Source organism: Crotalus tigris, unplaced genomic scaffold (genome assembly GCF_016545835.1).
Source record: "Crotalus tigris isolate CLP2741 ecotype Arizona unplaced genomic scaffold, ASM1654583v1 scf7180000017576.4783729, whole genome shotgun sequence".
NCBI classification, from domain to species: domain Eukaryota; kingdom Metazoa; phylum Chordata; class Lepidosauria; order Squamata; family Viperidae; genus Crotalus; species Crotalus tigris.
Window position 1 is genome coordinate 29553 of NW_024096487.1, and position 117923 is coordinate 147475.

Sequence of the window (117923 nt, forward strand, 5' to 3'; positions counted from 1 at the left end):
TGTCAGTAAGCTTTATGCTGACCTAATTCAGATTTCCCAAAGCTATAATCTCAGGTGGTAACAACCAATGCATGGAAACTTCCAAATACTTTATTGCATCTTAATTGGCTGCAATGTAGAGATTTCTAGCATGCACTTTTATCTGGTTTGATTTCAAGGGCTCTGAACAAAGAAGCCGTTATCAATTTTATTGGTAGGTCAGTCAAGGAAAACTTTAATGGCAAATGACACCTTCAGGCTAATTAGTGAGGATGATATTATAAAATAAATGTCTATGAGAATGGCATTCATTTTTACTTCAGCTGGTTTTTAACTTCTAGTCAAACACTCCATCTTCTCTTTCTAGCAAGGAGAGCCACAACAGTTGAAGCCAAAAGAATTCAGCTGAAATCAACAGCTGCAACTTGAGATAGTGTATAAGCATGATGGAAATATACACATAGGCAATCAAAGGGGAGTTTAAAAGTTTTTAAGATAGATAATAAATTGGCTGAGTGAATGGCTATGCTGTTCAAAGCCAGTTTGGAATGCAATGGCATAAAAATCTTAGTAATAAATTAAATAAGTAACTGCCTAGGATAGTTTTAGATGGAAAAGGAAAAGAAACCCTACTTTGTTAGGTTATCAATACAAACACCTGCTGCTGTTTTTGCAGTCTGTACTCTGGCTGTATGGACAATTCATAAGTTCACATATGATTTCCTAGAATTACACCTAATATCAATTCATTTCCTAAGCTGGCATGTTTTTCAGTCCTAAATCAAGTTGATTTTTTTTTTTTTTTTTTTTTTTGCAAAGGCACTTTGACTTTGGTGTGACCCCAGCGTTGGAAATCAGAGCATGCCTCTGTTCCCAAATTGAATAAAATGGAAAGATTGAAGGTAGCCTTCTATACAGATCAGTTGTATCTTTCCATTTATCCAACTGCATTCTTTATTTAGTTTTAAAAATGTCAGTACTGCCTTTCAGGATGGCTTACCAAAGAAGACTTTATCAAACGAAACATAAACTTAATTACATCAAATCTATTTAAACATCTCTGGGATAATAAAAATTCAATTTGCTTTACTTTATTAAGATACCTTGGATGCCAAATTAACCAGACTGTGAAGCAAATGTCTACTAATACAATAAGGAGCCTCTGTCTGGTTTTTCTCCCACTCCCCCCAAAATTAGATAACTGGAACCTGGAGGAGATCCTTTAATACAGGGTCTTCAGACTTGGCCCTTTTATGACTTGTGGACTTCAACTCCCAGAATTCCTCAGCCAGCATGCCTGGCTGAGGAATTCTGGGAGTTGAAGTCCACAAGTCATAAAAGGGCCAAGTTTGAAGACCCCTGCTTTACTATATTCTTAATATAGTATCTGGACAGACTTGAACACTGGGCGCTATCTAACAAAATGAAATTCAATAGTGAAAAAAGTAAGGTTCTACATTTAGGCAAGAAAAACCAAATGTACAGGTATAGTATAGGGGGTAGCTTGCTCAATAGTAGTAACTGTGAGAGGGACCTGGGAGTCCTAGTGGACAATCACTTAAATATGAGCCAGCAGTGTGCTGCAGCTGCCAAAAAGGCCAACACAGTGCTAGGCTGCATTAACAGAGGGAACAAGAATCAAGAATCAAGATCATGTGAAGTATTAATACCATTTTACAATGCCTTGGTAAGGCCACACTTGGAATACTGGTCACCATGATGTAAAAAAGATGTTGAAACTCTAGAAAGAATACAGAGAAGAGCAACAAAGATGATTGGGGGACTGGAGGCTAAAGCATATAAGGAACGGCTGCTGGAATTGGATATGTCTAGTTTAATTAAGAGAAGGATTTGGGGGGACATGATACCAGTATTCCAATATCTCAGGGGCTGCCACAAAGAAGAGGGGGTCAAGCTATTCTCCAAAGCGCCTGAAGGCAGGACAAGAAGCAATGGATGGAAACTAAACCAGTGGAACAACCTGCCTCCAGAAGCGGTGAATGCTCCAATGCTGGAAGTTTTTAAGACGAGACTGGACAGCCATTTGTCTGAAATGGTATAGGGTTTCCTGCCTGAGCAGGGGGTTGGACTAAATGACCTCCAAGGTCTCTTCCAACTGTATTATTGATCATCGCACAGTCAGCCAGATGTTCAGACTGGATTTGGCATTTTGTCTACCTATCGAGTCCTTACCCAGGACCTGGGATAGGCAGATGTGGATGTTTGATGGTATTACAGGTATCGTCGCAGGATGGAAGCAGTTCCTAGCAAGGCCGCCTTTTGCAATTGACTAATAGCGAATTTGTCAATGCCAATGGTGTTCAAGTGATGCTCCAGTTGTTTTGGGATTGCACCCAAGGAGCCTATGACTATTGGTACTACCCTTGCTTGCTTTTGCCACAGTCTTTCTATTTCTATTTGTAGGTCTTTGTATTTTGTTATCTTCTCCAGTTCTTTCTCGTCTATTCTGCTGTCTATTATTATTATTATTAATAATAATAATAATTGCTGTATATGCTGTCTGAATCAAATACTGATGATAGCCGGTTCCACATGTCCTGAAGCTGAAGAGGAGATACTGCGGTAGAGTAGTTGATTGCCTATCCACTTCACCATATCCCTGGATGACTCTAGGAGGAGAAAGACAATCTTCCTGAAGGATCAGTTCCACAACTCACAGGTCCAGGGGACAGGTCGAAAAATCAACTTGGAACAAGAGCTAGAAATGGTGGTGAAGGTAGGCTTTGCTCAGCTAAAATGGTGCACCATTGCAGCCCTTTTTGGAATGGAAGCCTCTGGCAACAGTTAACTCACATCATTGAGCCCTAGTGGTGCAGTGGTTAGAATGCAGTACTATAGGCTACTTCTGCTGACTGCAGACTGCCTACAGTTCAGCAGTTCAATTTTCACCAACTCAAGGTTGACTCAGCCTGCCATCCTTACGAGGTCAGTAAAATTACTGGGGGCAATGTTCTGACTCTGGTTATTGGGGGCAATGTGCTGACTCTGTAATCTGCTCAGGGCGGGCTGTAAAGCATTGTGAAGTGGTATATCAGCCTGAGTGCTATTTCTACCATTATTATTTCTAATAGCATTAATATTGTGCACTCTATCTGAGGCTGCCCTTGAAGAATATTCTGAAACTGTGGTAAAGAATGGAGAGCCAACAGCCTGATAGATGAGAGTGGGTATGGGAATACAGCATCTATGAAGTGGGTACAACATCAGCTTCCAATTCAAGGTGCTGATATCAAGCTGCAAGCTTGGGCCCAGAGTGTCTTCACAACCATATCTTCCACACTGATTCTTTCCACACTGTTCAGCCTTTTGGAGGGGGTACTACAGGTATCTTGGCTCTAGATGTGAAAGAGATCATTGGGCTGGGAAAAAGAACTTTCTTGAAACTGGTGTGAGAAGCCCCTCCTCCAGAATAAAAATATTCTACAGGATATTAAAAGAAGCAGGACAGAATATTTCCCTTAAAGGAAAAGAGGAGAAAAATCCTAACAAAGGCAGAAAGCAGCCCCAGTCTTCCTCCTATAGGAAAACAGCCGCAAAGCAGAAGCTTGAAGAGACTGGTCTTTAGGAATGGATATTGTACATCCATTCAGAAAGCTGGGCCACACTATTCATAAACAAAGAATAGCCAGAAACCCTAAATAAGCAACACAATAGGAAAAGGAGCCCAAACAGACAAGATTAGCTCAGATAAACAAAACACCAGGATTTGCATTTCCCTTCTTGCCTGAAGAGAAAGACATGACCCTCTACATGACCCCCTAGGAATCTGGCAACAGTCATTGAAATATTAAAGGAAATATTCTTACACAGGAACAGACATCTCAATCACAAAGCCCCAAAGAATGTATAAAAACCCACCCATTCTCACCCCATTTTTTCAGCCGCCCAAAAAATAGGCTGCTGTCACTGAAGTTTCTGGCTACCAAATAAACAGAGACCTTTTTTTCCTGCAGCCTGCCTCCATTTTATTTCAGCGTCTTTCTCCCAGCTTGGAACTGGACCTGATTTTTCTTCTAACACTGGCCTAGCACTTTGGAATGGTAAGATGGATGGTTTCTGTACTTCTTATTTATAAGACAGTTGTTAAGACTTGGCTCTTCCAGCAAGCTTTTGGAAAATGAATATCTGATGCTTTGCATTCCAGTTTAATATCTGGTTACTGTTTCCATTTAAATTCTTAATTCTAATCTAATATGCTGAATTTTAATTTTGGAAACTGTTGACTATTTCTACATTTCATGGTATATAAATACTGGGAAACAAATCAATGCATTTAAAATAAAACACTATAACTTTCTTCAGTATCTACAGAAAGAGATGCCAGTTTAGTCTAGCTGCTAAGGCACAAGGCTGGAAACTGCAAGGCTATGAGTTCTAGCCCTGCCTTAGCATGAAAGTTAGCTAGGTGACCTTGGGCCAGTCACTCTCTCTCAGCCCAGATCACAGGGGTAAACAGAATGAAGAAGGAGTATTAGGTATATTTGTCACTTTCAGTTATTTATAAAAATAATAAGGGTAGAATATAATAAAAAAATAAATAATACATAATTTTGTTCAACTTAATGGAGTTGATCAATGCAACATTTTAACTGGTTAACTTTCATGTAAACATTTTATTTTATTTTATTTTTAAAAATCACAATATCCTCATACCATCCTAGAAATGATAGGGCTAGATAGCCACATAATTGGAAGCAAATGTTAAATTTAATAGCCTGAGAGAACTTTGATTCAAGTGTGGTCTGACCTTTAAGGTTTCAAATTTACCTGCCTGAAAATCAATGGAAGTTTTACAGCTGCCCATTCTGAGAACAGATTCAAAGGCAGCTAACAGGTGTGAGTACAAGATACTTTAGCTTAATAAAGGTTACTTGATCTACTCTGGCCTTAATTGGCTTCCTCTAGCTTTCTGGGGAGGAAATCTTAAGCCTTGTAGCTTACCTAAGGAAGCTTTGGGCACATCCTCCCAATTGTTCCCTTTCAAACACTTTCAGACTGTTAATGTCTTCATTAAGAGTCTTCCAACTACACATTTGATCTTTCTCTTCAAAAGGTACATCGCACATAAAAGGGAATAACACATACAACGTAATACATTTATAGTGGAAATGTTCTCAAGTTCATTCATATTGCCCCCTCCCCATTCTCAACTATTTTCAGCCCTAAAAACCAGTGCCATATAGATCAGGATTACTTTTATTGTAACAGCTATATTAACAGAATCTCGCAAATCTGAACAGGCTACCTCCCTCCCTCACATTATCTTCATGTGAACCAGGAAGAGTCCTGTCTGAGACTATTCTCAAGTTAGTTGCTTGTCCTGACAAAAGCCTTGCTTATTTGACCATTGTCTTGGAAACAGCTCTTCCTCCAGTCCTTACAAAACAGTTGCATCTATAAACTCTGTAACTGTCATTATTTACCCTTAGTAATTTCCCAAGGCCATGCTATCTGAGTGGCTATTTAAATCTGCAGTCATCCGTTCAGTATGGGTGCTCATGTGAAATCAGTTCCTCAGAGGTACAAGTTAGCCATTGTAAATGTGGAATTTATTGGATAAAATGGGAACAAATACTGATTATGGAACTAAATACCCAGTAGTTCATCATATTATAAAACACAAAGAAAGAAAGAAAGAAAGAAAGAAAGAAAGAAAGAAAGAAAGAAAGAAAGAAAGAAAGAAAGAAAGAAAGAAGCCTATGGTGACATCTTCATGCCCACATCAGTCCAGATACTTATGCTAAGTCAGTCTGGGTCTACCAATCTGGCTGACAATTTAGCCACTATCTGCAGTGGCTAGGACATCGTTCCTCAAATCCATTCCTGGCTTCTTTCCTGTACATTGACTAGATAACTGAACTGCAAAGCATCTCCAAATTATGTGCACAAAAATGCAACAGAAACAAGTTATAAAATCCAACCACAAAAACAATGGAACCACCAGTATACAACTGGACCATCATACCATGTCAATTGCTGAAGTTAATATAGAAAAATTATCATCTGTATCAATATTGGGACCTGTTTAACTTCTGGAGGAAGAAGATTCAAGAAAATGGCCTTAGATTTCGTTTTTAATCTTATTATGGACATACAGATCTATTTCTGATATTTTTAACTTGGCCAATAGTACTGAATGAATTCAGGATAAATAGGGAACTCAGTTAACTATTTTACAATGTTCTAACTACTAGCTTACAAGGTAGTTTTTAGGGAAAAGAAAACCTGAGCCAATGATGTAAGAAACATCCAAATGCTGACCAAACTCTCAGTGACAGTAAAGCAGTCTCTGTGGCCTTTGCAAGCTTTTCAGGCTTTTTTGCATTTCTTTTCTGCAAACTGACATTCACATTGGCCTTTGACCAAGCTGGAGTTCTGTATAAGCAGTCTGAGGAGAAACTGGGAGAACAGGGGATGATAAAATTAAGTCATTGATCAACCAATGGGGAGAGAGGATTAAGAAAGAAACCAGAATCTAGGATTAATCAGGTCAAGAGGAAGGACACCTGAAGTGTAGCAGTGTGCCAGAAATTGGGGGGGGGGAGGGAATCTAGCTGAAACAAGACCTAATTGAAGCAAGCCATTTCTCCACAAGCAACTTCAATGGGTGGGCAGAAATAGGTATCTTTTGTAGGACTGGAGACCACAAACGTTTCCAAACCAGTTTGAGGGTTGTAATGATATTGCAAGGAGGGGCAGGATTGAATTTTTCAACCCATTCCTTCATCTTTTTTCATACTTTTAAGGATAGGAATGCGAGCAGGAAATCTGGTAAAGTGCTCCAACTCACAACTTTAAAAATTCCAAATCACCTCAAATCACCATCACTCAAATGTAACAATCCCAAACTGCTTAGGCCAGCCTGTGCCAATCAAGAATCTAAATAAATTTCACTTCCCTTAATCCTAGGCATTGTGACATGAAGATGGTAACAAATGATGTCCTACACATCACATAGATATAAGACAAGTGGGGGCTCTAATCAAAATTGTACTCCCAAGTGTAAAATAAAAGTTCAAAGCAGACTGAAATCCAGCTGGTAAATTTATTATTTTAATCTAAAGAGCTCCAAAGCCCGATCAAGAGAAGAGTCTGCCAGAAACTCACAGCGCGTGAAAAGACCTGTTACAACTTGTTGCTTCCTCAAAGGCATATTTCATGAGGAATTTTAACTAGTCCTTAATTTATACAATACTAATTTTACATTTTAGCAGCTTTGCTAAAGTCTCTGCCTTGCAAGCAAGGGACATTTCTAATTAGCAGTTACAAAATGCCAGCAGAGACTGGTTTAGCTGTTTCCAATCCTTTCTTTCGAAGAAAAAGAAAACATGATAGCTTCTTACCCTATTAAAGAAGGGGAAAGAAAGGACAGTTTCTATTAACACGGACAGGACAATATTTGGAAATGAACATGTTGATTCATGATGTAGCTTGTTTAGAAATGAGCCCTTCTCATTGTTGAGCAAGACTTATTCCCAATTAAATAGACTTAAGATTACAGCCAAATTAATCAGGGACTTCTCAGTTTATATTTCATTTTCAACTCATTAGATGGGCTGAAGATAGCTACCGTATTTTCCGGCGTATAAGACGACTTTCTAAGCCACAAAAACCTTCTTAAAAGTTGGGGGTCGTCTTATACGCCGAGTCGTCTTATACGCCGGAAAATACAGGTATTCTATTTTATTCCTTTACACATGTGGTTTGGTATATTACTCATCAAGTTTTTTCTCCCCCCCCCTCACTCAAAAAGAGTCCTTGATTGGTAGAGTGGCAGTGGGGAGAGCAATTAAACTCTAAGCTGTTTGTTTCAGCAATCTGTCCCCGCGGCTCACCTCTAGCAGGCGTGTGGTTTGCAGCTGCTTTTTGCTAACTTGAAGTCACAGGCTGGTAAATGCCTGTGGGTCTCAATCTGTCTCCTCGCTGCTTCGCACTTTCCAAGCTGGAGATCAGGGTGGGAGGGAAGGATTGGAGGGAGAGGGAGGAGGGAAAGGAGGCGTGTTGTGTGTGTGCACGCACGCTTCTCCTCGCTGCTTTCTGAGCTGGGAAGGATTGGAGGGAGAGGGAAGAGGGAAAGGAGGCCACGGGCACGCACACACACGCTTTGCATTTTCCTAGCTGGAAATCGGGGTAGGAAGGAAGGATTGGAGGGAGAAAGGAGGCGTGCGTGTGTGTGTGCGTGCACGCGCACACACTCTTCTCCTCGCTGCTTTGCACTTTCTGAGCTGGAAATCAGGGTGGGGGGGAAGAATTGGAGGGAGAGGGAAGAGGGAAAGGAGGTGTGTGTGTGTGTGTTGTGTGTGTGTGCGCGCACGCTTCTCCTCGCTGCTTTCTGAGCTGGGAAGGATTGGAGGGAGAGGGAAGAGGGAAAGGAGGCCACGCGCTCCCATGGTTTTATTGTCTTATCCTTCCTTTCAGCTTTAGAGTGAATTAGGAAAAGTTTAATCCACTTGCACTGTTTTATGTTTATATGTTTGATGACAGCCTTATGTTTATAAATGACAGTTTTTCTGCTAAGTACCTGCATGTCATAAGCATTTGAATTAAAATTACCATATTGAAATCAAATCTGATGTTTCTTAATTTTTATTTGGTGTGCGTTGGAAGAGGGGTAGTCTTATACGGTGAGTATAGCCCAAACTCTATATTTTAACTGGAAAAGTTGGGGGTCGTCTTATACGCCCAGTCATCTTATACGCCGGAAAATACGGTATATCCTCCTGCAAGGTGGGGGAATCGCATGGATGCTTATCTTGCTAGGTGGTTGTTAAACATGCTCATTGTTAATGCTTCTCTAATATTAATACACATAAAAAAAATTCCATTCTGCTGATGCAGCACATATAAAATACCCTAGCTGAAAAAAAGAGAAACATTCTGATAGGTGGCATTCTAACTGTCCTGCCAAAATTCCAGTATGCCACCAAAGTGGGATAGTGCAATCTTCTGCTATTTTTTGGCAGAAAATAGCAATAGCACTTAGACTTATATACCACTTCACAGTGTTTTACAGCCTTCTCTAAGCGGTTTACAGTTAGCATATTTCCCTCAACAATCTTGGTCCTCATTTTATCAACCTCGGAAGGATGGAAAGCTGAATAAACCTTGAGCCGGTCAGGATCGAACTATCCAATTGCTGGCAGTCAACACTCAACAGAAGTAGCCTGCAATACTGCATTCTAATCACTGTGCCACCACAGCTCAGTGATTACAACACTTGCTTAAATCTTGGCACTGGTTTGTATATTGTAAGCATTCTAACCACTCCAATGGAGAATCCTAGCCCCACCCATTCATCTGACATGCCCTTGCCTACTTTGCTGGATTGTTTCATTCATTGTGGATTCTCCATTTGAAAGGCCAATATGCTTCCCTCTCGTCCCTGCAATGGAAGGAAAACGCAAAAGTACATAAAGTGCTGTCTTTACAACTTACCTCTTGCGTGACTTGGTACCAAGGTCAGACAATGCTGCTGCCCAGCAGACAAAGAGAAAATTGGGGGGAACATTATTTGATGGGATTAAAGATCAAGCTTTTTAAAAATAAGCAGAAAAAAGGAGAAAAAAGAAAAACAATATGGGTGGTGGCTTCTGGTAGCAATTAATGGAATTTCTTTTTCACCAGGATTGAATGAAGAGGCTTTGAAAATCTATTTATAAATGAGGAAAGTTGATTTATTTTCTTTTGCTTTATATCTTACAGAAAGCAATAATTTGGAATACAAAATGGACTTATCTGACTAAGGATAAAATAGATGTGTTACTATTTCTGGTAGCTTTTAATAAACTTTTGCTGATTAGGACTGAATGATGAGATTTTATAATTTGATTATTGATATGGGATGAGATGTGGCAAGAAGAGATCTTTTTTAATTAAATATTTGAGAACGTGTTAAGTTACTGAAATTATTTATACTTGTCTAGAGGAAAGGGGAAGTCATCATTTATAGTATTTCTTTTTTTATCTCTTTGCACCTTTCTTCTTTCTTTACTTTTTACAATTTTTTTTAGTGTATATTAGTTTTTTTATCTTTATCTTTGTAAACTTTGATATTTTTTTAAAAAAAGAGTTTCATAACATCCTATTTCTATTCTTTTTCTGGGACTATGGGTAGTCCTCGCTTAGTGACCAGAATTGGGACTGGCAACTTGGTCTTTAATTATAACGGTCGTTAAGTGAAATTGCAATTGTGTTCTTGTTCTTACTTCAGCTTTCCTTTGCTTTGCAGACCTGCAAAGATCATAAATGCAAGGATTGGTCACAAATTTACTTTTTCAACATTATCATAACTGCAAACAGTCACTAAACAAACAGTCCCTAAACAAAGCAGTTTCTAAACAAAGAATGGAAGGAGGTCAGATAGTTGTGGGTAGACTTTGACATGGATCAAAAGTTCCAGGGAACCAAATAATGTTCAATTTCATTGATACATTTTAAATGCTTATTATTTTATGTTAGTCTTAAAACTTAAATCTTAAAATTTAACACTAAAAACTAAATTCTAAACCTTTAGGAAGACTAATGTACTAGAATGATTGTTAGTAAATCAAATGAAGCAACAACATTTAAAAGATTGAAATAGCAAGTTAAATAGAGGCCAGCAGGGACAGGTGTCGAAATACTTCACATATGAGCACAGGTATATTTTCCTAGGGAAGGTGCTTTACAGGTGAGCCCTTCGCCTTCTCTTTACGTACCCCCTTGTCCCATCCCAAAAGCTCAATTAGCGAAGGACTCAGTAGATGGCCTTGTAGGACCAATATCAGGGGATTGCCATTGCTAGGTTTTAGTTAAAGTATATGTGAGACAAAGAAGTGAATGAAATACTTTATTATTTGGAATAAGCTAAAGATTTTTTTTAACTTTACCAATTTTGAAACTGGAGAATAGACTAAACAATACACTAAACTAAATAAACTACCTGTTTACAACTTGTTTCCTCACTGTGGGAGGCTATTTAATATAAATTGCTGTAATTATTTCTAAAAGAACATCAATTTAGCATGCATAAATTGTTGGTAATTTTGGAGTAGACAAGGAGATTCATTAAGGAAGGCACAGGGGATTACTTAAACCATGGCTTTTAATACCAGCGAAAATAGAAATAAATGTTGCTCTGATAATAGCATGAATTGTAGCAATTCTACAAGCCAAGAGTCCAGCAGATCATATGACTTCAAAGTTTTACAACAATTCTAGACAATAGGCCTTGAAGAAGTCCTATAAAACTGTAACTTTATCACGTAATAATGGAAGCAATAACTTATTTAGGCAGAAAAGAGCAAAATCTGAAGAAATTCCAACATATACCAGTTCATCCTTGAACAGATGAAGAGAGAAACCAAAATTCATCTTTGACTTTCTAGCTTGCAGTATATAGTAGAAGGCAGAGCAAAAAAAAAACTATGGTTGCTCAATTTTCTGTTCTTTATCTGTGGAACCATGCAGTCAGGTCCCATGGCCTTTGCTCAACCTGAATGACTTTTCTAACTCATTGGCCCACTCAGGTAACTGAAGTGGACAGCCAGTGTGGTATAGTCCTTAACTGTTAGACCAGGAACAAAGGCCCCTGGATTAAGACCATCTTCAGTCACAAAAAAGTCATCTTTGAATGACTTTAGGACAGTCATTCTCTCTCAGCCCAGCATTTCTCACAGGATTGATCTGGTGGGGAAAATGGAGGAAGGAATGGTCTTGCCTTGAGCCTCTGGAGGGAAGGCAGGATATAAATCTAACTAAAGAAACAAAATTAAGATATATTTGTTAGGGCACTCCTGTGGGCCAATATGCCATAAAGTTCCCAATTCCCTGCTGAAAGAAGGGAATACAGTGTATCCCCAAACAGTATCTTCACATTATTTCTGTCACAGGATATTTGCCCACAACTACTGAGAGACCAAATGCTTTGAGCGCCATTGGTTGTCACAGGTATTGAGGACAAGGATGATTTTAAAATAAACATTGTGTTAATCAGGGCATTTCCACGGAATACTGCGGGTTTTCTCGCGCCCAGCGGTCTCCCATGGGTGTTGAAGAACAGACACGTACACGTGGTTTCCTCGGGATGGGAGCCTCGAACAAAGACGAAGCATCCCTTTTATTGTGTTATCAGAAGGCGGGTTTATAAGCACCTGGTGACCACCTTACACCAACCACATTTGTTATGACACAGCATATTAGCATATTACACGTGCTAACTTTGTTTTGCACACGCTACTATACAGCTGTTGCACACGGCACTAACAAACACCAAAACAACATTCCCTTGCACCGCACGGCACAAACTTGTTTACGCCAATCTATTTTCTCTTCTGACTTCCGCATACCTTGGCCTACTGCAGCTGGTGACTCAGCCTAACAGGCCAGATAACCCAATGACTCCAACATCTCCTACTTTTCTGTTTTATTTAAAAAATAAGGAGGTTGCGCTTTATAGGAAGTCATCCTCAGTGTCGCTTGGCAAAGTGAAGGCCGGTTTGGTTAGCAAGGGTAACTGAACTGCAGTGATAGGTGTAGTTACTAAATTGACCTGTTGGTGGGTGACAGTTCCTGAAGATTACAGTTTATTGCAGAAAGATGGTTCTTCAGGAAATTGCATTATCATATCCTGCTTCCCAGGCGATGGGGCTGACTCCTAGAGTTTGGGTGGGGTATGCAGATCTTCTCTTTTGTCTTCTTGATTGCTCTGGCTCCAACTTTCTGATGGTGTTACATTTGCATCTGTATGGGCCTAGCTCTTGTTTGGGGCAGATAGATTTGGGGCCAGGTTTGGTTTTTAAAAAGTCCTTTTGAGGAAAAATATATTTTTCTGCCCTTTTTAATATTTCCTTCTGGGGGGGCTAACTTCCATCAATATCCCCACTTTGTGCCTTAAGTGTGTAAATATATGACATTAAAATTGATCTGGTCAGGGAGACTTGGTAGGCAAGCTTTTAAACTGTTAAGCAAAAAAAGAAAAAGAAGACATTAATGGAGGCAGCAGAAAAAGATCCCTTTAGTGGCTCCCAATTTTGTCAGGTGGAAAAGAAATTTATAGTATCCAATATTCTGTGCCAATCATTTTCAAATGTTGGATGTCACCTTTAGCTTCCAGTCAGGTTTGCATACCTCCCAAAATTCTTCACAGCCATGGTTTTCCTTAGTACATGACCACTGGCTGCCCAATTTCAAGGGTTGTTTCCTGCCTTAGCTCTTAATTCAGTGCATCCAGGTTTGTAATGTCCAATATGCCAGTCTATTAAATTTTCTTTAAATTGCACGTAATGAGTTCTAGGAATTCAAATCTGAGCTCAACAGTGCAAAATATTCAGGGCTGAAGTTTGGGATTTTCCCTGTTGCTTCCTTAGTCAGGGCATATGAATTGCAAATCACCTGAGGGGGCCTAGTTCCCTCCCCCTTGGAATCTGTTGGAAGTTGGTCCCACAAAGCTTTGGTGCAATAGAGCAAAAATCAGCCTGAGGGGGAACTTTACTAAAGGTAGGTGGAGGGGATAGACTCTGAATGGTGTGAATGGTGTGTGTGTGTGCATATGCAGCTATTTCTACAAAACAGGCAATACAAACATTCTGGAAAAGCTTTCCCTCCCACCAGATAGAAGTCCAAGGTGTTCAATACTTGTTCTGCCACATATTCCCAAATGCCATCTCTCCATTAATACATTCAACTGGCTTGTTACAATACAAATGAGGCAAGAAAGAAAAGTTTACAATGAGTTTCCACCCTCCCCCCACAGTCTTAGTTTTCTCTTCTGAGGCTTCACGTGGCACCACCTTCCTTCTGCAGCTCTCACAGGCAGCTGGGGACATGGTAGGACTTGGGAAGATGCATGGTGGCTTTTTAGTGGATGGCTGGATTCAAACTCAATCCCATGGCTCAAATGGATGGAGGCAGCATCTGGGTCTGTGTGTTGTGCTTCCAAAGGCTTGGGAGAGGGTTTCAGGGCTGAAAGATACAAGAACAAGGTCTCCCCCCCCTTTTCTGGACAGACTCTACCAGGAGAGGCAGACAAAAGGTTTGGAGAACAAAGAGCAGGAAAAGAATTGGAAGGGGGGTAGTTTGCAGGCAGTTTGAAAATGCTGAAAACTCCAAATAATTTTAAAAGCCTAATATTTTAAGGTGTGCAACTTGCCAAGGGTAGGAGAACATTTATTCTAAAATAGACCACATCATTTTAGAGATTAGAAAATGCTTATTTGTTGCAGAAAAGTTTCATAGTAGCATCACCAATAAGTGATAGGATACGAAAAGTAACTTTAAAAAGTTATTTCCCCACACAAGCAGACTTGAGTTTCGAAAGGCTCTTGTAGATAGACACACAGAGAGAAGGAGGAATACAAACAAACAAACACAATTCTTTTTCTTCACTCTGTTTGTTGGCCAGACAAACAGAGTGAGGTTTTTCCTTTTTGTGGCTTATTTTAAGCAGAATTTCTAGCAGACTTTAAAATCCTTTTTCCTTTGGATTTGAAACAGTTAACAGTCACAGTTTTCCTAATTTAACCCACACAGACATTTTTAGGGATCCTCCTTCGGGCTATGCAAGGCAATTTAGATATACATATTTTAAGAGGAGGATCAAATCCCTTTTAGTGGGAAGCAGCAAATCTTTCCCATTGTTTTTCCTAATTTAATTATTGATGACTTGGTCAATTCCCTAAGTTCTGGGAGGTGCGCAACCTGAGGCTTAGAGAATTCTGTCCCCATACTCACGGTTTTGGGAGGGTGCTTCGTCTAGCTCTGACGACCGGCCCTGAGTTGCAGTGAGCTCTTCCGCTGAGTAAGTAAGAGGATACCAAGAGATGTAATATTTTGGGAGGGTGCTTCGTCTATCCTGACGACCGGCCCTGAGTTGCAGTTTTGGGAGGGTGCGTCTGACGACTGGCCCTGAGTTGCAGTTTTGGGAGGGTGCTTCGTCTAGCTGACGACCGGCCCTGAGTTGCAGTACCCAGAGACGTGCTCAGAAACCTGAATCACGTCGGGGTCACCATTTGCGGGTTTTCTCGCGCCCAGCGGTCTCCCATGGGTGTTGAAGAACAGACACGTACACGTGGTTTCCTCGGGATGGGAGCCTCGAACAAAGACGAAGCATCCCTTTTATTGTGTTATCAGAAGGCGGGTTTATAAGCACCTGGTGACCACCTTACACCAACCACATTTGTTATGACACAGCATATTAGCATATTACACGTGCTAGCTTTGTTTTGCACACGCTACTATACAGCTGTTGCACACGGCACTAACAAACACCAAAACAACATTCCCTTGCACCGCACGGCACAAACTTGTTTACGCCAATCTATTTTCTCTTCTGACTTCCGCATACCTTGGCCTACTGCAGCTGGTGACTCAGCCTAACAGGCCAGATAACCCAATGACTCCAACAGAATACATGGCACATTTTCTCTTTTTGGGGGGAGAAAACAGAGACCCATCAGAATTATACTTTGTTGGTCTTTTTTCAGCATCCTCTTTTTCTCTTTGGTCTGATATTTGGCAAATGATTGGCACCAGGTGCTTGTTGAGAGTCAAGTCCAAATTAATAATTGTAGACTTGAGGTTTGGTCCAAATGTTAAATTGCTACAACACTCTGTGAAGCAGCATAATGCCTGGTTCTAAGGAGCCAAGGTGGAAATACAAAAATCAATGTCCACAATTAACATGCTAAACTGCCAGGACAAAACATTTTTAAAGTTTAAAATACAGTAAATGCCGGCGTACAAGGCGACCCGGCGTATAAGACAACCCCCGTCTTTATAGCCGGGCCGCATTCCTAGAACGTCGTCTTATACCCCAGAAACTACCAGTATTTCCGACGTATAAGATGACTCGGTGTATAAGACGACCCCCGTCTTTGGCGCCGATTTCAGCGCTCGCGGAAGTCGCCTTATACGCCGGCATTTACGGTAGTGCTGTAGGATGTTATTTTGTTCCATATTTAGGGGAAACAATTAAGAATTTTAGGATGTCTATTAACAATAATTAACCCTAATAGATAAGAGTTGGTCCTCCAAGTTTTTAGACAAATCTGGGAAAATTGAAGGAGCTCATTTGGATCATCATGTTAGAATAGACTGGGAACTTATCAGAATGTTACATGGTTATGTGTCCCACCTGTGGCACATTAGATCCAAAATTCCTGGAACAGCATAATGTTGTGAAGTGATGATATCAAAGAAGTCTTAAGAATTCCCACAAAGGATTAACTTTTCCTTAGTCCTCACTTGATGTGAGAGAAAAAGTGAAAGTTTCAACTGACATTCACATTTTAAAGAAAAGATCTAATTGTAGTTGCCAATCACTAGTTCTATTGTACATTTTTTTATGTGGATGTTTATCTCTATATACCAAGTTAATATACTTTTGGATATATGTAAGTCTGTTTCTGTCTCTATCTCCATCTCTCGTGTGTGTATATTGCACTATCACATTCCACGTATGCCTCCCAGTGCAATGTTTTCATAGCTTTCATTAGTCACATATCCATTTTCTTAAACCTTCCTCCTTCCTAATGCTATGATTTGAGGGAAGAGACAAAACATGCTCAAACTTAAAAAAGCTTGTAAGTGACATGAATATGATTTTAATGGCTTGTTTGCACATATCATGCTAAACCAGAATGCGGTCCATTTTCTTTTGGTTTGGCACAATGTCCAAAATTGCCCACTGTGTAACAAAAAAACATAGTTCTTTCTGGGTATGCTAAGCCGAACACAAACAAATCTGATTGGGTTTTATTTGCTTGGCTTGTTTTATTTCCGTACTGATTTGAATTATTTGCTATTCATACCCCAGCCAAAGTTCTCTGAGCAGCTTATAGGGAAAACAAACACTTAGCACAAAACATCTAAAGCATAAAGCATAAAAATAATTAAAGTGTAAAAATGGAACAATTTTTTTTAGAAGAGAAATGCAAAAGTAAATTAACCAGGCAGAGGCAAATAACAAGCTATTTACCAGGTGAAGAAAAGAGAATCAAGACAGCATCAGTTAAAAATCTGAGTGAGAAAATTCCCAAAATTGAATGGTCCAGACTTCAGCCTCTGTTCCCTTCAGGTGGTGTGGCAGTCCTTTTAAGATGCCTTGATGGTTAGATAGATTCACATAAATAGAAATCTTCTCTAAGATGGTGGGGACCTCCCATTGTTCAGATCATCTTGCACTTCTCCAGAAGCATCCCCAAGAGGCATGCACAGAAAAGTCAAACTGATCATCACAACAATGTAATCAAAACCCCACCCCCTTTTTTACAAGCAACATGTGTAAATCACATGGTTGTGGTTGCCATCTTGACATTTTTGACCCTCATGCAATTTTCTCTTACATTACTGTATTTTTTCTATTTTTTAACCAGGGGACTCATGGTATCTTATTCAACACCAAACAGCAACCAAATATGAATAACACATTGATGCAACCTTGCTGCTGGGAGCTGCTTCTTTGTCCTGTGGCTTATATAACCAATTGTCACTAAACCATAGGCAATATCAGTGTTTTTATAAAGTTGGCAACTTTAAGATGTGTCGACTTCAACTCCCAGGATTCCCCAGCCAGCTGGGAATTCTGACAATTGAAATTCACATATCTGAAAATTGCCAACTTTGAAAAACACTGATATTGCCTATGGTTTAGTGACAATTGGTTATATAAGCCACAGGACAAAGAAGCAGCTCCCAGCAGCAAGGTTGTCTCCAGCATATGTTCAAAAAGTCAGAATGACATCTGCACCAGAACTGTACCTGTTTTTTAAATATGCTGCACATGCAGATTTCCTCAGTCTTAGCACTCACAGCCACAGCAGAAATTAGCCCCCTTTCCTTGATATCCCCACAGCCACCCTGTGAGGAAGTTTGAAGTGAGTGATAATACAGGTAGTCCTTGATTTATGGCCACGATTGACCCCAAAATTTCTGTTTTTAAGTGAGACATTTGTTAAGTGAATTTTGCCCCATTTTATGACCTCTCTTGACAGTTGTTAAGTAAATCATTGCAGTTGATAAGTTAGTAACCCAGTTGTTAAGTGAATCTGGCTCCCCCATTGACTTTGCTTGTCAGAAGGTCGGAAAAGGTGATCACATGATCTTGGGACACGGCAATGGTCATGAATATGAACCAGTTGCTAAACATCTGAATTTTGATCTTGTGATCACGGGAATGCTATAAAGGTTGTAACCGTGAAAAATGACCATGAGTCACATTTTTCAGTGATGCTGTAACTTTGAACGAACTGTTGTAGTCGAGGATTACCTGTAACAGCATTCTTCAAGATTATGTGGGAATTTGAACCTGGTTCTCTCTGGTCATATTCTGACAACTACATATTCCTCAATCTCCTCCTCTCTCACAGTTTAATATTTGGTAAATTATACACCTTTTGTCCACTATATAGATTCTAAAGAGATTGGTTATTATCTCATGAAATTTTTAGGGATTCCCAAGGTCTAAAAGACCATAAAAATGTCATGCTTTCGTTGTCTCATCAAACCTCAGCAGGAGTCCCCTTCCTGCTAAACCTACAATCTCTCTGAGGATGTTTCATAGAGGACAGCAGAGTCATAAATGTATGTTAATTGAATTATGTGGCCAATAGTAAAGTGACATCAAAGGCAAGGAACAAAGCTGGAGCTTGAAGAATTCTCCTTTCACACCTCCCATATGCTAATCATTAAAAACAGCCGTCTTTGCCTTGTTGCAGTGTCCAAACAGGCCAAGCCAGCTTGCACTGAACACATGGAGCTGAGTGACTCCATGCCAAGAAATAAATGCGAGAGTTGCTTGATGAACAAGTCATGAATTGCTCCTATTTAGATGCACAACTTCACCTCTAGAGGCTGTAGCCTATTTTCCAAAGTCTCAGAATCAGTCCTCTGTTTCTAAAAAAAATGTGATTAACAGCTTGTGTTAAGTACCCAACTTGACCATAATTCAATAGTTCTGGGAATCCTAATCACCAGAGTGAGGGAAAACACAGACCTAAATACAATCCTTGGTTTGCTTTCTTTTCGAATCACTTTATTATTAAATGAAAATATCCCCATTTTCACCAATTGCCCAAAACTGTTTCAGTTCTGTTAAGGGAATAATAAGAAAGATTATTCTCCCTCGGTTTTCAAAATTTTGAATAGACTTTGTTAATAGCAAATTTTGTTCTGTGGGATATTAATATTGTTCGTTGATGAAAGGCAAACTGACCTCATTTTTAAGGTAGAAAAAAATAAATATAGCCTTAGGGAAACAGGAATATTCATTTTATTGCTGAATCCATAAAAGAGGGGGGGAAGTTACAGTCCCTCCCGAGGAACAAATTAAGCATATGTCATGACCTACTTAAATGTGTCATGTTAAAGAAACAGAACTGCTCATTTAAAGGGCCCAGGCTATAGAAACCTAATAAATAACAAACTAAAAGCAGGTTAGTCCTTCTTAAAATCCTCCTGAGGACAATTTTTTTGTCAGATTCCTCCTTAAGCAGTGCTTAATATGGATCAGAAATCAAATTCATAGGGACATTAGGGTATGCTTTTTTCATATCTAATTGTGCTGTAGAGCAAAAGAAATGACTGTAGGGCCAGGTGTCCAAGGGAAAAACACAAGCAGATAGCTGAAGCTCCCTTGTTTTTACATGCATGTGATGTATACCATACAAGTGAAAAAGAGGCAGGGCTTGATTGGCCTGCCATTTTGACCCTGTTGTCCCCACTGTAAGTGCCCCTATGGCAGAAGAGGGGGAAACAAGAGAGAAAACTCACTCAGATGTTTATCATAAATTGCAATGGCATTTACTATTATGGGAAGTTAGCCTCCCTCAGAGAAGGAAATATTTTGGGGGATATCAAAAAGGCAGAATATTATATTTTCCCAAAGGAAAGCAGGCCCAGGTTTTCTTAATAGCCGCAAGCAGGCCAGCTCCGTAGAAATGCAGATTTGATAATCCCATTCAGAAAGGCTGAGGCACCATTCATGAGTAAATACTAGCAGGCAGAAGCCCATTCAAGACAAAATATTTTGAAATCCCTTGCAGCAAAACTGATAGCTAACAATAGCAGAGTGATAGAATTAGAACCAGCAACCCCTCACCCATCCAGCACAGGACATAGCCATCAGCCACAGCCCCTGGGAAGTGGGACATGACGTTTAGGACAAAGACTTTGGACTTATCACTAATCACCATACAATACTTTTGAGACAGGGTTTTCATATATTTTTGCAATTTTTAAAATCTTGTTTGCTCAGTTCATACTTTCCTTGTCTTTTACCGTGCTCATCTTTATGGAAATAGCTTCCTTGACTTTTTATTTTCTTCAATAAAAATCTTGCCTACCGGTACATATTTGATTATTAATCTCAATGTCTCTGCATTACTTTTTGTTGCTAAGTTGTGTCCGACTCTTTGTCTATGTACGGTATATATAATTCTTGTCTCTTCTCATTCTTCTCTGAAACTTAGCATTGAGTTTGGCAAATTTCTTCCCTTTTGCCTTCTGCCTTTCTTCAACTATTCCCAATGGATCAAGAGACAGATATTTTATATTCTTTTACTATTTGCATCTCAGCATATTTTCTTTGTTCAACTTTAATATCATTGTGATTTTCAATGCTTTCCTCAGCTCTGCTCTCCAGTGCTAATGCCACAAGATTGTCATGAGTCTGGAGACTGACCACAAATTTTCCCCTCTCTCTACAATCACTTTGCAGCAAAAGAATATAATTGGGCTACAAAATTACAGTGCCAAGGGTATACTGACCTCCACAACATCAGCTCTCTAAAATATATGAACAGTGCACAATAGGGCAGTGTAGTATTTTGGATTCATTTCCAAATAGATGCTTTGGAATATGCATTGATAGGAAAATAGCATCTGTCTGTGACTTTTTAAAGTAATGGATTTTTTTCCCAGAATCCCGTGGCAGCTGTGCAAAATGATGCAGCTGCTTTGAAGAGCAGATAGGTAGTGCATTTTCACCTCAAACCACTTCAAAACAACTTATTGCCACTCTGAAGAGCCGCACAGTCCATTAAACCCTAAGAAATCAATCCTTTATATATCCACTCAGAAGTAAGCCATATCATATTCAATAGAGTTTAATCCCAGACAAATGGATATATCGCTATAGGGGGATTTTTTTTTTAACAGTCATGAGAAATTCTCAGAATTAGACAAGCATTCTTCTATTCCTCCAGAGGCAATGCAGATTATAGTAAAAACAAATGTTAGCATATGCAACGTCAGGTGATCAAAAGCTTTGCTTTCTGTGATCCATAACAATTGAATATGAAATGACATTTCAACAGCTTTTGTTAACTGTGCGTGTTGAATAGTTCTGTTAAAACAGTATACTGTATTTCTCCTTACTTTTCCTGAGGACAGTTGCTTCATTAGCACATCGTTATGAGAGATATTAATGTAAAACAATTTTAAGAAAAATAATGCTAGATTGATTCTTGGAAATATGAAAAAGAGAAGTTAAAAATAACAAGTTGGAGTTGATATTTGTTTTCCACATTTATAGAGCTGCCCAATTTCTTGATAATGCTGTTAGGGTTATAAAATGAAAACCAAAGAAAGAGAACATCACATTAATTGAGTCAGGCAGAATAAAAGTTTAATATGTTATTATTATTATGGTTGGCTACATAATTAACCAGTTGTTTAGACTAGATGTGGCATTTTTATCCATCTGTTGAGTTCTTCCCAAGAACTTGAGGTAGGCAGATATTGTCGCTTGATGGTGTGAAAGGTACTGTTGCAAGATGTAAGCTATTCCAAGTAAAGTTGCCTATTGCAATTGATTAATGGTGATTTTATCAATGCCAATGGTGTTCAAGTGGTGTTCCAGAAGTTTTGGGATTAATAGCGGTGCCTTTTTTGCTTTCTTTTGGCAGTTATTTTATTTGCAAATGTTTTTATTTTGTGGTTTTCTCTTCTATACTGTCTCCAGTGACTGTCACATTCACTATCCAGATTTTTTTTTGCCTTTTTTTATCAACAATTGTTAAATGTCTGGGGTGCTTGTGTGTTTGAATTCTAAAGTCCCAGAGCAGTTTAGCATCTTCATTTTCTAATTGTCTATTTCGGGGTCTCAGTTTTTGCTTGCAGGCAAATGATATTTCTTGTAGATATTCCAATACACCACGTTGCCATTTTTTGTCATGCCTCTGTATGTAGTCAGTCTGTGCAATTTTCTTTCAGCAGCTAAGTGGTCCACTGTTTCTTCAGCTTCTTTGAAGAGGTAGCATCTGTGGTCTATTGCTGTCTCTCAATTCTGGTTTTGTATGCATTTGTTTTTAAGGCTTGGTCTTGTGAAGCCAGAATTAGCCCCTCTGTCTTTTTCTTTCTTTTCTGCTCTTAGTCATTGCCATACTTCTAGGCCTATTTTTTAATTCACTGGCCATGTAATACTTTGCTTTGCCAAGTCTATCTGTTCTTCATTTGATCGTTCTTGTAGGGCAGTTTGGTCTCTCAATGTAGTAGAATGTAGCCTGGAATCACAGGAGAGAGAGACCCTTTACAAAGGACAAAGAAACTGCAGAACTTAGAATATTGGGTGGACAGGAAGAGAGCAAGGTTGGACCCTCTCTAGCAATTTACAAAATACTGTATATCTATAGTTATTGCAGATAATTGTTTTAGTCTGGCAAGGTGAACAACAATAGGGGAACTACTCAGAAGTAACTCCACATGTTCTTCTTGGTTCTTTGGGCCTGACACTCCAGAACTCAGTTAACCTTCATTGTATTCTAGCTTCAGTGCATCTTTTTCACTGTCCTTCAGATATTCTCCAGGTGCCCTTTTTTCTTCAACTGCCTGGTGTACTTGCATACCCACCTGTTTTCCTTGGTAAACAGAATGTTTGGATGAAGGGCATGATTCATTATCTTTATCTTCCAATCCAGAGCTTTGACCTCTGCTTGAGTCCAGTCCACTATTCCAGCTGATTGGAATTGCCCAAGGGGTAATTGCCTTAGTGGTATTTCTGCCATTGATTTTACACTTTAAGATCTTCTTCACTTTCATGATGTATTCACTTCTAACCTTCTTCTTGACTTCAGTGCATGTGTTGCCAGCCCAGGTATTTATAGTGATCTTCATTCAGACTCTTCATGTTATTTCCATCGGGCATCTTGATTCCTTTTGTTTTCCCTTATTTTTCCCTATTGAAGGTAAGGGTGGTACATTTGTTCAGTCCAAATTCCGTTGCAATATCTTGGATATTTTCCATACAGCTTCATATCATCCATCCAATGATGTGATAGCCTGCAGCTATTTTTGATGTTTGATAGCCATGGCCTGACTTGTTCAGTATTGTTAACAAAGGAATTAGTGCAATAACAAACAGCTGTGACGGTAGTGAGTCTCCTTGAAAGATTCCTCTCTTGATACTAATCTCTCCCAGTATATTACCACTGACCAGCAACTGTGTCTTCCTTTGTACCATTGATCTTTGCACAAAGCATCTGATGCTTCTACCAACTCCTGCTTTCTAGGCACTTAATTATCCAAACATGTGGCAGGGAATGAAATGCCTTCTTATAATCAATCCACGCTACATTCAAGTTGGTCTTCCTTTTCTTGCAGCTTTCCAAAATGATCTCATCAATTAGGAACTGATCTTTTGTTCTTCTGCTGTTTCCTTTTTGCTCAGGTAGAAAGAGCTTGTTTTGAAATAGATGTTGCTGGACTGCACCAGATACTACATCAGTTAGCAATTTGAAAGTTGTTGGTAAACAGGTAATCGGGCTGTAGTTGCTTGATGTTGCCCCTTTTGCTGAACTTTCATTATCTGGTAGATTTTTGCCATATGTTAACCAATCTTCAATTTCAGCTCATTGCATTCTGTTGTTGAACTGGTTGGCAATGAGTGGTTGCAGACCTGTCAGAGTTTTCAACCAAAAAGCATGGAATTCAGTTTTACCCCATACTGACCGATTCTTGATTTTCCTTGCTCTTTTCTCCATCACTTCTGCTGTTATTACAAGTTCCTTCATTTCAGCTTGTTTTCATTCTCACTTCCTCCTTTACCTAAGCTGCCTTCTTGATGTATCTCTTTGGATTATCCCAAACAGAACTGCACTGTTTCTTATTTTTCAGATATTGACTGGTTCCCTGAGCTGATGTGGCTGAAACTAAGGCTAGGTTGTTTTTTTTTCCCATTTATCATCATTTTTTTGTTGTTGCTCGAGTGAAAGGAATTCTTCCCCTGACAAGAAAAAAAAATTGAGAAGAAATATATTTCTCCACATTCTGGGGGTGGAGATAACCACTTAACTTCAAGAATGGACTGAAATATTTATTTTTTATATTATTTTCAAGTTATTAGGACTGGCATGTAGCTCTCATACCCATTGACAAAACTTCCTGAGATGCTTTTAAAAGATGGCAGATGATTCAGAATGCTCCGACTGCAGCAGTAAACGATTCTTGCCAGTTGTTCTATCATTTCCCCTAATGGATTTTTCTGAAAAATAGCAGATTTAGATGGGGGGGAAGGCATTATCTACCCTCCCTGTCAAACTCTACAGATCAATTTCATTATAAAAATCTCATATGGAAGTACACTTGATACAACTGCTTACTTTAAGAAAGCAAGGGGGATGGGGGAAGGAGATGGAAATCTATAGATTCCCTACAAACTGATATCCTACAAATATGGGATGAAATTTCTTCCTCATAACCACAGAAAAATAAAAGAGATGCTTACCATAAAGCCCACAAGGCACCGCACTGCATATCCATAGGAGCCAAGGAGAGATGACAAAATGAGGGACAGGGGAGGGCAAGTGGCAAAATGTGGTATTGTGGTGATGCAGTGTAAATCCATTCGTGCAATGCAAAATCCATGTTTTGTTATTTTATCATGTTTGTGGCTAGGAACAGATGCATATCCAACAGTTCAGTTTGAATTCCATAATGTCAGGGGATTGCCACTGGATCCTTGCAAAAATCCTCTCTCTGGAACTTGGCCCTCTTACAAGATGCAATAAGATATTTTACTATAAATTGCACAACTATAAACAGATGAAGGATTGTTTCTAACCAGGCAAAAATTTGATGGTATGCATATGCAAAGTGCCACGTTGCAAAACCTGAGCTTCTTTCTTCTATGCTTTGCAAAGGACTTCTTCCTACCTCCTGCTAGTTTTTCTTTACAAAAGGTTCACTCCATTTCGAGGTTTCTGTTGCAGCTCTAATTTTCATCTGTAATTTTTGCAAGCATCTTTTAATCAATAGAAAAAATAAGGACAAAGGGAGGAAACCATGTAGATCCCAGTCACTAAGAAATGGTCTGGGTGTTTTTCATAAATGGTACTGGCATTTTAAAATGTTTAATTGATACAAGGAAGAAAACATGAGCCAATGTGCAACTTGCAATCAGCAAGCTAACCTTCCCCCCCCCCACCTGTGAACCTTCACAGTGTTGAAAGTGATTCACTCAGCAATGCAATAGAAGTGATGAACTGAAAGGAGAATGAAACTTTCTCAAAATAGCTTACAATTCAGAAGACAAAGGCATTTAAAAGGGTGGACAAAATTTATACTACTACTTAAAACTCTGTCATTGAAACATACATTCACATTATAAGTCAGTTCTGATCATAGGAATATTCAAACTATACAAGCAATAATTAAAATACCTTTTCTTAAAACCAAACCTTCTAAAGTAAAAAGCCACACTCTGAGGGAGATGGGCAGTTAAGGAGTGTGAAATATAAATAAAAGTCTTCAGAAAATACTCTTCCTTAATTTGGAATCCTCCAGATGTACCAAAAGATTACCAACTCCCCATGTTCCTTATCAACATTAGGTGGGAATTATTGCATACGTAATCTATTGTACCTGAAAAGCATGAAGCTCATTAAGTAAGAAAGAATCATGTCCAATACTAATGAAGTATTGTAAAAGCTTATGCAAAAGTATAACAAGATCTACCCAAGCCCAGCAAACATAGATTGTAAAAATTCTTACCAGAAAATAAGCCTTATTGAATAGCGGGAGGGTTTTTTTTTCTGCCAATTGACCTTACAGGGTTGAAATCAGAGAACTTACAGTAATTGTACTTTTTGTGTTGAATTATAGAATTATAAATGCATAGAATTAGATAAAATATTTAGGCTATTGAATGGATTCCTTGCTCAGGCTAAGAATCCAAATTAAAGCACCACTGACAAATTGCTTTTTAATCTTCACTTCACCACATCCAGTGGGGGGGGGAAGGCCCCTCTAACTTTAGGAGAAAACAAAATGACATTATACCCATATCGTCCTTGTGTAACTTAAATACAGTACATGCTATCCAACTCATTGTGATGATATAGAACAAAACTCGGCTTTCTTTTTTGAGATTTGTTATAAACGAACATTGATAAGTCTTGAAGATTTCTCTGGAAGAACATTCATATCTCACCCTCTTCCATTTAAATGTTTCAAATGTTCACTTTTATATTCTTTGCATGATATTATAGCAATCCTTGCCTTCCTTTCTGTAACAAATTAACATATATCCTTTGTACCATTTGTGATCTGAATCCCAGTTTGACGCTACAGCTGGACATGAAAATAATGTGCACTTTTAACAGCTATTACAAACAGGATGATGGCATTTGGATAATATATAGTGACGTATAGGAGGCATTATGGACCATGTTTTTCTTATATCAAAAGAAGTAAATGCTGGAAATGAAGATTTAATGAAAATACTGAAGGCTGCTGGGCCCAGCATCAAGCACTATTTGATACCTCTCTTCAGTATATTTGGGGAACACTGTACGAATACAGGATTATTTCGGAACAGGAATGGGGCTTTATGGCCCTGCAAATCTTTTTCAATTAATCCAATTCTAAGGCAATGGAAGTGTAGTCCATAATAATTTGGGAGAACAAACGTTTCCCACAGAAGTTAGCATATAGGCATTTTCTAATGTCTCATTTTTAGTCAGTAAGACATGTCAAAATGATGACTGAGTTTAAAAATCCTAATTGCAAGGCAGGTAAGCAATATTAGGAATCAGCTTAAGACTTATAGCAAAGATAGTCGGTTGATCGTTATGGAAAACTGGATGCTAGACTGTATCATCTGAACAAATAGGCTCCTTTGCATGTTTGTACTTGGTCCTTGGAGCAAAAGGCAACAATCCTGACTTTCTTTCTTAGTCTTAGGAATACCAGCCATAGATACTGAATTCAACAACACAAATCCTATTTCCTAAGCTAGTTTTAGCAGCACCGTCTGAAAAATATGAAATGGCCATAGTGGTCTTATTGTACATGGAAAAAGCCTTCAATATTGTACAAATTAAATTTTTGGAACAGCAGTAAAATAAAAAGTTTTATTTCTTGGATTAACACTATTCCTGTCATTCTGCTAGAGAATTTTCTAATGGGATTCTTTTCCTTCCATTAAGATTTATTGTGAAACTCATCAAGGTTATTCCTCATCTCCTCTTATATATAGTTTGGCGCTGGAACCATTGACTTGTCTTATTAGGCTCTTTTGTGATATTCAAAGCATCAGATGGCAGAAATGGAGCTGAAGTTATAGCAAATGGCTTCTATATTTTGGACCTTTTAAAAAAAAATTAAAAAACCCTACTGTACAGTATATTCTACAGTCTGGAAATTATTGTTTTAAACCATTTAGTCATGTCCAACTCTTGTTGACTTTATAGACAAGTACTGTCCATGCTATCCAGTCAAGCACAACTTCTTTCAATTGGTGTATGTTCAACTTTGCATCAGATTTGTTGGAATATATTACAATCAATCTAGTATTTTATCAAGAAGCAATGTTTCCTAAGGACCCAGGAAACATTACACTTTGTCTTTTGTTTTGATTATATTACATATTTATAAATGTTCATAGGAAAACACCCTTCTTTGTAGATTTCAATATTTCAAATTGTTTAACACAGAGGTGATATTACTAGATTGTTTAAAAATACCTAGCAATTTCTGGAAAAGTGTCAGTGTGAAAATGTTGTGAATATTATTTCAGAAATGATCTGTCTTCTAAGAAGGATGTTGATGTTACTTCTGCTTAAATTTTGTAAACAAAATGATAAGTCAAAGATTGAATCCACCAGTTATAACTTCAGCATGAATTTTTGTTAATTATATGATTTGGCATATTTCTGTTTCTATATTGTATGGAACTAAATGATATTGATTATATATGGGCCTATATGTGGCATATCTGAAATATTGGCCAACACTAGATTCTAAGTGTATGTAGATATAAGTATATACAGACACCCAGAGACACATGTATATTTATATTTGTGTGTCTTAGCTTTTTAAATGTATCTCTTTCTCTCTGAGGGAAATGAGCAGTTCAAAATATGAATAAATAAAATTTGTTATGCATTTTAACTTTGTGTGACTTTTGTTTTCATATTTTTTTAAAAAAAATTTTTTAAAATATTGTTTGTATCCCACCCTCGTTATGCTGGTCTATAACCATAATAAAGATTTCATTTATTTAGGTTCTAAGAATAATAGGAACTGGGTTTATTTCCACCATTGAGGATGATCAGACACATTTGAACACTGAGGGGAAATAAATTAATATTTGATCTTTGCTTTCATGATAAAATATCCCTTTGGGTAAATTCTTATTTTAAAATACCATTTATATATAAAATATATAGGCTGAAAATAGGACAGCTAACCTTAACTGTAATTATACTTAAAAGTTAATTCACCAAAGAATTAATTTATTGGACTCTTCAGTGAATGCTTTAAAAAGATTACTTGTTGAAGTTTTTCTGTTAGAGATGTAATCAATTTGAAGGTATATTAATACATATGCTTTAATCCATGCTATCCTGTCTTTGGCAGCTTCCTATTTGTTGAATATTCTTATTCTGGTGACCAGCCTTGTGGAAGGAAATTAAGATTTAAAATTTGAACGTGTTGCTAAATCTTTTTCCAATAAATTGGCACAAATGACCAGAAGGCTCAGAAATTATCTTACTTTGGAAACATTATTCTGGGAGTTGAAGTCCACGAGTCATAAAAGAGCCAAGGTTGCCTAGCCCTGGTCTACATCACTTAACAAAAGCTTAACATCACTTAACAAAAGCTCTGTATTTAGCCCAGAAACATTTTTGGTCTACGGGCCTCATAATTTAAAAACCTCTGGCCTGCTTTTGGGTATGCCTTGCCTTTTTTCCTCTTCTTAGTGAAATCTTGCCTGATGAATTTGAAAACTTGCTGGGTTTTTTTTTTTTGGAGGGGGGGTTAGGGGGAAGGGAATGTCATTTTGGGTGTTCATCCCAAAGTGCATAGCTAAATGTCTATGGAGGTTGTCAGTCATCCAGATATGGTTGTCCCAAAGGTGCTTTTTCTCAGGAGGCAATTGGACTTTCTTGTTTCTTTTGAAGACGTTTCACTTCTCATCCGAGAAGCTTCTTCAGCTCTGACTAGATGATAGGGAGTGGAAGGATTTATATTGCTTGCAGACAGATGATCAGCAGTTCTCTAAAGGAATGCAAATGACCATCTGTCTGCAAGCAATATAAATCCTTCCACTCCCTACCATCCAATCAGAGCTGAAGAAGCTTCTCGGATGAGAAGCGAAACGTCTTCAAAAGAAACACGAGAAAGTCCAACTGCCTCCTGAGAAAAAGCACCTTTGGGTCATTTTGGGTGGTATGTCACCCAGCGATGAGTTTTGGGCATTTTCTCTGCAAGGGCCAATACTCCTATGATAGAGCGGGGTGATTGTGGGTTTTTTTTTCTTTTTCTTTTTTGGTGTATTTCAAGTGGAAAACTATATATTTTATAAAGCTTAGATGAAAAGTCTGGATGAAATAGATCATACTAGATCATACAGTTATTCAAACATGTTCCATTTTTCTACCATCTTCTCAGGGAAAAACCATTTTTCAACCGAGTGGAGCTAATAAATAATTTATACATTAGAGAGGAACAGTAAGCTTCAATGCATATATATGAGAGTAAGCCAAGAAGTTCTTACTATTATCACATACAAAGAAAATTATGATAAAATGGCCTTATTTTCAAGTAAATAAAAAGAAAAAGTGCACAAATGGGCGACTCTGAAAAATCTGAGAGATCTGAAATTCAGTCTCAAGGGACCATACTGGCATTGCAATCTTACATGTTATTGCATCTTGGACAAGGCTGGTGAGAGGGGCATGCTGAATGATACGAGGGACACTCTGATACTGCTATGAGAAAAGCTAGCCACTTCTGCTATATACTAAACAGAGTGACTGGGGGGAAACTAGAAGTGGATTAAGACTTCAAAATTGGACTATTTGTAAAAACAAGCATATGTTTTTGTTATGCTGTCTTCCTAAAGTGACTGCAATCTTCTGATGATGGGAATGATATAGCCATCAAACTTACCAATTTTGAGGACTTCACAACTTGCTGTTATAAATATTATAAGAGGACATATTTTATTCATCACATTCATGAAAGGGAGACTGAGTTAATGTTTTTATTTTGTGGCTGTGCGCCTACACCTTCCCTTCCCAACCTGCTGTCCTCTTAGCTGGGAGTGAGTGGATTTATAGTCACAACACATTTGGAGGAAATGTTGATGTATACACTAGGATAGATCACATGGATATCCTTAAACCTAAATAGATGGGATTTCTGAATTAACACGTTGCTTTTAAATTAACAACTTTTTTCACAAATTAAAGTTTATCTCAGAGATGGTGTCCCTCCAGGATAAGTCATCACTGAAATGTGAACAGTTACAAAACAACCATAACTTTTTATCAAAGTACCAAATTATGTTTCTTAATAATATTTAAAAATATTTACAGAAGATGATCAAAAACACAATGCTTTTCTGCTAATGGTAATTAGAATTTGTAATTTCATAAACATAGGGAAAATGATATATTTGCTCAAATAAAAATACATTGGAACAGCTGATGCTACAAAGTGCTCATGTGTTCAAAGAAAGTTCTAATATGATACTAGAAGTGCTTTTCCATTAACCCTTATCATCAGGAGGTGAAATTACACTCTGTAAACTGCATCAAGCAAACGACATTTTATCCAAGAATCAGAACATTAAAGCATAGATACATGAATGGGGCATTTGAATCCAAGGGAGAGACTGCATTCTGACACCGAATTGGTACCAGCATGATCTAAATTCAAAGGTTAAACTTCAATATTAACAGGTACTTAAAAAAGAGAAATATATATTTTAATAATTAGTCCCAAGCAGTAATTTTTACTATTCCATAGTAATGAACTGTTTTGTTTTTCCGATTCATTATCTAAAACAAATGTCACTTTAGGCCACTGAAGGATATGTGACATTTGGGGTATGTGTGGGCGTATTTGGCATTATTAAAAAGCATTCTTGATAAGATTGAAAGGAGTGGAAGGATGACTATGTGAAACTGGTAATTGTGGAGATGCACGATTATGCTTCCACTGTTCTTTTCCCTCAGACGTGAGGAAGATAAAAGGCGTGGAGGGGGAAACACATTCAGAGAGGCAGGGAAGCAAGCAGCTGAAAAAAAAGGATAAAGGTAGAGGGACTAGTACTGTATGTACATATGAAAGCAGTAATAATAATGACAGAGAAGAGACAAAGAGAGGTAGGAAAATGTAACTTTTCCTTCCATGCAAATAATTAGAGAAAATAGTTCTACTGATATAAAAAGGAGGGGAAAAACTTCCAAACACAGTTACCATAGAAGGTTATGAAAACCTACCTGTTCCACTACCTCCAGGAATTCTATGTTGGGACTGAGTTACTGCTCTTCTCTATTCTATTTGTAGAAAAAAAATCTGTGATACAATTTTGTCTATTAACTTCGACAGTATAGCTCAGTAGTGGCAAACCTATGGCAGGCGTGCCAGAGGTAGCACTCAGAGCCCTCTCTGTGAGTACACATGCTGTCGTCCCAGCCCCACATTCCCCCGCAGCCCCCTACTCACCAGCAGCCCCCCAGAGGAGAGTCACCCCTGAGCACGGCCCACGCGGAGCAGCGCAGCCAAGCACATGGAACCGGGCAGCTGGGATAAGACTCCACCCTCACACTCCATTGTGCACAGATGATGCTGCAGGGTGTGGGCGGAGGGCATAGCCGCCATGGCGCTGCTGGGCCACCTGGGCAATCTGCGGCGGGTTGTGGAGGCGGTGAGTGGCCCTGTGGGTGGGCAGGGTGGGGGTGGAGCAGGCTGGGGGAGGGGGCAGAGTGGGCGGGATGGGACGGAGCAGGGTGGGGGTGGTTTTTGGGCACTCGGTCTCTAAAAGGTTCGCCATCACTGGTATAGCTCCTTTTAAAATAAGTGGGAAGGGCATGGCAGGTTATATTTAATCAAGAACCCAACTACCTCAATATGCAGATGGAGCTTTCAATTGATTTTGGGTAAGATAGGGCAACATTTTTTTTTTAAAAAAATCTTAAATGAAAATCTATCAATTTATTCCATAGTTATGTTATGGGAGGGGAAAAAAACCCATCACTGCTGAAAATCAACTGCAGATAAAACCCACTTCTTACAAGAACCTTTGACACATTCAAGGAGGAATTTCTATCTTGTCCTACCCACCGGTTTTTCTATCTCGCTGGTGTCCCTGTGCAGTAATGGGGGAAGCCAACCCAGGCCTACTACGTAAGAGGTTATCAAAGCCATTTGTTGCTATATTAATACAAAATCAGAAGAGCAGCAATCCCTTAGTTGGTGTTGTACCTCCATTTTCATGATTTTCCATCTTTGGCAATGCTAACTAAATAGTATAGAAGTAGTATAGAAAACAACATATCAGAAATAGAAAAGATTTTCTCAACACCATACTTGCAAGAGAAGATGCTGGGCCCTTGGCTCTCTGCCAAACAAGGAATCAATAGACACAGACAGCCTCTGTACTAGTCAAGGATACCAAAATATACTGCATGAAATTTCAGAGATTTCTTAAGAAAAGAATAGAAATATATTCCATTCAACAAAGTCTTCTTAATTTTGAAAACATATTATTTGTAGCACTCCAACCATTCATTTTTTAATTTATTTTTTGTTATCAAAGACAATGTCCAGAAACAGTACTAAAGAATCAGTTCATGGCATAATTTTACAAAAATTTCTACCAGACAATTGTTGTATAGTTGGATGTATTTTTTAATTAATGATGAGGTGAATTAATCAATGAAATTGCTAACAAAAACCCTGTAAAGAAATATCTGTTCTGGTTATTTAAATCTGTTGGTTGGAGCACATTGAGTGGACATAACAACATCAGTGAAAGGCAAGCATAACTCTTGCCCATCAGGAGAATGAGACATGGCTCTTCTAAAATGTCACTGATCTTTCAAAAAGAGGCACCATATTTTATATTCTGCACATACAAAATATGCTCATGTCACTTAAATTACATAATGCAGCAATGTTAAGTCTTATAGTTTATTAATGGCAAAGAACTGAGCCCAGAATTCATATATGATTCATCAGAGGGACATATTCTCAGAAAGACAAAGAGTATAAAACAATAGTTCCTGTTGAATGTGTATCAGTGTGCATGTGTGCAGTGTGCATGTGTGCAGTGTGCATGTAACAAAGTTCAAACAGTGCCCTATTAAATTGTTCCACACTGTGCATCCAGTCTGAACAGTAAAAGGCTTTCATTTTAACCATATGTTAAAATGCAAATTCACATCCTACAAAAGTCAACAATGTGGTTGTAATAGTTCAAAGTAAAAGTTGCTATGAATTATTTTGCTTGCCTTTATTTGTCAGCCTCTTCATATATGGGATATTTGACTGTCTCAATTTTCTCTTTTACTTTATAGGAAGGGTATAAACCTGTTCTCCCTAATTTTCTATTGATGCCTTTGGAATAGCCATCCCAGTGGTTTCCAGCAACACCAATTATATCTCCAGGTTCCATAGGAATTTCATCAGCAGTTTGAGGATGATGAGCATAAATTGCAATCTGGTTGTGGGCATTCTGTCCCCCAAAATAATAAATATCATCCAAAGAATGAAAATAGGCCGATGCATCAGGATGTAATGTCTGCATGATTTCATAAGCCACTCGACAAACCTAGAAAAATAAAGAGAATATATTAACAGGTTTGTATTATTATTTAGCATCTGCCCATTGATTAATCATATCTAAAAGAAACGAGTATTATTAGACTTTTCTTCTATTTATTCTTAATACATATTCAATAATGTAATGGAATGCAACTCTTCTTACTCTTTTACAGATAGTCCTCGACTTGCAACTGTTTATTTAGTGACCATTTGAAGTTATAATGGCACTGAAAAAAGCGACTTATGACCATTTCGCTTATGACTATTGCAGCCTCCCCACGGACTGGTAAACATTTGGACACTTGGCAACTGCTTGTATTTATGACAGTTGCCGTATCCTGGGCTCATGTCATCACCTTTTGCAACCTTATGACAAGCAAATGTCAATGAGGAAGTCAAATTCACTTAACAACCATGTCACTAACTTAACAACTGCAATGATTCACTAAACAACTGTGGCAAGAAACGTAGGGCAAAAGTCACTTAACAACTGTCTTGATTAGCAATGGAAATTTTGGGCTCAATTATGGTCGAGGACTATCTGTACTATATTTCATAATGTACAAAATCTAAACAATTCCAATCCTGAAACTGTCATCTAATGTGTCTTCTCTATCAACTACTATTTTAGGAGGTATTGTTTGACTGTTTTCAAACCATTCTACTTGTTAATGATTGGGGGTCTGCAAAATATGAGTGCACAAAATAGAAAGCATTACTATCACGATTTTTTATTGAAAGTGTGACTTGTCATAATTCACCTCTAATTTATTAAGAATGGATGTTTTCCCTTAAATATGTAATGATTACATTTTCAGTGATGACTTAAGTCACAGTGCTCTACACTTTATAGGCTACAAGGCTGATATAACTCCCTTCTGATTTTTTTTATAATCCTTCAAAACCTTGCTACAACAAAATTAGCACATATCTTCATTAAACCATTCAGAGAATGAATGGAGCCTACAGAATCTTTATCATATAGTTCTATTGGATCAAGTCCAGTTTTTGAGTGGACTTTCATCAATTCCTCAGAATTGACTGAAGGGACCTAGACCTCTGCTCCTTGTATGTGAGATCTTGCATGACAGGCATATTTTTCAGTAACTCCAGGATACCTGCCAGGATGACGTGCAAAACAAATGGTTCTATAGCTTCCACTTGAATATACTCTATAAAGGGGAGTCCATCATTTCTCAGCATAACTGCTAGCTCCACTGATGAGCTACTGTATAAGGAAACCTTTTTTAACATTTAGTTGAATTTAGTTTTAACATTTAGTTGAATTACTCTGTCTTGCACTCTGAAATGAGAGAAAACATGTCTTAACATCCTATGTAACTTTTTTTTCAGATATTTGAAGGGTTCTATCATATTACATCAACACCTGACCTCAATGGTGTTTTCTCATGACTAAGCTTCCTTCAATCTTTCTTCATAGGGCTGAGTTCCAATTTCTCCTAATCCCTTTTTAAATAATATAATCTCATTTGTGGTGATTGGGAGGAAAAAGAAGACTATTCTTACTACAGCATTAGTAATGTGAGCTAATGTCACAATATTAGCTGAAATGCATCTTTGCATTTAGTACTTTACCAAATAAAAGAACAAGAGCAAATAATACAATTTGGACTATGAATTTGGGGGTGCCTTTTAAACCTTTCCATTCCAGTCATGGTCTAGATAAGTGTTTCTCGACCTCAGCACTTTTAAGATGCACACAGGTAGTTTTTGATTTACAACCTCAATTGACTTACAACCTCAACCTTAGCAATTTCTGTTGCTAAGTGAGACATTTGTTAAGTGAATTTTGCCCCATTTTACGACCTTTCTTGCTACAATTGTTAAGTGAATCAGTGCAGTTGTTAAGTTAGTAACACAATTGTTAAGTGAATCTGATTTCCCCATTGACTTTACTTGTCAGAAGATTGCAAAGGTGATCACATGACCCTGGGACACTGCAACCCTTATAAATATGAACAAGTTGCCAAGCATCTGAATTTTGATCAAGTGGCTATAGAGATATTGCAACATTTGTAAATGTGAAAAATGGTCATAAGTCATTTTTTTCAATACCATTGTAACTTTGAACGGTCACTAAATAAATTATTGTTAAGTCGAGGACCACCTTTACTGGCAGGGAAAGTGTAGGAATTGAAGTTCATATCTTCAAGTTGGTTGAGAAACACTGCTCTACATAAAAATTCCTCTCTTCCCTAACTCTGCTTCGAAGTAAAGTTTGTAATGGATTCTAATGAGGTAATTTTCTCTGCTCTAGAGGATACTTCAGGATCACGGGGAAAAGAAAATAGATTAAAATTCTTCTGACTGCCATCATCTTTATTGAACCCTGCACCTACTTTATTTTAATTGTAAACTTCTAAGCCGATCTGAAGTCTATCACCTACTGTTTGAGAACCTATGCTGCCAACCCATCTTCAGGCAGTTATGCCTGAGATCACTTTAATTTACACTGTACCACAACAAACAAATGAAAACAACAGAAAGTACATTCGCTGTTTTTGAGCAGATCCAAACTGTATTGTTTTTTTCTGATACCATGTTAAAGAACAGAGCAAGTTTGATCAGGCCTTGGGAGACCATTAGTTCTAGTCAGCTGGGGGATCTTGGACTAGTCGCTCTCTCTCAAGCCCAAGAAGGAGACAATGGCAAAACACCTTGTCAAGAAAACTGCAAGGCTGGACCAGGCAGTCACCTGGGGTCAAAAAACTAACTCAAAGGCACTAACACATACATGAATGATTATGATGGAATTTTAAGGCTGAATCCAAAGGAGAGGAAGAGAGCTGATCACGCAATAGAGTTTTTCTCACTTTTTCCCCTAACTGTGCTTGTTTTGTTCCTGACCTTGAGGATCAAAGCATTGTCTGTTAGGATGTAGCACTAATGAGTTTCTAGTATTTCTAATAGCTTTCCAGAAATAGTGCAAAACAACAACCCCATGTGTTATGTATTCTTGAGTGAAACTACTAAGGTTTTAAAAAGCATGAAAAAAGAATCAAGAAATGAATCATTTATGCAGAAGTTAACGGATATTGTATCAGAGACCATGATAGATGGGGAACCATGATAGACTCTATTAAGGAAGTTTTAAATCTATTATATTACAATTGTTACAATGAAGCATCTGTCATTAAGCATACAGAAAGGTGTGTGATTTCGGAAATCAAATATGTATTCTAACTTTGTTGAAAGAAAAACTGGAAATCTGGCTACAATTCAAGCCTCATACAATGGCAGACTAAGATAGGAAGAAAACCCAAAACATAGTGAAGCTAAGAAGCCAGATGCTGAAAGACAAGAAGGCTGAAAGAAAGACAGAATTGAACCAAGAGCATTCAGTCCTCCCCAGCACACAAGATATAAAACCTGCTATCAACTATTTCGGCAATAATACCTCTGTGATGTTCACAGTGAAGTATTATTTTTAAAAGATAAAATGTTGAAACAATCCGTTTACACTCAATGGGTAACTTAACTGAAATTTGATAAATTAAAAAAAAAACCTGGCATTTCAAAACAGATATATATTGTCCTATAGATACAAATCGTTAGTTGGTATGATGCCTATGCTTCAGAATGTATTGCTTTTAAGAACAAAATCAATGAATTGTTTCGTAATACAGTCCAATTTTATTTAGTGTACTTAGAGATATCCAGGACTAGTGATCACAATGTTCCTAGCAAATCATCCATAGTATTCAATAAAGGAAACGCTTCTATGTTGTTATCATGTGCAGTTGGATAATACACTTTTAAGAGGCAGATAATCCATTGATTAAAATCTTGCCTTTAATTCAGTTTCAAAAGCAAAAAGTGCATCACAATTCAAATGTAACACCTGACTGCCTTTACCAGATTCATGAAACTGAGCTCTGAAGCTGCTGTGCAATTTCAGGGAAATATATATTTGGTTATAAGAAACTGTAACCAGGTAGTACATTCGTGGTCTGAAGGATATTTTTGCCCTTGATTCTGAAACATCAATGTGATAATATATAAAGTCCTCTAAACTGGCAACCATTACTAATAGTTAAAATAGTAGCCATTTTGCAGCAATACTGCAGATATAAGATTCATTAAGAAATATTTCATTTTGTTTGTTTGTCCCAAATTACAGCAAAATAACAGTTTTTTACTAATGCTAAAAAATTAAAATTCTGCTTATTCTTTCCAATTTCCATGATTATTCAGAAAAAGAACCCTTCAACTGTTTTATATTTATTTGCAAAGGATATGTTTTCTTGTTAATTTCTACACTGAATTTTTAAAATACCGATTTATTGGTAATTCTATTATGTTATTATTGATTGTTATTTAAAACTATCTTTTATTTTATATGTGTGTGCTATGGATTTTTAATTTGCCTCAAATTTTGCAACAGGAATTAGCTTACCTGTGAAGAAAAAGTGCACACAAGGAAGTCTGCCTGAGACAAGAAGTGTATATCCAAAATAACACCCCGCAGAGAGTTTTCAGTGTATCGATTATGAAGACCCGCTGACCATGATATGGAATTGTCACTTATGAATTCATAGTTTGGATATCTGAAAAAATGCATCACAGCATCAAGCTTTTGTTTTCTTTAGGGAAGAGTGTAGTATCTTTGCACAATTTATTAAGTAAGACTGAATTCTGGTGTCTTGTTCTGAACTTAAGAATAGTAAGGAAGACCACTTAATTTATTGGTACAAATTTTACTAATAAATGGAAAATTGACTGCATTTCGTAAGAAATAAAAACTACTTTTATCTAAAGCTTTTTATACCATCAATCTTGGAATCCTTTTATACAATCAATCACGGTACCTTTCTGCTGAAAGAGATATTTGTATACCATTAATATGCATATTAAATGCTACTTGTCATTTACCAGCAAGGAAACAATCAGTACAATAACATGGATGGGAGAAAAAAGCTGAAATTAAATCAAGACATGGAGAAGCATTTGGTCAACAGGAAACTGGACTCAGGCACTGCAACTGAGTATGTTATTTACAAGTTTGCCCTTCTTCCATAAGGGCACTGGGAAGAAGGGAGACTTCTAAGGTTGAAAACTATGCTATACGAAAGAATTCAAATAATGCAAAGATGAATCAGCAGGAAATTTAGAAATGTTTGAATTTACTTCACTATCAGATAGGTTGATCAGATATTTTAATTAGTAATTAATGTTATTTTCACAGCTGCTTGGCTAGAGCCTTTCTCCTGCTTTTAGTGCAGTGGATCCTAACTTTTTACTATCACACCTCCCTTTAGTGCAGCGGTTCTCAACCTGTGGGTCGGGACCCCATTTGGGGTCGAACGACCATTTCACGGGGGTCGCCAAACAAGGCAGCCCGCCATTTTTTCCCCCTTTCCTTAGCTGTGCTACTCCCTTTTATTCTATTGGCTTTTGAAAGCCAATAGAATACACTCTCTTGAATAGAGTCTAATTCTATTGGCTTTCAAAAGCCAATAGGAATTGTCCAGGCTGTCTCTGCCCTGCTGAGTCCGCCAAAAGTCCCATTCTGCAAATGGTGCTGCAAGTTGTTTGCAGCGAAGGCGAGCTGTCTGGAAGTTTCCATCCCTCCCTGCTGAGCAACTACTAAAAATGTAAGTAAAAGAGGGCCAGGGGTGGGAGGTGGGAGGCCGGCAGGCGCAGGGAGGGTTGCTGGCGCGTGTGGGGCCCGGTGGGTGCCTTACCTCCCTTGGGCTGGGTCAGCTGGTGGCCCAGCCGGTGGTTGGCCTGCGCCGTCTCTGCCGCTTGCCAGCTAAGCCTCGGCCAGCGCAGGGGGCGGCATCACGCATGCGCGGCGCTCCTGGGCAGGGAAAGTCCTCGACTTACGACCTGTTGGGTAGTCCTCGACTTATGACCGGTTGGGGGGTCGCAGCATTAAAAAGGTTGAGAACCACTGCTTTAGTGGATTCTTAATGTATATACCATGTTTTCCCCAAAATAAGACCCAATCTTATATGTTTTTTGCCTTCAAAAGAGGCACCAGGTCTTATTTTCAGGGGATGTCTTACCTGCTTACCTTAGGCCTGCCGTAGTCAGGCCTCCCACGCCCCGACACCTGTTGCGCCACTGCCCAAGTTCTTCTGCGACCGTTTACAGCCGCACACCATGTGGCGTATCTCGCCGGTGCACCGCACAGCCTCCTTGGACAGCAGCAAAACAGATGTCGGGGCATGGGAGGCCTGGCTGCAGCAGTCCTACGTTAAGCGGGTACGGGGCACGTGGGGCAGCTCCATCCCCCACCCCTGCTCTAGCTTGATTTTTACATGTGCTCCTCACCCCACAACTAGGGCTTATATTAAGCACATACGTAAAAATCAAGCTAGGTCTTATTTTTGGGATAGGTCTTGTTTTTAGGGAAACCCAATACCTCCCCTAAAAATCCAAGCACAAAAATGAACACAAATGAATAATGAAAACATGCAATGAAACTGGGAAACTTTGGAAAAGGTGGATTTATTGTCACAGTTTAACGAAAAGGTTCTTCACAGCTCTACTGGAGTCTGTTTACACCTACCTAGGGAGGTACACCTCACAGTTTGGAATACCCTGTTCTAGGGAGTGGTGATATCTTTACTTTGCTGGTCATTTGGTGTTCAGGTCTTCCTATGGAAGCTATATGTATGTGTGCCGTGAGGCTTCCAATAAAATTGAGACTTTAAGTTTTTTTATTCTTTCAAAATAAAAATAGCTACTCAGTTCATGAATGGGAAAGCTTGACCTATACAGTTTTAATATCATTGTTGTTATTGTTATTGTTGTTATCATCATCATCATCATCATCATCCTTTTGGGCAAACTCTGGAAACAAAGAGCCAGTTTTCATAGAACTAATCTCTAGTCTTCATATGGGAAAGTAGGCCCCAGGACAACTGAAAAAATATAGTATCACATACATACCCAGGACACTATATCTTGGAATTACCTGGATTATTGTAATACTATATGAGAGGACAAACAGTGGTTTATCAAACCTGAAAGAACTTCCATATTTGAGCAAACAAATAAATCTTTGAACATATTCACAAACATTATTTATTATATGATAGAAGATCAGCTTAATGGAAAAGTCATGCTGGAATGATCCATTCATTTGTAAACAAGATTAATTAAAGAAGTTATGCCAGAATGAATAGGAAGAGAACAGTAGTTATTCCAATGCAGACCAGTGATGCTGCATCAAAGGTGAACACCTAATGGCTGGTAGGATATGATGTATGAAACCCAGTAATTAACAGTCAAACTTCTCAGATGAAGTTACTGTGGAAGAAAGTATCTGAAGATAAATCTCTTCAAACTAAAAGAAAATACTATAATTTATCTGAGTGTCTTTCTTCCAAACAGGAAGTAAAACTAACAATGTCCAAATATGAATTAATTGGAAACTGCCATCAAAGTGCAGCAGATTGTTCTGCCAAGTAGTGTAAGAATAGAAAAAGGGCTGGTTCATTCAGCTCTTGATTAAATTTTCTTTCTAGTATTATATTCTAGTTCCTAACAGTTTCCATCTTCAGTAGCCACCAGTTTTTCTTACATCTGCACCTAGGGACAAATAGTTCTATTTTTATCCTTCTTGAGTAGGAACAATTAAGCAGGAAATCTGGGCTATAAATCTGATTTTTCCTTACAAGTTTAATGTGCAACTGAAAATCATGAAGTGATTTACACTGTGATGTCTCAATGGAAGCTTGAGAATGATGGGGGGGGGAATGGTTTTTATAAGTGTGACTGATAGAGAGATAGGATTCCAGCAGAAATTAAACATAATGAACTGATTTGAGAAACAAAGACAAAGAATTTTTTCATGCCAGGGAAAATATACTCTTATGGTCTAGTCCTCTAGTAGAAATTTTTTCATCTCAAGTACCAAGGGAGTAAGAACACTATGTGGAGGAAACTTTTGATGTAAATAATGCTATTTTCTCTTCCCTCAATCCTAAATACCAAAAATGTTTGGATATGATTTCAAATAACGTTGAGGTAGTGAAATTTGGAAAAATCTTGAAACAAGACAGTAACATTCATATTCTTTAAATGACTGCATCATGTAAAACCACTATTGCAGAAACTGTGTACCAGGATGCCTTACTTGGATTTTGCCTCTTGCAATAGTGAAGGATCATCTGTAGCCAAATAGACTCGCTTTTTGTCAATATGCTTTTTCCGGGAAAGAAGTTGGAAACGTTCTTCAACATGTGCCATGTATTCTTCAATTGGATGAAAAGCTGCTTCGGTTCCCACTTTGTCTGTTCTACGGACGTGAATACTGGAAAATAAAAGGATACTTGACATTTCTCTTACACATCTCTTATTAATTCAGAACAAAGAATTTGTGGCAATTCAAGAGTAAAAGTAAGAGTCAGGAGGCCCTAAAGCTTTAGAATTGTCAAAAATCTTTCCTTCTCTCAATCAGCAAGATGTGAGTGGCGACTCAATTTAGACTACTCTTTCTGACAGAATAAAATTCCTTAGACTGTTCTGTGTATGGGTCTGCATGTATCTGCATTTTTTTTAAAAAATATAATAGATATCTCATATTAAGAAAATATTTTTTTTATCTCTTAAAATGGTAAAAGTTCATTCTAAAAGGCAGATGAAAACACAGAAATACAATTACACTTCATTACGTCAGTTTATATCAAACAAATGGAAATATTACAAAGTCAGAAAATTTTTAGTTAAGCAAACTTAAATGAGGAATGTAATTGAAATGTGTTAAGTTTCAAAAACTATTTTTTCTCTCACTGCAATACCAGAACTAAAAACATGAGAAACCCGAATAAAATTGATTAGGTTGAGTTGTAAATAAATTAAATTTATTATTCATTTATTCATTATTCATATATATTAAATCATCAATTTGTGAAATTCATTGCTGCAAGGTAGATTAATTGCTCTAGCTTATAGGACTATTTTGACTTATTTTTTTAAAAAACAATTTTTTTTTACATTTATTTATTTGATTTATGTGCAGTCTATCTCTTCTAGAGGTGACTTTATTTCAATTATGTTGAAAAATGACAGCTCTTTTTACAAGTAGAAGAGAAAATGTAGCAGTCTAGGAATATATTTCACAGAAAATTTAGTGGAGTCAAAAAAATTAAAGAAATATTCAATCTAGGAGTATAGGTGTATATGTATGAGCTGAAACATAAACCACTTCAAAATGTGCAATTAGATCTCTATGTGATTTATAAAAAATAATGCAGTTTCCTTCATTTAATAATGATTAGATCCTAAACAATAGCCTGCCATTCTAAAAAAGTGGGCATCAAATAGAAATTTCAAAAATCCAATTCATAGTTCTTAAATGATTAAACTGGCTACATCCTAGGATCTGTCAACTAGCCTAAATACTGGTAAGTAGGTGCTTTTGATAACCAAGATCATGTGGTTCTGCTAGTTTATATATCATTTCTAAGAATACCATTTAAAAACGAAGATTAGACACTTGAATATTGCTGAGAATTATTTCCTAAATAATTTGAAAGGCCAATAATTTATTGTTTATACTGTCAGAACCATAAAATATAACTTTCTTAACTTTTAAACAAAGTTTTTCTAAACGTATTGAAACTATCAATGATCATTAATTATAAAAGCTAAATGAAGCCTCCATTATCAGAGGCATTGTATTTCTGAATTAAACATGTTGGGGTGAACAGGGCAGGATCCTCATTCTGTGTAGTGAACTCGAAATTTAAAAAGTGACTTAAGACTGCTTTCTTTATTCCCAAATAGCATTGATATGAAAAAGAAAATACTGAAATAAGGTGAGATTGGGGGAAATTATATTTTTTCAGAAGTAAATCCTACTGATTTCAATGGGAATAAACATGAGTAAGTTTATGACAATCTTAATGAAATTAATGACTTAACAAAACACTTACCCAATAATTGGATGTTTAAAACCAAGTTTTCTTGTGGCTTCTTCTATCTCTTTTTCTAACAGAGGCTGTGGACGAATTAAGTATTTGACAAACTGTGAAACCCACCATACTGGAGGATCCCCATGGACACGAATTAGTCTATCAGCCAGATCTTCTGGAATTGCCAGAGGCAAATATGGAGGCCGTGGATGTAGACTGTCAACTATAGGCAATTCTATAACTTGAACATTTTTGTCATTCATTTCACCTAGAAAAGAAATGGTCAGAATCAAATATTTCAGAAATAAGTGATTTTACAAATTTTATTAAAGATATAGAAAATATATTTTCTTTTTAATTAGAATTTGTAGCTTTCTAATTGAGACTGAGTATCCATTTCAATGATTGTCTTGCATGCAGCAACTGCACAAATTCAAGAGTTACCAATAGACTGAACAGAAACTTTACATTAGGAATGTTCAACCCACAGTCCTGGACAGCTAGTAATGTGCCCCAACAAGATAATGAAAGTTATTTAAAAAAAAGGAATATAATATACATTAACTATATTATATATTTTATATGCAACCAAGACAATTCCTTTTCCATCAATATGGCCCAGGCAAGCCAAAAGGTTGGACAACCATGTTTTAGATTAATTTGCAAGAAATATCATTGATAAAAATGAATTGCCATGGTTACTAATTCACCTCTGTCCACTACAATGTCCCCAATTTACCACCGGTCGTTTAATGATGGTTTGGAATTACAACAGCACTGAAAAAGTGATGTATAACTCATTCTTAAAGTTACAATAATTGCACCACCTTCATGGTTTCATGATTACAATTTGGGCGCTTGACAATCAGTTCAGATTTATGACCAGTTGCAACACCCTATAGTCACCTGATTGAGATCTGCAACCTAGGCAGGCAGCTTATGACAAATAAAGTCAATGGGGGAACCCAGATTCATTAATAACCATATGATTTACTTAATGACCATGGTAAAAATAGTCATAAAATCAAGTCTGGTCACATAATGATTTGCTTAATGACTGCATTGCTTAGCAAACAAAATTCCAGTCCCAATTGTGATTGTAAATCGAGTACTACTTGTACATAAAGTATTAAAATGCATAAAATATCTATAGAAAATGTAGCTAGGAAAAAGCTAAAGCTTGTAACAACACAATTTGAATTATGTTTCTTAAATTCTAATATTTTTTGGTAAAACTTTCAGAACACATATATGCTGTTACTTTTACATCAAACGGAGCATCATTTATTCTAGCTTTTACTAAGTTTGGGTGCAATGTAATAAGCAAGCCTCACAATACCTCAAGAAAGCCAGGGATTTGTAATTGAAATTATATTTAGAGATAATAGGGAGTCACACGTCTTTCTTTAATTTATGTTTACCCAAAGATTCCCAGCTACTAATTTCCCCCCAAGAAATACTATTATTGTTATTGTTGTTACTGCTGCTATTGCTATTATTACATTTCCAGAATGGTATGTCTGTGTGTGTGAAATAAGAAACAAAAGAGAAAGGAATTGAGGAATAAAAATAGTAGAAAGCATTTTTCTCATTCTCATCCCAACTTCTCTACCAAAATATATAGGTATTATAAATGAATTTATTGACATACTCCCTTCCATTCCCTTTCTGTCTTTCTCTCATATATAGAATAGAATAGAATAGAATAGAATAGAATAGAATAGAATAGAATAGAATAGAATAGAATAGAATAGAATAGAATAGAAAGAGACCTTGGAGGTCTTCTAGTCTAGCTCCCCACTCAAGCAGGAGAACCTGTACCATCTTAGACAAGTGACTGTCTAGTCTCTTCTTAAAAATCTCCAGTGATGGAGTGCCCACAATTTCTTTAGGCAAGCTGTTCCACTGATTAATTGTCCTCACTGTTAGGAACCTTCTCCTTAATTCCAGGTTGCTTCTCTCTTTGGTCAGTTTCCAACCATTGTTTCTTGTCCTGCCCTCTAGTGCTTTGGCACCGCTCAAATACTGGAATACTTCTATCAAATCACCTCTATTTCTTCTTTTCTTTAAACTAGCCAAACCCAAGTCCTGCAGCCGTTCTTCATATGTTTTAGTCTCCAGGCCTTGGATCATCTTAGTTGCTCTTCTCTGAACTTTTTCCAAGGTATCAACATCTTTTTTGTAGTATGGTGACCAAAATTGGTTGCAGTATTTCAGGTGTGGTCTCACTAGAGTTTTATAAAGCGGTACTAATACTTCGCGTGATCTTGATTCTATGCCTACTAATTTGGTCACTTTATCAAAGAATGAAATAAGATTGGTTTGGCATGATCTATTTTTAACAAACCCGTGCTGGCTACCAATTATAACTTTGTTTGCTTCTAGTTGTTCACAGATCTGTTTTTTTATTATCTTTTCCAGGATCTCCCAGGTATTGATATAAAATTTGCTAAGTGCAAAGTGAGAAAACCTGTAGTAGGATTTTACTAAATTACGATCAAACCCAAAAAGTTAAGATACCGATACAGTTAAATCTCCCTGCCTTCCCAAAAGCATTGATAAAAGTGATTTGTCAATACATTTTTTCCACAATGTTTTGATGTTTTGACTTGGTGATCTAGTTTACAGCCCTGTGGTTTCCTGCTAGTCTCCAATTCAAGTATAATTCAGGTCTGCATCTGTTTAGCTTTTCAAGATCAATCAACGTCAGCTGGATATACAACTGTTTATGACCAGGCTTAGAAAATAACTAATAAAATCAATGAGGCTTAAATTAGACATGATTCACTTGATGTTAGTGCTATTTCAGCAGACTTAATCCTATATCCCACTGAATATACTTGCTCTTATCTTAAAGTAAAGCATCAGTTTAATATTGTAATTTTAATTAAGACATACACGGAAATTCAAAGCATTTCTCAATTCGTAAATGCATTTTAAAAAAGGAGAAAATTCTCTGAACAGAACTGTTACAATGAGGAGAAATATAATTACAGCAATCTCACTTCTTCAATTCTACTTTGGATTATAATAGGGAGAAACTGTCCTAATCTGTAAACCATTATTTCTCCAATTTTACTTGACAATCTGAACACATAATCTTTATCTAGAAGGTTCTATATTATTGATGCTTGGAGGCTGCAATGGTCTGTAACAGATAATAATCTCAAAAAATAATCTAATAATAATCTAGAAACAGATATTATGAGAAACTGTAATCCCAAATCATTTTTGCCTCATTTCCTGAAAGGGAAGAGACTGAACAGAGCAATGAAATAGTGATTAATGCATTCAAGGTAAAGGTTAAGGTTTCCCCTTTCCAGTAGTGTCCAACTCTAGGGGGTAGTGTTCATTTCTGTAGCCAGCAAGACTATATGCTGTGGTGCATGGAACGCTGTTACCTTCCCACCAAAGTGATACTTATTTATCTACTCATATTTGCATGCTAGGCGGGTAGAAGCTGAGGCAAGTAATGGGAGCTCACCCCATCGCACAGCACTGGGTCTTAAACACAAGCTGTCAGCTTTGTAGCTGACAAGCTCAGCATCTTTAACCGATGAGCCATTGTGCCCCTGTTAATATATTAATATTTTAATGTAATAGGCATGTCTTTAACCAGCAGAACAAAGCTTGTTGTCTCAATGTTAGGAAAGATCAAAAATGAGGAAGGATATAGGAGGCATCTATAAATAGATAGGAAATTTTTGCAAAGAAGAAGAGTAACTAATTCAATATAATTTGAAGGTAGTCTAAACTTATGTATAAAAGCCTTGCCAGGCTTTCCTAATCCAATGGGAAATTTTCTAAATACATCTCACATTGCCTACTTTTCCCCTTTCACTTTTCAGGAGAGATAATAGAGGACAGAGGTATAGAAAGGAAACAAAAAGAAGAAAATTTTGAAAATGGGGATCACAGTGGCTGGCAGGTAACACAGATAGGAAACATCACCTGATGAACTAATTCTACTTTATTATAACATTACATTAACAGTATCTTGCAAGTTTGAAAGTAAATTCCCTTCCCTTCTCTTTACAGCCCCAGAAATTAAGGAAGGTCCCTACAGAGCTGCTTGTCCCACCTACATTCTTGCTGTGGGCTAAGTTGCCTTTTATCTGACCATTCCTTGGCTGCATCTGTTTAGTCTGCCTCCCAAGGTCATTCCCATATACCATTACAGATTCTCAGTAACACCATTTCCAAATATGCATACATTATAACTTTATTTTAAAATGCCGAATTGCTTTAATAGATAATTATTTCAAGTTATGGTTTAAATTTTTCTTACATTAGATTAGGTTACATTAGATTATAATTAATATCCAAAGAGGTTTCTCTTATTTGGGAAGTATTTTAAAATCAGTATAACTTGCTTCCTGACCATAAATTATCGCGTGCGGTGGGAGGGAGAGGCAGCCAAGGCGAGGTACTATCCCCCCTGCATTCGTTTGGCCCAAACGTCCAGCCGGCGGTAGGAACAGGTCCGGCGTCTGGTTCCGTAGGGGGAGGCACCCACAGCGTCTGGCGGCCATGCCAACCCCCAGCTGCTGACAGGGAGCCGGGCCAACTCCCAGCCGACTCCCAGGAGCCGGGCTGACACGTAGAGGCTGGGCTGACTTCCAGCCAATCTTCAGGAGTTGGGCAGCGCGTGGCGTCTCCACTGACTCCCAGCTGACTTGCATGCACCGACCCGACTCTCAACTGGCTCTCGGGAGCTGAGTGGCGTGTAGCGGCCTTGCTGGCTCGCCGCTGAACACCAGATGCAGTCCTGACTCCCAGCTGACTGTCGGGAGTCAGGCAGTGCGCAAGGCACCCACACAGACCTCCGTCGGCTGCTGGCTGCGTGCTCCCCTTCACCTGGCCCATGGCAAGCCCAGGGGCTTGACAACATACTCATATGTTGTTACAAACTAAGAGTGATATATCTGCACAATTATAACATTGGTAGATTTTTTTTCAATTAATCTGAACTAATACAGAATAATAGAGCTGGAAGGGTCCTTGGAGGTCTTCTAGATCAAAGTACTCCAACCTTCCCAGATTGGTGGCCTGGAATGGGGGGAGGGGAGAAGAGGGGATGGTTTTGTGCAAGGGGTGGAACAGGCTTAAAAAATAAATGGTGATGCATAGTAGTAATAGTACATAGCATAGTATATTGGTAATTGTAATAGAGTAATGCTGTAGTAACAGGGTAATAGGTAACAGTGTGAACATTGTCATAGTAAAAGGAGTTGAAAAGTAATGAAATATTATAATAGTAATTATGATAGTAATAATGTAGAGATGGCAACAGAATATAGGAAGTACTCATATATCACTTTTGTTTGTTTTTACAAAATACAGTATCTCCCCTTTCCTTATAGGTCAGTATATAGAAACCACCTGTCCAGAGTACAGTTCTTTTGGGTGTGTCTTGAGTCTGGGTCAATCTAGTTGGGCATGGCTTAAAAAAAGAACCCATGACAAGTATACACCATCTTTCCCAATGTGGCATCAAGACAGATGAATATTTAATTCTCATAGTGTGAATCAGATTTTGTGTACTATGACAGTAAGTACCATATATTTTCATTCAGATTTACTCCCAGATAAATACAGTGTACATACTGAGATTCAAGCTGAATTCCTTGAAAATACTAAACTGGGAATTTTTAAACTATTGTACTTTGAACATGTCTCAGTACTTCAGCTTGTTCAGAATGCTAAATTAAAAGATGCATAGTCTATGTCACACTAAGTCAGAAACCTTTGCAGATCTGCTGATCTTCCTTCAGGTTTGTTTGTTATGTATCTATTATTCTTCAGATTATCATCTCTACCAATTTGCTAGAAACAGATACGTAATTTTTTGGTATGTAATTTCCTGGAAGTCCACAGAATCCCTTTTTAAAATTTGGTGTCACATTGCTAACCTTTTATTCTATTGGCTCTAAGCTTGATTTCATTGGCAAGTTTTGCTAGAAGGTCACAGTTTCACATCTCAGCTGTTTAATAACCCTCTGGTAGATGTGATCAAAGTGTGGATTGTTACTTTATTCCAGTGGTTCTCAACCTTTTTAATGCCGCAACCCCAACTGGTTGTAAGTCGAGGACTACCCAACCGGTCATAAGTCGAGGACTACCCAACTGGTCGTAAGTCGAGGACTACCCAACTGGTCATAAGTTGAGGACTTTCCCTGCCCAGGAGCGCCGTGCATGCGTGGTGCCACCCCCTGCGCCGGCCAAGGTGTAACTGGCAAGGGGCAGCGACGGCGCAGGACGACCACCGGCTGGGCCACCAGCTGGCCCAGCCCAAGGGAGGTAAGGCACCCGCCGGGCCCCACGCGCGCCAGCAACCCTCCCTGCACCCACCGGCCTCCCACCTCCCACCCCTGGCCCTTTTACTTACATTTTTAGTAGTTGCTCAGCAGGGAGGGGTGGAAGCTTCCAGACAGCTCGCCTTCGCTGCAGACAACTTGGAGCACCGTTTGCAGAATGGGACTTTTGGCGGGCTCAGCAGGGCAGAGACAGCCTGGACAATTCCTATTGGCTTTTGAAAGCCAATAGAATTAGACTCTATTCAAGAGAGTCTATTCTATTAGCTTTCAAAGCCAATAGAATAAAAGAGAGTAGCACAGCTAAGGAAAAGGGGGGAAAATGGCGGACTGCGTTGTTTGGCGACCCCCATGAAACGGCCATTCGACCCAAATGGGGTCGCGACCCACAGGTTGAGACCCACTGCTTTATTCTCTTTCAAGATGTATAAGAACATCTTCTCATGTTTCATTTTCTTTCCTGAAAATTTCAGTACAGATTCACATATCTATCATATACTTTTATACGTAATAAAACAGATGCAAATTTTTCATTAAGTCTGTCTGCAATTTCTACATTATTCTTGAACAGTTCTTTCACTTTTTTATTGTCTACTTGCCTACCCATTTCCCAAAGTTTTCTACTTTGAATAATTTATTATTGTTCTCCCTTACCTTTTTTTTTTGCCATATACTCCTCAAATTACTTATTTGCATTTCTTATTATCATCATAGACTTTTCCAGTCTGCGTTTGTGGATTTAATTGACCTAATCCTTCACTGTGGAAGATATTGTAGCTTTTAAATAACCTCTGAGCATTATGAAGAAATATGATCCTCTTGCTTTTCCTGTCAATCCTTTTTACCCGATCCCTCAAGTTTCAGTAAGCTTTCCCTTCTTTTAATCTAGAGTGACTTGAGTTGGATCCTACATTTATATTTCATAGTCATAATCTAGAATTAAATCTGAATTTCCTCCCCTTTGATTGGTTCCAAGCCCAACCATTCCAAGGTACAGATATCTGGTGCATGTAGAAATTTAAATTCTTCACCATATATATATATATATATAACCAATCTATGCAAGGGTAGCAAAAATCCTCTATTATTAAAATACACTTCTCTTGCATTTTTCTCTAATTTATTTCACTACCTCAAGATCATCCTCGGTATTTGTTAGGAGGAAAATAGCATATCAGTAAAAACACACACACACATACACACACACACACACATAGTATAAAGTTCATACTCAGAAATGATTGTATCTCCATCAGGCTCTCCTTATCAGGTTTCTGATGTGCTAACTATATTTATATTTTTATTTACAACCAGTATTCTTAATTCATCCATTTTGTTTTGGAAACTTTTTGTACTGCCATTAACTGATTCCCCACTTTAACTCTGGAGACAATTGATCCTTTTTTCCTCATTCTAAATCTTTTTCAGATGGATGACAATCTGAAGCAAATTAACAACACATGCAGAGAATAAACATTCTGAGGATACCCTTTTATTCAAGCATTTTAATATTCTTGGATAAATTTTTTGACATTTATATAATGCTTTCCCATGTTCAAAGCATTTTTCAGATCATACAAACATTTTTGGATCAATCATATTCCTATGTTACAGCTCTTGTTTTAAAAAAAATTGATGGAAAAATAATTAAAATCTGCCAAGCAATATTACTCTCTTAAATCTCAATTTCAATTGTGCAGAAATTCACTGGTGCAGAATGCTTCATTACCTGTGCCTGGTAGTTTTATGATATTCCCATTTTAGCAAAAAAAAAAGTACTATTTCAGATATTCATCTGTAAAGTTTATATTTACTATTAGCAAAATATCTTCATAGAAGTGCTTCTGACTTTACGTAAGTTCTTAACTCATATTTGGGTTAAGAAGTGTAAAATAAAAATTCTACTTAAGAGATGGTCTATTCCACTTAGTCAAAAGTAATATAGAATATATAAAAGAATATACAGTCATTTTTTAACCTCTGGCATATATATTCGTGACAATCACATAAATGGGATTTATTAGACACTGCTTCTTCATTGAAAGTTTTCAAAGCCGCTAACTATTAGTATGAATATATTGTTATGGATAAGTTAAAATTGTAATGTATAAATCATTTACAAGACATCATTCCATGCTATGTATATATAAATAATCTTTTCACACTTAGGACACACTATCCCAAAATCAAAATCTATAGGAGAATAATCAAAGTCGCAAAACCAGATTTACAAATCATTTCCTTTCCTCCCTTTTCCAGAATATGAAATAAAAATAAACCAATGTGTCCCAACATAAAAATGCTAAAACCCAAAAATATGACAACATACTTAAGGAGCACTACTTTTAATTCCACATAAACTGAATTATTGTCTCAAAAGTTAATTTCTTCTATGGTTACTCCAGAAGAGGGGTGTCAAGCTGCCAGCTTGCGGGCTGTGTGCATCACGTGGAAGCTGCACCCACCCCAGCTGTGGCAAGGGGGAAAAGTCGCAATATGTTGAAACACATCACATGATGCGGTGAATTTGACACCCCTGTTCTAGAACAAATAATTTACAACTGAATTTGAGAGGTGGAGTCAAATGCAAAGTGAACAGCTTGTTCCTGGATGCTGCCTCATCCTACTTTTCTTATAATCAATCACTCTTTTTTTTTTTAAGGCAAACTGGTTAGCCATACTAGAGGAAAGCACATTGTAGTATCAGAAGTATTTTTCTAGAGTGTCTCTAGAGTGTCTTGGAAAAGTATAGGGATCTGAAGCTTCAAGAAAGTGACAAATTTTATTTTAAATTGTGCATACTGTTCGGCATAGCTCTTGAAATGCTTTTGAAAATAACTATGTCATACAATTTAAATATATGAGCAAATTACACAGACAAGATTTGTTCAAGATGTTTTGTAGACCAGCCCTAATAGTACCACTGATTTTCCATCTAGATTCATTTCAAGTTGTTGAAATGTACTTGGTACTTTAATAGGTACTTGATACCTAAACAGATACATTTCAAGTACCGTATATTCCGGCGTATAAGGCGACTGGGCATATAAGACGACCCCCAACTTTTGAGAAGATTTTCAGGGTTTAGAAAATATATGCCAGAAAATACAGTACAATATTGAATTTCTGTTTATAGATGAGCACAATAAGAGCTCCATTCCTTTGCTGCTAGAAAGCTTTGTCCTGTTAGTGCTTATTTCTATAAAAAAAAATAGGGCTGGCCACTAGGGGGCAGATTGGTTTTAAATTCAGAGAACAGCTACCCGTATATTCCGGCGTATAAGACGACTCCCGACTTTTAAGAAGATTTTCAGGGTTTAGAAAGTCGTCTTATACGCCAGAAAATACAGTACCTATACATTACTAAAAATGCTTGGGAAGGTGACATTCTGCAACTAGATAAACCATAGGCAGAAAGAACAATCAACTTTCTTAAGTGTATGTTATTTTTGCTCTAAAAATTAATATTCCTCTCCTATTTTATACATTATTAGGGACTATGTAAAGTTATTTACTAAGATATACTACTATTACTATACTTGACAAAAAATTTTAAAAAATGGTATGTTCTCAGTTTTAATACGGACTGTACATTTTGACATGAATATAAAGTGGTGAAATTTTCACTAACAGATAAATATTGCATTTTAACAATCTTAACTGTCACACATTGTCTCTTCTCACAATAGAAATTTTTAGCATGTGTCTCAAAACACAGTTATTACACTGGCTGTTTTATCATTAGAAATAGTCAACAGGATCATTTTAAACATGATTGATAGTACTGTAATTTTCTTTCAAGAAATAACCTGAACTAAAGATAGATAATATCAAGTACACACAAAAAATCAAAGACTATTAGAGAGCAAGTACTATTGGCAAATATTTTAACAGAATTCAATCCATTTTTCTCATAGATTTAAGGTGATTGAATATAGGTTTCTTAAATATTCATGAATGATTAGTTGCACATAAATAGAAAACACCAGCTTCAATGACAATTCTAAATCCACTTAATTCAGAAATAAAGCTCTTAATTATTTTCACAATGCGTAAGTATATAAATTGTTTTGGCTATTGTAAGTTTTGGACATATTAAAATAATTACTAATCATATTTAAAGTCATGAAATAAGGACCATTCAGTTGATTAATATGAAGATAAATTGCACAACTTTAATTATACTCTGGTTAACAGAAACAGTTTAGTAACTCTTATTTAATGTTCCCACTGTACTTATTACAATTACATATCAAAAAGAATATACAGTAAATACCAAACATATTTTGTCTTGGAAGGTGGGGAGGGGGGGATTGCTTGCTATGTACCTATTAGAATGACTCATTTCTTTGCATAGTAACTTTGCACAGAGGAAGTCAGCAGTCTGATAATACATAAAGATTGGAGCTATTTGGGCAGAAAATATCCAATGATTAGGTGTCAACAAAAAAGGCAGAAACTTCTAAGTCTTTGTTTCCATCTACTGATCATCTCTATTTATCCAGCTCATATATGAAACCCCTAACATCAGCCACAGTGATGATTAGGCACAATAAGATCTGCCCCTATTTTCTGGTTATCAGTTTTGAGCCATACTACTCCACATTTACGAAGGGAAAACACTTTACTGTGAAAGTACAAGAAAATACTTAGTAAGATTCACCTTCAGATATCACTGAAGCCGTAAACAACAGGCTTTGTTCCAGATATCCACCTATTAGGACAGTCAGAAACTTGCTGGATAACAACTTCAATATGCTTCAGGCTTTGAAGCAAGAATGGTCTTCTATTGCTCTTCCACAGTGTCACAACATTCCCTGCTTTACAGGTGAACTAAAAGGATTCAGTCTACCCCATAAGACCTGATCAATCCTCAATAGGATTAGGACTCAACATGGCAGGTGTGCTAGTCTCCTCCATAAATGGGGAAAACTCTCTTTGGAATGTAGCTGTAGTACTCCAAAGCAGATAGCAGTAGTGCAACATATTGTAAAACAGTGCCCTTTGAGGGCATATCAGGGAAACCCCAGAGACTTTCTGGATGCAATTCCATCATGTGTTGACTATATAAATAGTCTATGTTTGAATTTGTACATAGAGTAAATAGTTTCATATTTGCTCATTGAGAATGTAATTGTGGTGTACTTTTTAATAGTTTTGCCATATGCTACATCAGTGGTTCTCAACCTGTGGGTCGGGACCCCATTTGGGGTCGAACGACCATTTCACGGGGGTCACCAAACAATGTAGTCCGCCATTTTTTCCCCCTTTTCCTTAGCTGTGCTACTCCCTTTTATTCTATTGGCTTTTGAAAGCCAATAGAATAGACTCTCTTGAATAGAGTCTAATTCTATTGGCTTTCAAAAGCCAATAGGAATTGTCCAGGCTGTCTCTGCCCTGCTGAGCTTGCCAAAAGTCCCATTCTGCAAACGGTGCTGCACCAGTTGAGTAGTCCTCGACTTACGACCGGTTGGGGGTCGCGGCATTAAAAAGGTTGAGAACCACTGTGCTACATAAATAAATCAGCTACACTTGGGTACCATAAGACAGAGAACAGGGGTGATGATTTTGTGCACGCATACAAAACCTAACCTCAAAATACATACAGGAACATGAACACAGTGTGATACTCATAGGAATGAGAGCCCCTCATGATGACATGACTGCATTTCAGGCAGATGGCAACTGGCTCACATTTATGACCAGTTGCAGTATCCTGTCATCATTTGTCCATGATTTGCAATTATTTATTTATTAAACAAATCTATATGAACACCCCACACAGAGGTGACTCTGGGTGGCTTACAACATTAAAAATCCACTACATAAAAACCATAAAACTTCCAGCAAAAATCACTCATTCAGGAGAATGGATTTGCTTAATGATCACATGATTCAGACTTACGACTGTGTAATTTGCTTAATGAGTATTGTAAAACGGATAAAAATTGGGTTTGGATATGTGGTTTCCTCAATTTACCATTGCAATGATTTACGACCACAATTCTGATCCCAATTGTGGCTGTAAATCAAGGACTATTTGTAGTGATCAGTAGGCATCAATTTAGTCCCATCTCAAGCATGAAAGCCAGCTGGGTGACTGGATGATTATGAGCCAATTACTCTCTCTCAACACAACTCACCTGAACACCATACCTGTTGTGGGGAAAATAGGAATAAAAAAGAATATGAGGTATGTTCACTCCTTGGAGTTATTTATAAAAATAATAAAGACAGGGTAAAAATAAGCAAGTAAATAAATAAAAATAAATCTCAGAATACAACTTTAGTCCAGTCACTCTCTCTCAGCCCAATCTACTTCACAGGGTGATTATGGACAAAAATTAGAGGAGGTTGTATGTACATTGCCTTCAACTCCTGGAGGACATAGAGATATAAATCTAACAAATAAAGATATAAATAAAATGTATATGGATGATGATAGACATTGTAGTCTAAATTATCTGAAGACTACCAGATTACATAATCAAGCTTAGAAGTTCAAAGCTGGATTGGTGGTTCAGAAATTATCATTCCACAAGTTTTCCAATAATATTAAGAAAATAAAGGGAATTTTCTTCAGACTCTATAACCTACTTTTACTATGGAAAAAAGTCTGAGGCATCAGAACTGATTAGCACTACCTACTATTCTTTTACAATTATTTTGGTACAAAATGAAATTGGCAACATGAGTGTTGGGATAAGCCAGAATAGTTAAGATCATACAAACCATTTGGAGGACTACTTGACTGATAGTCACAAACCAAGTGTCTCCTACATGTGCAACAGGAAAACCAACATGGGAAAACTTTGGAAAGGCACAACTTCCTTGACCTTTTGAGCAGTGGATTTGGAGAGACAGTTTATTTCCAGAAAAGTAGTCCTCCAAAGAATTAGGAGACAGATAGCTAGTATTCTACAACAGACATATTAGGTCACATAAAACTATTTTTAAGTGAACTTATATATTTCCAAAAAGACACCTTCCTACTTTTTTTAGCAAAATAAATTATTCTGGATTTAATTTGTACAGTACTTTTCTATTAAATCAATACCCACACAAAATACAGGTTACAAATGATGCTAGCGCTGTTAATTAAGTATGGAATTTCCTGCATGTGAAACCTTTCCTACATTGTAGAGTTGTAGCCTGTAGGTGCTTGATTTATGAGTCAGCATCTCTATTTCCTGTATGCTGCTCTGAATGAATGGGTAGGGAACAGTTCTATTTAATTTTCGTGCTTGAATACTGGCAGCTTCCCCTCCTTTGCCCCATGACTGATGTTAACCAAGCTGAGAAAAACTGAAAAGAGTTATATAAACCCCAATTCCTCATAATGGGACTTAAATTCATTTCTCTTTTACCACTCACATCCTGCTGAAGGCTGGTGTTATCACAATATGGTTGCAGCTTTTTTTGTTCTACGATTGGTATCTTCCTTTCCTTGCTTGATGAAAACTGTTTTTGTCTTCCAATAGCTATGACCTTTTTCTCAAGGACTCTCAATAGCCTTTTCCTAAGGCATTTGTGTACCATGATAAATAGGCTTATTTCTTTATAATCCAAGACAAAAAAGGGTGGAATGAAGGACTGCTCTAGTTCATATCTAAATGCTCGTCTCCTCTCTAAGGAACAGGAGCATTGAGTATAAGGTTCTGTGGGAGTCTATGGGAACTAGAAGGCTGCTATAACGCATATATATTTGGAAAATACTGGTTTTTCAAGAACTATGCTGGCCATTGTTTCATATTTCATCATTTACCATGTTAATGCTCTAGATCATTATTCCATGATTTTAGTGCTTACTGAACAGAACAGAGAAAGCCTTTACATTCATTTTAATTATTTTTAGCTTGTGGTTAAGTCCTGTGGTTCTTCTGAAATGTTACATGTTTATTAAAGACATTTGTATGATGTATGATAGTTATACAAATTGTGGGGAAGAAATAAAATCTCCCCCCCCCCAGCCCCTCAAATCTGGATGCTTCTATTCTTTATTATTTCTCATTAAATCATCTATTTTTGTTTTCTTATAGGAGCTCAATTGCCCAATAGGTAGGAAAATTCAACTTTAACTAAATTTTGTTTTCTTACTGGATGCTTATATTAATAATACAGTTCAGTCAACTAAAACAATTGAATTTTATGGCAAATATATGCCATAACAATGTTTTTATGGCAACTGTAAGCTGTGTAGCAGTTATTTAAGTCCAACATGAAGCAAAATTTATTACCTGAACTGCTGTCAATTCAATGAGATCAACTGTGTACATTTTGTTTTTCTATAAAAATAACGCAAATATTTCAGTTAAAAGTAAGATCTTTATTTCTTCCAACACTAAATTTAGAATGTGTGTGTTTGTGCATACATATATGTATACATCCATCCATACACACACACACATATGCACAACACTTCCCCATTTAGTGCTGGAAATAGAGAAAAAAGGCCACCCAAAGGCAAAGTATGAAACCAAAAAAAGTCGTGACAATGATATAGGGAATGTTCCCTCTAATTTCTGACAGGCTGTTTGCAGAAAAAATGTTTTGTGCTGCTTTGCCCAAACCAAGTACAAATTTGCAAGCCACTGTATAAGCATATACATTGCAAGTAAATATAGTGACAACATGTTGAAATGTTTACATATTTCTTAGTATAGAGGTGGTTATGTGCCATGAAGTGTTATTTGACTCCTAGATGGATTTTTTCCACATTCCCTAACCTGGTCTTTCAAGTCTTCCAATGGAGTCCATCCACCCTGGTGCTAATATAATTTCTTTCTTTCAGCCACCTTTCCCAGAATTAAAGGCTTCTCCAGAGAGCATGGTCTCCATAATGTTCTGAAATAGGATAATTATTATTTGTGACTTAAGTGAGAACTCTGGATTAATTTGTTCAATGACTCTTTTTTTTTTTTTTTTGGCTTCTTCAACACCAAAGTCCAACTTTCACTTCCACAGACGCCAGCAAGGTGAGTGGAGAACAAGGCAGCAAGGCTGATAGGTCTAGCAGAATGCAGGTTGGTAAGGCCAGCAAGGTGATTGGAGCAAAAAGTGACAGGGCTGGCACTTGAGAGCAGAGTGCAATGTGATGGGTGCTGCTGAGGCTTTGCGTTATGGCACTGGGGTGGCTGGTTGTGGCATGGGGCTTGAGTTAGCACTCCTTGGTAGTGGTGATGGTTGAAATTGGAAGGCAGGTGCAACTGGGGGCCTCCCAGCCTCAATTTCAGATCCAGTGCTGCCCCAAGAAGTACCAGTGTGCAGGATGGCCATAAAAGCTGAAATGGTGGGAGATAGGTGAGTAGGCAGAGCTGAAGCACCCCTGCAACCACAAATGTGCTCAGATTGCCAAGTATATGAATTTTGATCATATGACTGCTGGAATTCTGCAGTGGCCATCATTTTACAGCCTGCATGTAAGTGTCATTCATTCAATGCTGCCACATCTTTGAACAGTCGCTGAATGAATGGTTGTAACTTGAGGATCATCTTTATTTTTCTCTCACTAACAGCAAATTTTCTCAGAGCATGAAATTCAGTATACCTTCCCTTCAGTAGAGGGAAGATGGTAAATAGCCTTTCAGTTGACCCTAAGTCCAAAGATCCCAGTTGTAATAAACCATTACTATCCCCCAATTTTAAAAGTCATCAAAGAACTGTGTTGCTTAATTATGTCAAGTCTTAACTGCACATTATTTTGGAAATAGGAGCAAAAAAATCAGTTTCCTGAGGTGTAATGGGAAAGAAAGCTACTACTTGATTTCCAAACTTTTCTAACTCTATATTAAAAAACTGTAGCTATAGCACAATCCTATAATGTACTCCAATAACGAAAAAGGAAAACTGAGATAAAACAAGAAACTACTGTACACAAATAACTTCAAGTCAGAAGTTTAAAAAAGAACCAAAAAGTACCAGATTAAATATTGAATCATTAGCAAATAATGAAGTTATTATGCATCTCAATAACTTTTTTAAATTGTCTTCCAGAAGAACAATATACTGTATGTAGGAATTAGAGCTGCAAATTTATAGCATGTAGAATTTAGTTCTTGTGTCATTAGGAAGCAGCTAGAATAAAATTTATTCTAACAGCCAATGGAATGTTAGGAAATATAAAACCAGAAAAAATTGTTTCATGGTCTTCATATATACATCATCATAAAATATCATATGATTTAGAATGTAAGCAATAGATTATTTCCTACATTTTTTTGGGGGAATAATACTGAAAAACAGTCATTTCCGATTAAGTATTTTTTCTTTCCCCTTCATTTCAAAGGTCGACCAGACCCCTGATAGCTTAGTAAAATTTATATATATATAAATTTTATATATAAATTTTTCCCGTGTAAGATTGAGAGTATCTTGGCAACGTTTTGATGAGGTCCCACTTGTCATCTTCATCACACAATCCATTACCCAGGTCATTACAACACAAAAAACTAATGGGCACACAGCCACCACCTCAACTACTCAGGATGTTACGAAGCAGCCAAACAATCCACAAACAATAGCTCCTACACAGCCAACCAATCCACCTACAGCAACTAAGCCAGCACTCCACACACCCCCACCAATACATATAGAGATATGGCAGCTACAATCACACTTTGCTTGCACAAGCATGAAGCCAAAGACTGCAGCCTGAAGATGATGAGTGGGACCTCATCGAAATGTCACCAAGATACTCTCAATCTTACATGGGAAAAGACCCGAATACACCAATATCTGCATACTTATACCCATGAAAATCTATGAATATATATATATATATATATATATATATATATATATATATATATACACACACCTTAATGGTTATAAAAATATGAATCCCGGGCATATTTGTTCAATGATGCAATCTTCGATCTCCGGGAAGAGTATACTCCAGTTATTTATTGTTAAAACAACATTTAAAAACAATAAAAACAGTTATATACAAGGTTAAAACAACTTAGCTTTCGCTGGTCCTCTGCCAGCGTCCTCAGAGAGGGGCTTAGGGGGTGGGAAAGTTCTTTTTATCCCCTTGCTGATCCAACTGCCTAATTGCCCTCGTGACAGGGCCACTCTTCCTGATTGCCTGTAACTGCCTTAACTGTTCCGCCCTCTCTTTCTTGCACTCCAATTTTGTATTTTTCTGCTCTGTCATCCATGCACCGCCTCCTCCTCCCTGCGCTGTTATTACCAACACACTCCTCAATCCCCCCTCTCTACCCAATGCAAGGTGCCTCCTCCGATTCGACACCATACGAGTCCTGTCACGGAGTTTCTCCTTTTTATTCTCCCTGTTGGGCTGCTGGTCTACCTGCCGTTTTTGCGTTCCATTGCCAGTTCCTATCTCATCTCCCTCCTCCAACTCCCCTCCTCTCCTAACCTGCCGATTCATACACCCTTTTTGTCTTCTGTTGTCCATTCCTGTCATTCCTCCCTTCTCCAATTTTTCCCTTTCCCTAACCTGCCTACTTGTGTACCATTCCTGCCTACCATCATCATCTCCTATCGCTCTTCCCTTCTCCAAATTATCTCTCCTCCTCTTCTGTCGGTCTCCCTGCTGTTCCTGTTTCCCACCATGCCTTCCTATCAACCTTCCTCTCTCAGGTAGTTTGTCTACCCCCTCAGTCTGCCGATCTCCCTGCTGTTCATGTCCTGCCCGATCCATTCCTGTCCCTCTTTGCTCCCTCAACACTTCTCCCCCCCACCGGCCGATCCGTCCATGCCTGTATTACATCATTCATTCCCATCACTCCTTCTTTCTCCAATTCTCCTCTATCTCTAACCTGCCCATCCTGCCCTACGTCATCCATTCCTGTCAATCCCCCTTCCTTCAACCCTCCTACCTGTCGATTAACATATCGCTCCTGCCTTTCGTCAACCATTCCTATCGATGTTCTCCTCCTCAATATCTTTCCCCTCCTAGTCCGCTCTACCTGCTGTTCCTGTTTGCCCTCCTCCACTGCTATCCATTTTCCCCTCTCCAATGTCCCCCCCGTAATCTGCTGACCTGCCTGCTATTCATCCATTTCTGTCCATCCTCTCTTTTCTAGCAAAAAAGTTATAAAATGATTTGCATTTTAATAAGTGAAATAGTTATTCGCAAAACATGACAGTGCTTGGTGGCAAAACCTTTGTTGGCAATCACAGAGGTCAGACGTTTCTTGTAGTTGGCCACCAGTTTTGCGCACATCTCAGGAGGGATTTTGTCCCACTCCTTTTTGCAGATCCTCTCCAAGTCATTAAGGTTTTGAAGCTGACGTTTGGCAACTCGAACCTTCAGCTCCCTCCACAGATTTTCTATGGGACTAAGATCTGGAGACTGGTTAGGCCACTCCAGAACCTTAATGTGCTTCTTCTTGAGCCATTCCTTTGTTGTCTTGGCTGTGTGTTTTGGGTCATTGCCCTACTCATCCACCACCCATTTTCAATGCTTTGGCTGAGGGAAGAAGGTCCCGTCCATCATCCCTTTGATGCGCTGAAGTTGTCTTGTCCCCTTAGCAGAAAAACACCCTCAAAGCATAATGTTCCCACCTCCATGTTTGACAGTAGGGATGGTGTTCTCGGAGTCACAGGCAGCATTTCTCTTCCTCCAAACACGGTGAGTAGAGTTGATGTCAAAGAGCTCGATTTTGATCTCATCTGACCACAACAACAGGTCTCCTCTGAATCATTCAGATGTACATGTACATGTGCTTTCTTGAGCACGGGGACCTTGTGGGTGCTGCAGGATTTCAGTCCTTTATAGTGTGTTACCAATTGTTTTCTTGGTGACTATGGTCCAGCTGTCTTGAGATCATTGACAAGATCCTCCCATATAGTTCTGGGCTGATTCCTCACCATTCTCATGATCATTGAAACTCCATGAGGTGAGATCTTGCATGGAGCCCCAGACCGAGGGAGATTGACAGTTATTTTGTATTTCTTCCATTTGCAAATAATTGAACCAACTGTTGTCATCTTCTCACCAAGCGGCTTAGCAATAGTCTTGTAGCCTATTCCAGCTTTATGTAGCTGTACAATCTTGTCCCTGACATCCTTGGACAGCTCTTTGGTCTTAGCCATGGTGGAGAATTTGGAATCTGATTGATTGATTGCTTCTGTGGACAGGTGTCTTTTATACAGGTAACACTCCCTTTAAGAGAGTGCTCCTAATCTCAGCTTGTTACCTGTATAAAAGACACCTAAGAGCCAGAAATGTTGCTGATTGATAGGGGATCAAATACTTATTTCACTCATTAAAATGCAAATCAATTTATAACTTTTTTGAAAGCATTTTTCTGGATTTTGTTGTTGTTATTCTCTCTCTCACTGTTAAAATACACCTACCATTAAAATTACAGACTGATCATTTCTTTGTCAATGGGCAAACATATAAAATCAGCAGGGGATCAAATAATTTTTTCCCTCACTGCATGTATGTATATATATACATATACATCTTAGATATAAGGATAACCATGTGTACCAGCTACCTTTACATGTGTTGATGCCTTTCATTTGGTGGATCCTGCAGTCTAATTCAAGGAATGGAACCCAACCTGAAAACAAACCTGAAAACCAGTTCAAGAAAGTACTGTTTCAGAGAAGCAGAACTAAACCAAATTCAAAAATATCTTAAATATATTGAATTCAAACTGATTTCTTAAAAACTACAAGCTGGTTCAAAACAGATGGTTATAAACTACAAATAATCTGTTTTTCTTTGATTTGAGGAATAAAGAATTTTCTGGGACTGCTAGTTCTCTTCCTTTTGTTAACAACAACAATAAACAATCTAACTAAAATATAGGCACATTTAAATCTCTACTAAACATTAATCTCATCAATGCAATTGTTTTTTAGTCAGCTATTTAATAGTACAAATGATTACTCTCAACTACTTTTCTAATGAAATTCCAAGAAGAGAAATTTGATCATGGTTAGATCTAATTTTGTTTTATAATGGAACATCGAAAACGAGAACTTTTTGTTCATAATGATTGCTAATTATATTTAGCTATTCTGTACTCCGGGCTGGATCCTCTTGAATACAGGGTTTGGCACACAGCATGGACATATCTCTGAAGAAAGGACATGGAGCAGTAATTTCCATGAAGTCTCTTTTTCTATGTTCCAGGAAATCTACTAAGCTTCCAGAGCAGCAAGCAGGAGTCTAGATTGCAGTAAGGGAATGGGGAGGAGAAATGGTTGAAAATGATTACAGACCTCTCTTAAGCAGAAGATCAACTCTAATCCTTACTAAACTGGTTGCTTCTATTATTCAAACAGCTCTCTGCTACTGGTACTGCAATGAGCACTGAAGACCTAGTTCTTCCGCCAGGCCTTTGACAAAAGTGATTGAAGCCCCTTTCTTGCTTTTCATTCCCCTCCTGAACAATTTTTTTTTTGCCATTGTTGTTCTTTTGTTGTATGTGGTTTTGTTTTATGATGTTTTGTGAGGGGTTTTTTTTGTAGTCTTTATTTTGAAATAAAGGACCTAGGACCTTGGAGTCCTAGTGGACGATCACTTAAACATCAGTCAGCAGTGTGCAGCAACAGCCCAAAAAGCTAATACAATTCTTGGTTGTATAAACAGAGGCACAGAATCAAAATCACATGAAGATTAGTGCAGCTTTATAAATCCTTAGTAAGGCCACACCTGGAATATTTTATCCAATTTTGGTCACCACATTAGAAAAAATATGTTGAGATTTTGCAAAAAGTGCGACGAAGAGTAACTAAGATGATTAAGGGTCTGGAGACAAAAACACATGAAGAACAGTTGCAGGAATTGGGTAGACCAGTCTAGAGAAAAGAAGGACTAGTGGTGACATGATAGCAGTTTTCCAGTATTTGAAGGGCTGCCACAAAGAAGAGGGGGGTCAACTTATTTTCCAAAGCAACAAAAGGCAAGACAAGAAACAATGGATGGAAACTAATCAAGGAGAGAAGCAATCTGGAGCTAAAGAAAAACTTCCTAACAGTGAGGACAATTAACCAGTGGAACAGCTTGCCTTCAGAAGTTGTTGGTACTTCATTACTGGAGGTTTTTAAGAAAAGACTGGACAGCCACCTATCTGAAATGGTATAGGGTCTCCTGCTTGAGCAGGGGGTTGGACTAGAAGACCTCCAAGGTCCCTTCCAGCTCTATTCTGTTTAATGTTTTTAACAACTATAAACAGCTCAGAGTTATTGCTGGGAGTTGGGTGGCTTATAAATAAGTATATTATTGTCGTTCTTATTATTATTCATTTTAAGCTCTTTATATATAAAACAGGACCCTGCCATAGTACAGGAATAACTAGGAGGAAAATGTATAAAACAGCTCTATATAGTTTGAACACTCAATGTTCTTATTAAATTTTATTTTCAATAAAGATGTATTAGAAAGATTCTTCATTTGAATGCATTTTGAATTCTAGCAAACATACCAAATGCATCTGTTCATTAATACTAAAAACGATATTGAAGATTATTCTAAATGCTATTGATAATACAGATAGTTATTAGTCAAAATATTCAGAGGCATAATACATCTTATCCTCAAATGGTATGAACAAATAATGAAAGTCTGCGGAGATCCTCAATCATCCAAGTCCTGAAAAAACACCTTTGGGAAAATGATGAAAGCTTCCTCAGTTTATCCCAAATACCAAAATTTATGAGATATCTCCATAAGACAGTCAATTATATTCAATTACTTCTAACCAAAAAACATATTTAGACTACTGGGACATAATTTATAAATTTTGCAGGGCATTTAAACTTTGTGAGTTAGACAGGAGATTTACAATTTTATGAAATCCTTTTCATTCTCTTGCAATGGTTCCTGAAAACCAATGGAAGTGTACTTGTATATTACTTATTGCACACTGAAGGAAGAGAAAAACAGAACTTAAATGGAGTGTTCCCAGTAAATTGGGATGGGTTTATACAATAGAAAAATAACAAAATTCTCTGCACTACTCACCTGAACCTATCGTAGATTTATCTACTCAACCAATAAAAGCATAAAAATTTCAGATAATACCTAAATATAATGTGTTATTTTTCTCCATTTTAAATTCTGTATTTCAAAATAAAAATATCTCATACTTTACAACTACAACAATGTTTTTGCTCAATGTTCTTTATTACTGAAATGGTTGACAAAAAATTATCTCTTAAACTATTATACAAAGAAATAACTATAAGTTAATGACACTTACCTGACCAATGCCCTGTAGTACTTCCTGATCTGTCAGTACATGTTTCACTCACTGGCCGAAAAACAGTCTCCCAGCCTCCAGTTGCATAGCGCCAATTCTGAGATTCCAAAATCAGTGTTCTTTCAGTGCCATATGCTATCATGAAGCAATAGACCACGTGATGAAGTTGACAACCATAACCACATCCTTTGTTGATATTGCATACTAGTTTCTTGGCTTTGCTACAATCCTTGGGATTCTGTGAACAATAAATGGAACATGTAGAAAAAATAGAGGCATAAGAACTTTTTTCAAAACAATTGAGCAAAAATTAACAGAAACCATATATTTGCCTGGAAAATGCTACACTCTAATCTGTTAGATTTTTTAAAACTTTTTTTAATGCTATTTATTTTCCCTCTGTATTTGTTGCTCTGTTACGTATTAAGGTAATAGAGAGAGAAAAGTACTTTAGAACTTATTTTGTCCCCGCACTGAGGTTATCTAAAGACTCACAGTTATGTTTAATTTATACAAGATAATGCTATTTTGCCTTTGGAATAAATACAGATATTAATAATTTTATCTTTAAAACCTCTTATTTATTCCAATCTCTTTTTAAAATATCATTTCACAGGAAGCCTTGACATCTGTTATGCATTTGCTTTAAGATATTTATTCATTTATTGTTATTTATTAAATTTACATTTTTCTTAAATATGAAGATATTTAGGATAATCTTTATCTGTGTTCACCTCCAATTCTTATGATATATTTATGAATTATCACAAAACAAAAACTGGAGATATAAAGATGCTTGGAGTAAAATGCTTAACTAATTAAATTATCCAAATTCATCTAAAACATATATAAGTGCTTCCTGAATTGCTTTTGAGAGTTACAGAAAAAAACGTGAAAAAAGTTATTTCACCTGGGAAAGTCACTGTGAAAATCTAACTCAAATACCAGCACTATTTCATAAACTTTCAGATGAGCAACGGAAACTAACCAAAGAGAGAAGCAACGTAGAACTAAGGAGAAATTTCCTGACAGTGAGAACAATTAACCAGTGGAACAACCTGCCTCAAGAAGCTGTGAATGCTCCAACACTGGAAGTTTTTAAGAAGAGACTGGACAGCCATTTGTCTGATATGATATAGGGTTTCCTGCCTGAGCGGGGGGTTGGACTAGATGACCTCCAAAGTCCCTTCCAACATTATTATTGTTGTTGTTGTTGTTGTTGTTAATAACTCAGAAAAAACTAAATGAAATTTTCCTTAGAACTAGGAATTTCAGAACCTTCCCAAGAAATGAATAATTTTCATGATATAACCAAACATGGAATATCTGATAATGGTGTTCTGCAGTGCTTTGGATACAATTAAAAAGCTTTTCTAAGCACTTAGAAGCATGAAATGAATCCTTCTTTACAAAACTTTAAAGCACCTGCAATTTTTCCTAGAATCAAACAGTCTTCTGCTGTAGCTATGTAATACATAAAAAAGTTTAGCTGCTTTAGGGTAATGCAGATAGAAGCTACCTCCAAAAAAACACTTCCTGAATCTGAATCCAAAGCACTGCAGAACCGCACTTGATGAAATAATATACTCTCAATGAAGAATAAGTAAGATGTAGTTCTCTTCTATAGAATCTGATATTTGGTTAAAGGATACTCTTTTTTTGCATTTCCGGTCCTATTTATTCATTCATAAACAACTTTGTATACAAATTTCCAGAGTTGCTTCAGAACCTTGTAAAATGACACTTTTTTAGATTAAGTAATGATAAATGCTTGAGGATTCAGATTAATATACTGATTTTTATTATCTAAAGGACTGAAAATGCAAAAAAATGAGTGTCCTTTAACCGAATATCAGATTCTACCCAATATTAAACAAATGGCCATCTGTCACACAATGGGACATCTCCTTTCTCTTCTTTAGCCCCATTTATACCCTGACACTTCTCTGAAGAGTCCCCCGAAACTTTTGAGCAGATTGAACCAAGGAGGAGGAAGGAACAGGGAAATTCATTCCACCAATGAAATATATTATTTTTTTTATTGAATGGGGTTCTTCTTTCTAAATACTTAACAGTTTTGAATACTGTTTGAGTATATTATTATATTAAGATGTCCTATATAGTCTTTCTCCAGAATTGTTACCTGAAGAAAAGTTATTCTCTTCTGCACTAGCTCTGTCAAATCTTTGGCTTCTTTTTCTCGCCAAGCACCTGCTCCATCAGTTTGACTGAGGTAGAACAGATCTGTCATTATTGACCTGTTAAAAAAAGAGACTCAAAATCAACCTTTGAAATTATCAGGAAAATCAGTAACAATGTAAAAGTATTTCTTGCCAAACCATCCAAAAGCTGTATCTTAACACAAGAATAAAAATATTTACCACCTTATTGCTATAATGTCACAGTTACATTTAAGGTGTAATATTACAATACACAATTAATTAGTTTAATTAATTCATGTTCTAGGACAGAGGTCCCCAACTCCCAGGTTGCAGACCGGTATTGGTCCCTGGCATGCTGGGAACCAGGCCGCCAAAGCAGTGGGTGAGCAAACAAAGCTTCATCTGCACATGCACAGGATCTAGACCAGTGGTGGCGAACCTATGGCACAGGTGCCAGAGGCAGCACTCAGAGCCCTCTCTGTGGGCACGCGCACCGTCACTCCAGTCCTAGGCCTTCAGCTGGGTTTTATAAAACCTTTTCGCTTTAGGCCTCCGCCACCGTGTACAAAAAAACTAAAGGGTTCAATCAATCAGTCAATTTCAACTTCTCGCAGAAAAAAAAAAGATCTTGCAAAGTTGGAATTGATTGATTTAACTTTTTAGTCCTACCCAGTCTGCCGTTACCACTGCAGCCACGTCCACCCAATGGGCCACACCCACCCGGCACCCAATGATGTATAAATGGGTTTTGGGTTGCAGTTTGGACACTCGATCTCTAAAAAGTTCGCCATCACTGATCTAGACTGCATGTGAAACCATCCCTCCCCAGTCTGTGGAAGACAATTTTTCTTCCAAAATTGGCCCTGTTCCCAGAAAGGTTGAGTATTGCTGTTCTGGGATATTAATATTCTATGGCCATAGCTACTATGGCATTATTTTGTGAATGGGTGAATGGGTGACTATCTATCTTGAGAGAGGTCAGGAAACAGACATTGCAAGGATTACAGGAATGCTACTTCATTGTTGTAGGGCAAAATAACAAAATATTAAAATCCTTCTGGAATTTCTCTGTCCTTTTATACCAAACAGAATCAAGTTAGGGTTACAGTATTTTGATGGTTTTGCTTCAAATTCATGCCTTTCCCTTTTTGAGGACTGGAGTGGTCTTTAATTTTCTTTCTTCCCACATTCCTCAAGTAAGGTTATATCCACAGTCCTCTACAATGAGGCCAAGAGTCTCACAACAGGCATTCTAAATTCCAGAGAAGGCCATCATTCAAAACACACTGGGAACTTCTGGTTTTTAGTATTAATTTCCAAAAAGCAGAATTATATCTTCCATAACTCCTACTAATCTTTAATAATTTAATAAACTCCTTAATAATGTAATAACTGAGCAATATCTTAAATTAAAAACTGAAATGTCAAAGGACTAAGAAGGTATCAGCCTTGAATCACAGTAGATCAAGATCCCGCTAATGTTTATTACAATCATTCATTTAGTGACTGTTCAAAGTTATAATGGCCTTGAAAAAAGTGATTTGTGACTGTTTTTTCACACTTATGACCACTCTGGCATCCCCATGGTAATGTGATCAACATTTGGATGCTTGACAACTGGCTCATATTTACGACAGTTGCAGAGTCTTAAGGTCAAGTGATCTTTTGTAACCTTGTGACAATAAAAATCAATGGGGAAGGCAGATTCACTTTACAACTGTGTTACTAACTTAACAACTTCCATGACTCATTTAAAAATTGCAGTGATTGTCTCACTCAGCAATGGAAATGTGGGGCTCAATGGTGGTTATAACTTGAGGACTACCTTTATTTATATGTTTCCTCTCCTTGAACAGTTCTGAATAGTTTATAAAGTGTAATATATACATATAAGACAAGCATTAAAAGTAAGATATAAATTAAAAGCAGGAGGAGGAAAAAGAGGATAGATATAAAACACAAAAGGTAAACCAGTGGTATTAAAATGTCTGGAAAATTAATATGTTTTGACCCCTCAAAAATGTAATAGGAGATTTATTTCAACTCCAATGGCAACTTCCCCCAATAATATATACTTTTACCAGGATAAAAAAGTACTCTGTGATATGTAGTATACCTTCAGTGGGATTTGAGGCCTTCCAGTTTGTTATGGTAATTTTGATTTATAATTTTGGATCCCTCCCAAATGTCGACTCTTATTTTCTTACTAAAGTCCTAGCCAACGGACAGCTTCAGATTAATTTAGAAAAGAAAAACCTCGCCACTATAAATGTATCCCTGCTATATACAAAATTTTAGATAAAACTTATATACAGATAAAACTTTAGCGGTTAAACTGAATCAGAAATCGGGGAATTTGATTTTTTTTAAAAAAGCACAGCTGAATAAGCGAGTCACATGTAACAATCTGTTTGAAAAATCTATTTTCAATCTGTTTGAAAACCAATAAACAACTTGCAACAGATGTGCCAAAGGTTTTAAAGAAAATGGAAATCTCTCAGAAGTGACCTACCTTCAGAATCATTACCACAAAAATATTTTTTGCTTTCTAAACATTCTTAGCATAAGGAAAGGAAAGGAAAAATTTCCTTCCTCCTAATAGTTCAGAAATAGAAGTTATTCTAACATGGCAGCTAAAAAAAAGAAATGGATGCTGATGTTAAAAAGTTTTATGACTCAGCTCGTGTTGAGTTTACTAAAACAATTTAAACAAATTATAGTGTTTTTAATGTACTTTTTAAAAGGGGGGGGGAAATCCTAGAGATTTTTTTAAAAGTCTTTTAGTTTATCTTTCAGTTTTCCACATAAACTTATTTTTCTGGAACTTTTCTCTTTTACACATCCTATAATTCATATTCTTTCAGAAGAAAAGGATCCCCTATCTAGCAGATAGGTTGATCAAGTATATATTAGCGGCAATCTGTTATAGTTATAATATTTTTGATTTAAGAAGTCTCAACAACTGTGATAAAACAGCAGAAGAATATACTTTAATACAAGTGATTAAATATTTTACTGCATTTATTCATTCTTATGGTTTTATATTTTGGAAACTATTATTATTATTATTATTATTATTTTCCAGAAATAATACCAACATATTACTTGGGCTGTGAACCAAATAATTGAATATATTAATCAATATTATTCCACGTAGTCAAAATTTACTGGATTGAATAGTTTTCTTTCTATATAAAGTTTTTGTTATTTCCCCTTTTTCTGTTATTTTGGGAAAGGTTTACCTTTTCGGTTCTATATCCAAGGTACTTATAATCCCCATATCACTTTACTGATTGCTGTTTTGATTTCTAAGTTGAGTTGAAGGACAGGCTCAGTGGTGTGTAAAATCTTACTTAAGCATTTTAAAGGACCATCTATTTAAGCCAGTGTGTCCCATACTCTTATCATTAAATGGAGTACTTTTTTCAGATCTTATCAAGTATTTTTTTAAGAAAATTATATGATTTTAATGATAAAAAAAAAAAGTTACAGGTCTGTGAGAGCCAGAAATCTTGCTTGTTTGTAGGTGACCAAATACTTATTTTCCATCATAATTTGCAAATAAATTCTTTCCAAATCAGACAATGTGATTGTCTGGATTTATTTTCTCATTTTGTCTGTCATAGTTGAGATCTACCTATGATGACAATTACAGGCCTCTCTCATCTTTTTAAGTGGGAGAACTTGCACAATTGGTGGCTGACTACATACTTTTTTGCCCCACTGTAATAGCTATAATAGTTTCACGGTTAATTTCTAATTAACTGATCTATGAAATTTATGTCATAATTTCAGTTCCATGGAAGTCATGTGTCCAGGATTTTGGATAGATTCTGTAAATTAGATCATTGGATATACCTTGATTGAAAAAGTTTTGCCTTATGAGACACAGTTTTGCCTAGTTAAAGATTACAGATATGAGAGTTTTAGTAGCATATAGATAGACAGATGATAGCACCAAAAAGAGCTTTTGTTTGTAGGGGCACTATTTATTGATGTTTACCATATTAAAAATTAAAATTGATGCCTTCATTGCTATTATCGCTTCTCATAACTGTTCAATGGGATTTTAATATTGTATTATTTTTCAACATGGGCTGGCAAATAATTTTGATTTTGTAGACTATTCAGAAGGCCCCAGGACTTTAAGAAACACTTATGTTACTCTATTTAAACAAGTTTGAAACTGCAACAAATATTTAATAATAATTACTAGTACCTTTTATGATCACCCAAGTTAGATACAAGTTCATCAATATGTTTATGCAATTCATTTCCTTCCAAGTTTTTTAATTTCTTCAGTTCACTCTGGAGAAAAAACCAAAACTCATTGACTCCATTTTCAATCCTTCTTCTTAGTATTTCATGGTCTTTTCCAAAGCCCACTAATAAAATAAAGGAAAGTGAAGAGTAATTAACATTAATTCCCTAAATGGGACACATGTTGCAAAACTGAATACTAATCTGAATATAAAAAAATGTTCTCCTATACAAACCATCTCCTGTTTGCTGTTTGTAATTTTCCATCTGTTCTTTGGCTTTTATTAGCTGTTCTTCTAAAGCATGTACTCTTCCTGCAGCAGGGCCCTGATCAATAGAACCATCTGGTATCCTATAGCAAAAGTAAAAATGTGTGAAATAATTTAAATGGACACAAGCGACTGCATTATTGATAGTTCTCTATGTTAAAAGCTGCAAGAATTAGTATTGCAATTAGGAAATTAACCAATCGATTTTTAAAATGTGTAGCCCAATAATAAATTACAATATGATAATTACAATGTCAGAGGAGTGAGCAATTTGTAAATATTATCTGGCAGTCTAAATAAAGTTTTTTTGTCCAATACCACTATAAAGGGACAAGAGAAGAGAAATAATTATTCATGTTGTTTTAAGCACAATAAAATATGAAGAAAGCATACAATTGCCACTTCTGTTTATAATTGTACACAGGATGAATACCACATACTGAACAATTTAGTTCAATATAAAATAATGCTATCTCATCCACATTTTTTCCAAATTTGGATTATCCAGATATACACATATCACAAGTAACCTCTCTATTAGACAAACTTTCTGTAGATGGTTATGTGCCATCAACTCTGTAGTCCCAAATACTTAGATTCATTCAGTTATGATTTACATACATTCATAAATTAGAATCTAAATGTTATACTTGGCTTTAATGTTCTTATTTGGAATTTAGTAAGGAAAACCTCCTAGATATTATGAATTAGGAGCTGGAAACTACATTCAGTAGCTGAAACACTTAGCTAAGTACAAATAGAATCCCAAAGTAATAAAACTTCAATTGAATTAAGAAAAAGATTGATCTCTTCATATCCTTACATTATGTAATTTTCAAATTCTTTTTCTTGTAAGCATTGGCTTGGTAATGTAACATCTGCCAATGAATACAGGCTTTTATAACTAATTTCACAATGAGTTGGAGAAGATCAGTCTCTTGGTGATTGACAATTGAAAATGAAGTCATATTAACAGATTAGGATTGAGGAGACAAGGAAAACAGGGTGGCCCCACATCTGTTCTAATGGGCACAGTCCTTCTCACCCATTTAAAATGAAGGAATCAAATTTAATAACCTCCAATCCCCGGTACCTTTGGAACAGCCAGGTTGGAATGTAGCAGACCCATTTTATCAAATGGGAACACTGTGAAAACAACCTCAGTGGGATGAAGAAAAGAAAAAGGTAAGATCTATGATATGTTCCTTTAGTTCATTCTAAGCATCTTTAGTTGGGTACAGCAAGCTTAGAGAGGAAAATAAATAGTAAAAATTTATCACCATCTACTTTCATAGTCAGGTTCATAGTAAGCTGAGACAAGCTGGCAGAATAGAGCAAGTACAGCACAAATCAAAAATAACATGAGAAACTTTTTTTGAGATTTAGTATAGCCCAACATAAAAACAACAAGCTCTAGGGTCTCAAATTCCCCAATGTAATAATAAATCCAGGAAGGAATATGCAGTTAATCTTCAATAATCTTGCCCTCCACGTTGAGATCTGCCTCCATCCTCCTATCCTTCTGTAAGAACCTGAACACCTGTCAGCCTGGGGACCCAATGGAGGAGTATTACAATGTAGATGCCTACTATACTGATAACAAACCCCACTCCCCCTCTTGCTACCTGCTTCCCTACCCACCCTTCTTTTATTCTCATATTGCTGTATTCTCATTGTTTTCTTTTTCATTGTTGATTCCATAGTTCCATGATTTCGTTACGGTTATATTTCTTTTCATTTTTCCGTTTTTATTGTTGTAAGCCAACTAGAATAGCCCCATAGCAAGGGGTGGCAAATAAATTTAACAATTTAATAAATAGATAAATAAATAAATAATCACATTTTTTTTATTTTGATGCAATTTTCTAAACAAAAATATGTGCATTATTATTTTATGTGGAAAATCTGCACAAAACAATATTCAATAGAAAACTATTTAAAAGTATGTCCTTTAGGTAAGCATGGACACAAATATTTGCATTTTAGAAGAATCACATATGACAGTGCACGTATATTTTAATCAATTATCAAAAAAATTATGCAACTAAACCTTCATGCCACATATAATGGTAGATTACAACATAACAAAATTACAATAAAAGCAACCAAAGAATAATAAAAGCTTAAAACACAATACTTAATAAAAACATAATTATGGTAAATTATACACATTTTCTTCCATTCAATTATGTCCAATTCTCAGAGACAGCATGGACAAGTTCCTATAACTTTCTTGGCAAGATTTCAGAAGTAGTTTACCACCGCCTACTTCCTAATACTCAGCGAATGTGACTAGCTCAAGGTCAAACAACTGACTTCACACCCAAGCTGCAATCTCCCAGCTTATAGCCTGATGCCTTAACCACTACAGCAAACTGGCTCTCAGATATATAGAGAAAGAGGGAGAGAAAGTGTCATGGCACGACTAGTCCATGCATAGGATATACCACTAACAGATAGCTGAGATGGCTGATATCTTTCTAGTGGCTGAAAAGAATTGAACTAAAAGACAGTACTGAGACACTGATCATAACAGCACAAGAACAAGCACTAAGCACCAGATCCATAGAAGCGGGGGTCTAGGTATACCACAATAGATACAACAAAAGATACTGTGAAGAGGGGCTTCAGAGACAGTCCAACACACAGTGGCAGGGTTTAAGATGCAGGCAGGAACACCATATATGTTTATTTACTTGTTAATGTATTTATTTTATTAATCAAATTTATACATTGCCCATCTCACTATCTAAGTGACTGGGTGCTTTACAAGAAAAACTGATCAAAATCTATACTCCTAAAAATCCATACAAAAATAAATAAAGTTAAAAAGAGAAGAGAGAGCATCCTCAAGACACCTACCACCCAGGACTGCATTGCACTCTTGGGTTCCCATGGTAGTTGACAGAACCAAGTCTCATCATTCTTCCTGAAAAGCAGCAGAGTGGGGGCCAACCTCACTGCAAGATGTACCATAGGATGGCTACATAATAATAAATCCAAGTGGCATAAATCACAATAGTTCCTCAAGGATTATCTTGAAAATGTTCTGAAAGGCTATCAGCAAGAGAGCCAAGGTTATTTGTAGTCATGAGGGTGCTATGATAGAAAAGCAAAACCTTCTTATTTTATCCTTCCTCACTTCATGTAAGTGAAATATCTCAAGTTAACTTCTCTTGGATATATTGGGTTGAATCCAAATGGAATAAGTAGTTCTGTAGGAACTTACATGCCAAGCCATATAGAGCTTTCCACTGAAAACTAGCAGTTTACTTATACTTGGAAACATTAGCAACCAATGCAGATCCTAGCAATTAGATATAATATAGGTATAATGTTCATAGTGGTTGATGCCAATTAACAAGTGAGCTATTGTACTTTTGATTCCAATACAATTTCCTATTGTCTTTAAATGTATTCCCCAACACTATGAGCATTGTTAAAGATGTGAATCATTGTAGTCGGGTCCTCCCATTCCAGGATGGATGAATAGATGTGGGCAAAGGCTGTCTTCCATCTGCTCATCTAGCAGACCCCCAAAATTCGAATCTTCTCCCTCAAGATGTCTATGGAGATTCTCAGTCATCCAGGTCATAGTTATCCCAAACATGCTTTTTCCATGAGGCACCTGGACTTTGTTTTTCTTTGAAGATGTTTTGCTTCTCATCCAGTTGCCTCATGGAAAAGCATCTTTTGGTTCTCCCTCAAGAGCAGTATATCCTCTCCACGTAACACTGCACCTGCCAGAGAATTGCAAGGAAGAAACCGTAATACATTCTGCTTGTGTTCACATTTAGCCAATTTCCTTCCATCCAGACTTCTAACAATCTCCAGGTACTAATACAGGACTCCTATAGCATGTCTAGCTATGCCCAAATAGGCAATATAAAATTGGGTATCCAAAATACTGTATGAATATCCCACTAGATATTAAATAGCAAAGGGAGAAAATTAACACCTGTAGCACTCCCACAAAATTGCAAATATAGTCAGAAAAGTGAATTTGGAGATTTTCCTTATGAACTTTCCAGAAAGTTTAACATATGTATATAATTCATTTTTTAAAAAACGAGTATCAGAAATATATGAAATTATCCAAAGTATACTAAGTTTAAATACAAATATCTTCATAAAATTAATAACTCTTCACTGAAAAAAACAGAAATATTCCAACTATCTTAAAGCATCAAAATCAGATGCTATTTACAAAAGAAAAGAAGCAAAGTTTTTCTCAAATGATATTTGATAATGTCATGGAAAAGCAGATAAATTTATTTAATGTATTATGTAGATTAGATTATCTTTATAAATGTAACTGCATAGATTTCTAATTGCAAATTCTACCTCAGTGTAAGGCTTAAGTTTACTAAATACCATAAAGAAATCCATCTAACTACTAAACACTACTGTTTGGAAATATCTCTGCATATCTAAAGTTCAAGTTTTATCTCAATCATAAAGCCATTTTTTACTTACTAGATACCTACCGTAAATGCCGGCGTACAAGGCGACCCGGTGTATAAGACGACCCCCGTCTTTATAGCCGGGCCGCATTCCTAGAACGTCGTCTTATATGCCGGAAACTACCAGTATTTCCGGCGTATAAGACGACTCAGCGTATAAGACGACCCTCGTCTTTGGCGCCGATTTCAGCGCTCGCGGAAGTCGCCTTATACGCCGGCATTTACGGTATTATGTCTCAAACTGAATAAACAAAAACAGTAAGGAAAAAATGCAGGAAGATAAAATCTATATATGAAAAACCAGTTTGTTATGATGCTAAGGCACCAGTCTAGAAACCAGGAGAATGAGTTATTCATTTGGTATCTCCATTTTTTGTAACAAAATAATATTTAATCTTAAAAAAGATATTTTTGAAAAGATTAAAAATACAAACCAAGAAGGAAAAGAAAAAAAATCAATGCAAAATATTTGCACTATGGACTATGGAGTAAAGGATGGTGGATGCCATTTACTTATGTCAGTTTCAACTTATTTCATGACAAATAGGTATTGTTTGGGAAAAAGTGGAAGTTTGCCTATCCACTTTTGGGCCACAACTGTAAGCAGAGCATAGCTGCACATCCCTAAAATCGAGAGCATAAAATTGCTGCGGTAGCCTAAAATTAATCTCTTTTAAAATTTTCAGTTAGCTCTAAGACCATTGTTAACTTTTCAAATATATTAAAAAAATCAACATTAAACTTTCCATAGCTTCCACCACTGAAAAAGGGATATATATCAGGAAAAAATATTACAGAATATGTGCGCAGCTCTAAATACATAATTGCAGGATCTGTCAGAAAATTATTTAATAATGAATTCAGCTTTGTTCTTATGTTTGTATGTAGACAATAAAATCCCAGATTATTCATGTTCTGAGGAAGATTTAAAAAGCCTACCTGAGAGACTCTGCCATTCGTCTTAAATCTTCATTCTGCTGTTTCAATCGTTCAAGTTTTGCTAGTATTTTTGACAGTTCACGGCTAGAGTGGTCCGGATGCTCACTATCTCTTACTAAGTGTCCACCTATGTAAAACAGCAAAGTTCCCCAAGCAAAAAGGATGAGCATAATCCATCGCCAGGAGCCAGTCCATGGCCGCATTTTCAAATGTTTTGTCCACTACAAAATAGTTTTTGTTCACAAAGTAAACATTGTAATTCCTCAGTCAATACAAAGATTCCAAGGTTTCAGTGCTATTCATCATCATCTTGTGCTTCTCAAGGCATTTATCCTATAGGAGAATTTCAGACTAATTATCCAGGATGATGAATATTCCAAGTACTCAGGTCACAGATGTTTTGGTTTTATGCCTGCAAAAAAGAAACAAAATGTTAGTGTCATATTTTAATGAAAATTATATATTTAGATAGAAATCAAATTATTAGATATGGAATTGCAAATACATTATTGGCATTATACCACTTCAGCATCTGACCAAAGAATAACATACTGTGATAATAACACAAACACAAAATAACACAAAGAGAATTCATCCTTCACTTGTGCAACAATAGGCTTTATTCCTTAGTCATATGTAAATAAGAAGAAACCTATCAATAAAGGAGAATGTTAGTAATTCAGGGTTGAAATGAGGGGTCCTTGGTGTTCTCTGAGCTTAATAATAATAATAGTAGTAGTAGTAGTAGTAGTAGTAGTAGTAGTAGTAAAGTTGGAAGGGACCTTGGAGGTCATCTAGTCCAACCCCTTGCTCAGGCAGGAAACCCTACACCATTTCGGACAAATGGCTGTCCAGTCTCTTCTTAAAAACTTCCAGTGTTGGAGCATTTACTGCTTCTGGAGGCAGGCTGTTCCACTGATTAATTGTTCTCACTGTCAGGAAGTTTCTCCTTAGTTCTAGTTTGCTTCTCTCCTTGATTAGTTTCCACCCGTTGCTTCTTGTCCTGCCTTCAGGTGCTTTGGAAAATAGCTTGATTCCCTCTTCTTTATGGCAGCCCCTGAGATATTGGAATACTGCTATCATATGCCCCCTTGTCCTTCTCTTCGTTAAACTAGACATACCCAATTCTAGCAACCGTTCCTTATATGTTTAGCCTCCAGTCCCCTAATCATCTTTGTTGCTCTTCTCTGTACTCTTTCTAGAGTCTCAACATCTTTTTTACATCGTGGTGACCAAAACTGGATGCAGTATTCCAAGTGTGGCCTTACCAAGGCATTGAAGAGTGGTATTAATACTTCACGTGATCATGATTCTATCCCTCTGTTAATGCAGCCTAGCACTGTGTTGGCCTTTTTGGCAGCTGCAGCACACTGCTGGCTCATATTTAGGTGATTTTCTACTAGGACTCCGAGGTCCCTCTCACAGTTACTACTATTGAGCATGGTGCCACCTATGCTGTACTTGTGCATTTGGTTTTTCTTGACTAAATGTAGAACCTTGCTTTTTTCACCATTGAATTTCATTTTGTTAGTTAGTGCCCAGTGTTCAAATCTGTCCAGATCCTTCTGTATCTTAAGCCTGTCTTCTGGAGTGTTGGCTATTCCTGCCAGCTTGGTGTCGTCTGCAAATTTGATGAGTTCCCTATCTATCCCTTCATCCAAATCGTTGATGAAGATGTTGAAGAGCACCCCACTACACACTTCCCTCCATATAGATGCAGTTCCATTGAGGACCATTCGCTGAGTACGGCCGGTCAGCCAGCTATGGATCCATCTGGTGGTGATTCTGTCTACCCCACATTTTTCTATCTTATCAAGTAGTAGGCTGTGATCTACTTTATCAAATGCCTTACTGAAGTCCAAGTAAATTATGTCCACAGCATTCCTCTGATCCACTAATTTTGTCACTTGGTCAAAGAATGCAATAAGATTTGTCTGGCATGATCTATTTTTGACAAACCCATGTTGGCTTTTAGTAATGACTTTGTTTGCCTCTAGGGGTTCGTTGATTCGTTGTTTGATTATCTTTTCCAGGATCTTCCCAGGTATTGAGGTCAGGCTGATAGGTCTGTAATTTCCTGGATCCATTTTTTTTCCTTTTTTGAGGATGGCAACTACATCAGCTCTTTTCCAGTCCTCTGGTAGTTCCCCTGTGTTCCAGGATCTTTGAAAAATATAGTTCAGTGGTTCCGATATCACATCTGCCAGTTCCTTGAGAACCTTGGGGTGTAATCCATCTGGTCCTGGCGATTTGAACTCATCTAGGCTGGACAGGTGCTCCCTAACCATTTTCTTGCCTATCTTAACTTGTGTTTCTATTTTGTTTTTTATGGCGCTATTTTTGATAGGTTGGTCTGTTTTTTCCCTTTGTGTAAAGACAGATTGTTTGATTGTTTTCTTTGGCAGCACTGATATTACCTAGTTTGGGTAATGAAATGTCTGCAAGAAAACAACCACGTTCACAGAGCACTAGAAACCTAATTCAGTAGATTGGAGTAATTCAGCAGAGAAAATCAATTTATATGCTTGTTAAAAGAAACAATGACTCTATAGCATGTAATCAATAATCATTTTTTCTCTACTTTCAAACTATTACTTTTCATAGAGTTAGATATAAACAAATTCTCTTGAACAAAGACTAACAGTTCCTATGAACCATGGTAGAAAAATGACATCTAATCCAAATACACTACCCTACCACCAATAGACAGATATTCAAAAAGAGCCCCTGGCCTGTCACTATGCTATAATATATGATCAAAAAGATCTTACACTTAATCATAAATATGGGAATTCTGTTGAAAGTCGCAATAAATACAAATGTATTTAGCTGCAACAAGTCCCCAATAATTGCAGAATAACAGCAATTAACTTGATAGTAAAGTCTGGGAGAACGGAAAACATTAATTTTGAGACAACAATATTTCACTGAATGCAAAAACATGTATTATTAAAAGTGTTCTTATTAAGCCACTATAAATAAGAAATAGTTACAGAATATAATAAGTATTATACTGATTTAACCTATCTAAAATACTGCTGAAAGCATGTCAGGTTACATCTGGCATTGTGTCCATTTACACAATGGAACTTACATTGGTAACAATGTCATGAACCTACTGAGGATAATCTCAGTGTGGACTGATTAAGGAGATAGTTTGATACTTGGGAGATCCAGCTACAAGTCCCTATTTAACCATATAAGACTTATTCTGGGTCAGCCTTCATTTCCTCAATCCAGCTCTTTCTCACAAGGTTATTGGCAGAAACAAAATGAACCCTGCTCAATGACCAGAGAGGTCACGAAGGAAAAGTGGAAAAACTATATATCCATTATTATAGTAATATTATAGGATACAGATTAAGACAATGTTGGTGTACGTATTTTCTTGATGATATATGCTATTACATCACATATGCCTTGTACAATTATAGCTTTGCTATTAACAGAGCATACAGATTTGCATTTAGGAAGTCTAATCTCAGAGACCTGAGCTTAGTTAATATTTCTGCCTAAGATGTTAAAGACATTAGGCTAGACAGATAGTACCCGATTCATAAAAGAGCCTCAAATATTAAACTGTGTCATCAAATCTAGTAGAAAACAGCTAAAACAGGTGTCATCCCCTACCACTTGAAACATAGCATGAAACAGATCTCTCTATAATCTTCTCTCATCATGTTACCTACTGTAACATTTTTCCGTCTACCTCAAAATAATATTCTGCAGACCAAATCAAAGAAAGATTGGCCACATCTCTTAAAATATGATACCCAAAACTGAACATTGTATTGAAAGCTGGGTTTGACCACTTACTAATAAAATGTTTTAGTACAACATCCAGAACTGCACCTTGTGGTCTTCCACTTGATATATTGCTGCAGATTAATAAAGAATCAATGAAGAGTACTCTTACAATTTTTCAAGCCAGTTTATATCCACTTGTAATGCCATTCAGGAGACATTTGTTTTCTTCCAGCCATTGGGCAGTTTGCCAATTCTCTAAGAGTTTTCAAAGATAATAAAAAATGGTTCAGCCAAGCTTTCATGAAGTTCTTCATGTACCCTCAATACAATGCATATAGTCCTGAAGATATAAACTTATTTAAAGTAAAAAGCTTTTTTCCCAACATGCTTTTATCAATTTGAAGTTTCAATCCTGACCCTGCTATTCTTCAGAAAGCCACATAATCTCTTGTTGGAGAAAAAACACAAAATAGGATTCAGTAACATTATTTTTTCTTCATCTGTTATGTTTTTGCCAACGTTATTGAGAGCAATACACTGTTTCACTTCTTTTTATGAATATGGCTCTTTCTATTGCCATCAATGAATTAGATTTTCCATATAGTAGAGGATCAGATACTTCACTTTTAACACAAGTGATGTTATGAAATAGTAAATATAATCAAGATATGTTAAAATATTTTGCTCAGTTTATCTTGCTGAGAAACAGCACCATTGAAACTCAGTGTATGTATCTTTTCTTTCATAAGTATCCCTTAAATAAATCTTTTAAGGAAAACAGAGGCTAATTTAACACACAAAATTCCATTTAAAAAAAGGCCAACCAGCAAATCCAAAGAGTAATTATTGATTTCCAAATTATTTTACATAAAAGAACAGCTCTTCAATGAAATAACCTTTTTTGAAGTAAACTTCTAAGACTACTGAATTTAACACTCTTAACTGCTAACTGTCCTTATATTTCTTTCTATAGAGCAATTTGCATCATTAGTTTTAACAACAGTTGAACACTATATTCAACACTAGTGCTAGCTGCTAAGGTATCCAGGTCTTTCTTTACTCCAATAGCATCTTTATTCTGTTCCCTATTTTGTAAAAGGCTGTATCATGGACAGAGTATAGGGTTCTGTCTGTGTTGCTGCTGCCCATTTTAACTAGTGTTATACATTTTTTCCCAGCCTAAAAGCGAGTTCACCTGAGTCTTTTCTTCCATCTGTACAAGACATCCCTGAACCTAGATAATAATTATTTTGATAATAAAAATCAAGATTTTGATAGCTGTAGCCATGGGAATGATGTTACCACATTCCCAATTTTTTTTTGCCACCACAGACTAACATGACTCTTTTCTTACTATGGTAAAAGTCAGTGTCTGTTTACCTTTGCTATGTTTTTAGCAATTATTACACAGAAAAACTGAAATGTAACTGTAGTGTTACCCCTTCAAGGGCGGCCAAAGCCCAGGCCCTCCTAGCCCTCCCCCTTTAGTCTCGCTCACAGCTGCGCTCTCAATCATTGGTAACAATGTCCTTTTAGTGGGAGCTCATGCAGAGTGAAGAGATGACAGGTTCTCGTCGTTGAGAGGTTCACAGGAACAAAGATGACCCACCCCAACCACAGCAGTGACGATACTTAGCAGCCTCAGGCAGTCATGGCAATAATAGTCAGAAGTTTATAGTAGCTGTTTGGGACGCAAAGGGGCGTTGTCTTACCTGAACGCCTTTTCTCAGTATGGAGATGGAAAATCCACCAATGGGTTTTCTCTGTCTGCCTGCTCTTGAGACCATGTAGCCAAACTTGACATGCACCCTCTTGCTAGGAGATCCAGTCTTGACGAGGGCGAAAGCGGCTGATGTTGTATGAGGTGTTGGCTCTCAACCCCTTAATACCGGCCTAACTGCCCTAAGGGTGGGTGTGGATTCTCCATCTCCGTAATGAGAAAAGGCATTCAGGTAAGACCACGCCCCTTCTCCAATACAGAAGATGGAGAATCCACCAATGGGACATACCAAAGCCTCACTGTCCCGATGGGTGCAAAACAGATAAGGCCGGATCTACGTCCCCGGAGACCACCTGCTGAAGGACCCTCCGACCAAAGGAAGCGTCCGCAGAAGCGAAGCAGTCAATCCTATAATGGCGTACAAATGGGGAGGGCGAGGACCATGTTGCAGCCCTGCAAATCTTCTCGATGGACGCCTGAGTGGCCCATGCTGCAGCGCTGTGAGTGGAATGGGCTGTGATATGACTTGGAGCCGGCAGGGAAGAAGACTGGTACGCCTCCGCAATACAGGTCCTGATCCACCTGCCTATAGTGCCAGCGGACACCTTCTGTCCCAGGGAAGCCGGACGGAAGGAAATAAAGAGGGCCTCAGATCTGCAAAAAGGCTCTGTGCGCTTGATGTAACGCCGCAGGGCCCTGTGGATGTCCAGCATGTGCCATTGCCGCTCCAAGTCATGGGAAGGATTGGGACAAAATTTTAGAAAAATGACTTCCTGTGCCCTATGGAAGAGTGAGTTGACCTTGGGCACGAACGCGGGATCCAACCAAATGACTACCCGTCTCAGTGGAAGATGCAAAGATCATTCCTAACTGAGAGAGCAGCCAGTTCGGAGATATGCCTGGCTGACGTGATGGCAATTAAGAAAGCTACCCTAAATGACAAGGCCAACAATAGTATAGTAGCAATGGGCTCAAGGGTGATTTAGTCAAAGCGCGAAGTACACAAGGCAGCTCCCAAGAGGGGTACCTGTGTACCACGGGAGGCCTAGTGTTGCATGAACCCTTGATCAACGTGCGTATTCTAGGATGACGAGCCAAAGGAACTGAATCTGCACAAGTGAGCAACGTTGATAGGGCTGCCACCTGCCTACGAATGGTCGCAGGGGCCAGGCCTTTGTCCAGACCATCTAGAAGGCAATCTACGATCTGAGGGATGGTTAATTTGTAGACATTCAGTTGTCGCCTTCTGCACCAATGTCAAAAATTCTTCCAAGTAGAATCATAAATGCGATTGGTCACCGGGCGACGAGAGGTCTGAATCATAGTGATCACAGAATAACTCCTGTGTCATGATGCTGCACTCAAGAGCAGGCTTTCTGACAGGGACCACATGCCCTGAGCTGAGGTTGAAGGACCTAAAGGAAGGTCAAATTCGGGGGCCGCTAATTGATCTTTCTCTAATCCTGCCTGTCTCTGCGCTTTGGAGAACTCGTTCTCCAGAGCCTGGTGCCTATGGCTGGCTTGCTTCTCTGCCAACTTGGAAGGCTTCTTGAGGGTGGCCTTAGTCTTGTTTTTGAGCTTGCCTGCTACCTCCTGTTTTGTGCCGGCCGTAACTGGAGGATGGGGAAGCCGTGCTCATAGGTTGAGGCACACTGGAATCCTCCATCCTGGTTTGAGCTGTCTCAGGGAAACTGAGGCGAAGCTCTAGCAGGCAAGCGGTTGGCAGAAGCGAAGTTGGAGCAAGTAACGAGGACTGCTCCCTGACCGGAAAATTAAATCTATCTGAGCTTGGTCACAGCAATTGAGGCTGATGCCGAAGGCATGGTTGGGGACCCACTCTGGGCTCCGCCCGGAGGCCTTAGGTGGCCAGTCAAGGTGCACCAGATAGCCCAATGAAGGGAGCAGAGGGCCTGAAGTAAGGCCTGGCAAGGAAGAATAAAGCCAAAGGTGGTTGAGCAATTTGGTGTGGTTTTGTGTTGGCAACTTAGAGAAAACACACGCTCCTCCAATGCAGCCCCGGCCTGTAAGACTATTAAGTCCTGGCTTGATGAGGCCTAAAGAAGCAACCACGTGGCAATCAAAATGGCGACCAACTGAGTTGGAAGAGATAACTAGAATCCCTGGGGCTAAAGTCCTAAAGGAATGAGCAATTTAGCCACAGAAACAAGCAAAAAAATTTTAAATCCTGCAAAAGGGAACCATTTTATTTTTTGTTGTCTTAGGCGGCAACTCCCTCTGCCCTCGAAAAAAGGGCAACCCCAGGGAAGTTTTGGCGACACTGGGGTAGCCGTGGTTGCAGCGCTGGACGCTATGCCAGGAAATGGCCCCAAAGGTGGCCTCCGATCAAAGCTTGAAAAAAGCAGAGGCCTGGAATCAGCTTTTTAAAACTTTGTTGCCTGAAACAGCAACCAAAATGGTGCCTGCGGCTTGCAAATGGCTCCAGAGGCCTGGAAATGGAATTTTACAGACATGGGAGCTCTGAATGCAGCTCCTCAGATCCTGAGAGGGGAGAAGAAGATCGTACTTAAGGTAGCTCAGTGAGCTACCCAAGAATACTTTCCCCCAGAGCCCTGGGGAAAACAAAACAAATGCAAATCAGTTGCCTCCCCCACCTCCCCTCCGATTTTAGGGCGCGCTGAGGGGAAACAGTGGGGAAGTATTAAGTTATTTAATATTATAAGTATTATAATATTCAAAGTATTACAGTTATTGATGGATATTTTTAATAAAGGAGAATTCACCAATAGGTTTCTACCTGCAAATCTGCTGAGAGAGCCAGCCCTGACACGTCTTCACAACCAAGTCAAGACTGGATCTCCTAGCAAGAGGGGGCATGTCAAGTTTGGCTACTTTGTCTCAAGAGCAGGCAGATAGAGAAAACCCATTGGTGGATTCTCCACCTCCTGTACTGGAGAAAGGGGTGGGGAAGTCCTCTGGTTCCAGGCAGCAGCGAGGAAAGCGAATGAGGGCGGTCGATGCTCTGCAGCCACAGCTCGCCCCACAGATGCAGCTCCCCACAGTGTCCACACCCACACCAGTAGTAGTAAGCAAAGTTCGGATGTCCGCTGGTCTCCGGAACCACAGCGACCAGCCTCTCCTTTCTTTCTGTTGATGCTCATAGTCCCAGGTCTCTCTATGGCAATTCCCCTTCCCTCCCTTTATTGTTAAAATCTGAGTCTAACACTCCAACAAACTTTCTCTCTGCCCACTCTCTCTCTTCCCTCCGCTCAGGATATTCCCCCCCTACGAAGGAAGCAATAAAACTCCACTTTCTCACTCTCTTTCCTTCCCTCTCCTTTAGAGAGAGGGAATCAGCTAAAACCCTCAAACTCCTCTTCGGCTTCACCTGGTCTCTCACCGACTATAGCAACAACAACCACCATCCCCTGTCTCCTTTTCCTTTTCTCTTCTTCCGCCCAATCCATGCCCGCTGCACCCAAACCGGCCACAGCTGTCCAAGCCTCCACCTCCTTCCCTCTGGCCAGGCTCCCACAAAGCCTCTCAGCCAGCTCCGCTCCATAATTTTCCAGAAGAGCTTGGAACAGTTATACCAGCAGTCTCCAACTTTTCTCGCAACAAGGACAGGTTTCGGAAGAAAAAATGTCTTCCACTGACCACGGAGGGATGATTTCATACGCAACCTAGATTCTGTGCATGCACAGATGAAGCTTCACTTGCTTGCCTACCGCTTTTGTGGCCCAAGTCCTAAAAGGCCAGGGTCCAGTACCAGTCCACGGCTGGTGAGTTGGGGACCTCTGAGTTATACTATGTAATTTTATGATTAAATAAAGATATTGTCAGACTGGATCAATGTATAAAAACTCTGCCGAAAGTTGTTTCATTTAAGATGATCATCAAAATTACAAATGTGACTTTTTTTTTTTTTAGTGACATGTCCTGAGACTCACATTGCTATTTGTCTATTGGGAGTCTCAATCATCCAGGTCATGGTTATCCCAAAGGTGCTTTTCCAAAAGGCAATTGGACTTTTTTGAGGGTTTTTTTTCTTGAAAACATTTTGCTTCTCATCCAAGAAACTTCTTCAGTTCTGACTGAATAATGGGGAATCCCCCACCATTCAGTGAGAACTGAAGAAGCTTCATGGATGAGAAGTAAAACATTTTCAAGAAAAAAAAACAAGAAAGTCCAGTTACCTTTTAGAAAATCTCCTTTGGGACACTGCTATCTATGTTCTTGATTAAGGTCTTTCTTAATCTGTTTTCTCATAATAGTCATGACTTCATAACAGAGCAGAATAATACAGTTAGTCTGATAAATAATAAATATTCTAGAAGAAAATATGAATTCTTTAAAACTGTCCTAAATGATATTAATTTCTGCTATGAAATGTATTAGTTTAACTTCTTAAAGTATATAAATTCAAATTACCTTGCTACATTTGAAATAAGTATACTCACAACAGAACCATTTGCAGATAACTAAACAATACAGCACATAAATTACAATTAAACTAATGCACCTTATCCTTAGAATAATCATTAGAAATCTTTTGGAGCATAACTGAAACATTAAAAATTAACAAAGTAAATCTTATACTAAGATCAACTTATATATTAATTAGGATTCATTTAACAGTTTTCCTGCTTGTCCACTTGGGGGCACTGATATTGTATGTCCAACATGTCTCTTGTTTATTGTAAGTTATGATTCATCAATTTAAAGTAACGCCACACAGTCACTTATACAAAGCAATCATTCCAGGGATTCATTCTATTAACCAGCTACTAAACAAAGTCTATTCCAAAGTACAGACTTATATTTTCTAATAGCATTAACTTTCCCAAGTTTTTAAAAAATAAGACACTGAAACAATTAATCTATGACTTTTTCTTCTTCTGTTTTTAGTAAACAGATGCCAGAATTACATCTTGGCTGGTATGAAAGAAAAAATTATCACAACATGATTTATCTTCACAAAATAGGTTCAATAATAGCATACCCAGATCTGAAACCTAGCATGGAAAAGAAATAATCTCCAGAATAAATCTAATTTTGAGAAACATACTTTTCTCCAAGGTTCAAAGGAAATGCCCATTAGAAATTTATATACCTACCCCTTAAAATCTTTACCAGAATCCTTCTATAGGTGGAATATCTATTGGTAGCATTTATTCATAAACCCAAATGACCGGGTATCTGTTGACATGGTTTTGCAGCCTAAAATTTCTTTATCCCCTTTCTATGTAGATTTTCTTTGGTTATAGCAGATTACTCTATGCTAAGGGCACGGTGAATGTGAATGTAACTTTGATCTCTTCTGATATAACTCTCAATGTATTGTAACCTTCCAATGTAACCTTTTCCCCCTTTGCAGTAAGTCATTCTTTGAAAGCTGTATCTTTCTCAAGGTTTATAATCACTATGTTTATTACCTCCTCCTTATAAGTAAGGCAGTGGGTAAAATTGTTAAACCAGATTCATAACCAAGCACATACTTGCATTTCAAAACAAACAATCCAGCATTTCAAAAGAAATAGCTAGATATTTCCCCAGGATGAGATGAAACTGAAATTATGTTATCTGTTTTCTTTATCAGTAGTAAAACAGTTCCTTTGTCTTTAGCAATGTCTCTCTGCTTTGCTGTACATAAGAAGTGACAACTTTTAGCTGGCAGTCTTCATTCTAGGTGCAGAGTTCAGTGACTCACTGTAGCTTATCGAATTTAATAAAAAGATTGTTGGATCCACTCCAATTTTTAGTTTTCCCTGCAAGATACGTCTTCCACACTTTTGGAAAAACAGTTTTGTAAAAAAAAAATCCAGAATGAGAATGTTTTGAATTTATTCCTTTCTTTCATCCTTAATCACATTTTTACACCCAAATGTTTTTACCATTCTATACTGTATGAGAAAATAAAAAAGATTTTCAACATAGTTTATGAAAAAAAATCTTAATCACAGTTACAGGTGGTCAACCTCCCTCTTTAGGAGTCAATACTTCTAAATGACAGGATTAGGTCTGGGAACCAAACACTGATACCTGAGTGGTGAAACATTCAGTACAGTCCATGCTATAATGGACATTCCTTCTTGAATGCCTTGTGCTCAAAATCTTGTGCTACTGAAACTCACTTTTGTTTTTATGAACATTGTTTTGCATATTCTACATTAATACCAGCAATTTTCATCAATACCTGTGATAATTTACATTAAAGAATCTTGATTTACCAAATCAAATCAAGCATAGACTTATGAATGTCACAGAGATTAACTCCTTAATATACATATTAACCCATCTAGTAATCCAAGACAAAACACTGATCTTCTGCTGTCCTTGATTTACAACAGTGTTTCTCAACCTTGACAATTTTAAGGCATGTGGACTTCAACTCCCAGAATTCCACAGCCAGCATTGCTGGCTGTGGAATTCTGGGAGTTGAAGTCCACATGCCTTAAAATTGTCAAGGTTGAGAAACACTGATTTACAAAATCCAGTTTCTTTTTTAAAGTATAATATGCTAATCTGCCCAATTTAGCAATAAGTAACAGATATAAACTTTGGATACCATAATCACAACTAATAAAAATAAAATGTTTGCTAGTACCACTGCATCATCAACTTATATTTATCCGTAACTAATAATGGGGAAGGGAAGGGATAGAAAAGAGAGAGAGAGAAAGAAAATAAGAGAGCAAGTGACTCTAGTTATAATCAGATTTGGATCCCATCTTCAACACTTCCCAGGATTAAGCCTGGGACCCAGAGACATTGATATTTGAGTGTTGAAATATCACAAATGCCGAATATTCTGAAGTATTCTGGGAAATAATGAGAGAAGCCTTGAATAAAGCCAAGATAGCCTTCAGATTATTACTTTCTACAGACTCTGTGATTCACATTTTCAGATAGAATGTATGTCCATTAATATTGTTTCAAAACTATATTTATTTCAATTTGTATAGCTGCCCATCTCACACATTTAAGTCTAGGTGGCTCACAATGAAAAATGACAGCAAGAACAATAAAAGTAAATAAAAACAAACCTACAACTATACTAACACTATTATTAAAAACTCAAACACAAAACGTAAACTGTGCACATTACACCTCTGCTTCATGAGCTTCATTTGTTACCAATTTGCTTCTAGGTCCAATTCAAGATGCTAGTGATAACTTATAAAGCCCTACATGGCAGGTGACTAGATTATTTGAGGGACTGCCTCTCTCCAATGACATCTACTTGTCCCATCAGATCTAGTAGAAGAGACTTGTTCTGATTACTGTCCACTACAGAGTGTTATCTGATAAGACCCAGGATGAAGCCTTTCCTGTTGCTGTTTCCACCATATAAAGCATCATTTACCCCTAAGTCAGGCTGGCCCTGACCTTTATAATCCTCCAAAAAGGCATGAAGACCTGACTTTGCTATCTGCTCTAGGGATCAGACAGTGGTGTGATACACATAATACGTTATACTTTTCTTGAATGATAGTGCTCTCCCTATCATTCTGTATGATTTTAAATTGTTTTTAATGTTTTGTATTGTTTATATAATTGTTTTATTTTGGAAGCCGTTTAAAACTATATTTTAATAGTAAGCTGCCCAAAGTCACAAATGTGACTATATAAATTGAGCGAGTGAATGAATAAACACATATATTAAAATAATCACAATCAGCAGGCAATAAAGTCAATGCATACAATTCAATATAACTACTGAGGAGGCTCACTACTCCTACTGAAACCCAAAACACAACTATGTCTTCAAGACTTTCCTAAAGGGAAGAAATGTAGATGCCAATCTAGATTCCAGGGGAACAAAGTTGCAAAGGGCAGGTACTATAGCCCAAAAGGATTTCTTCCTGGTCCTATTAAGCAACTTTCCTTATTAGATGGGACTCACAGATTTTCCTGCCAGATTTGATGGGATGGACAGATATGGCAGGATTGAGATGCTCCTTTAAATATCCCATAAATGGTGACCCCATTCCAAGTCTTATAAGTTATTTAACAAAGCAAATCTCCAATATAGTTTTTCTATTCTTGCTGTGATCAACACATATGCTTCTAACCCAAATCATTATTTCATAGATTTCCTTTTGCAATGTTGATGACATCATGATTGTCAGCTGACCCAAGCCTTGAATGAATCAGTTATTTATATAAAAATGCTAGTTTGATCAATTGCCATTGTAAGGGATTATTATTTTATGTAATTCTACAAATACTTGGTTTTCCTATGCCAGTTGATATAACTGGGTTCTATGACATTTGAGGGTTCCAGAAAATTTGAAATATGTTTACCATGATATCTGAATTATGTACTATATCAGTGCTTCTCAACGTTTGTGTGACGGCGCCCCCGTCACACAAATGTTCTGCGCATGCGTGGTGCCACGCGCATGCGTGACGCACATGCGCGATGGCCCCCCCATGTGCGGGCGCATGCACGGCGCCGTCCCCATGCGTGGCGCGCATGCGCGGTGGCACCCCCATGCGCGGCGCGCGTGCACGGCGCCGCGAAAAATGGCGGATCGCCGTCTTTGGCGACCCCCGAAAAATGGGCGATCAACCCCAAATGGGGTCGTGACCCATAGGTTGAGAACCGCTGTACTATATTATCCTAGAGGATCAGAACTTATCTAGAACAAATCAATTCCTGGAAGAATACCATCAGAACCCTAAATTAAGACAATTCTATCTTCGCCATATTCTTTACCTATGTTATATATCTTAGAAAATGGCTGGAAGGTTATGCAAGCAACAATAACTTTTCTGCAATTTTGTTACATAACGAGTATGTTTACACTGCATGACCACATCAGAGTTCATGCTGAGATGTTTCAAACAATTTGTCAGCTCAGAAAACTCTTTTATAAATCAAGAATACAACTATCTACGCTGAAATATATTTTCAAATCTTTCTTAACTGAATGTGGAACAGACAAGGCAATGAAAATTGTCCTCTTATCTCAAGTACAATATAAATGGCACTAGGATCTTGATTTTATTTTTTTATTAAACTATAAGATTTCATCTAATATTTAGTTAGCATAATGGTATACCTTACAGGTTGATCAGGTTTACAAAAGGAAATATTTCAGAGAGTTTTACAGATAGTAATTCCATTTTCTACATTTATCATCTTATGGGCCATAATTTTCATCTTCAATTATCTCCCCTAGGTGACCCGTGTTCCAATTGATGCTTATGCTTGATCAATTGTGGCATCCCTAAGATAACAAAACATTTGGCGGACAGCATAATAATTCATATTGTAAAGCAAATATGTCCCCTTTTGTTACTATATATATATGATATGGGAATTTTGCATAAACACAAACAGTGAAATGAACATTCATAACTCCCCCCCCCTTCCTGGGAGGTCTTGTTCCTTTATTCCACTTGCCTCTAAGAGTTACAATAAACAAAAGCTTCCATTGGTACTACTGCAAATTTTCAAGATATACAACCAGCAGCAACAAAATTAGTCTTCTGATAAAGTGAAATGTTATCATGTATTCCCAAATCTCATACATACTATAGTACTTTTTTCAAAGCTGTATTGTTGTGTAGGGCCAAGGGAAAAAAATGGGCAGGAAGAGAAATGAGTGTGAGAAGAATTTCAATTTGCTAAAAGTGATTGAACATGAAAACAACATAATATGATCAAGCTGAGCAATACATTTTAATACAGATAATCCTCAGTACTCTGAAACTAATTTTATGCAATAAATGTATTTCTAATCTGGTTAGCTTTTAGGGCCAAATAGGCTATTTCTTATGTAATGTTTTTCTACTGGTAATGATAAATTGCTGAGTTGCTCCTGTGAGAGATGAACAAAAAATGTTGGGAGTACATGTAAAGAGTATATATTTCCAGCGTGATCACCCACAGACTAAAGCAAACAGGTACCTATGATGGGCAGCAGTGATATAAAAAGATGCCAGAGGCAGTTTAGCGGCAAACGCAAAGACATAAATTGATACTATGAAAGAGAAGGCAACAGTAAACCATTCCTGTATTTTTACCAAGACAACCACATGGATAGAAAATATAAAATAACTGACGATAAAATGCTGGCCAATAGGCCCCTAAGGTGGAATGGGACTCAATATGCTACTGAAGAAGTCCTGAGGCTGTTTTGGAGTACTAATACTGTTTATGACAAGGCTAGATAAAAGTCTTTGGGATGTCTAACTGCTGATACTGCCATACAAAAAATGAAAATCCAAAGCTGCAAAGATAGAATTACAGTAGGAACATAGAACAAGCCTGAACACAGGATAAATGAAATAACTATAAATTGACATATTACACATTAGCTAATTGTGATGGACAGGGATCAAACACTTTCAGTTAAAAGATCAAACCATTTATACTCAGGACATGAAAAACAAAGAGAAAATTGTGTTGCTTTTATAGTTTGGAAGTGTATAGCAACAACAGTACTTGGTTACAGTGCAATTAATGCTGAATAGTAACAATTAGATTTTGTGGGCATCCCTTTAGCATGACAATCATTCAGGTTTATGCTCCAAACACTGACGCAAAAGAAGTAGAGACTGATGACTTCTAAAATCAAGTTCAATCTGAAATTGACAGAACATGCAAACAAGATAGTGCTTTGTGATTGGAGACTAGAATGTCAAATTTGGAAACATGAAAGAGGAAAATCTAGTTGAAATTATATGACTCAGGCAACTGAAATGAAGCAGGAGAATGAATACTCAATTACTACCACTCCAATGATTCCTTCATAGCTAATACTGTCTTCAAACAACAAAATGATACCTCTATACATAGACATCACCAGATGGAGGGTATATATAGCAATCAAATTAACTATATTATTGCTGAAAGGAAAGGAGAAGCTCAATTAAAGCATCGAAGACATGGCCAGGTGCTGACCTGGAACATCTTACAAACTGCTCAAGCTCCAAATTAAAGTTAAAAAAAAAAAGAGATAGCCAGTCAGTTTCCACAATATGACCTTAAACCTATAACTATCATTTTCAAAGAGAGTATCAGGAATCATTTTAACATTCTGAATTTTATTAGCAGAGAACCAGAGGAATTATGGAATGAACTTAAAGACATTGTTAAGGATAAATGTGAAAAGAGATCACCAAAGATGAAGAAACAGATGAAAGCAAACTGGATGTCAGAAAAAGAATCATAGAAACTGCCAAGAAGAAAACAGAAGCCAAGGCCAAGAAAGACAAAAATCTCAGAAAGCAACTTAACAAAGTATTTCAGAGAGATGTTAGAAGAGACAAGAAGCAATATTACAACAGCTATAAAGAAGGTCAAACAAGGAACGCCTTTCAACCTTGCATTGGTATAATAAAAAATGCTAATAGACATTGCCCTCTTGCAGTGCCTAGAGCAGTGGTATCAAACTCACTGCGTCACGTGATGTATTGCGACATATCATAACTTTTTTCCCCTTGCCGGAGCTGGGTTGTGCACGGCTTCCACGTAACACATCCGGCCACTGGCCAGAGTTTGACACCCCTGGCCTAGAGGTTGTGGGGGTCTGGATAGGGGATAAGAGGCTTCAACTGAACCCTGGAAAGACCAAATAGCTTTGAATGGATGGAGCTTTGAGATTCAAGAGTTTAACATCGTTAACTCTGGATGAGGTTGCACTAGCCCAGACAGATCTGTTGTGCAACTTGGGGGTTTCCCTAGACTCATGACTCCTGTTCAAATAGCAAGTGGCAGTTATGGCTAGGAGACCCTTTGCACAACTCCATGTTGTGCACCAGCTACTGGCTTTCCTGGATTTAGAGTCCCTATGTTTGGTCACTCAAGTCCTGATCATCTCATGCCTGGGCTACTGCAATGCGCACTACAAGAGGGTACCCTTAAAGATTATGCAGAAGCTATAACTGGTACAGAATGTGGTGGCGTGGGCAATTCTTGTGAACCCTAGGGTGGTCCACGTTACACCACTGTTGTGTGAACTACACTAGCTACCAGTTTGTTTCCAAGTATAGTTTAAGGTGTTGGTTATCAGCTTTAAAGCCATTCAGGCCATTATTCCAGGCTATCTGATGAACCATCTCATCCCAATGGGATTGGTCCACTCCACCCATGCCAACAGAAAGAGCATGCTACAGACCTTGTTGGTCAAAGAATTTCAGCTGATGGGGTCCAGGAGAAGAGCCTTTTCTGCCATGGCTCCTGCTGTTTAGAATGTCGTAGCCACCTGAGGTGAGATCTGCATCCACCCTCCTGACCTTTAGTAAGGACCTGAAGACTTGGCTCTATCAGTTGGCCTAGAGTCCCAATGGGAATGGGGACTATGAAGCTGGCTATCAGATTAGAAAAGACTCCACCTCTCCCTATGTACTTCATGCTCCATTCCTCTCATCTTTTATTGTTATTGTTATTATTCATTGTTTAGCATTTTAATGTTAACCAGTTTTTAATGTTTGTAAGCTATCCAGAGTCACCTCTAGATAAGATGAACATCCCACAAATCTAATAAATAAATTACAATAAATAAATTCTCATATTAGAAGAGGAAGTTTGCTTAGCACTGATATCCAGTGCACTAGTCAATTGGAAACTTACTAGGAAATGGAGGGAATGGGGAATGACACAGCTGCTCAAGGTAACTTTGGATAGTCTGAGTGTTTTCTCCCTGGGGAAGTAATTGCAGATGGCTGTAACTACTTATTAAGTTAGGATTTGCCATAAATACTCACCTATTCACATCCCCCATAGAGATGGGGAAAAGAAAAAAACAAATTAAGTGCTTGTCATAGTTCTTCAAATATTTTTTCCATAAATCATAAAAATGATGCACAAATCAAGTACCAGCTCCCACACTGACTAGTATCATCTATACTTGAATTATCACATGTAATTGTGTTCAATAGGATGGACTGCTTAAACTAGAGAAAAGCATTATTTTGATTTTTTTTATTTCTAACAAACTTATGACTTATAGATCTTGCATTTTTTAAAAAAATCTGATCACTAAAATGTAAAAAGGTATAAATCATGCCTAACCAAAAATGATTAATGATTTACGTTTCCTACTTCTTATTTTACTATTTTATGGAACCTCTCCGTTAAGCCCTTTGATGTTATTCTTTATTATTAATCCATATTTGCTCACCGTTAGGCTTATTTTGCCTTGAATTTCAAATTCTATTTAGAATCCGTATGTGGCATGACAGTTCTTTCTATGGTAGCAACCTCACAAACAAGCATCTTGAAACCAAAACTAGTCTATTACCATAAGAAGGAACAGGAAAGGTTCTTCTTCATTTCCATATGCAAGATGCTATTGAGCCATGCAGACAGGACCAAAGGTTTAAGAGAAATCTTAACATTGGATGTTCTTGCTTTGACAACATATGGAGATGCAGCCATTTTCCTTCTTAAATTTTACTCTTAGAATTAGAGTTAGAATTAGATGATACTGGGGGGAGGAGGAGGAATGTGCATGGGAATTTAGTTAGACATAACAATATTGTAACTAGTGTGAGAACCAAGGTTTTTTGAAATAAGAGATGATAAGAAATGGTGGATTGAAGAACTGGAGAGAAAGCCTGCATTTCAAACTAATTGGAGAATGTGATTTATGACTGTTAATTAGAGGAGAGAATTGTGCTTTGATACTATGTGCTCAGGGGAGGGGAATTCAGATTTTGGCTTGACTATATACGTGCCAATGCTATGCTACTCGAATAAAGATTCTTTACGGTAAACAATGTCTTGAAGTTCTTTGAAGAGTTTCATCTGTCGGAACCATGACATTGGTACTTTAAATTTTTAAAAATTTAAAAATACACTTTAAATTCAGTATTCATGACATGCATGTTACATTTGGCAGTACCTAGAATTCTTTAATAATGGTTTTCCACTTCTTGTAATTAACTTAGTTATCATAGACCAATATTTTTGAATCACTGATTGCTAAACAGGACAAGTGGAGAGAATGAAAAAAATGTTTTAAAAAGCCAAATGTAGCCCAATCCTCACTGATACGCCTAAAGAACTCCCCAAAAAAAGGTCTGAATTAAATTTGAATACTACAAATTAAAAATTCAGAGGTCACAAATGTATCAAAGGAAGTTTGTTTAATGCAGCCAATTACACCCAGATAATTTGGACATAGTCAAATATTTCTTCTGTAATTTATTTTTGATAATCTGTCCTAAATTACTTATTAATGCTTTATCTCTAAAAAGATTTCATTTAAAGTATACTTGAGGTATTCTAAATTAATCGAGTATTTTTAAAGAATAAATAAAGCAACTTCAATTTAGAAAGCAACTTAGAAAAACATGCTTTCTAATAACAAATTAATGTATCAAATACATATACATCATCAGTGTATTCACTTTTGGAGAAAGCAATATTATGTGAAACACAAATATGGAAAAGAGATTTTAAGGCAAATAAATTAAAATACATGTGATAAGGCATAAGAAATTTACTTAAAATTACTTTACACCAAGACCATTCACTATACCTTTCCTGACAGTAAAAATTATCATTGCTTTTGCCATTTCCCTATACTACTTCATGCATTGCATTTTGTTCTTTGAACTACTTAACCCCCTCTTTCAGAATTTCATCAACTCTATCCACCATAGCTTTCAGTCTTCCCCTTCCTTTAAACTCATTCATCCTTTCTTCATATAATCCTTTTCCAATATGATCTTCATTCTTTCCATAGGACCAAATTACATTGTTACATTTCTTTTATTCACTCACTTTTGAGTTCAATCTATATTCATTCAGCACCCAGGTCTCTGTACCTTTTTATAACACAGTTTTTAAGTACTATATACCTGCTGGAATGAAACTTACCTAAATTTACTTTTATGACTTCTCCAAGTCCTACTTCCACATAACAAAGTGGGTACTGTAGCAGCAAATTTTTATAGATAGCCATTTTACAACAATATTCATTTTTCACCCACAATGAGCACTTGCATATTTTAACTCTATTCATCCATTGTCCCATCTTGGAAACATTCTACCAATGTACATATATCCATTAGTCTATTGAATTTTTCACTAGAACTTGTACCTGTTCAAACCATTTTCAAATGCAATTACCTTGGTTTTTAATATATTAATTTTCAGTTTCATGTTCCTCACTGTATCACTCTAACATTCATTGCAAATCAACTGGATTCTCAGTCAACAACTTGATACCATCTACATTTAAAAATACTTGTTCATTCACACTCCAAACACTAATGTCATTAACATTACCACAAGCATTTCTTATATCCATAAATACATTAAATAATCAAAAGGACATCATGTATCCCTGTCTTATTTATCTGTTCCATGTTAATCATTCACTTAAGCATTCCATTTGTTCTCACATTTGCTTTACTTCCCTTATGTATTACTCTTATTGCATCCAGGAACTGACCTTCAGCTCTATGCAAAGGTTTCGTAATTCAAGTCTATTAATTTTATCAGACACTTTGTGTAAATCAACAAATATGCAACAAACTAATTTTCTCAGATTAACATGTTTTTCAATGGTTTACCAAAAAATAAAATTCTCCCTTCATAGCAAAAAGCAGAACTGTCTTCCCAAATTTTGCTTGTGATACCTTTAAAAGGTATCAGAAATTTACCAAATACCTTCCCCGGCACATTTAACAAAGTACCACCTTCCTCCAACTGCCAGCATTAATTTTTGCTACTCTTTCCTATAAGTGAAAAAAAACAACATTCTTCCCATTATCAGGCACAGATGCATTCTTCACACACTAAACTGGGTACACCGTCATTCCATAAACAAAACAAAACTGTATTAACATTTCTCTAGAGTCTAGTTGCACCATCTATACATAATATTTTTTCACATTCCCAGAGCATTTACAATTTCTTTGTCATCAATATTTTTTCTTGAGCACTAATGTTTACAGCACATATTTTCATTCCATTCTTCAAAATATCACTTTAATAAATTATAAAATGCTCCTTCCAATAAGTTCTCAGTTCAATTTCATCCCACTTTATATCATAATTTTAACTTTTTAATTCCACTTAGATTTCTGGAGACTCCTTCTTTTAACTTTCTTTATCTATTCTTCATCAAAACAATTTCCATCAAATTCATTCTATATTTTCTCTGCTTCTTTTAATTTTATCCATCTTTGCTATCTCATGTGCATGAGAAGCAGGGGAGGGGTGCAATATTACAAGGGGGTAAGAAAGCATGAGAGGCACCATGAATGCAGGGAAGATGTGAAGTGGTGTGCAAGGATACACAGAGGTTTGTGAGCAGCGCAGCATGGGTTGACGAAGTATGAGAGGCACAAGTCAAGGTGGAAGGTGCACAGATTGTGAGGGCATGTGAGAGAAGTGTACCATGTGAGTCAGGGAGGGAGGGAGATGTGTGAGAGATACCAAGTGGCTCAGAAAAGGTGCATGGGGTGCACAACAGACACATCGCAGAGCATGGAGATTGTGTGAGGGTGCACAAGAGTCATGGCACATTTCAGGCATGGTGTAGGGGGGTGTGAGTGGCCAAAGCAATGTGAATGCAGAAGGGCTGATGGAGGATGCACGTGTGTGGGAGATTTGTAATCTTCCCTGCTGACTTGCCCATTGATTTTCTGGGATGCTTGACAAGCAGTTGTAAGTGCCAATCAAGATCATGATCACATGACCATGGGGTGTTAGAATGGCTGGAACTCCAAGGACCACCCTTTGTATAGCACTATCATAACTTGGAACTGTAAATAATAAGAAAAAAAGCAAAGCTGTTCACAGAACATTAATTGTTCGTAGACCAATACAGGAGAGAGTAACTGTTTCCTCATAAAAGAAAATAAAACTTAAAATGACAGTAATACAGAAATACAAAATGGGGCAGGACAGCATCTGAATCAAGAGAAAATTTGTTACTAGGAGAGTGCACTACTTTATGAGTATAGCAGCATCTTAACGCAGATGCATGTTTTCCAGGCTACACACAACTACACCTATGATCCTGGGAAAAGGCATGCTTGATTAAGTGTTTTTGACAGGTACTATATCTATAACTATGTATCCTCAGATCCACATTTCTCCTTTTGAATTCAAAGCACTACATAGCCCTACTGCAAAAATAAATAAATTATTGATTAAATTTATTGTAAGGTGGCTCTGAGCAGCTTACAGATTATAAAACAAGTAAAAAAATAATTAAAACATTAAAACATTAAAACTACACAGATTAAGGTTTTAAAATAGACTAGAAAATGATTCTGTTCTCCCTAAAATGAGTAATTGTTGAAATACCTGCTTTTCTTCCCCTCAAGAATATTTCTTAAATGATAAGAATTACGGGAGACAAGAAGACACATAGCATTTCCAGAGCAACTGTCATTAAAAGGTGTTCAGAACAAAGCATACTAGTGATAAGGAACAGCATGCTGTATTTTATTATTTACATTTCAATTAACTACATTCCAAAGGCTTAAGATGAGCAATACTAATATATAAGAGCTGTGCAAATAATTTTAAATATATGCTTTATGTTATATGAGAATGTAAGCCCCGCTTTTCTCTTCAATCATTAAAGCATCCATGTCTTTTCCAAGTTTCACACAATTGTTTCAAAAGCTGCTTCCAACTATTCTAAATGTGTATATATACATATCATTCTGGGAAGCAAAATATCTGTTCATCCATACATGCACAAACAGGAAGACACAGTAATTTCCACCCCTTCAGGATGCTTGTTCTGAATACATAAAAAAGTAAAACTAACATGCCAAGAAAAATATGCACCTCTCAGTTATTTCCTTATAATACTATAATACTATTCATTCTTTCTTTTAATACTATCAGTCACACTAAGTATAATACCTTTCCTTTTAAAGATTACTATGGTTACTATGGTAGCTGACTTATTTTATTATTGATAAGATCAACACAAACTTTTGAAAAAGAAATCCCGTTTTCAGATTAAAACTATATCATAATTCATGTTGCCAGATGGACTTGCTTTATGTCTCCTAAGAATCTGCACGATGAAGAAAAAAGCTTTATTCTGTGCTCACTAAATAACTTATACAAATATTTTCTGTAATCTATGTTCTGACAGAACAAATTTTGAAACATTTTGCATATTCTGTTATAATAAACAACTGAAGTTTTAAACAAGCCTTTTAATCTCTTTTCATTCTACAGCTATGAAAGTGCAAGTATTGAGAAGACAGTTGGGTAGACTGTCTTATAGAAAAATGTACCGAAAACCTACTCAAAGGGATTTTTTTAAAAAAAATGTTTACGCCTTTTTAAAATTGCCATTACTACAATGAGAACAGTTAGCATGCTTTTTGCAACCTGAATGTCTTGCAGATCTAAGTCCAGCAAAGTTGCATCAGCACAGATTCTTTTCAACAACTTCAGATTCCCTTTAACAAATTATCACAGCACACACATAATGAAATAACAACAAAATTATACTTTTCTGGCTCTTGGCTCAAGTTTCTTTCTAATCCACATGTACAGTATACTTTTTCCATTTAGTAGTCTTGCTGCAAAAGCTCAAAAACTCTACATAATGTTTATATATAACAACCTAAAACATCAGCAGTATAACATTACACTGCACATGCATGGTGCACACATTTGAATTTGGCACAATATATACAGGAACAACATTACAATTCATGAATTCTCACTTATCCACAATGAAGAATTTTAATAATTTTTTTTAAATATTACTGAGCAATCAGGCACTAATTACAACTAAAATGGTTCTGATTCCCAGGTTAGTTATAGTTCCATAAATCTGTGGACCTGATAGTTTGGCTATATCTAAGCTAAAATGGATATTTATTTGGGAGACAAAGTGATATTGTTTGTGTGGAAGGAGACAATGATCCATATCCTCCTCAAGTACTCCCTTCCCTTTTTAAAGGTTGTTGAGAAGATGGCAAACTAGCAATTACAGAAAGCTTTATAGTAGTTGAAATAGATATTCTACCCTCTTTCCCACTGCAGTTAATCCTCAATACAGGATTGAGACTGCATTGGTTATTTGGCAGGAAAATATACCCCAGACCAAGCAGAAAATGTGGTCAAAGTTTTGACTGGTGCTAAGAGGTTTCTAGAATCTAGCTGAGGACTGTCACTTTGACAGACAGTTAAAATTATGATGTATTGTTTTATTTAGGATTTAATTATTGATGCAGTTCTGGAAGTTTTTAAGAAGAGACTGGACAGCCATTTGTCTGAAATGGTATAGGGTTTCCTTCCTGAGCAGGTGGTTGGACTCGATGACCTCCAAGGTCCCTTCCAACTTTTATTATTATTATTATTATTATTATTATTATTATTATTATTATTATATGTCCTCATATGGTGTCCTTTTCATGATGCCCCAAGGTATGCTCTGTTCTCTCCAACGATTTTCAAATATGAGGGCCATAAATTTTATGTTTATTACTTTTTAAGGCAGGCTAGCCCCACACATAAAGTGGCCAAATATCTTCACCGAGTTATGCAACCTAATTAGATATGTCATTTTATTGTCCAATTGTTTTTTTTCTTTTCCCAATAATAAATTATTGTGTCAAACTATTTCTATTTTTTACTGTAAAGGCTGGCCAAAGATTATAATAAAGGGATTTGATTTGACCACATCACTTAGCAATGGCAATCCTAGCACTACTTGCCATTGTAATCTGAGGACTGTAGTTTGTCACCTGGACTGCTAGATGACATGGTTGCCTTAACTGATTCTCTATCATTCTCATCTCTGCTCTTCAATTATCCCAAACCAGGAGTGACAGATGGAATAGGGACCTGTTTATTGGGTAATACACTTTCCAGGTCATAGAGTCTGAAAATTTGGGGGGGGGGGAATTTGAGGGAGGGACACAGTCATAGACATCAGAATGAATCTTTAATCCTGAACTTAGAACTTCAGAACAATTATTCTGACTTCACAATATTTGGCATGCTCAAGTGTTCCAAGTGAATAAATGTTTAACAATAAATCAGTATCCTCATGTCATTTTGCAGAAGGTATATTAACTATTTCATTTAAAATTGGATAGCTTATGTGATAGGTTTTTATATTAAATTATTAGCCTTTTTTAACATTATACCCAAGGTTCTTTAACAGATGGTAATAGTTCCCTACTTTTTAATGTGGCAGATGGTTATATGGCTTACTAATGTGTGCTAGCATTGTGGAGTGAGGAAAAGTATATACAATATACAATTTCATGGTTATTTTTTCTTGGTAAATAATGACTAAAACCTGTCCATTGTTTTCAAGGTTGAATTTTCTAAGCTTTTTTATTATTTGTAATAAATACTGTATTTTGGCACATAATTTTATATTTGGCATAAGAGAGATAGCAAAGAAAATGAGAGCCTAGAAAAGTACCGTATTTTTCGGCGTATAAGACGACTTGGCGTATAAGACGACCCCTGACTTCGGAGAAGATTTGCATGGTTAGAAACTTGTCTTATATGTCGGAAAATACCGTATTTTCCGGCGTATAGGACGACTCGGCGTTTAAGATGACTCCCGACTTCAGAGATTTGCATGGTTTAGAAAGTCGTCTTGTATGCCAGAAAATACAGTACTGTAACATTTATTTAAGAACATCTGTTACATAATGAAAAACAGGGGATTAAATGGTAAACCAGAATGGTAAGGAATTCAGGTTTACCAAGAAGCTTAAGTCCTGTTATCGCCACAAGTTAAACAAAGCCAATTGGAACTGTGTGTATTTTGTTTAGATTCCTATTCACCTGAAGAATTCAGGTTTGATACTTTCCCAGGAAATTGGAACCATAAGACAAAACCTTTAAGTTATATTACTGTCTTGTTCACAGTAAGTAGCCAAAACTCTATGCACATCTGGTGACCTCTACATGTTTTTAACTTCAGTTTCAATCAGCTTCAATCATTATGGTTAAGACGAAGGAAGTGTAAAAGCTGTATTCCTGTAATTTACCTTACTCTTGCATAAAGCAAATTAGGCAGACAAATGAGGGTTGATTTAACTGCTCTGAAGAAAGCATAAGAACAAATAACTTCAAATATTAAGAAATATTTTAAAACTTATTTAATAAGTAAACTGACTGGTAGAAAAGATTGTAAGCATATGTTGAGAATGGCAATTAATAAAGTTAAATGATAAGACTGTTTTGTTGTAAATGTTAGTAGTAAATTTAGATGGCAGGTAAATCAGACTTATAAGTTTAGAATTTTATGGTTATATGTTATAGTGTACATTTTTTTACTGTAACTGTACATGTATCATGATGTATATTGATATTGTTTTTGTATAATTTTAACTTGTTAACTTTATTAAGGTTGGATTACTTCCATATGTGGAGCACACTGAAGATAAGATTGTTTAATCATAAGGACTGTGCAGCACTTTGGATTTAAAGGCAAAGTGGTGCTCCAGACCATGTAGATATACTCCTATAGTACCTACAATTATATCTTTTTAAAAGATTCTTTTATCCCATCTTTATTAATTTATAAACAACTCAAGGCAGAGAAAGTATATAATACTCCTTCCTCTCCTATTTTCCCTACAACAACAGTGACTGCCTGAAAAAGAGTGACTGGCCAAAGTCACCAACCTGCTAAGAGTTTCTAGGCCAGCAACTTAATCTCAAAGAGCACCAAGGATCTTCATTTCAACCCTGAGCTACAAATATTCTCCTTTTATTTGGAACTTAACCTCTACACTAAACTAAATTATACCTAAGATCCACAGCTGTAATAAATCCCAGGAAAAATCTTGTTTGGTTCAAGGAAGTACAAATAAAGGTGTCTATTTAGCTGAAAAATCAATTAACAGACATTTCTTAAAAGAGAAGAAATTGAAAGTTTCCTTAACTAGATACAAGTTTTAATTGGCTCAGAATTATAGTTGATTCCAAATATTATGGCTTGTTTACCGCATCAGATGATATAAACCAGGCCTCTATGTCTTTAAAAAAACATGATTAAGACAAACCAGTGGTTTATTGGGATGGATTAAGTCAGTCATTTTTGAGAACTTAACTTTTATTTTTTAAAAATTAATTCAGCTCTTTAAAAGACATTTTCTAAATTCAATAGATAGGGATATCCTAGCATTCATTAATGCAACTCATGGAAGTCAGAATCTGTAGCAACAGAGCTACTGATTATGAAGATTCTTCTTCACTAATGCCTTCTGTAAATACTTCAACTCTACACTGTACCGCATGATCACTTTTCAAAAACCAAGATGCCAGTACAATAAATATTATATCTCTTAAAAAGAACAGTAAACCAAATTAAGCAAATGATTAATACAAATATACCACTACTGCAAACTCAATAATCTGTCTTTTAATAAACAGCTATAACAGCGGTTCTCAACCTATGGGTCGCGACCCCATTTGGGGTCGATCGACCATTTTACGGGGGTCGTCAAACAATGTGATCCGCCATTTCCCCCCCTCAGGGGGTGGCACGGCGCATGCGCACTGCGCATGGGGGGCGGCGCGCATGCGCGCCGCACCACGCATGCGCAGCACGTTTGTGTGACGGGGGTCGCCGTCACACAAACGTTGAGAAACGCTGAGCTATAAGAACTGTTGAGACCAAACCCCAACTAAATTCAAGAAGTTACCTGAATGAAAATCAAAATAAAACAAGTAATGAGCAATATTAGCTCAGACCTAAAGTTTGGCCTCTCTTTAAGAACCTACTTCTGCATCTTCCAACATGCCAGCTGATGACCCTGTTCACAGAACAAATCTAACCATGTCAGGGAGGAGTCAGAACACTTTAGTTAAGTGATTCCAGTAGCTAACCATTAGGGAGCAATTTTAATTTATAACAGCTCAGATGTTTGGGACAAAATTGACTCTCACAGTCAAGTGTAATCTCCAAACTCTCCCTCTGAATTTGAAATAAAGTCATAGAAAGTATCCCTTCAAACTTGAGATAAAACCATAGAAAGAACCCCAAAAAAGAATTTTCTTTAGGAATGCTATCTTTTTTTTACTCCCCTCTCCTACCTCCAGCCATAAGGGGAAATAAAAAAGGAGCACAAAGGAATGGAGGTACGTAACCCCACCGCATGGCCCTAGCTTCTCTATTATATTGATGCTGATCCTAATCACATTACCATAAATTATTATGTTTCCTCCAAAGAGGAATAAAATAGAAGGGTAGACAGTGATATTTTCCCAACCTCCTTTGTGGCATCTGGAAGTTTTTGTTTTTTAATGGCTGCTTTCTAACAGATTGCATCCTTGGAAATCATATATTTTACGCAGATGTAGAGATGAGTCAGTTAACCAGGAAGTAATTTAAGCTGCATGTTCAATAAAAATAAAGTTGCACTGTAGTCAAGTACCTGAATCAATTTTGGTAATATATTCTAAGCTTATGTTACCAGGTTATAAAAGTCTTTTCAATAAAAAGTAGTTTTAAACTGAGAATTTCTGAAAAGAAAATGATAATTATGATGTAGTATATAATGTAGTTGCCCATTGGAATGGGATGGGGTAATGAATTCAGTGAAATTAAATAAAAAGATTGAGTTCTGAAATATCCAGACAAATCAAACTTGTTATGAATTGTGCAATACACTGTATACAAATTCTTTAATTAATAATGCACTGACTGTAATGGGCACTAAATACAATAATATCAATATTACTGTTATAAATTACATAGGATTTCTTCCCCAACAAACATTTTATAACAATATAACACAATCATAAAGCTAGAAAGAAACTTCTGTTTCAAAGATAGCAGCATAAATTTGAATTTTCTTTTGCTTTGGCACTAGCTCCCCCTCCAGACCAACTTACACTGTAATTACTTTTTTCATTATAAATACCACAGTAGCCACAAATCCACATTTTCTTTCATGTCTTGGGATGATTCAGTCTCAAAAAATAATATATCTAAAAAGAAATCATTTATATTATCCTTATTTCCAAAACACCAAAATGTACTCTCACACTCATATGTTTGTTCTAATAATAAACAATTTTCTTTCAAACTGGAGAAACACCTGCTATATTCAATTATATGTACATTAATTAGCTGCCCTATAATCCTATAGCATTCCTACATTGTCAAGGGGTCTTTGACCATTTTATGACACCTTTTTTGACAGCCTAAGTGGCTATTGACCAATGTTAATAAAAACTCATCACTTTATATATATTTATTATGTAGCTCACACAACAACCTCCTAAAATAAACATTGCAAGAATTTATTATATAGTATTTTATATTGAACTTGAAACAAAACTCCATCTTACTCTAGTTTAGAAGACTCAGGGGAATGGATGGCATAAATATTCCAAATAAATACATTGAATCTGCAGTCCTATACTGTACATACTTACCTGGACATAAATTCCAGAGAAATCAATGAAAATTACGTCTGAAAGAGGGAAAGGAGGTTTTCCTTTGTCTTTACAGTATTCAAGTATATATATCTGCAGAATTCAAATATGAAGTTAAAATAGATTTAAGCATGCATAAACAAAACTGTTATTCAAAGTTAAACCTACCATATACTAAATTAATGGATAACATGTTTCTTATAAAGTTATAAGATCTCTTTTATCAGCAACTATAGAAATGATCTATAACTATCTACTTTTAATAAATTTAAAATGTGTTATTTTTATAATCAATATAATTTTGGAATGACGTGGCAACAGTCTTGAAGGCATATTCTTTCAAGATTAATTGCCATCCTTTTAGCTTATACATACAAGATGCTGAAGTCTAAATATTTTTAAAACATGGATATATAAGACATAAAATTATTAATTTCTATAAGAAATACCAGTAATTGTTATTAACATTAATAGGCATCATTAAACCACTTAAATTTAAAAAAAACATTCCCAAACCAAATCTTACAGGTATTAATATAAATTCTAAACAGTTGCAACCTGCTCCTCAGACATACTATCAGTTTATTTTAGTGTAGATAATTGCAGTAAATTATCTTGCCAAACTATCAATGGACAAGTTTTGCATGTAAATATTTGCAGACTTAAGGTTCAAAGTGAATTACCGGTACATAAAGTGTACACTTTCATATTTACTTCTGAAGTGCTGTATTCAGATCAACAGACAACAGTGGTTTTGAAAACTTTTCTAGTTCAGTAAACCTAAAAAAGATTTGGCCTTGTAAATGTAATAGTTATGATTCTTTGATATTTTCATGCCATGATTCCCTCCACTGCAAAAAAAACCTAGTCTTACATTTAAAATACATAGCAGCAGGTTTTATTGAAAACCAATTCAGTGTATTAGGTTCACTTTGCAGATAGCACAATTTAAATCCAAAGTAAAAGACATCCAAAGACAAACAGATCTAATTACACGAAGCACACAAAAGTATCTTGTTAAGAGTTAGACCACTGAATAAAATAGGTATAATAACAATTCATCTGTGAATACTGATGAACTCAACGTAGTTTCTTAATAGGAATCACCCAAAAAGAAAACCCTGGTATCGATTATTATATCCTTTTCCCGTCATTCTGAACAGTACCCATTTCACTTTCGCTAGCCACCCACCAAGTGCATTTCCTGACTTAGGGTTTCTCTTTTTCGGGGACGCGGGAGAGAAGAAATCGGAAAAAGGGACAAGAACAAGCACCGCAGCTTTTCTTAAGGCACTTTTTCTGCACACCCAGCCTTCCCTTCCCATGCCTCCGTTGCGCGCATTTCCCTCTCCACACCCGCACAGGCAGCTGGCACACCGGCAGCCGATTGTTTCCGCTTTTTTTTTTTTTTTTCTTCACGGAGCTCGACGCGACTCTCCCGGGCGTCTCCTGTACGGATGATGCTTCAAGCTTCGGCTCTTTTTTCCCCTCTAGGCGCCGGGCTCCTGAGCCGCAGCCGCTTTCCGGGATTCAGCGCCCACATAGCAACCGTAGCGTTCCCGCTAGCGAGTCATCTACCTACCTTATCGCTCTGGCCTCAAGCGCCCCCTTTGCCTTCTCAAGGAATCCAGGCCCTGAGCTGGGCTGACAACCCTCCTTCCTCCCTGAGGATCCTGTCCCGGGAGAGCTCGGCAGCCTTGGCGGAGCCTGCACATCCCCTCTCCTATCCTGCCTTCGCTGACAAGACACACACACACACACACACACACACACACTCCCCAGCCGGCGCTTTGAATAACAGCTGCTTCTACGACAGGCCCACCACGAACAACCGGGTCGAAGCGAGAGAAAGCCACCTCAGCCCCAAGCGGAGCATCCTCTCAAGTTTCGGAAATCTCCCTTTCGGATCCCCTCGACGCGGCCTCACCTTACCTAAAATCCGCGTCGGCAACCGCGCTTCGGTCTCCGCGCCGGCGAAACTCCTGCAGTTGCCGGGGTCTGATGGAGGAGAGAGAGAAGCGGGAGGCGGCGCGCGAGGAGAGAAGGCGATGGAAGAGGGGGGGAGCGGCAAGAGGGGGGGGGCGAGAAGACGGAAGCAGGAACCCACCGCGGCTTAACGGAGCCGCCAAGAGACTGGAGCCGGGCGAGACGCTGACAGAAGACAGCGTCTGGGGGGGGGGACGGCGCGCGCAGACGCGTTCTCCCGCGCGCCCGAAAGCCTGGCGAGAGGGAAGGAAGTAATTCGAGCTAAGGAACTGTAAAGAAACGAGGGCGCGCGAGATGGGAAGGGACACCAGGCCTTGGCGCTCGTTGCCTCCAAAAGAGAATAGACCCGGGGGGGCGTGGACTAGATGCGCGTGATGGGAGGAAGGCGGCCAATGAGAGAAGAATAGTCTAAAATCTCTATGCGGGAGGAACGTTAGCTTCTCGGCCAAGGAGGCTGTAGCGAAAAAAAAAAAAAAGCTTTGGCAGCACGCATGCGTGTTATACCCCGACGTCGCTGCTGGTTTCCCTGGGGTGCCTGAACAGCTGGAGGCAACACGTGCGTTCTGGCAGTGAGCAAAGAGGCGGGGATCGCGCAGCAAACTGTTGGAAAGGATCAGGAAGCGAATTGTCGGTTCTCCCCGCTCTCCGTGCGAGAGTGAGTTGTGTCTAACCCCCTTCTAAAACTGACCAATGTTGGCAGCATCTTGCGGTGGTAACTTCTTGCGTTTAATGCAGGGTTTCTCAACTTTGGCCACTTTGAAGCGTGTGGACTTCAACTCCCAGAATTAAGGAGATCGATGCTGTGGCTTCTAAGTGGATCCCAATACAGTAGCAGATTAATCTGGAGAGGTCGGTTTTTCACGGAGTCCGGTCTAATCATTCACAAACTTAACCATCACAGCAGCACTTTGAATTGTACTTGGGATAAATGAAAGTCAGTGCGGGTGTTTCGGCTGAAATCGTGCTATATTCTCTAAATAACAATATTCCTTTATTTGTTAAATGTACAGGTGACATTAGTAAATACTGTGTCATTTCCTCTCCAACGCCAAATCGTTAAATTCAAATCACATGTTTATTCTTTGCAATCTTTGTTATATCCTTCCTGACTGTGAAAGCAACACTGTTCCTTGTTTTTTGGTCCCTGATTAGTACAGTCTTCTGACCTGAAGTGTCCAATCCCAGTACATATTAATGTGTTGATTACTAAGACCTTAGTGTTGGTTACTGCCAAGATGTCAGTCACAGTATAGAGCTTTTCCCTGTTCATGCTTCTTACATTGCATGTTCTCACTATAATTCTGTCCTTGCATCAAAATCAACAAATATCCCAAAGGCTTTAATGTGACTGCATCATAAACATCATTAGTACTCTAAAAGATCCTCAGCAATTTCTCAGTAGTATGTTGATTGGCATCAAGGCACCAAGTTAGAAAGCGGAGGACCATGACTTCTGCCTTGACTATGAAAGCCAGCTAGGTATCTTTGAGCCAGTCGCTCTGTCTCAGTCCAACTCACTTCTCAGATTTGTTGTTGTGGGGAAAATAGGTAGAGAAAGACATGTTGGATATGTTCACCACTTTGAATTATTTGTAAAAATTAGATGGGGTACAAATAAATAAATAAATGTCCTTCACTTTCTTTATCTTACCTATCCATCTGGTCCCAACTACTCAATTGTCTGCAGAGTTAACAAAGTTACAAAGATAGGCAAGCATGTAATTTTGGTTTCTCTCATTTTTTTCCAATCTATAATTTGCCCTGTTTGTATATCTGTTTGAGAGTTTTATGCAATTTGGACACATTTCTCCTATTAACACACATTATAGGTCAATGGTTCCTAATAGCTGTAATTCTTGTTGTTGTTATTATTATTATTATTCATTGTTTATTTTTCTATATCTTCCGTTCATGCTTTTCTTCCTTTTTATTGTTGTAAGTTGCCTCGAGTAACCCCACAGCGAGATAGGAGTCAAATAAATTTAATTAATTAATTAATTAATTCTGTTTTTCCTTTTTCCGTGAGCATGCTAAAATGAATTTTTAAAACCTTTAAAGCAGGGGTGTCAAACTCAATTTCATTGAGAGCCGCATAGCATTGCGGTTGCCCTTGGGGGGGCAGGGGGATGTGGCTTACTGGGTGGGCATGGCCAGCTCTACATAATTCACGTCAAGGGGGCCTGTGGGGGCCTGGGCAGGAGTGGGACAAATCTGAGGGTCTCTGGCAGAAGAGGGTGGGACCAGGGCAAGTGCCAAGGCATGGTCCACAGAGGAGTCTCACTGTTCCTCTCAGGCCATGCGGGGGCGGTGCTGGATGGTGGTGCCACCACAAAATTGTACATTAGCTCCCGGCTGGCCTGGGCCAGGACCAAGGCAGCGGGGGCCGTTCCCTCACTGTTTCCAGGATGGCTTCGCAGGCCACATGAAATCACTTTGCAGGCTGCATCTGGCCCCCGGGCCTTGTGTTTGACATGTCTGCTTTAAAGCATAAACAATGAAGCTTAACTGCATAATGGCTCACGTTTATTAAGAAAGTGCAAATTTGGGAAGCTAATATGAAAAAGAAAACAACTAAATATTCTCCCATCCTACTCCAGCTGTAATGGAATGACCTTGGGGAAAGGGAGAAAAAAATGCTGCCCAGGAAACAACCAGACAAGAGGGGCAGGAGCCCCCATGGCTTAAGGGTCGGAGAAAGAAATGTAGGAAAAACCCACCTAATGGATCAAGCAGTTAACAGTTAACGCTGACAGCAGGAAGTTGTACTTTCTCACCTGCAAGTTTCTAAAAGTGGCAGCAGGAAGTTGTACTTTTTCAATTTCAAATTTCTGTTAATGTAACCTAAAAGTAGAATTAGTTTGTCTTGTCGTGTTTCCTCTTTGATTTACCTGGGAGGGCTGAGATCACTTAAAATTCTATCAAAATATAATTTATACAGTATGTCTTCTGTATGATTCAACACACAAAAATAATACTGCCCTATCTTCTTTAATATTTTTCAAGATTTTATCCATGTTAGAATTTTAGAAGCAGAAAATTAAGGACCACCTTCACCAGCCCTCCTCCCACTCTGAGATTAGATTGCTAGAAAAGTCTTGGTGATGCCTTGGTTCTGAAGTATCTTCCCAAGGTGGTTTGTGTCATCTTTACTTTATATTCTGTTTAGCAACAACCAACTTCTTCTTGGTTTGGTTTGATTGTAATTTCCCTGGCACGTTCCCATTATGACTAGGTTTTATCTTGCTTGTATTTTGCTATTTCACTTTGTTCTAAATGAGTTTAAAACTTTTTCTGTTTCTTGGTTTTATTAGCAGAAAGGCAGAAATAATGAAGGGTGTTTTTGCTGTTAATGGACTAGAAACTGACTAGTTCTAATAAAATACTTTACAGGTTGACTTTTCTTATGCATCTATATAAATGTCTGACAGTTATCTTCTAAACAAATTGTTCAGACAATTTCAATCAAACAAAACAAATGAAACCAGGTAAAAGCTGGAATACTGACATTAAAGGACAATTTCCTGAGTCTTTTCTCACTGTGAGCTGCCATTTTTAATTTCTTGCCTACTCACGGCTCAGTCCATAGGATACCATGGGATCCTGTTATTCAGTCAGCAGATAGCTTCTCCATATTCCAATGGCACTAAGTCGTTTTGTTATAGATCAGAAAAAATATAAAAGTTTGCTTTCTGCTCTGATTATAAAGTTGTTTTTATGTTTCAGATATTCCAAAAAAGAAATGCTGGAGATGTTTGAGGCTCTATGTATTAATGTAAAACCAAACAGACAAACATATAAGACATGGGTAATCTTAGCTGCAGGAATCACCACCTGCAATTACAGTAAAGACTCTGGGGTGAAATCATATCACTCAAGGGAAGTGCATCTGCCTTAAGTTACTATTTATTTTCCCAATGCAAAATCAAGTTATTAAATCAAAGAGCCAAAGGCTGCTTTAAGAAGATAATCAAGTTATTTGAAAAATACATTTTGTTATTCCTTCATACTGTATGTATGGGTATCTGAAAGGGACAGAATTCAATGAAAGGCTAAAATTCACTATGTAAAATATGTGTTATAAAACTATTATTGAGCACATGAGTTATGTGAAACCCCCCAAAGTAATTCATCATGGGGATATTGTATATTACCAATATATCTGTAAGCTAATGATGAGCATCAGTGGCTGGAGCCATTATTAAAATTCAGCACTTTCTAGCTTATTCCTTATTTTGTTTCAATTTACAGAGTTTGCTAACATATAATTAAATCCTTACTATATAAAAAGATTTGTCCTACTATTTCCACAGCTGAAAAATAGTGTAGCGAATGAATCTTCCATTTTATTGTCTGAATATGTTTGATCTGGGAATTGTCAGGGCTGGATCATCACGCACAATCTGATATGAGCCAAGTCAAGAACATGAGCCATAGGTTGAATTATTCTGGCTAATTATCCTGGCTAAGAAAAAACAATCAAAGAATAAGCATTCTAATTTGTATTACTCAAAAGTTAACACAAAGGTATGGAATGATTATGCCTCGTATCCTGAAACTTTTTGTAGGATGGGGTACTGGCTTCTGGTACAGAATAAATTTAAAAATGTATGATTTTTTTCCCCTTTTCTGGTACTAATGGGATGACCCATTGTACCACAACTGTAGCTAAGAATGTTGTGCTATTGATTCAGATAAGATTATTTATTTAAAAATTACAGAATACATCATGTGTGCACTTTCCTGTGCTCTTGGTGTTCGGCCCATGACTCTGGTTTCACTATTGATAAAGTATATTTCTCAGTATTCCTCTTCTGGCATTAGGTTTTTTTAGCTTCAGCATCTGCCTATAAATTTGCTTGTTAAACATTTAAACCAGGAAGATTTTAGTTAAGTCAACACCTTTATTTGATTTAGTTTTCTATTATTTTATTTCTTTTGGCTTAACTATAGTTTTATTGTTCGCTATCTTGTATATTTTAAGTTAAACCATTTTATGATACCTGGGTTGACATAAATGCCATTATATTACCTATAAAATCCAAGAAGCTAATAAAATAAGCATTAAGGCCCATTTCAAGAAGGATGAAAGAAGGAATCTTTATCATAAAAGTAACTTGGTACCCAACATGATAAGAAATTAAGAAAACTAGAGTTGTAGTCTGGTATAGATATAGACACATCTAAAATTCTTTAAAGCAGCCACATATTCCTTTGGGATTGTATAGGAAAATATGGAGATGCTTTCAAGAGTTGTAAACAGGTGCTAGATTTGTGTCTCCGCTCTGAAACACCTTTTGGCATGGAATATGAAATGCTATATATTCTAAAAAATACACAATAGAAAGGGGACAAAGAAAGAATGATTGAAGTTACATTTTTTGCTAAAGTTGCTCACAAAGATACTCTTAATTATGAAGACTGAAACTGAGAAAGAGAAGCTGTTCATCTCCAATTATTAGACTACGCATCCCTTTATTAATTATCCCTGACAATTGATTATGCTCTCAGGGGCTGATCAACATTGTAGCCTGGCAGTACAATATCCATCAGCCCATAGATACAACTAAAAGATCTAGTCTTTACCTGAAATGGTTCTAGATGTGTGAAAATTAGGCATAGAGACCATGCAAAAGCAGCAGTTACCCATTATATCCTTTTGTTTGTTTTAAAGATATATTAATTTTATGACTCCAGTTAAGGAAATTTAGATAATAACAGCAGGATGCTGAAAACTTTTATTACCTTGTGTTTTTGTATGCAACTCTGTTCTTTTATTTCAGATGGTACTGTAGTGCCTACTTATGTCTACATGAGGAGGAAGCATAGAGTGTTGATAGCTAGGATGCATGCCAAGAGAAATCACTGGAATCTATGCTATCTAAAACTGTTTACACTTTTTGTAAATGCTTGCACATTCAAGACAAAACTAGTCTTCGTAACTGTATCTCTCCTGCCAAAATTGCCCTTGTTGCACCTCCTTAATCTTCCTTTGCTTGTGTTAATTTCTCTGTGTTTACGTTCACATCAGGAGCTGGCAACCATTTTGGCAAACATTCTGCAAGTGAAACTCAAAATACATGAAGTAGCTACCCTAGTATAGACTACTGTAAATGGCACAAATTCTTCCTCAGCATGCTTTGGAGAATTGTTGAGACAAAATTGTGCACAGTATTACAACGGCAAGACCCCAAACTGATTATATGTAATAGCCAGGTCTACAAGAATGATAAATATTGGACCCAAATTCTGTTCTAAGTATAGCCACAAAGCTTACTAAGGCTTACTTAAAGGGAAAAGGTGCATCTTATCATTCCCAATCTATTCTCTCTAGCAATAATGATGTATGACTTTTGCTTATTTTGAAAGCTTCCTTCTCATAATTCACCTTCACTTTTTTTACTTGTTTCTAGTAGGCACTGTGGTTTGGAAGATTTGTTTTTAGTTTTTGTTTTTTTTTTTAATTAAAAAGTCCATGTAACTGTAAGGGCCATAAAGTTGTTTTTTTAAATCAGCATAATTATTTTTCTCCTTACTGTATTGCAGCTGTTTAGATGTAAATACAGAGATTCATACACAGAATAACCACAGATGTACAGAGATGTACATAACTTTGGATTTTGGACAGAGATGGTGGAGATGGTTACCAGCATCAAATTCCTGGGTGTGCAGCTAATGAGTAGGCTGGCTTGGTCGCTCAGCAGTGAGAAACTGGTGAAGTGGGCACAGCAGTGCTTGCATTTTCTGCGTCACATGAGAAAAGTACATCTTCCTTCCCCTGTCCTGACCACTTTCTACAGGGTGACGATCGAGAGTATCCTGTCATACAGCATCACAGTCTGGTTTGGAAGCATCACTGCTTCAAACAGGAAGGCGGTGCAGAGAGTGGTGAGGATGGGCGAAAAGATCATTGGCAGTTCCCTCCCTCCCAACCAGGACATAGCACAGAAGTGCTTAAGCAGGTCCGTAAAATTATCTGGGACATTACACATCCTCTTTAAGACCTGTTTTCCTTGTTACCTTCTGGGAGGAGGCTTCGTGGTATCCATAGCAGAACATCCAGATTCAGCCATAGTTTCATTCCATACAGCATTAACCTTGTGAACTCTCAAGCTTCCTCCTTCCATTATATATTCAAGATGGACAGTATTTAATATTTATTTGCTATGTATATGTAGGGGTGTGGGTCTATACATATGTTGTACATAGTATGTTTAGGTGTGTGTCATGTATGTGTTTCACTTGAGAGCGGGCAACTAAATTTCATTTTTGATGTGTACCATTGTGCCCACAGTAAAAAAATGACAATAAAGGTTATCTTATCTTATCTTATCTTATCTATCTTATCTAGAATGCAAAAATAGGAACTAACAAAGGAGTTAGAAAAGAAGGATAGGTAGAATGCTTATCATTTAATAATAAACATGTTTATTGTTTACAGTTAGTATTACTGTGTCATAAGCTAGACAGTAAAGGATATACAGCATTACTACAACTGCAATTAAAAATAAACAATTAGGCAATTACTGTATATGGTATATAAAATGTAACAATCAGATAAATCAGGGGCTTAATAAAAGAATAAAGACTGGCAAATTCCCTTCCTACAAAACAGTCACTTGCAATTGGTGAAAAGCTCAA

The 117923-nt window shown here is 37.3% G+C and overlaps 1 protein-coding gene across 6 annotated transcripts; it reads right to left on the reverse strand.

Moving 5' to 3' along the window:
* Window positions 1–32986: 32986 nt before the first annotated feature.
* On the reverse strand, window positions 32987–110381 carry FUT8 (fucosyltransferase 8). 6 transcript variants are annotated; one of them, XM_039357188.1, is made up of 12 exons: window positions 110232–110380; window positions 108300–108392; window positions 82427–82512; window positions 78511–78922; window positions 73076–73191; window positions 72799–72964; window positions 68561–68675; window positions 66418–66655; window positions 43938–44184; window positions 42137–42313; window positions 38447–38597; window positions 32987–34036 (listed from the first exon to the last, which is right to left on the reverse strand). In XM_039357188.1, exons 4-12 carry the CDS (start codon window positions 78711–78713, stop codon window positions 33719–33721), a joined length of 1731 nt encoding a protein of 576 aa, XP_039213122.1. In that variant the 5' UTR covers window positions 78714–78922; window positions 82427–82512; window positions 108300–108392; window positions 110232–110380; the 3' UTR covers window positions 32987–33718. The 6 variants fall into 6 exon arrangements, with proteins under 6 accessions (XP_039213122.1, XP_039213115.1, XP_039213104.1 ...); XM_039357181.1 differs by having other exon boundaries at window positions 82327–82512; XM_039357170.1 differs by lacking the exon at window positions 82427–82512.
* Between the last annotated feature and the right edge of the window lie 7542 nt (window positions 110382–117923).

Excerpts from the sequence above, each read along its gene's own strand:
- FUT8 (XM_039357211.1), bottom strand. The coding sequence starts at position 78,713 with ATGCGGCCATGGACTGGCTCCTGGCGATGGATTATGCTCATCCTTTTT. Across the intron at positions 44,185-66,417 it reads TACTACAGGGCATTGGTCAG|GTGAAATGAATGACAAAAAT; the intron begins GTAAGTGTCATT and ends TTTCTTTTCTAG. Across the intron at positions 42,314-43,937 it reads TTTAAACATCCAATTATTGG|TATTCACGTCCGTAGAACAG; the intron begins GTAAGTGTTTTG and ends TTTATTTTCCAG.